The sequence below is a fragment of the Eleutherodactylus coqui genome, chromosome 1, assembly GCF_035609145.1.
Source record: "Eleutherodactylus coqui strain aEleCoq1 chromosome 1, aEleCoq1.hap1, whole genome shotgun sequence".
NCBI classification, from domain to species: domain Eukaryota; kingdom Metazoa; phylum Chordata; class Amphibia; order Anura; family Eleutherodactylidae; genus Eleutherodactylus; species Eleutherodactylus coqui.
Genome location: NC_089837.1, coordinates 238,775,576 through 238,897,471, shown reverse-complemented (window position 1 = coordinate 238,897,471; position 121,896 = coordinate 238,775,576). Strand labels below are relative to the sequence as shown.

General features: G+C 44.1%; 2 protein-coding genes across 2 annotated transcripts; both read right to left on the bottom strand.

Moving 5' to 3' along the window:
* Positions 1–8,859: 8,859 nt before the first annotated feature.
* LOC136580236 (nephrocan-like) lies at positions 8,860–38,944 on the bottom strand. The gene is given in 4 exon segments (XM_066580663.1): positions 8,860–9,105; positions 9,107–9,521; positions 20,228–20,444; positions 38,884–38,944. Coding segments are annotated over 4 exon segments (939 nt in total).
* CCN6 (cellular communication network factor 6) lies at positions 37,994–68,289 on the bottom strand. The gene is made up of 5 exons (XM_066607110.1): positions 68,194–68,289; positions 66,703–66,991; positions 53,283–53,525; positions 46,953–47,146; positions 37,994–40,102 (listed from the first exon to the last, which is right to left on the bottom strand). Exons 1-5 carry the CDS (start codon positions 68,236–68,238, stop codon positions 39,821–39,823), a joined length of 1,053 nt encoding a protein of 350 aa, XP_066463207.1. The 5' UTR covers positions 68,239–68,289; the 3' UTR covers positions 37,994–39,820.
* Between the last annotated feature and the right edge of the window lie 53,607 nt (positions 68,290–121,896).

The window sequence follows — 121,896 nt, the reverse complement described above, 5'->3', positions numbered from 1 at the left end:
CCCAGTAGTAACAGTGTTCCCTGTACTAATAGTGTCCCCTATATTGGCCCAATAGTCTCCCCCCCACCCCACCCCACAGGGGCCCTAGCAGTAATAGTGACCCTCACAGTGGCCTCAGTAGTAACACTATTACTACTGCGGCTGATATAGAGGACACTATTACTAAAAGTGTCCCCTATGTGGACCCCAATAGTAATAAAGCCCCTGAAACACATATACTTACCCTCCCCTCCCTGTCTTCAGAGCGCTACTGCTCCTCTTCTTGGTGCTGCTGCGTGCAGAAGCAGTGTATGCGCCTGCGGCAGTGCCTCCTCCTTTCTCCTCTCCTCTTGCGGAACCAAGGAGGAGAGGTCAGAGGAGGAAGAGAGGAAGATTCCGTATGCACATACTGCCGTCGGTGTGTACATTCAACAGCGGCACCACAGAGTGATTACTGAACAGGGAGCTGCAGCACTCCGTCTGGTAACCACTTTAAGGTTGACCAGACGTCCTGAACGTGGGACAAATGGCTGTCCCTCCTGGGACCCTGGAGAAAGCAGGACACAGGGTCCAAACGTGGGACTGTCCTACCTAAATCGTGGCATCATGGAGTAACTCATTATGGAAAAACAGAGAAGAGATTGCAGCACAGAATAGCAGACCAAGAGCTGCAGAATGGAATAACAAACCAAAGTTGCAGCATAGTACACATCCAAGACACCAGGATACTAGGCCTAGGCTTCTGAGTTTAGAGAGATGTAGTGTATAGAACTTTCTAGACGTTTCTGAATGATCTATGTATGTCTTGTGCTTATGTGTTGTTAGTGTCTTCTATGTGAGTGAATATGATGTGTATTGCAACTCTGCAGCATTGAATGGGTCACTGTCTGGGTTATGTCTGGAAATGTATCTTTTGTATGTCATGTGACCTTGATGTATATATGTGGTTGCAATGTGCATGACGGGGGTCTTTTCTGCTCTTTTTATCAGTCTGCTACTGAGGTGAGCCTGTCTGCACACAGACACTTACAATTTGTGTGTAGGAAAGATGGAAGAAGCAGAATGAATGACCTGTGTGTCTCCTGGGCCCTACCTATGCAGGTCTCTTTGCTAAGAACCAAGAGAGAAACCGCAAGTCCGTGAGAGCCCACCGTGCAGCGCTGAGTGCCTATCCCATAAAGTAAGTGCGCAGCGGTAGAGAGTTTGAGAGAGTGAGAAGAAGACTGGCCAGGAAATATCCCCTCAGATAACTTGGTCTGGGGATTCCTCTGTCCTCCTGTGTTTTCCTCCCTGTCACACCACAAGTCCTGCTGCACCAGTGTCCTGACAATGGATATAAATTGTTGTTGGACTGTTTTCCAAGTTGTTCAAGTTTATTCTCCAAGTAAACGGGCTTTACCGACCGTTGCCGGTTTAGCCTTTAACCCCTTGAGTGGCACGCCCGGAAATTTTCCGGGACGAGCTCCACTGCTCATAGCAACATAGCCCGGAAGATTTCCGGGCTATGTATCACTATGGGAGCTGCAGAGCACAATGCCACAAGCTGTGACATTGTGCTCTGCCTGCACAGACCCACACAGAGCAGTGCAAGGGCTTTGAAAAATCAGCAGAAGATATTGCCGATATGTCGGCAATCTCCTGCACTGGTTTGTTTACAGGTTGCCATAGAGACCATCGGCTTGTCAGAAGCAAGCCAATGGTCTCTGTGGCAGGGAGAGCTGGTTGTTAGCTGTCAGAGGACAGCTAGGTACTAGCTCTTACAGCAGAGATCAGAGAAAACCTCCGATCTCTGCTGTGTTAACCCTTTACATGCTGCAGTCTATGTGACTGCAGGATGTAAAGGGCTGTCACTGCAGCATGTAAAGGGCTGTCACCATCGGACCCCCGGAATGTGATCAGGGGTCCTGATGGGTCCCTGTGGAAGTCCCCTAAAGGGACAAAAAAAATTTTTTTTTTTTTAAAGTAAAAAAATTATTAAAAAAATAATAAAAACACTTGTCTCCCTTTACTTTGTAAAAAATCAAAAATACAGTCACACATGTGGTATCCATGCGTCGTAATGACCCAGAGAAGGAAGTTAATACATTATTTAACCCCTTAATGACATGGCCCCTTTTTTTCTTTTTTCCCCATTTCTTTTTTTCCTCCCCCCCTGTTTAAAAAATCACAACTTGTCCTGCAAAAAGCAAGCCCTTATATGGCCATGTCAATGGAAAAATGAAAAAGTTATGGCTCTTGAGACGCAACTGCAAAATTAGTTGAAATTCAATGATTAGACCATTTTAAAAAACCAGCCCTGGTGGGCACGACAGGGTGGTAGGAAACCCGCCACTCAAGGGGTTAAACGTCAACTCTGTGTATGTGGACTCTTTATTATACCTGCGAGAATTCACCGCCGAGGACGGAACATTGGCGTCACCCGGGACAAAAGACTCAAGGTAAAATCACAGTTGGTAATAGCCTGCTCTCAGTTCCTTGGATGGGTCCCTTTGCTACCTTCAGGGTGGGAGATGGTAGAGCCCTGAGAGAAGGCCAAACTCTACCCCCTGCCTTCTAGGCTGAGGGCCTGCTCCTCAGACGATGCAGAGAAAGTTCAAAATGTATACCCAACAAGCTTCAAGATACTGGCATACATGAATCAAACTTTGATTGGGGGGAATGGAAACAAACCCAGGTCCCTAACTAAGGGTAGACATGCAGACTAACATCCAAGACATAGCATTCTGAGTTCCAGCTACTACTGGCCCAAGTACCAAGTTCATGAGTGCTCCAAAAAGTAGTCAGTCTAACAAAATAACCAGTGTCACAGGAACAGGAAACTTTGGGTTCACATAGACTAGTGCTCACTTTTATTGACCACACAACAGGTTATGTCATTAATTAATCCCTGGATGCAAGAAAAACATTGACTAAGGCTAGGAAAGACAAGACTTCAAATAGCATGATATCAAGGCTGCAACAAATGACCCAGATGTTCAAAGTTCATGTCTCAGAGAACATAGTTTTTGACATCATCATGAATTGTTTAGACCTTTAAAGGGTCACAGGGGTCTCTGTGACCACAGAAGCACTGCTTAGGACTTAACACAGAATGGTATGCTGTCAGTGCAGGCCATGCGCACCACCAATACGTGGATCGGACGGAAGCTGTCTGTGCGGGATCCGCACTGAAATAGTACGTGCTGCGATTTTTTTTTTTCCGGACCTAAAACCGACATGCTTAATTTCATTTGTGAACACCCATGTATCCCTAGGGGCGGCTTAATTTGCGGATTCCGCAAATCAGATCCGTTCGTGGTCATTGGACTTTAGAGTGAGCTTATACGGGTGCAGAAATGCTGTGGAATGTCCGCAACAAATTCTGCAGCATTTCTGCATCCAAAACAGAGTCAAAATCCGTACCTGAAGCTGATTTCAGGAGATATGGTGTTCACTGCTGAAGTCTTCGTCTGTCAGTGCACTCCTTCACCCGATACTCGGAGGCATGTACTATGCGCAGTGCCATTGGTCAGATGATGAGGAAGTGCCATCACCTGTCAAGTGGTACTGCGCTCAGTACAGACCACTGCATATCGGGGAAAGGAGTGCGCTGATAGCTGAAGACTTCGTAAGCCAGCATCATTTTGACTCTGTCTTGGATGCAGAAATGTTGCAGAATGCAGCATGGAAATTCCGCTGCATTTCCAGTAGCAGAAAAGTGGATGAGATTTTGAAAATCTCCTCCACAAGCTGCAGAAAAAATACACACAAATGTGCAGAAATTGACTTGGTGAGGAATTGCAGCATGTCAATTTTATCATTGTTTCTGCTGCAAAATTCACCTCTTCTCAAAAAGGGAGTGATTTGCATGCAAAAAAATTGCCATAATACCTGCATAAAAAAACACACCAAATAGTGTGGGTTTTGAGGCAAACTTTCTGCTGAGGATCTGCAGTTAAACAGCCCTGTGTGGACCCAACCTTAGGATATACTTATATGTATTCTGGCAAAATCCAGAATACTTCTACAAAATCCATCGGTGTGGATTTTGACTCAAAATCAGCTGCACTTCTGATTACAGATTTCAGAAGATGTCGTGTTCCCTTTCACCTCCAAAGCCTCCTTCACCGCTCAATCGATGGCCTCTAGTGAGCTCAATGCTGCTGGTCAGGTGATGTGGAAGTGGCAAGTGGTGCTGCACTCACTTTAAGCTGCCAGGTGCTCAGAATATCAGAGGTAGGTCTTATCATCATTCTGCCACCATTGCAAGTCAAAGTAGCTGAAAAATTCTATCGCGCAAAATAAAATTCATATTTTAAGCAGTAATAACTCAGTAATAATTAGAGATGAGCGAGCACCAAAATGCTCGGGTGCTCGTTACTCGAGTCGAACTTTTCACGATGCTCAAGGGTTCGTTTTGAGTAACGAACCCCATTGAAGTCAATGGGCGACCCGAGCATTTTTGTATATCGCCGATGCTCGCTAAGGTTTTCATTTGTGAAAATCTGGGAAATTCAAGAAAGTGATGGGAACAACAGTGAAACGGATAGGGCAGGCGAGGGGCTACATGTTGGGCTGCATCTCAAGTTCCCAGGTCCCACTATTAAGCCACAATAGCGCCACGCCCCCCCCAACAATTTTTACTTCTGAAAAACCCTCATTAGCAAGGCATACCTTAGCTAAGCACCACACTACCTCCAACAAAGCTAACACTCCGCTGCCACTTCTCCTGGGTAACATGCTGCCCAACCCCCCCACACGACCCAGCGTCCACAGCGCACACCAAAGTGTCCCTGCGCAGCCTTCAGCTGCCCTCATGCCACACGCTGGCCTCATAGCCACACCACCCTCATGTCTATTTATAAGTGCGTCTGCCATGAGGAGGAACCACAGGCACACACTGCAGAGGGTTGGCATGGCCAGGCAGCGACCCTCTTTAAAAGGGGCGGGGCGATAGCCCACAATGCTGTACAGAAGCAATGAGAAATCCAATCCTGTGCCACCTCCATCAGGAGCTGCACACGTGGGCATAGCAATGGGGAACCCATGTGCCACACACTATTCATTCTGTCAAGGTGTCTGCATGCCCCAGTCAGACCGGAGTTTTTAATACGTAGACACTGGCAGGTACAAATCCCTAATGTGAAGTCCCTGTGGACCCACAGCATGGGTGGCTCCCTGGAACCCATCGGCGGTACATAAATGTATCCCATTGCAGTGCCCTGCTCAGCAGAGCTAACGTCACATACAATACAGGTGTGCTTCGGCCCACAGTGCATGGCCCAGTCAGACTGGTAATATGTACCTTAACAGTAAGCTTTGGTGGGAATGTGGTGGCGACTGCGGACCTAGTAGCGCGGTTTTATTTAGTTGGTTTTCAGAATGTGGCCAGGATTAAGTGGGCCGTGGCGGGGGGATGGTGGGGGGCTCTCTTGTTGTGTCGGTAAAGGTGTAATTCCTGGACTGCCACCAGACGGACCAATGCAAAGGTATTTGGCAAGAATGTTTTCATTGTTGGAGGAGGAGGGAGATGTTTTTGAGGCACTACGTGTCCTCTCCACGTGTCCGTGGTTATATGCACCTTAACAGTAACCACGTTGGTGGGAAATGGCCTCGCCACCATCATGTCTTTGGGAAGCCTCTGTTTCCACACCCCAGTGACATAGCATTAGCAGCGGTATAGGCAGAGCCCAGAATTAGTAACATTTCAGCGGTAGCATTAGGGACAGGCCCCAGTAACATATCACTAGCAGCATTATAGGGGGAGCACAGTATTAGTTCCATTTCAGTAGTAGTAGCAGTCCAGACAGGCCCCAGTAACAATCCCGAAGCAGCAGTATAGGGGGAGCACAGTATTAGTTCCATTTCAGTAGTAGTAGCAGTCAAAACAGGCCACAGTAACATTCCCATTGCAGCAGTTTAGGGAAATAACAGTCTCTTTCACATTTCAGTAGTTGCAGTATAGACAAGGCCCCAGTTACATTTATGTAGCAAAAGTGTGGGCCAACCCCACACACCTTGCTGTAGCATGAGTGCAGGCGAAGCCCATAAAAATTACTAGGATTACACTGTAGGCAAGGGCCCAAAAAAATTGGTGTACCAACAGTACTAATGTATCTCAGAAAAATTGCCCATGCCCAACCAAGAGGGCAGGTGAAACCCATTAATCGCTTTGGTTAATGTGGCTTAATTTGTAACTAGGCCTGGAGGCAGCCCAGTTAAAATAAAAATTGGTTCAGGTGCAAGTTTCAACGCTTTAATGAGAATTGAAACGTATAAACATTGTTTACAAAAGTAATATGACTGAGCCTTGTGGGCCTAAGAAAAATTGCCCATTCGGCGTGATTACGTCAGGTTTCAGGAGGAGGAGCAGGAGGAGGAGGATGAATATAATAAACAGATTGATGAAGCTAAAAGGTCCCCGTTTTGGATGGTGATAGAGAACGATGTTTCCATCCGCGGGTGCAGCCTAAGTATTGTTTAGGTACTGCTGCTGTCCGCTGGTGGAGAAGAGAAGTCTGGGGAAATCCAGGCTTTGTTCATCTTTATGAGTGTAAGCCTGTCGGCACTGTCAGTTGACAGGCGGGTACGCTTATCCGTGATGATTCCCCCAGCCACACTAAACACCCTCTCTGACAAGACGCTAGCCGCAGGACAAGCAAGCACCTCCAGAGCATACAGCGCGAGTTCAGGCTATGTGTCCAGCTTCGACACCCAGTAGTTGTAGGGAGCAGAGGTGTCACGGAGGATAGTCGTGCGATCGGCTACGTACTCCCTCACCATCCTTTTACAGTGCTCCCGCCGACTCAGCCTTGACTGGGGAGCGGTGACACAGTCTTGCTGGGGAGCCATAAAGCTGGCCAGGCCCTTAAAGACTGTTGCACTGTCTGGGCTGTACATGCTGCTCGATCTACGCACCTCCCCTGCTACATGGCCCTCGGAACTGCGCCTTCTGCCACTAGCGCTGTCGGATGGGAATTTTACCATCAGCTTGTCCGCCAGGGTCCTGTGGTATAGCAACACTCTCGAACCCCTTTCCCCTTTCGGTGAGCAAGGTTCTGCGAACCGAAACGCGTACTCTGTTTGTCTGTATGAGCACAAAGTTATTGGAATAAAAGCAAGGTTCTTCACAATAGCCGGACTCCTGCATTTGAAATATGAGCGGTGACACAGTCTTGCTGGGGAGCCATAAAGCTGGCAAAGGCCTTGGAGAGTGTTCCCCTGCCGGCGCTGTACATGCTGCCTGATCTCCGTGCCTCCCCTGCTACCTGGCCCTCGGAACTGCGCCTTCTGCCACTAGCGCTGTCGATGGGAATTTTACCATCAGTTTGTCCGCCAGGGTCCTGTGGTATAGCATCACTCTTGAACACCTTTCCTCTTCGGGTATGAGAGTGGAAAGGTTCTCCTTATACCGTGGGTCGAGCAGTGTGTACACCCAGTAATCCGTAGTGGCCAGAATGTGTGTAACGTGAGGGTCACAAGAAAGGCATCCTAACATGAAGTCCACCATGTGTGCCAGGGTACCTGTACACAACACATGGCTGTCCTCACTAGGAAGATCACTTTCAGGATCCTCCTCCTCCTCCTTCTCCTCCTCCTCAGGCCATACACGCTGAAAGGATGAAAGGCAAGCAGCATGGGTACCCTCAGCAGTGGGCCAAGCTGTCTCTTCTCCCTCCTCCTCATGCTCCTCCTCCTCCTCCTCAACACGCTGAGGTATAGACATGAGAGTGCTCTGACTATCCAGCGACATACTGTCTTCCCCCGCCTCCGTTTCCGAGCGCAAAGCGTCTGCCTTTATGCTTTGCAGGGATCTTCTCAAGAGGCATAGCAGAGGAATGGTGACACTAATGATTGCAGCATCGCCGCTCACCATCTGGGTAGACTCCTCAAAGTTTCCAAGGACCTGGCAGATGTCTGCCAACCAGGCCCACTCTTCTGTAAAGAATTGAACAGGCTGCCTAGTGAGGGCAGGCTGTTGCAAAAAATGAACCCGTGCTCAACTACGTCGACGGAAAAATGAAAACGTTCTTGCACGCACAAAATGACCGCAGAAAATAATTGAGAAAAATTAAATGTCTTTGAAAAAAAAAGAGTAGTACAGTAAGAAAAAAAACCTATAGACGTTTAGTATCGTAGTAATCGTACCGACCCATAGAATAAAGTTATCATATCGTTTTTGTTGCAGTTTGTGCGCCGTAGAAACAAGATGCACTGAAAAATGACGGAATGTTGTTTTTTTTTTCATTTTACTCCACTTAGAATTTTTTAAAAGTTTTCAGTACATTACATGGTAAATTAAATAGCACCATTGAAAAATATAACTCATTCCGCAAAAAACAAGCCCTCATACAGCGATGTCGCTAGATAAATAAAGGAGTTACGATTTTTTTGAAGGGGGGAGGAAAAAACCAAAATGGAAAAAGAAAAAGGGGCCGTGTCATTAAGGCGTTAATGCTAGTTTCTTTTTCTAGTAGCAATCTTCTAACAGTAAGAAGACTTCAGGTGCAATTCCAGGGGTTGCCATCTAGGTAGAGGTGTCTCAAGCGAGGCAGGGATTCTAAAACTTTATCACCTATAGAAGTGAGCTTATTGTTTTGAAGGTTCAGAATTTGAAGTTGGTTCAAATGTTTTACATCATGGACTCCAACATGATCTATCTTGTTTCCTTTAAGGTCCAACCTTATAAGAGTAAATGGAAGCCTAAAAGTTGCAAAGAAACAGAAGGATGTAAAAAAAATGAAAACTCTGTTCTACAATAAGAGTTTTTGGTCAAAGTATCCCACAGAAAGCCTATAAGGTGGCATATGTTGGAGGCCTCCATTAGCAGTATATGTTGGTGAATACTTCGGATGTAGACCACTGACTGAAGCAAAATAACTATTGATAAGAGTGTTGAAATTAGTCCCACATCCCAGTTGTGTTGGATAATGCATTGAGTTGGTTCTTGGAGAGATCTAAAGATGTAAGATTGGTGACAACTTGTAGACCATCTGCTGAAAACAACTGATTTCCAGAAAGATTAAGATCAAAAAGATTTTCCAGTTGCTTTAAATCTCTTATAGACACACTTTTTATAAGATTTCTCTCTAACCTCAAGGACAGGAGGGATGTAGGTAGTCATCGTGGAACTTTAACAACTTGGTGTTCCAGCTAACCTGAGATATTGTAAGCCTGGAAAATGTGCGAAGACGTTTTCATAGAAGAACATCAGTTTGTTGTTCTCCATATTCAGATACTTGAGATTGGGAAGTCTAGCCACTCCAGATATTGTGTGCATACCATTACCATCCAGAATAAGGGTCTGTAAGTTACCAAGTGGAGAAAAGATCTCAAATGATAATGTATTGAGCAGGTTGTTCTGAACTTCAAGGACTTTGAGTTTGGTTAAACCTACAAAGTCTTGGTGATTGAGTGAAGGAATTGAATCATCACCCAATTTTAGGACTTCCAGTGTGGAGGGTAGTGATCTGGGAATTGTGGTCAGTCTATTGTTCCATACTTCCAACATCTTCAAAATATTCATTGCTTTAAGCGTATTATTTTCAATGGTTTCTATAAGACTAATTCTTCCAAGCCTTACATCTCACTGAAGCCTGAAAACTGACAGAAAATATGATATATCAAAAGCTGGTACTGTACTGGAGCAGTTTTTCTTGTCACACTATCATGGGTACATAAGACATGAATAGACCTTACAACAACTTACTAGCGCTGAATAGGTTGCATTCGAGATTTCTTTGAAGTGCATGGCTTAGCACCATGATCACCCCTTGACCACAATCAAAAGCTTGAAAACCAACATAGAGATAATTGATGCCCTCCAGGTTGTGCCTGGCAAAATATATACTTATATATTCATCCAGGGTCATTCCACATGTCTATTATAGGACTTAGGCTTCCTAATATACTGTCATCCATATAATCTCTCCCCCTAGCAGCAGAAATAATCGCATTGTACAGTGGACTTTTCTAGCCAGGATGGCTGCCCTTCATTATTTATTGGAACATTCTAGCTGCTAGCAATATTGCACATCTTATGTAAGATACCATAAAACCAGAGTTACTATCATTTTTACACTCATTGTAAAAAAAAAACCCTTCCCTAGAAGTAGTTGTCGGAATCGAATGAAGCTTTCTATGTTAGACTGTAACATTGATATAAGAAAGTGATTACAATATCAGAGCAAAAGGATGATTTATTGCAGAAAACTGAACACTTGAAGGGAGGCTCTAGTGCGCTGTTGTACCACCTCTAGCTTGGATACAAGTTGTCATACAGGTGGGTATGGAGGCTCTAGTATGCTGTTGTACCGCCTCTAGCTTGGATACAAGTTGTCATACAGGTGGGTATGGAGGCTCTAGTACGCTGTTGTACCACCTCTAGCTGGGATGCAAGATGTGATACAGGTGAACATGGAGGCTCTAGTATCCTTTTGTGCCGCCTCTAACTTGGATACAAGATGTGATACAGGTGGGCATGGAAGCTCTAGTACGCTGTTGTACCGCCTCTAGGTTGGATACAAGATGTGATACGGGTGGGCATGGAGGCCCTAGTATCCTTTTGTGCTGCCTCCAGCTTGGATACAAGATGTTATACAGGTGGGTATGGAGGCTCTAGTACCCTGTTGTACTGCCTTTAGCTCAGATACATGATGTGATAGGGGTGGGCATGGAGGCTCTATTACTATGTTGTACTGCCTTTAGATTGGAAACAAGATGGTTCATTTGCAGCCATTCATCGAGTGCTGGCTGTGATTGGCTAAGCGTCATCCAATCATAGCCAGTGCATCCAAAAGGCGGGGATTTTTCAATTCCCGTCCAGAAGAGAAGAAGATCAGTGCCGGGACCCGGGGAGAAGATGCGGCCGGGCTGACAGCGTGTCTAAGGGGATGTATGTGTGTTTTTTTCCTCTGCAGCTAGGGCTTAGTTTAGGCTTTGACAGTAGCATTTCCTACTGTCAAAGTTGCATCGCACCGCACAAAAACCGCGTTTTCGTGCAATGTGATGCAACAGAGAGGAAGCTTCCAAATGGAAACATGGGCTACAAAACCTCACGAGTTGCGTGCATATCGCCGAACCCACGAGGTTTTTGTGTCGGGTTGCTGCATGCTACAAAACATGGCATGTGTGAAGGAATCCATAGGAAAGCATGGGCTTCTCATACATGCAATTTGTAGCATTGTAGCAATGCTACAAAATTGCGCGACTTTGTCGCCCGTGTAAATGAGGCCTTACTCCCACAGCATACATAAGCTATATGTTGTCAACATTGAATTTCTTCTGGTTGGTACTCTTCTTCATCTTGCACAGTTTGAGCTTTTTGAGATGTGGGGGCACTATTAGTATTGGGGCCACTGTAGGGGCACTGTTACTATTGGGGCCACTGCAGAGGGCACTGTTACTATTGGGGCCAATGCAGAGGGCACTGTTACTAATAGGGACATGAGGGGAGGAGGGCACTGTTACTATTGGGGTCCCTCCAGAGGGAATGGCCATTCTGCACAAGAATTTGCAGAATTTTGGGCCTGTACAGAGTGGCCATTCCCCCTGGAGATAACGGATTGCGGTGTTCTGTCTCTTTTATTCCTGACACAGAAACAGAAGGAGGAAACTTGTCAAATGAAGCAACATATTTCTCAATCTTTATGTAGGTATCAGTTCATGATCCAGAAAGTCAAGTAAACAATTGCTGTGAGCAGACAGAAATTGATACTATAGTGTGTGCCAATGATAATAAATCTCTCAGACTAAGGGCTCGTTCACATGCAGTGAATAGAACTCATTGATTTGCAATCGCAGGAAAAAATTAAGTGGCATGTCCTATCTTGGTGCGTATTATGCACATGGATAAATAGTGTGTATTATGCTCTGAGGGTATATGCACATGGACAAATAGAAAGTTGTACCTGAGATTATCTGGCACAACTTGGACAAGTGGTGAGAAAAGAAAAGTAGCACATTTTTTGCACAAATATAGCCTGCAGTAAGACTTGGAACTTTTAGAAAAGTAGGTGGGGGGTAAGCCACTATATTAAGTAGAATTTATACCAGAGAACTGCCTCATAGCTGGTAAGGATTTCTTCTTCGGGCCTATGAGCCGCCCATTGCACATGTATTAACCCCTTAGTAACCAAGCCTGTTTGCGCCTTAATGACCAGGCCAAATTTTGGAAATCTGACGTGTCACTTTAACATAGAATAGGTCCGTGAAGATTTTGCATATCCAAGTGATTCTGACATGTTTTTTTGCCACATGTTGTACTTCATTTAGGTGGTAAAAAAAGACAGATAGAATTTGCGTATATTTATTAAAAGTGCCAAAATTAGGAAAATTTTGAAAAAAATTATAATTTCTTCACATTTTCAACTGCAATATCTCGAATATCTGCAAACATACTGTACGAATTTTTGATGAGATATATATTTCCCTCTGCTTACTTTATTCTGGAAGCACATCGGAAAAACGTCAGCTTTTTAACCATTTAGGAGACGTATAAATTTATTATTGTTTAATAACATTTTGAGGAACATTTTGTTTTCCTACACCAAGCCAAGATTGCAAAGGCTCTTAGGGCGCCTACCCACTGGCGTTGCCGATTTTCGTGCGTGAAAAACGCAGCATTTTTGGCACGTTTTCCGCGCCTTTTTCGCGCCTTTTCCGTTAATTTCCATTGACATTCATGGGTGCATTAAGAGAAAAATAAGGACACATATGCAACTGACAGTTCCCATGTGAAAAATTGCAACGGACCGAAAAAAAAACGCAAATGGACAAGAACACATTCTATACTAATTGCTCTTCAGAAAAAACGCAAAACGCAAAGGAAAAAAAATCGCCAGTGGGTAGGCGCCCTTAGGTGTTAGAATGATAGAAACCCCCATGAATGATCCCATTTTTAAAAATACACATTGCACACTTGTAGACCCCTTGAGGAGCCAAAACAACAGAGAACCCGCACAAATGACCCCATTTTGAAAACTAGACCCCTTAATGATTTCATCTAGGGGTGTACTGCGTATTTTAACTCCACAGTCTTTGAATGAATCTACTAAGCACGGCAGAAGGGAAAAAATTACAATTTTCGTTTTCTTGGCAATTGTGTCATTTTAAAAACAGGTTTTTTTTTGTACAGCACATATAGGAAAGAAGACTTTCACCCCAAAATGGATACCCCTGTTTGTCTCGTGTTCAGAAATATACCCATTGTGGCCCTAATCTTATGTCCGCATTCACAACAGGGTCCAAATTGAAAGGAGCATTATACTTCAACAGTTTTTAACTTTTAAGTGATCACCATTATCCGTGGTATAATGGCGATCACGTGACTGTAGACCACTCGCCGCGGCCCTCGGTCACTGCGTCAGGCTGTCGGCTACCTTTAGTAGTTAGCAGCAAGGAGATTTCAAATTTTCAGAGCCTTCCCCAGCTTCTGCGCTTGACGACATTTTGGCGACAAGCGCATGCGCCGAAGCTAGCAAAGGTTTGCATATAAGGATCGGGTTTTCCCAGAGGCCGTACATAAGTTATTTCACCTCCCCTCACGGTTTGGATTCTTGACTGGAGGTGAAACTTTGGCGAGTACGTGACTAAAAACCGCGTAACGCGGCCCATGTGAGATCTCCAGGCTCTCAGCTACGTTTAGTAGCCAGGAGCAGGGAGATTTTAAATTAACCTGTCAATCCACGGCTTTTGTGTATGAGTCCGCCATTTTGGCAATGGACACATGCACAGAAGCCGGGTTAAATCCGGGGGCCTTAGGTATGTAATTTCATCTCCCCTCATGGATGTGATGTGTGAGAGGAGATGAAACTTAAACTTTATAAACCTTTCCTTTCTTTTTTTACTTTAAATGATCACTGTTATCCATTGGATAGCAGTGATCATGTGACCGGGAACCGCATACATTAGTCCCCAGTAATATCTCTCTGCTCTCAGCTACACATGGATTTTAAATTTCTTGGGGCGCGAACCCTTCTGTGTATGCGCCTGATGTATGATGTCCGGCACGCAAGTTCAGAAGGCGACATCAAGTCCGGGAAGGACCATAACGTTGTGGGACATCACGAAGGACGGGTTTGAGTACTTTCACCTCCCCTCATGGATCCGATTGATGAGGGGAGCTAAATCTTTAACTTATATTTACTTTTTTTACACTTTTATGCGATCGCCTGCGATCTCGTGACTGGCGGGGCTCCCCAGAGCGAGCGTGGTTTTACATCCCTGGGGAATAAAGCCCACTGAACTAGGAAGTAAAAAGTCTATAGGGTGGTCACTAAGGGGTTAAGAGGCATAAACCAGTCACAGTTACTGTTCCTAATAAATCAGCCCCATTGTATTTGAACATAGAAGAAAACTATGTTGTGTCCCAGGCAGCATGAAGACAGTCCTGGAACTGATTGGGGAAGAGTTGGGTGGATCCTCAACCCTCATTCCATCCCATAAACTACACCTGCTGCTCTGACTGTCCAGGTGAGAAGAGTTGACTCTTTCTATAGGAGTACTAGTGAGTGATGGCTGTAAGACTGGAGCAGACTAGAGAGGTAAGACCAGTGCATAGACTGCTGATGGGTCTGGGCTGCTAGTATGACCCTGCTAGCATGGAGGAGTACTAGTGAGTGATCGCTGAAAGACTGGAGCAGGCGAGAGGGGTAAGACCAGGGCAGAGACTGCTGATGGGTCTGTGCTGCTAGATGACCCTGCTAACACAGAGGAGTACTAGAGAGTGATGCCTGTAAGACTGGAGCAGACAAGAGGGGTAAGACCAGTGAATAGACTGCTGATGGGTCTGTGCTGTTAGTATGACTCTGCTAGCATAGAAAAGTACTAGTAAGTGATGGCTATATGACTGGAACATGCAAGAAGGTTAAGACCAGTGCATAGACGGCTGATGGGGGCTGTGCTGCTAGTATGACCCTGCTGTCACGGAGGAGGTTTTTTGGGTTGCTTATACAGCGGAATAATATACTGTAACATACAGAGAAGAGCCTCTATTGGACTGTAGAACCCCTTAGGAGATGGGAACACTGGAAATGCTGTGGATTCCCCATTACAGAGTTTGTTGGGAAGAATCTGCAGGATTTCACAAAACCAAGAATGTGGATGAGACTTTAGGAAACCTCGTCCACTGGAAAAGTTAATTTCACTTACCTTTTTTATGCTAATAGCATAATTTATGGTGTAAATGTGAAATTCTGGTGCATGGACGGGCACACCAAGATGTGGCAAAACGATTAACCCCTTAGTGACGGAGCTTTTTTGCTTTTTTCCATTTTTGTTTTTTCCTACTCCCTTTTAAAAAACCGTAGCTCCTTAATGTATCCATCGACGTTGCTGTATGAGGGCTTGTTTTTTGTGGAATGAGTTGTATTTTTCAATGGCACTATTTATTGTACCATATAATTTACTGAAAAACTTTTAAAAAATTCTTAGCGGAGAGAAATGGGAAAAAAACGACATTCCACCATCTTTCGGTGCGTCCTGTTTCTACAGCACACAAACTGCAACAAAAACGACCTGATATTTTTACTCTATGGGTCAGTACGATTGCTACGATACCAAACTTGTATAGTATTTTTTTTTCTGTAGTACTTTTATTTTTTTTTTAAGATATTTAATTTTTTTCAATTATTTTCTGCGGTCATTTTGTGCGCGCAATACCTTTTTTATTTTTTCGTCGATGTAGTTGAGCAAGGGCTCATTTTTTGCGGGATGTCCTGAAGTTTCCGATAGTATCAATTTGGAATACATACGACTTTTTGATCACTTTTTATTGAGTTTTTTTCTGGGAGACAGGGTAACTAAAGTGTATTTCTGGCGTTCTTTATTTTTTTTTTTCAGACGACATTCACCGTGCGGGAAAAATAATGCACTACTTTGATAGTTCGGACTTTTACGGACGCGGCGATATCAAATACATATTTTTGTTTTATGATTTTGATTTTTTAATAATGGATATGGCAAAAGGGGGGTGATTTAAACTTTTATAACTTTTTTTTTTTTTAACAATTAAAAAAACTTTATTGATTTTTTTTTTTTTTTTTTTTTTTTTAACATTACTTTGAAGTTCTCCTGGGGGACTTTAACATGCGATGTTTTGATCGCTCCTGCAGTATGACGTAATGCTATAGCATTACGTCATACTGCTTTTTTACAGGCAGTCTATGAAGCCACCCTGTGTGGATGGCTTGATAGGCAGTCTGCTAAGGCAGCCCTGGGGCCATTCATTAGGCCCCCGGCTGCCATGACACATGCACGGCTCCCCCGATCTCACCGCAGGGGGGCCGTGCGGGACTGTTCGGGGGATTTAAATGCCGCTGTCAGAATTGACAGCGGCATTTAAAGGGTTAATAGCCGCGATCGGCCAAACGGCCGAGTGCGGCTATTGCCCGCAGGTGTCAGCTGTAATAAACAGCTGATGCCCGCGCTGTATGGAGGGAGATAGCGGCGCTACCTCCCTCCATACACGTCCTGCAACAGCAGGACGTAGTTTCCCGATGGGGCGGTCGTTAAGGGGTTAATGGACCTCTTAATAAGCTAGGAGCATCATGTGGCAAGGTTTGTACAACATTCCAGTATTAGTAAATTCTCCCCTACAACTTATTAGTGACATCGCTGTGTGATGTATTTAATTTTTATGTTGAATTATTCAAAGGGTTTGTCCAGTTGTAAACTATTTATGACTGTCCTCGGTGTAGAGCATCAATAGTAGATTGAAATAAGCCTGTTGTTCAGGAATCCTACCGCTTATCTGTTCACTGGGCTAATGTACTTGTGCGCTGAGCTGATTTGTGCAGGAAGCTCCATTCTCACTGCAGTGGCCAGGCTTGGTATTGCAGGCCAAGTTCCTATTCACTTCAAGGGGAACTTGGTCAGCAATACCAGACCTGGCCACTGCAGTGAGAATGGGGCTGTCTGCTTCCTGTAGAAATCAGATCAGTACAGGAGTGTGCCAGCTCAGCATACAGCTGATTGGCAAGGGTCTGTCATTCAGGACCCCTTCCCCCTCCCACACCAATCTACTGTTGATGATCTATCATAAGGAAGTGGCCATGAACTATCGACAATTTGAAAACTTTTTTAAGGGCTCAATGATACTAGAGTTCTACCTACATTCAGGCTTTCCATGTTTCTCTTGTTGGTCCAGAGCAACAGAATTAAGACTGAATTAAATGTCTCCACCCCCTCCACACCACCACACCCACACAAACTTTGTTTTCAATGGGATTTTAAAAAATTGAAAGCAGACTGAAAACTGATTTCATTGCTCCCCGTTCTGTTTAAAAAAAAAGGAAAAGAAAATTAAAGTTGAGTGGAAAAAGATCGATTTAATTCAGTTGGAATTTCGTTGCTGTGTTCCAAAAATGGATCAGCCTAAACTGAGGCAAAACTGCTAGCGTGAATGAGCATGAACTCCTTATTTACCAAAGCACTTGCCTTCCACTTCTTTCCAGGACAATTTAGGCACTTCTGTTAGACAACCATAACTGTCTCTTTTTGTGTTCTACATTCTACAGTACCATGTGGTACAATGTGTTACCCTTATTCTAGGGCTCGTTACAATTATGGTGATGCCCAATATGTATGAGGCTTGTTCTACTATTGTGCAATAACACATTTGCAGTTTTTTCCAAAAATTTTAAAGCAACCTGTCTGATCCCACAGCACCATAAACCAAGTTATGGCGCTGTTAGGACATGTGACATGGAGCCAGGTGATGTATTTTTTATACATTCCCACGCTGCCTCCCTGAACGCGACGCACGGCACGAAATTCCGACTTTTCAGAGTCCTGTGCATGCACACTCCCATATACGTCTATTTGAGAGCACGGGACTCTAAAAAGAATTCACCAGGTGACATCTGTAGATTGTGGGAATCGCTGAGTAACTTAGTTTATGGTGCGGTGGGAACATGACAGGTTCCCTTTATATTCCTGCTTGCCATGCATAAAATATACGTATTACAGAAATAAGGTATACTCCCTTCTCCTGGGTTCGTGCAGCTCCAGCGTCGCATCCTTCAGTCTTCCCTTTAATGTAGAGTTGCCAAGCTGCAATCGGCCTGTGTACAGAACGTCGTAGGCAGTTGCAGCCAATCAGACCTCAGTGTTTGAGCACTGAGGTCTCTGATTGGCTGCAGCAGTGTGACATCCTGAAAACAAGCTGAATGCAGACTGTCAGCACAGACCCTGTACAGCGGGGAGGATTTGATTGTTTATAATTTTTAGGCATGGTGAGCAGGAATCAATAATAATAATAATAAAAAAAAACCTCTGCAAACCCTTCAATGGGGGGGTGGGGCCATGCTGGTACTTCATGCGAATCCGTGCAGTATTGCATTGGAGTTCTACATACCGATTTTGCCCACTGACTAGGCTAAATCTGCATGCAGATCCCCTGCAAAAACAGTGGCAGAATAGCCATGGATTTCTGCTGTGGTTTTACGGGTGGATTTCATTTGCAAAATTCTGCAATGGAATCCACCATCCGTTTTCCCATGTCACTGATTTGCTGCATATTTTAAACCCCCTACCCTCATCCACAAAGCTCTCCACAGTACCGCGCCGCCCTATACTGCTTCCCTCATCTCAATTCACCACCCAGCCTGCGCCCTGAGCTCCACTAACAAAATCAGACTAAGTGCCCCTTTAATTCCAACCTCTCATTCCCGCCTCCAAGACTTCTCCAGAGCAGCATCTGTCCTCTGGAATGCGCTACCAAAAGCTATCCGGGTAATCACTGACACACTAAACTTCAGGCATGCTCTAAAAACGCACCTCTTCAGGGAGGCATAGGGCATCTCCTAAACCAAACCCCTCTGTACTCTACCTGATAACATGCTCCCTGTCCTACTGACTGCAATTCCTGCTAACCGTAATTAACTGGCACCTGCAGTCATACCGATTCAGCCACTACAGCTTGACAATTGTCTGTGTGTATAGCATCCCTCACTCCCCACCTCGCCTTACCGTGCACATCTCCAGACCCTTTACCTTCTCTATCACCCCATTATTTGTGGTGTGTAAGCTCATTGGAGCAGGACCCTCACCCCTACTGTTTCCATCAATTGATTACTTCATGTACCATGGTCTTGTTTTTATTTCCCCTGTCTTGTTAGCGCTGCGGAATATGTTGGAGCTATATAAATAAAGATTATTATTATTTTGGTGATTTGAAAGCAATTGCAAGGGTGGAATCTATTGTAGAGGTCTACAAAAATCTGCAACAAAATTCACAGCAAATCAGTCAAATGTGAAAACACCCTTAGTGGTACATTCACACATAGCCGAATTAGTGCAGACTTTCCACAGCAGAAAATCTGTATCAAATTCTGCATCATTGACACAGGTTGTGATGCAGATCTACAGCAGACCTAACCCCTTCAATTTAGCCCAGGCAATTAACTGGTCAGCAGGGATCCCAAGTAGCAGATCCCCGCCAATGAAGTATTTATGACGTATCCTAAGGAAGAGACCGTAAATCGTAAAAATTCCAGACTGTTTCCAAAAACTAATATTCCCCTCTCTGCTTCTCATGGCCAAGAGGCAAAAACATGGAATTCTTGGAATATCATCAAAAAAAAACCCCAGTACTGAGCGCTTTTTGTTTTTGTAGATCTTATTGAAATGAATGGGGGATAAGCAAATGGTGTAGCCCAGCACACTTCACTGTTATCAAAATTCTATGAGTTACGGAAACTGCATGGTGTACTGTGCTGTGCAGTTCTTGTCACTTTCATTCATTTCAATAAGAGCTACAGAAGCAGTGCTGCACTAAACTATCTGCAAGCTCTGGATGGGTGGCCGGTAGCAATTCCAGTGGTTTCCCCCTTTAAGTACTTGCCTAGCAATGAATGCCAATATGCCTTCTCACCATCATTCATCTTGCTCTTGGGCCTGCCAGAGTATGTATCCCCAGCTCAGAGCCTAGAGGGCCCACAGGTAAGGGCCAAGTCACAGGCTGCTACTGAAAGTATGTTTACCCCATGTGCAGGTGGATTAAAAAACCCGCACACATTGCAGTAAACAATAGGACTTTAATTGTCAGCTAAATTGGTGTTGGCTACAAACTTGGGAACGTTTTAAATACTTTGGCAAGCTGGCTTTACTATTCATAAACATTCTGCCTGCCAGCCATTATACGTACAAATATTCTCTTAAACTATGGGGTGGCCTCTGTGTTAGGTGGAGCCGGGAGATGTCTCTCCTGGGTGGAGCACTGCGGCTTCTGTCTTGGCTGGAGCAGGGTGGCTGCTGTCTTAGTTGGAACCTCTGGCTTGGGTGGTGCAGGGCGGCTTCAGTCTTTGGTGGAGCCTCTAGCTTGGGTGTAACAGGGTGGCTTCTATCTTGGGTGGAGCCTCTGGCTTGGGTGGAGCAGGGTGGCTTCTGTCTTGGGTGCAGCAGCATGGCTTCTGGCTTGGGTGGAGCCTGTGGCTTTGGTGGAGCAGGGTGGCTTCTGTCTTGGGTGGAGCCAAACTGTCCAGCATCTGGGGAAAAAGAAAGATAAGTGAGTATAGTAAATTAAATGATGCGGTCTGTCCCGCGTCGGGCCTCTCGGCCGGTCTGTCCCGCGTCGGGCCTCTCGGCCGGTCTGTCCCGCGTCGGGCCTCTCGGCCGGTCTGTCCCGCGTCGGGCCTCTCGGCCGGTCTGTCCCGCGTCGGGCCTCTCGGCCGGTCTGTCCCGCGTCGGGCCTCTCGGCCGGTCTGTCCCGCGTCGGGCCTCTCGGCCGGTCTGTCCCGCGTCGGGCCTCTCGGCCGGTCTGTCCCGCGTCGGGCCTCTCGGCCGGTCTGTCCCGCGTCGGGCCTCTCGGCCGGTCTGTCCCGCGTCGGGCCTCTCGGCCGGTCTGTCCCGCGTCGGGCCTCTCGGCCGGTCTGTCCCGCGTCGGGCCTCTCGGCCGGTCTGTCCCGCGTCGGGCCTCTCGGCCGGTCTGTCCCGCGTCGGGCCTCTCGGCCGGTCTGTCCCGCGTCGGGCCTCTCGGCCGGTCTGTCCCGCGTCGGGCCTCTCGGCCGGTCTGTCCCGCGTCGGGCCTCTCGGCCGGTCTGTCCCGCGTCGGGCCTCTCGGCCGGTCTGTCCCGCGTCGGGCCTCTCGGCCGGTCTGTCCCGCGTCGGGCCTCTCGGCCGGTCTGTCCCGCGTCGGGCCTCTCGGCCGGTCTGTCCCGCGTCGGGCCTCTCGGCCGGTCTGTCCCGCGTCGGGCCTCTCGGCCGGTCTGTCCCGCGTCGGGCCTCTCGGCCGGTCTGTCCCGCGTCGGGCCTCTCGGCCGGTCTGTCCCGCGTCGGGCCTCTCGGCCGGTCTGTCCCGCGTCGGGCCTCTCGGCCGGTCTGTCCCGCGTCGGGCCTCTCGGCCGGTCTGTCCCGCGTCGGGCCTCTCGGCCGGTCTGTCCCGCGTCGGGCCTCTCGGCCGGTCTGTCCCGCGTCGGGCCTCTCGGCCGGTCTGTCCCGCGTCGGGCCTCTCGGCCGGTCTGTCCCGCGTCGGGCCTCTCGGCCGGTCTGTCCCGCGTCGGGCCTCTCGGCCGGTCTGTCCCGCGTCGGGCCTCTCGGCCGGTCTGTCCCGCGTCGGGCCTCTCGGCCGGTCTGTCCCGCGTCGGGCCTCTCGGCCGGTCTGTCCCGCGTCGGGCCTCTCGGCCGGTCTGTCCCGCGTCGGGCCTCTCGGCCGGTCTGTCCCGCGTCGGGCCTCTCGGCCGGTCTGTCCCGCGTCGGGCCTCTCGGCCGGTCTGTCCCGCGTCGGGCCTCTCGGCCGGTCTGTCCCGCGTCGGGCCTCTCGGCCGGTCTGTCCCGCGTCGGGCCTCTCGGCCGGTCTGTCCCGCGTCGGGCCTCTCGGCCGGTCTGTCCCGCGTCGGGCCTCTCGGCCGGTCTGTCCCGCGTCGGGCCTCTCGGCCGGTCTGTCCCGCGTCGGGCCTCTCGGCCGGTCTGTCCCGCGTCGGGCCTCTCGGCCGGTCTGTCCCGCGTCGGGCCTCTCGGCCGGTCTGTCCCGCGTCGGGCCTCTCGGCCGGTCTGTCCCGCGTCGGGCCTCTCGGCCGGTCTGTCCCGCGTCGGGCCTCTCGGCCGGTCTGTCCCGCGTCGGGCCTCTCGGCCGGTCTGTCCCGCGTCGGGCCTCTCGGCCGGTCTGTCCCGCGTCGGGCCTCTCGGCCGGTCTGTCCCGCGTCGGGCCTCTCGGCCGGTCTGTCCCGCGTCGGGCCTCTCGGCCGGTCTGTCCCGCGTCGGGCCTCTCGGCCGGTCTGTCCCGCGTCGGGCCTCTCGGCCGGTCTGTCCCGCGTCGGGCCTCTCGGCCGGTCTGTCCCGCGTCGGGCCTCTCGGCCGGTCTGTCCCGCGTCGGGCCTCTCGGCCGGTCTGTCCCGCGTCGGGCCTCTCGGCCGGTCTGTCCCGCGTCGGGCCTCTCGGCCGGTCTGTCCCGCGTCGGGCCTCTCGGCCGGTCTGTCCCGCGTCGGGCCTCTCGGCCGGTCTGTCCCGCGTCGGGCCTCTCGGCCGGTCTGTCCCGCGTCGGGCCTCTCGGCCGGTCTGTCCCGCGTCGGGCCTCTCGGCCGGTCTGTCCCGCGTCGGGCCTCTCGGCCGGTCTGTCCCGCGTCGGGCCTCTCGGCCGGTCTGTCCCGCGTCGGGCCTCTCGGCCGGTCTGTCCCGCGTCGGGCCTCTCGGCCGGTCTGTCCCGCGTCGGGCCTCTCGGCCGGTCTGTCCCGCGTCGGGCCTCTCGGCCGGTCTGTCCCGCGTCGGGCCTCTCGGCCGGTCTGTCCCGCGTCGGGCCTCTCGGCCGGTCTGTCCCGCGTCGGGCCTCTCGGCCGGTCTGTCCCGCGTCGGGCCTCTCGGCCGGTCTGTCCCGCGTCTGGATAAATGAAAAGTTAAGTGAGTATAGTATTTAGCAGGTGAGATAGAGAGGTGTCCTCTAACTCTTCTCTCTTGGCAAATCCTTACTCTTCACCGTATTCACAGTATGCCCATATATAGCTCCTTCACCATTACCAGACAACATCATGTAGACTGTCCTGTCTAGATTGTGTAATGGCATGCTTCTCCAATTCGTGTTTGATAGTGTCCTGGGGCAAGTCTTTAAGAAGTTTAAACTCTTAACGCTATGTGACTTAAGATTACGTCATGGCAGAGTGGAACTTAATGCACCTAGATGTTAACTTATGTCGTGTGGGTGGCACGTGATCAGAAGCTGAGCTTGCGCAATCTTGCAACAGGAAAAGGTTGTTAATCCTGCAACTCCTGTAATCAATGAACATTGATTTCTGCTTTTAATCTTCTACATGCAGCCATCTATGTAGATCCTGGCATTTCAAGGGTTCACAGAAGGAGGGCGCTCCGTCTGTGATGTCATCAGTCCCCACGATGTAATCAGAGGTCCACTAGGTTGCTATGGCAATTGAACGACAGATACTGGTGTCCGGGCTTGCCATTGCATATGATCACTATTACAAGCAATAAGGCATAGCAGTACAGAAGTCCTGCAATGCCTTATCATAGCAATCATAACTGCTATACTTCAAGTCCCCTATAGCAATATAAAAGATACAAAAAAAAACATGAAAATTGTGTTAAAAATATGTATTACGAAAATTCCAAAAAAAACACTTTTTTACGCGCTTCCCCTTTTTGTTTAAAAAAGAAAAAAAATATATTATTTACTCAATAAGTAATCAAAAAAGACATATGCATCCCAAATGTAGTACCAATAAAAACTACAGCTCGTCAGGTAAAAAACAAGCTCTCACAGAGGTCCGTACATGGAAGAATAAAAGTTATAGGAGTATGAATGCAACAATGTAGAAAAAAAATAATTTCCAGAAAAAGGGGTTTAACCCCTTAGTGACAAAGCCTGTTTGCGCCTTAGTGACGGAGCCAAATTTTAGAAATTTGACATGCGTCGTTCAACATAGCATAACTCCGTAAAGGCTTTACATATCCAAGTGATTCTGACATTGTTTTTTCGCCACATGTTGTACTTCATATAGGTGGAAAAAATAGATGGATAGTATTTATGAATATTTATTAAAAGTGCCAATATTGGGAAAATTTTGAAAAAATTATCTTTTTTTCACATTTTCAACTGTAATTACGCAAATATGTGCAAACATACTGTACAAATTTTTGCTAAGGTATATATTTCCATCTGTTTACTTTATTCTGAATGCACATTTGAAAAACTCTTGTGTTTTTTTTTTTGTTTTTTTTAACAATTTAGGAGACATACAAATTTAACATTACTTTTCAGCATTTTGAGAAACACTTTGTTTTCCTGCACCACCACAAGATTGCAAAGGCTCATAGGTGTCAGAATGATAGCTACCCCCACAAATGACCCCATTTTAAAAACTACACCCCTTAAAGGGGTTGTCCCGCGCCGAAACGGGTTTTTTTTTTCAATAGCCCCCCCCCCCCCCTCCCCGTTCGGCGCGAGACAAACCCGATGCAGGGGTTTAAAAAAAAACAAACGGATAGTACTTACCCGAATCCCCGCGCTCCGGTGACTTCTTACTTACCTTGCGAAGATGGCCGCCGGGATCTTCACCCACGGTGGACCGCAGGTCTTCTCCCATGGTGCACCGTGGGCTCTGTGCGTTCCATTGCCGATTCCAGCCTCCTGATTGGCTGGAATCGGCACACTTGACGGGGCGGGGAGTACATCTAGGGGTGTACTGTGTATTTTGACTCCACAATTTTTGAATGAATTGGAATAAAGCGGAAGGAACAAAATCCCAATTTTGATTTTTTTTTTTTTTTTTTTTTTTTAGCTGATTGTGTCATTTTTTTTTTCATTAATTTGTCATTTTCATGACAGTTTTCTTTGTTTTAAGCAGAGAAAACTGGGGAGATGTACCCCAAGGTTTATAGCGGTAATTGTTCTGTGTTCAGCAATACCCCCATTATAGGTCCAATTTGCATACAGGACACATTGCTAGGCCTCTAATGGAGGGACCACCTATTGGATTTCAGGGCGCAACTAAATAAAAATGACTCCCTAAAAAGAACACTCCCCCCCCCCCCCCCCTCCTTTTGGCGTTTCAGGACAATAAGTTATAGGGCGGCATAAGTGATAAAGAAATTTAAAAAGTAAAATTAATAATGTAAAATGGTGTGATAAATTTCGAAACAGAGGTAATTGCAAAGGCCAGGGTGGGATGGGCACGTGGGGCAATAAAAACGTGTATCCCTCCTCCTCCGTTGCTTTGTGCAGACGCGACACCTTTTTTGAGAGTATTTTTTGCCCGGAGTCTCCGGGATGGGGTGCATAAAGTGGCGCTCTGTGAGCCTTCGCACCTCCTCAGATTCCAATGCATTTCGAGGTGCGGTGGTCTCAAATAATAGATGCTCGATGAGCTCCTCCTGGAACTGGAGGAAGCTCAGGGTGCCCCCAGATAACTTATAGACTACGTGCGCGTTATACGTAGCGATCTGTATTAGGTAAATCGCTACCTTCTTATACCACGCACGCGTCTTTCTTTTAACCAAGTACGGTTGTAGAGCCTGGTCGGATAAATCGACCCCCCCCCCCCCCATAAATTTATTATAATCAGTCACACAGACCGGTTTTATTTTCTGCGTTGCAGCCCCCCTCTCCCTTACTGCAACGCAGGCGTCTGTGTGAATGGTGGACAACATATAAACGTCCTTTTTGTCGCACCACTTTATCACAAGCAAGGGGTGGGTCCTTTGCCAGCGCGTAAGATGCTCCTTTGTCCACGCGTCTTGAAACTAGGGGTTGTGGGAACCCTACTCTCTTTCTGCGCACCGTTCCGCAGGCACCTGTGTCTGCGTCATGTAATGCCTTGAACAGGGGGATGCTGGTGTAATAATTGTCCGTGTAAATGTGGTACCCTTTATTTAAAAAAGGGCCCACAAGCTCCCACACGATTTTCCCACTCACGCCGATATCTTCAGGACAATTGGGGGGATTTAGGTGGCAGTCTCTACCCTCATAAATAAAAAAATCGGACGTATATCCGCTCGCGCTTTCACATATTTTATATAGTTTCACACCATATTTGATGGTATGAACTGGCGAAAAGATAGACAGCCCTTGAAGCTCATTAGCGACTCATCTACCGCCAAATTTTTTTCTGGGGTGTAAACGTTTTTAAAATAATCTTTTAATAGAATTATAAGGGGCCTCAACTTAGACAAGCGGTCATACTCTGGGTCGTTTCTGGGGGGAATTTGTGTATTATCGGCGAGGTGGAAAAATCGCATGTTTTTTCGAACTGCTGGCGGGGCATTACAGACGCAAACACAGGTGTTGCGTGAACGGCACTAGCAGACCAGTAGGACCGTAAAGATGGTTTTTTTACGAGTCCCATAAGAAGGACAATTCCCAGGAATTTTTTAACTCCTGGGATGTCAATGGGGGTCCACGTCCTGGAGTATAACGACGCAGGGTGCGCGGTTATGTACTGTCCAGCATAAGTGTTTGTCTGCCGGACAATGAGATCCAGGACGGCATCACTTATAAATAAATTTAAAAAATTAAATGGAGTGAAATTAGCGACCTCCGCATTTATGCCAGGCGTGGCGGTGGATGCGGGGCAAAAATTCATCTGCGTTACTCCACGCAGTCGCAGGCGCCACAATGCTTGGCCCTGCTGCCCCAACAACTACCTCAGCCTCCACAGCGCTAGAGGCTGAGTTGTCGCTTTAAAAAAACTCCGACTCGCTGGTAGCCTCGCTACCGGAGCTTGACGCAAAGAGCATCGCATACGCTTGCTCTGCGGTATAGCGTCTACGATCCATTTTATAAATTTTTTAAAAATGGACTTAAAAAAAAATGAAAAAAAATTATGTAACCCACAAAAAAAGACAGACGTGGGTATAGTAGGGTAATTAGGGTATGAGGGGCGGCGAAGACAGGGTGAGGAGGTAGACAAAATTTAAAAAAAATATTTTACCCCCCCCCCCCCCCCCCCCCAAAAAAAATTTTTTTTTAAAAAAAAACGGACGCGGGTATAGAGGGGTAATAAGGGTACAAGGGGCGGTAAATATGGGACAGCGGTGGGGTTTTTTTCTGTGTGTTTTCACTAATTATCGAACACGATTTTTCTCAGCTATCTCTCTTCTGTCACAAATCACTCTGAGTGACAGGGGAGAGATACCAGGACTCATCGTGTGCGATATTTACTAAACAAATGACATGGATGGCTGTGATAGGTATATCACAGCCATCCATATCACAGCCATCCATGTCAGCAGGAACCAATCACTTTGGTCCCTGCAAGTCACTATGCCTAAGGCAACTTTTGCCTTAGGCTCTACTGCGCATGCGCCGCCATTTTGGCAGTTTTGCCGTTATTTTCGGCAATTTTGGGGACTTTTGGGGACTATTTTCATCTCCTCTCACGGATCCGATCCGTGAGGGGAGATGAAACTTATACACTTTTTACAACTTTTCCATGATCGCCGCTATCCATGGGATAGCAGCGATCACGGAAGCGGGGACCGCTTACCGCGGTCCCCGCTGACATCTACCGGCGCCCGACTATCTGTTGATAGCCGGGCGCCAGGAGATTTCAAATCTCCCGGGCGATCCGGGCTTCTGCGCATGCGCAGAGTCCCGCGGCAATGGCAGATCGCCACGGAACATCTCGGAGGACGGGGGTAAGTATTTTCACCTCCCCTCATGGATCCGATCCATGAGGGGAGGAGAAACTTTTGTTTTTTACAACTTTTTGTAACTTTTTCGCGATCGCCGTTTACCTCCGAATACACCGGAGGGCCGCCGACATCGCCGGGGACAGCAGGGGACCACCGGGGACCTCGGTGAGCAGTTTCAGCGCCCCCCATGGTTGCGATCCATGAGGGGAGCTGAAACTTCATCTTTTTGTTTACTTTTTTGCGATCAGCGCTATCCATTGGATAGCGCCGATTGCAATGCCGGGGGGGACTGCCCGCATCCTGGGATGACAGCTCTATGCTGTCGGCTACCTGCGGGCACCGACAGCATGGAGCTGTCACGTCCTCAGGCAAGTGGGCATCAATCCAAAGAGGATGCATAAAACTACGTCCTCTAGGATTAAAGCCCACTTAGGCAGGATGTAGTTTCCCTATGGGGCCGTCGTTAAGGGGTTAACTGTAGCAAAACCTAAAATACATTTAGTATCGTCATTGAATGTATCATGTTATTTATGCTGCATGATTAACACTTTAAAAAAGCAATGATGGAGGGATTCCCTCTAGCGGGTTAGATGCCACGTTCAGCATTGTGTGACATTTAAAGGGGTTGTCCCGCACTGAAACGGGTTTTTTTTTTCAACCCCCCCCCCCCCCTGTTCGGCGCGAGACAACCCCGATGCAGGGGTTAAAAAAGAACACCGGACAGCGCTTACCTGAATCCCCGCGCTCCGGTGACTTCTTACTTACCCGGTGAAGATGGCCGCCGGCATCTTCTCCCTCCGTGGACCGCAGGGCTTCTGTGCGGTCCATTGCCGATTCCAGCCTCCTGATTGGCTGGAATCGGCACGTGACGGGGCGGAGCTACACGGAGCCCCATTGAGAAGATAAGAAGACCCGGACTGCGCAAGCACGTCTAATTTGGCCATTAGACGGCGAAAATTAGACGGCAACCATGGAGATGAGGACGCCAGCAACGGAACAGGTAAGTGAATAACTTTTGATAACTTCTGTATGGCTCATAATTAATGCACAATGTACATTACAAAGTGCATTAATATGGCCATACAGAAGTGTATAGACCCACTTGCTGCCGCGGGACAACCCCTTTAAGTTAAGCAGCTGGCATCTGGTTCCAGGAGATGATGGTGGATGTCTGCTATTTAACACATTCAGCACCCTCTGTGCTTGGAGCGGGCTTGGCTCCCATACATGTACAACCTTTTTATGAAGGGGTTTATGAAATAATAGCATTTTAGTTTTGTAATTTCCAGAAATTTTTACCAAAATTTATGAAAAAGTCCCAATGACCCTGTATTTCATCACTAGAAGCGCTTCAGTCATTGATAGCTACAATAGCTACAGTCACAATAGCTACAAACACCTACAAATAGTCTTTTGTTGATTGACAGCCCCTTATAGAAATAGGTAAGGGCCCCTTAATGAATATAAGCCAAATATCTCAGTAGGAAATTGTCTCTCGCCCAATTAAGGAAAGTACAACAATGTCATATTTCTATAGTAAAAGGTTTTCTGGTTAGGTGATGTTTTTCATGTTTTCTCTTTCCGTCATCTACATAGGTGATAACTGATAGATTGGTGAGGGTCCAACTGCAGGCATCCCCACCAATTGCCAGAATGGTAGTCTTGAAGTATGCAGAATGAATTGCGTGGTGGCCATAAACGCACACTGCTGCTCCATTTATTGCAGTAGGACTGCTAAAGGTGGCCATTTAAACTTCTTTGAGACCCCACCTGATCCATCAGTTTTCAAAAACTGTTACCAAATCAGAAAACCTCTTTCAACTCTATTCGTTCACATCCCAATGGCAACTCTGTGTGTGTATATGTGTGTTTGTATATATTATATATTATGTCTATAAATAAATTAATATAATTTTATAAATTAATAAACATATAATATAATTAATTGTTTATATAATATACTAGCTTACCCGTCGCGCGTTGCTGCGAAGACAGACAGACATACATTCATTCGTTTTTATATATCTAGATAACCAATCACAGCGCAGCTTTCATGTTACCTCAGTGGTATAATATATAACAACCAATCACAGCGCAGCTTTCATGTTACCTTAGCAGTATAAAATATAACAACCGATCACAGCGCAGCTTTCATGTTACCTCAGCAGTAAGAGAAATAACAACCAATCACAGCGCAACTTTTATTCTGCCTCAGCAATATAAAAAATAGCAACCAATCACAGCGCAGCTTTCATGTTACCTCTGCGGTATTATATATAGCAACCAATCACGGCACAGCTTTCATGTTACCTCAGTGGTATAATATATAACAACGAATCGGAGCACAGCTTTCATGCAACCTCAGTAGTATAAGAAGTAGCCACCAATCACAGCACAGCTTTCATGTTACCTCAGCAGTATAAGAAATAGCAACCAATCACAGCACAGCTTTCATTTTACCTCAGCATTCTCAATATCCAGCAATTGTCTTGCGAAACGTTCGGCGGTGCATCATTTTCTGGTTGAACACTCATCCCGTTGCTCGTAATGCCTTTTGCTTTCGTGCTTGTGATGGAAATCAAACGATCTTTGTCTGGGGGGCATAACTGTCGACGATGATCGCACGCGCGCCACCTATCGTAGGATAGATGTACTATGCCTATAATCTTCCCAGGAGTGTACTCAACAACTTCCCAAAGTCTCATGGCAATTGGATGAATGGTGTAGTAATGCATAAAGGACAGACAGACAGACATACATTCATTTATATATATCAGGAAGTGAGAGAATTAGATTACGTACGTAAAATTTGGACGCTAATTCTTTTGCGCATAGAATTGAATAATCGAGTTGGGACCCATTAGCTTTTCCTATTTATGACATATTCAATGCCCGTGCCAAATTTCAAGTTTCTATGTGAAAAAATTACATTCCGTACGTAAAATTTGGACGCTAATTCTTTGGCGCATAGAATTGAATAATCTAGTTGGGACCCATTAACTTTTCCTATTTATGACATAATCAATGCTCGTGGCAAATTTCAAGTTTCTATGACATTGGGAAGCGAGAAAATTACATTCCGTACGTAAAATTTGGACGCTAATTCTTTGGCGCATAGAATTGAATAACTGAGTTGGGACTCATTACCTTTTCCTATTTATCACATAATCAATGTTTATGCCAAATTTCAAGTTTCTATGACATCGCGAAGTGAGAGAATTAGTGGCAGTGATGGAAATCAAACGATCTACTTGGGGGGGCGCAACTGTCGACGACGCTCGCACACGCGCCATTTATCGTAGGATAGTTTTACTATGCCTATATTCTTCCCAGGAGTGTACTCAACAACTTCCCAAAGTTTCATGGCGATCGGATGAATGGTGTAGTAGCGCATAAAGGACAAACACACACACACACACACAGACACGCATACATTCAATTTTATATATATAGATTATTTCTGTCTATAATAGTCACACATATGTACTACATGTAAAATTGTACAAATCCTTCTAGATCTTATGGGGCAAAAATAATTTTCGGTGTGGACTTTCTGCATGGTGAATCAGCATGGGCTGCAGATTTCGGTTTTTTTAACCCAAAAGGTGAAATCTGCAGAAAATCTGCACCAAAATACAAGACAAAATCAACACCAATAAACTCTGACTAAATGACTGATGATCTTTGTGTGTTTTTTGGTTGCTTACGGCTCCAGGTGACCCCCTCACTGGCGCTCCTTGAGGCTGACGCTGCGACCGGCACTGGCTTCCCCGCAGACAGCTGCAGATCACTGGCCCTATCAGGTAATAATCCAATCCTTAATGTCTGTTCCTGCTGTCCTCCAATCCAACATATTTGGCCTCTAGATAGGTCCATGCTGCACTCTTTGTCTGCCTGGACTTTGCTACAGGATAGATCTCCTTGGACTCTCTGAGTCTCTGCCACTGTCACCATTTCTCCTCTTCTGGCTTCTCCAGCTGTTCCTGGCAAAATCCAATCCAGTTGGGTTAACTTATTGTCAGCAGCAGCAACAGTTCTCATCTGGCTTCAAGATGGCGTCTGACTGACCAACTGCCACTTTTCCTTCTGGAAGCTCCGCCCACTTCAGGCTCCGCCCACTTTGCTGCACTATTCAGAGGATAACTGTTAAGTCTTGTCTCACAAGAACTAAATGAAAGGACCCATATAACCCCCTAACAATAGGAAAATAAAGTATAGATAGGTAAATGATGATAGATTATATATATATATATATATATATATATATATATATATATATATATATAATGATCAACATGTACAACCCACGGATGTTATAAAAAGCATTTGTTTTACATCTGGTTTTTCAGATCTTTTTTTGCATTACACTTCAGAAGTCAAAAACTCCACACAGTGAGATATCAGCTTTGGGGCTCATTCACACGGGCGGTTGGGGCTGTGTGTAATTTGTCACTCACACAAAAAAAGACCCAACTGATGTCACCTTACACTGTCTTCTGGTGTAAACGTAGCGATTATGCTTATAACATTCATCGTGTAATTTTATTTCTATAGATTTAAATGTGCAGTTTGGGTCTGTAAATGTGCACCAAAATAAGATATGGAGCAACAACAACAAAAAACGCAGCTGCGCATCTGAATACAACAATGGTGGTGTAGGTGGTCTGTATTATCTTCGAGAAATATACGGACAGAAAATACGCCCATGTGAATGAGGTTTTAAAGTGCACCTGGGTTTGCACATTCTGGTAAACAAAATACGTAACCAACATGTAGCTCCTCATGGTCTTCAATTGGTAGTTAATGACTGATTTGGTAAATAAATTACTGTAATATGGGTGGTGGTGGTAAAGGGGGGGGCTTCACCACCAACATGGAGAGACATCTGAGAGGAGTTCCCTGTTGGAGACTAATAATCCTGCAATAAGGCTGCTAATATCCTGACCTTCATCCAGGTACTGTTGCTGCCCGGCATCAGGATCTGTGTTGGAGCTTCTCGGACTGGCTTCCCGTATCTCGCGTTGCAGTCTGGTGCGGCCTAGCCATGCGTCAGCTTTCTGGAGGCATTCATATTAATAAGGTAGGTTCTCGTCAGCACCACCTACTAATTAGCACTCTGTAGACTGTTCCTTGGACACAAAATGGTGCATTGCGCCTTGCAAGAGCGTCTCTGGAGCCCGGGCAATGATCCTATGGGATGCCTTCACTGAGGGGGGGACTAATTGCAGATTGTTGCATGGGAGGGCTCTGAGACCTGCTGGCACTGGCTTACCACTAGGGGTCGCAATTGTGACCCGGCTCCTGACTGGCACGGCCCACGAGCCGGCTGTGGGTGGCACTCAGGGAGGGGAGGGCAGCCAATTACAGGCCTCAGACTCCTCGGGTGTACAGTCTTCCCTTGCACTGAGAGACTGCAGTTGTGATCGGTCACAACTGCGGTATATCAGTGCACTGCCAGCTGCATGATTGGTCCGGCCAGTGGTGCACTGTTAGTATCAGGGAGCGGAGTCAGTAAGTACTGTATTTAATCTTGTATGTATAGCTGGTATAATTTATACCAGCTGTACATATAAACAGGACATACCCAGGTTATACTAGAATGCTCCATATCACTATATACAGGTAGTGACATGGAACATGCTGGTATAACCTGGATATGTCCTGTATATAGTTATGTATGCACTACTGGAATAAGTTATACATCTCCTGTATATGGGACCATGCTAGCATACCCTGGTATATCACTATATACAGGGAGAAGTATAGCTTATACCAGCTGTATATACTGTATATAATTATATACAGTACATACCCAGGAACTAGGGTGGTCTCACCTACATTGGGGATTACACTTTTCCGCTACATTCGCGGAGCAGAAAAGGGGAATCCTTGCAGCCGAACAACTCTGTCTCTGGATGGAACCGAACAGTGCCGGATGGACCCCATTGACTATAATAGGGTCTGGAGTTGGGTGGAGGCCTGGAGCTCAGGGCCTGAGAGCTCTGCCCACATTTTTAGTAGCAGAATATCTGTTAGATTATAGCAGCAAACTTTCTATTGTATTGTAAACTCTTAGGAGCAAGTTGTATACAATACAGCCCATGGCCCTAAGAAGCTACTATCTAATATACCATACACTCTCTAGTCTTAAGAGCTTACTATCTAATCAAGACCATTGTAGAGAGCAGCGTGTGTACTGTAGAGGCTGCAGTTTTCCCCAGTGATAACAGCTGCCAGACTTGTGACAGCTAAACACCAGTAGAGAAGGAGGTGTCTATGCAGGACAACCTCTGTATAACTCATGCCTGGCATATTTGGTGCTTTTGGGGGCAACAAACGCATAGAAGCAAATTTACTTAGGTTGGCATTTTAGATGTAAAGTATAAAAGGTAAACATTTTGCTGGTGCACTATATGTATTAGGTGGTGCATTCCTCTTAATACATTTAGCACATTTTTGGCTTGTCCATGCGCCAAAGATGGGTTTTCGTCAATTTCTGGTATAAATTATAGCAAATTCTATGAGCTGAGAGCAGTGCCTCCTCCTCATGCTAAGTCATGCACTATTTTTTTTAAAAAGTAGTAGGGCCAGTGTAAGAGACCAAAAAAGACACACAAAACCCATGCGGAAACTGGCATGTGGTGCGAAATTTAAAACTGCTGGTTTTGATGCAGACTTTCAGCTGCAGAATGTCCTTTACCGACATTCTGGAACAAATCTGCCCAGTGTGAACAGGACCTTATAGCAGCCAGTTCAAAGATTTTGCCATAGATCTAAATTATTTATGCATTTTCTGTACCGCTGACACAGCACCCCTATTTTCTTACCACTCTTAGCAGAGATATTGAGATATGTCACCGTCAAATACAATTCACACTGTCCCCTATCCCGTTACACAGCACAATGTACAGTAATTCTTCAGACTTGGCATAAATGATCGGTGGGAGTCTGACACCACGATCCCCATTATTATCATAATGGAGGTCCATTGACACTTTACTACACATATGTATGGCAAACCCCCTTGAACTCAATGAAGAGTGACAGAAACTCGTTCAGCTGTTCCTGTCACTCCCTAGTCATGAAGGTAAAAAGTGTCATTGGCCCCTCGTATGACAGCTGGTGGATGTCCCAGGAGACTCCCACCAGACATTACATATCTGTGGTAGGAAACCCCTTTAATGTCACCTCCTTAACAGCAGCATAACTTAGTTTAAGGTGCTCTTTGAACGTGACAGGTTCCCTTTAACCCCTTGAGTGGCACGTCCAGAAATTTTCCGGGACGAACTCCACTGCCCATAGTGAAATAGCTCGGAAGATTTACATGCTATGTTTCACTATGGGACCTGCAGAGTACAATGCCATAAGCTGTGGCATTGTGCTCTGCCTGCACAGTCCCACATAGAATAGTACAGGACTTTAAACAAAGAAGCAGGAAGATATTATCGATCTGCCAGCAACCTCCCCCTTCTATTTTTAAACTCCTGCACTGCTTTGTTTACAGGTTACCACAGAGAACATCTGCTTGTCAGAAGCAAGCCGACTGTCTCTATGGCAGGGAGAGCTGGTGCTTGGCTGTCAGAGGATAGCCAGGCACCAGCTCTTACAGCAGAGATCTGAGAAAACCTCCGATCTTTGCTGTGCTAACCCTTTACATGCGGCAGTCTATGTGATTGCAGCATGTAAAGGGCTGTCACCATTGGACCCCCGGAATGTGATCAGAAGGGACAAAAAATTTTAAAAAGTTAAAAAAAATAAAAAAACTTTAAAAATAAGAAATTATAAAAAAATAAAAACACTTGTCTCCCTTTACTTTGTAAAAAATTAAACACAAAATTACACATGTGGTATATGTGCGTCGTAATGACCCAGAGAAGGAAGTTAGTACATTATTTAACCGCTTAATGACGTGGCCCCTTTTTTTTCACCTTTTCTTTTTTTCCTCCCCCTGTTTAAAAAATAACTCCTTTATTTATCCATTGGCGTCGCTATATGAGGGCTTGCTTTTTGCGGGACAAGTTGTATTTTTCAATGGTGCTATTTAAAGTACCATATAATGTACTGAAAAACTTTTACAAAATTCTAAGTGGAGTAAAATGAAAAAAAACAAAACATTCCACCATCTTTTAGTGCGTTTCGTTTCTATAACACACAAACTGCAACAAAAACGAAATGATAACTTTATTCTATGGATCAGTACGATTACTACGATACCAAACTTGTATAGTTCTTTTTGCTGTAGTACTTGTATTTTTGTCACACATTTAATTTTTTTAAATTATTTTCTGCTGCATATTCTGCGCGCAATAACTTTTTTATTTTTCTGTTGACATAGTTGAGCAAGGGCTCATTTTTTGCAGGATGTCCTGTAGTTTGTTAGTACCAATTTGGAATACATATGACTTTTTGATTGCTTTTTATTGCATTTTTTCTGGGAGACTGGGTGACTGAAAAAGTGCATTTCTGGCAGTCTTTATCTTTTTTCGGACTACGTTCACTGTACGGGGTAAATAATGCACTACTTTGATAGATTGGACTTTTACGGATGCGGTGATACCAAATATGTATTTTTCTTTTATGATTTAGATTTTTTTTATTATGGATATGGCAAAAGGAGGGTAATTTAAACGTTTATCACTTTTTTTTTTCTTTAAACTGTGAAAAAGTCGCGAAAAAGAAAAAAACTATTTCAATTTGGTATGGCCATAATCGTACTGGCCTGTAGAATTACTTTAATATATTATTTATACTGCTCAAAGAATGCAGTGAAAAATAGAAAAACATGCCAGAATTACAGATTTTGTTAATCTTGCCCCTACAAAGCATGGAATAAAAAGCGATCAAAACTTTACATGTTCCTAAAAATTAGATAAATGAAGACTAGAGTTCATCCCGCAAAAAACAAGGCCTTCTAGAGCTCTAGCAATGGAAACAAAAAATAATACGGCTCTTGGAATGTGGCGACACAAAAGCAAACCTTTAAAAAAAAAGGTTTTAAATGTACAAAAATAGCAAAACATAAAACTGTATAAACTTGGTATCGCCGGGATCGTGCTGACTGATGTTATTACCCTATTTATTCTGCACGCTGAATGCCGTAAAAATGAAATCCAAAAACAAATGGCAGGATTTCATTTTTTTTCCCCCAATCTCCTTACAATTTTTTTACAAAAGTTATGCAATACATTATATGTACCCAAAAATGATGCCATCACAAAGTACGAATTGTCTCGCAAAAAACAAGCCCTCATACGGCTGTGTCAATGGCAAAATAAAAAAGTTACGGCTCTTGGAACGCGACTGGAAAATTAGTTGAAATTAAATGGTTGGCCCATTTAAAAAACCTGCCCTGGTGGGTCTGACAGAGTGGTAAGAAACCCACCAATGAAGGGTTTAAAGGGTCTCCCGGACCCTTCCTGTTTTTTCATTTTCTTACATTACAGTCAGCAAGTGATGGAACTGAATAGAAGGGTTGTTTCCGATCTGTTTCCCTCTTAGCTCTCTGTTTAATGGATTGACTTTGAAATGAGCGTGCATAAAGGAAAAAAGACTAAACGGATCAGTTTAAAAGATTCTTCAGATGGACGTATTTGCGCTCAATACACGGAGAATAGTACCCATTGATGTCAATAGGTCCTGTCACATGAACGATTTTTTTGCACATGCAAGAAAAATAAGACCTGCTCTATCTTTCTGAGTATTTGCACAGCAAAGGTCCCCATAGAAGTCTATGGGAGCTACTTAAATGTTTGTGTAATTCTCTCTCTCATACTGCTGTGGACGTTCGCACGCTGACACGTCACAGCAGGTAGTGGTAATGCGGGGAGGGGCCAAAAATTTTTCTCAAACACAGCGTGTAAAGTCAAACTCAAAGAATCCAGAGGATTTTTGAATGATAATTGTTTCCTGTAAAGGCATCCTTAATAAATGTCGGCTGCCATTTGCTGGTACCGGTCATTGCTGAGTGGTACTTCCTTCCATGTTTTATCGGGTCACCATGGCTACCTTTTGCACCCCTGTGAATGACACCTCCTTAGTCTATGTCCTATTTTTATTCAAACCCCCTGTGTCTTCGGTACTCAGTTGTTCGTCTTGTCACAGTCTTCAGCCTTTATCTGTGTGTAGACTTGAGGTCACAGACAACTTTGGTAGCCCCATCAGAGACTGAACCCCATAGCACTTATAAGGGGGAATAAGAGCTGACATTATGACCTCACTATAGGTGGAGTTATATGTTCTCTGCTGTCTATACGGAGTCCCTATAGTTCCTGTCCTGCGGCAGGTGTCACTGTGTCTGGGAGATAATACCCTTTTTATTATATGTAGGATAACTCTACTTATGAATATTGCATAGCAGCGATCACTGTCATGGTTGCTGTGTAAGGAGAAATTCAGACAAAAGACAAACACCGCAATGTATATGGATAGAATTCTCTTTTATTAGAATAGCAATAAGCAACATTGTAATTAAATATTACCGGCCCTTCAATAAATAACACAATGGCCTCATTAACTCTCAGGTTAGGACCGGTGGAGACCATAGACCTTGCTACTCCTTCTGACCAGTCCACCAATGTCCTAAGATGAGAGCCACAAGACCCAAAGATCCAGAGGAAGGCAACAAAAAAACGGGAGAGTTCTACCTTAGGAGGCAAAAAATTCCTTCTTGACCCCAAATGTGGCGATTGGGTCTAATCTGTCCTGACGCATATTACCATATATGTTAATGTAATTATAGACTCAGGAGAGCTAATGCTGTACAGAAATGAACATATACAACCTGCTTCTAAGAGCTTACAAACTAATATACGAAAAAAAATCTGCTGCCACAAGCTAACCATCTAATGGAATATGAGATATTCTGCTGCTAAGGCATATGAGCACCCTTAGATACCAGTAGGCCAAGCACTCTCATTCAGCTAACAGTTATTCCTCCCTGCACCCTCAGGTCCCGGCTTCAGCCCTCCACCCTCTGCTCGCAGGCTCTGGCTCAGACTTCTACCTTACACACTCAGTCCATGGATTAAAGCCTAAATCCTACTCCCTTAGGCCCCAGTTTCAGGCCTCTGCGCTCCGGCCCTTGCTTTGAGTCTCCACCCTACACCCTTAGGCCTTGATCTAAGGCTTCAACCCTACAACCCCAGGCCCCAGCTTCAGGCTTCCAATTCACGCCTTCAGGTCCCAATAAGCGGTCGAAATTCCGCTGTGGAAAATCTGCCTTGTGTCGCCATTCCTTAAAGAGGTATTCCAGTTACGCAAAGCTGCTGTCAAATGAATGCTAATCAAATGTTAAAGTTTGCAGTGTGGTTTTGCTTTGGATTTTGTGACTGTAGCTCTAAAAGCCATTACCTTCTCCTGGCACTTGAGAGGTGTTTATTTCCAGGTTGCTCTGGATTGGACCTGTAGACATTCTAGCGTTACAGTTCAGACTTGCTCAGTAGGATCTACCAGGCGCTTTTTGTACTCAGCTTTCAGGAGCAGATTGCTGACCAATAGCAGGGTACATGCACATGAATTAAGTACAGAGCAGGTAAAAGAGGGTAGCGCTGCACACTGCTCCATACAGAATAGAGCCACCGATGGCTGCACCATCAGAAGCCATACAGATCATAAGGCAGCTGGAATCCTGGGGTGAAGTGCCCCAAAGAGTGTGCTGTACACCACTGCAGTGGTGTTGAAGAATACCTACAGATGCTGCAGATGAAGAGTGAAGCGAGCAGCAAAAGGTGCTTTTACATTACACAGTCCCCCCAGAACTGTTTTACATAAAAATGCCTGGCCAGAGTGCGGATAATACCCCTCCAAGTGGACATTGATGGCATAACATATATGCCATCAATGTCATAAGTGACAGAACACCTTTAAAGGCTGAATTCAGATGGCTGCATGCACCTGTTCACGTGCTATCCAATCATTAGAGACAGTGGACATTGTAGGTTGTATTCTCGTCCATTATACATACACACATAAGTGGACAACAGGTTACAAAGCAGAGCTATTCACCAAAATTGGAGAAATACTGCAGTATCTCATCAACATATACTGACCCAGCTTTAGACTGCTCTTTTATTTTACCACTAGTTATATGTTCAGAATTTACAATCCATGGCTGATTTAAGGGCTGATAAAATGCAAATACGGAACCAGACCATGCCAGATGACTGAGCTCTTTACATGGGCTGTGCTCGCATCATACATTTGTGTCCTAATTTCTGTTACACTACACATGGGGCGGCACATCTGTCTGTAGCATTTACTGACTGAAATCAAGCTGACAGATTGATGCTCACAAAACTTTAAGATGAGCAAATATATCTCCAGGGTCAATACAGGTTTTTTGACAAACACAGGACGTGATCCACATCATTTTCCAAGAGAATGATCCCTCATTGGGACATTGGAAATGGATAGTTATCATTTTCGATTTGTTGGGGATGCAGCATCTTTGATCTGTGCACACCCCACAATATATGGGCCGGTAGCTTCGCACTGTAGAGCACTCCGATAGAGACAGCTTAACAGGTTGGGAGTCTTGGAAAGTAGGCTGACAGTTTTTTCCTTTAGGAATCTATAAAATGACACAAAAGTATATAGTTCAATCACTGTTGGTAGCATCACAAGCATTTGTGTGTGTGTGTGTGTGTGTGTGTGTATATGTATGTATGTGTGTGTATGTGTATATATATATATATATATATATATATATATATATATTATATTATATTATATTATAAACATATAAACTGCATATGTGTATATTTTAACCCCTTAGCGACGGCCCCATTGCCTTTTTACATCCTAGCTAAGTGGGCTTTAATCGTCAGGGATGTAAAAACATGCATCCTCTGAGGATTAAAGGTACGCAGGCTAAGGACGTGACAGCTCCATGCTGTCGTTTCCCGGAGATCATGGGGGGCAGGCGGGAGCCCCCCCTTCCCTCGGCAATGCGATAGGCGCTATCCAATAGATAACGCTGATCGCATTAAAGTCAATAAAAAGTTAAATAAAATTAAAGATTCAGCTGCCCTCATGGATCAGATCCATGAGGGCAGCTGAGCATACTTACCCCCATCTTCTGCGATGTCCCGCGGTGATGTAGTCTTCCAGGACCTGACACCAGTCTTCTGCACATGCGTGCCAAGCGTCATTACATCAGCCGCATGCACAGAAGGCTGAGAACCCCAGGAAATTTGAAACCTCCTGACTCTGGGCTTGTTAACTGGGAGGCAGGTCCAGACCGCGGGCTTCTTCGCATGCGCAGAAGGCCAGAGAGTCCAGGAAATTCAAAATCTCCCTGCACCCGCCTGTCAAAAATAGCCTAGTGCACAGAGATATGACTGGGGACTGCTGTATGCAGTTCCTGTTCACATGATTACTGTTATCCAGAGTTAAAATAAAAAGCTTAAGTATAGAGATCTCATGGGGGACAGTGGTGACACGGATAATGGTGATCACATAAAAGTTAAAAAAAAATTAAGTTTCTTCTCCACTCGCCGATGCGATCCGTGAGAGGAGATGGAACTTCTTACCAAAGGCCTTCGTATTTGAGCCCCCACGCGATCCTTCTCCACAGACCGTACCCGGCTTCTGTGCATGCGCCTGTCGGCAAAATGCCAGGTACATGCGCAGCAGCCGGGGAGCCTGGGAAATTTAAAATCTCCTTGCTCCCGGCTACCAAAGGTCACCAAGAGCCTGGAGCAGTGACCGGTGGCCTCGTTGAGCAGTCACCGGTCACATGATAAAAAGGTAGCGATCTACCTTAGGCCGGTCTCGCACAACCAGATAGGAATTACACATTCTGGGGGTTGTAATTACGTAATCCACTTGCAGAAAACAGAACGCAGCATGTTCTACTTTACCACGGACATCCACAACAAAGAGCCTATTGTGTTCCATGGTCACAGATATACCCGCAGGCCATACGCAACTACATTGTCTACAGGCTGCAGGTACCCACGTCATCGCTAAGCGATGGCGCGGGAAGCACAAACAAAAAAATATGTACTGCGTATTACTCCTTGTGTGAGTAGGCAGTTATGCGCAGTACATTACGTGGCCGTACGCAGGGCCACGGCAAGGCTCACAGCTGGGATCTGCTGCTGGCCTCCACAAGCAGATTCCACATACGGCTGTGTGAGCCCGGCGTTATTCAGATCGCTACCTGTAATACGTAATTTACAAGAAGTGCCTGGTAACGCTCATCTCTTTGCAGTTTCAGGAGCAGCTTGTTGAGCACCTTCTGTGTGAGACCGCCGCACCTCAAGCTTCTGAAGCCTTGCAGAGGACCACTTTTTACACCCCATTCCTGACACTGAGGTCAAGAAATACCTCCCCAAAAAAGCATGGGAGGAGAAGGGATACCCGGTTTTATTGCCCCATGTGCCCATCCCAACCAGGCCTCCGTAATTACCCCTGTCTTCGGAAATACCACACAGTTTACACTATTACTTTTATCTAAGATTTGGGGAATGATAAAAAGGGGGTGGAGGGGAATTATTTTTAGGGAGTCAATTTCTTTTTCCGCACATGTGAGCAGTTGGGCCTGGAATTTATTTTTTCCCTGAAAGCCATGTGTCCTATAAGTAGATTAGGGCTACAATGTTTGTTTCTGAACACGGGGCACAGAGGGCTATCCATTTTGGGGTGAAAATCTTTCATATGTATGCGGTACAAAAAAACCTTTTTTTAAAATGACACAATTTTGCCAAAAAGATGAACATCGTAATTTTTTCTGCTTTGCTTAGAGTCATTCAAAAATGGTGGGAAAAAATACGCAGTACACCTCTAGAGGAATTCATTAAGGGGTATAGTTTTCAAAATGTGGTCATCTGTGCAGGTTCTCCATCGTTTCGGCTGCTCAGGGACTCTACAGGTGTGCTATGGGGCCTACAATGCCTTCAAGCTAAATGTCTGATCTGAAAGCCACTGGCTGCTCCTTTCGGTTTGGGTTCCACTGTGCATACAGACAGAAGATTAGGGCCACAATGGGTATGTTTCTGAACACAAGACAAACAGGGGGATCTATTTTGGGTTGTAAATCCTCATTTTTCATGTGCACTACAGAAAAAAAACCTGCCTTGTAGTTTTTAAAATGAGGTCATTTGTGGTGCTGTCTATCATTCTGACACCTTTGAGCCTTTGCAATTTCGGCTTGTTGTAGAAAAACAAAGTGTTCCTCAAAATAATATTATAATTAGAGATGAGCGAACGTGTCCGTAACGGACACATCCGCACCCGGACACCGGCTTTAGCGAACACTGGAGTGTTCGCGCGTAAGTGTCCGGGTGCCGCCGGGGGGCGGGGAGATGCGCGGCGGCGCGGGCGGCAGTAGCAGGGAACAGGGGGGAGGCCTCTCTCTCTCCCTCTCCCCCCCGCTCCCCGCCGCACCCCCCCGCGCTGCCACGGCGGCCCCCGAACTTTTTCGCCCGAACACCGAGGTGTTCGCAAAGTTCGGTGTTCGGGCGAAAAAGGGGCGGGGCCGAACGTGTTCGCTCATCTCTAATTATAATCAATGTTAAATTTGTACGTCTCCTAAATGGTTAAAAAATGAAAGTTTTTCAAATGTGCATCTAGAATAAAGTAAACAGATGGAAATATGTATGTTTGCACATATTTAAGATATTGCAATTGAAAATGTAAAAAAATGAAATTTTTTTTTCAAAATTTTCCCAATTTTGGCGCTTTTAATAAATATACACAAATTCTATCAGTCTATTTTTACCACCTAAATGAAGTACAATATGTGGCAAAAAATCTGTGTCTAAATCGCTTGTATATGCAAAATCTTTACAGAGTTATTCTATGTTAAAGTGACACATCAGATTTCCAAAATTTGGCTCCATCACTAAGGAGCAAACAGGCTTCGTCACAAAGGGATTAAACAAAGTGATGTTCCTTAGGGCTCACTCACACGGGCCTGTTGCCTGTGTGGTATGCGCTGCTATAAACCCATTGATTTCTATTGCGCCACTCACAGCTGTGTTTTTCTTCACGCGCATAGTACATGTGTGAAAAAAATGCAGCATGTCATATCGTGTTGCATCCTATTATTCCCAATCATTGAGAACCTGTTAAGGTCACTTTGAATTGAAGGAATGCTGCCATCCAATAAATGGCGCTGTAGAGGTATTTTTCGATCTTTCTGATTTGCACTATTTTGTTGCAATTACACACTTGCAACATACGCTATGAAGATTTAACATGCAAAGCAAATATGCATGTACATGTGCTGTGTACTGTGCATTTTACACGGGAAACAAACACTCGTGTCAGTGAGCCCTTATACTGTGCACAGATGTAATGCAGAAATTTTTTTATTGAAGACAACGTCGGTACTGGTGTACCCTGACGCCGCCGAAAGCTAGGGGTTTGACAGGAGGAATGCCCCTGTCACATCCCTAGCTCCCAATTGGCAGATTTCAGAAGGCTACTAGCAGCAGCATCGGCATATTTTTTTGCCTGCACCCAGAGTTTTAGGGTAAGGTTTTGTTTTCGTGATAGGCTTACATAAAACGTAAGCCTAACAGGAAAATAATCCCTTACCCTAATCTTCCAGGTGCAGGCAAAATTCTATATAGACGCTGCTGCTTACGAGCTGTGCCTCTACTGATGCTGGGTCTCCTCCTGCTGGAGCCACGGCCAGCGCCCTCTGCAGCAGCCACAGCGACCCGCGGCTCTGTCGTGCTTCTGACGCGGCCAGCGGCTCTGTCGTGCTACTGCTGGCATTGCTCCTGCTGCCACCACAACCTGTCTTCATGCCGCCACTGCCCGTCGCTGCCTCCCGCTGTGCTTCTGCCGTTTCAGAACGGCAATGGCCGCTGTCGTCGTCCGCTGCCCTCTGCCTGTTTTCAGAGAGACATAGCTGTGCTCCTGGCGGCGGCTCTGCCTGTGGCTCTAGCTGGTAGCTCCCAGCATCGGCACTGCTCATGGAGATTTAACATGTCCCCAGCCAATCAGCAGCTGGGGGCGTTAGTTGCTACTTTTGACAGCTGTATTGTGTTAGCACTAGAGATGAGCGAGCACCAAAATGCTCGGGTGCTCGTTACTCGGAACGAAATTCCCGCGATGCTCGAGGGTTCGTTTCGAGTAACGAACCCCATTGAAGTCAATGGGCGACCGGAGCATTTTTGTATTTCGCCGATGCTCGCTAAGGTTTTCATGTGTGAAAATCTGGGCAATTCTACAAAGTGATGGGAACGACACAGTGACGGATAGGGCAAGCGAGGGGCTACATGGTGGGCTGCATCTCAAGTTCCCAGGTCCCACTATTAAGCCACAATAGCGGCAAGAGTGGGCCCCCCCCGCACTGTCAGCGTAAAGATCGTTCTCCTCTGCCATAGCTGTAACAGCTGTAGCAGAGAAGAACAATGTTTGCCCATTGAATTCAATGGAGCGGCAATACAGCCGCTCCATTGAAAGCAATGGGCTGCCGGCGTGCGCGGGGTGAATTGTCGGGAAGGGGTTAAATATATAACCCCTTCCCTGCAATTCATCCAGAAATGTGTAAAAATAAAAATATATACCGGCGTATAAGGCGACGGGGCGTATAAGACGACCCCCCAACTGTCACCTTATACGCCGGTAATACAGTGGAGCAAAGAATAAAAAGCATTACTCACTTCTTCAGACGATCTGCGCCGCTCCTGCAGGCTGTCACTCCCTCCTGGTGTTTGCAGGCTCTTGCTCCCTCCTGGTTCCCGGCAGACTATTGCTTTCTCTACGAAAGGCTTGAAATCCCCGCCTCCAGAACCACAGCCAATCACAGCCATTCAATGACATCATTGTCATTGGCTGTGATTGGCTGAAAGCACATGTGTTTCTGGAGGCAGGGATTTAAAGCCTTTCGTAGAGAAAGCAATAGTCTGCCGGGAACCAGGAGGGAGCAAGAGCCTGCAAACACCAGGAGGGAGTGACAGCCTGCAGGAGTGGCGCAGATCGTCTGAAGAAGTGAGTAATGCTTTTTATTCTTTGCTCCACTGTATTACCGGCGTATAAGGTGACAGTTGGGGGGTCGTCTTATACGCCCCGTCGCCTTATACGCCGGTATATATTTTTATTTTTACACATTTCTGGATGAATTGCAGGGAAGGGGTTATATATTTAACCCCTTCCCGACAATTCACCCCGCGCACGCCGGCAGCCCATTGCTTTCAATGGAGCGGCTGTATTGCCGCTCCATTGAATTCAATGGGCAAACATCGTTCTTCTCTGTCACAGCTGTTACAGTTGTGGCAGAAAAGAAGGATTTGTCTTCTATATGTTCTCAATGGGGTCGACGCTGCTGCCGCCGGCCCCATTGAGCGCATATAGAGAAGATTTATGGCCTTTAGAAGGACCGTTGGGGTTCTTGAAGCCTATAATAACTCCTAACACTCTCCCTATAGCAGCTCCAACACGATAGCACTTTCCCTGAACTAATGTCAGAATGCATCCGCAGCGAGCCGCGGGAGGGGAAGATTTCAATACTCGGGTGACACCTAATCTCGCCAGCCACTCACTGCAGGGGGGTGGTATAGGGCTTGAACGTTGCAGGCGGAAGTTGTAATGCCTTCCCTGTCTTTCTATTGGCCAGAAAAGCGCGCTAACGTCTCAGAGATGAAAGTGAAAGTAACCCGAACACCGCGTGGTACTCGTTAAGAGTAACGAGCATCCCGAACACCCTAATATTCGCCCGAGCATCAAGCTCGGACGAGTACGTTCGCTCATCTCTAGTTAGCACCCCTTTCTTCCATTGGCGACATAATACACCAGTACTGACAACATCTAGTGATTTTACAGGACTGCAGATAAACCATGTTACAATTTGGAGCCTATGAAAAACATAGCCACTGTATGGCTGTACAATATTACAAATACTACAAATGACAGACAGATTGTGAAGCATGAATAAGGCTGCTTTAACATATGCATCAGGGGTTCTGTTTTTCTGTTCCGTTTGGGGAGCAGGAGAGGGGAATCCCCTAGCCTAACGGATCATCTTATGACGGAAACGAGCAGCGCGGAATGGACCCCACTGACTATGATGGGATCTGTGCAGCTCACTAGTATTTTACAGAATGAAAAAAGTCCTGCATGCAGGACTACTTTTTCCAGTATTTCCTGATGGTTCTATGACGAAACCTCTGAAAAGAGGTTCCAGTGCAGATGTGAAAGCAGCCTTAGAATTCTAACCAATGTTGCAGATTTTCATGAGACAAAACTGCTCATTTTCAGTAACATATACTTAACGATCATGTTATTGTTTGGACAGTTGGAAGTAATAGTTACGTATATGGCAAGCTTTAGTAATTGTGGAAGGGGAGCATCAGTAACACAAACTGACTTAATGCCTCTGACAATCCTGAAGGGAGTTACAATTTGAGGAAATTGCATATATATTTTTATATATATATAGGTCACAGAAAGCCATACTGGAGTACCTTTACATTACTTAGAAGAGTTGTGTTACATGGCCTGAGGAAGCAGAGTCGTCTGTCCTTTCTCATTTCACATTTGCTGTTCTCATTGGTAACCCGGATAGATATGCCCATTCCACACGTTTTAGAACATGGACTCCACGCTGTTGCCTGCACTAGACATTTTCTTTTCCAAACAAGTGGTAAAATCTTGTACACTGAAATATAGAATATGGTTATTACAGATTGAAATGCATTATATGATCCACATAAGATGATAATGAATATACGGAATTGATGGACTATCTCAGTTCAGTGGTTAATAAGAAAGAATATTACAAATGATTGCATTGAAATGCCAAGTAGGATGAATAGTTAATTTGCGCATGCAAACTCTAGTGCATCAACATTAACAGCGCTTATACAATAAATGCAAAGCATTGAAATTACCTTTTCTTTGTGGATATCTACAGTAACATTTTTGTAAAAGTGCCTTTGTAAGTTAACACTTACAATATTTAATACAATGTTTTCCCCATAAACAAAGTAAACCTACAGTTATCACAGACTATGAACTGAACATATTTATTGTCCTTACCACTAGCTCTGTAGAAAAACCATCCTGAAATATTGCACTTTTCACCCTGGCCACTGAGCCTCACAGCTGACTGACACTTTGGTGAAATGTACAATCAGAAAATAAAAATAGATTACAAAAAAAATGTTTTACTGTATTATTAGGTGGTTTTAATTAGTAAAAAATATTGGTGATTGATCTCCTTTAAAGAGGAGGTGTCATTATACTGACGTGTTAGTAAATACTTGTACTCCTTATAATATAACAATTCCTTGAGTATCTTTTCTTATTACTCTGCTTTGTACCTTTCATCTGTTATTATCTTTAGAAATGAATGAATAAATTGACAACTGAGTGTTACAAGTTAGGGTGTCCCAGCATACACGGTCCAATCAGTGCTTCCAGTATCAGACAGTGCAGGGACATGGCCCTTTGTCAAGGGGAATGATAACATCCAGTTGTCAATTAATTCATAAGTTTCTAAGGGGAATAATAGAGGAACAGTGCAACACAGAGTTATAAGAAAAGGTGCTCCAGAAGTTTTGTTATTTGTGGATGAAGTATTTACTAAAACAGACCTGTCAGGACAGGTGACGGGTCCTCTGTAAACTCCAGGAACAGAGCTATTGTAGATTCGAGGCAATACACACCTATCAGCCAAACATAGCAAGTAAGAAATGACTTGATAGCATCTTTCTTGATTCCCCTTTTCTTTTTGAGACTTTGGTTCTCTAACCTCTTGACTTGCGGTGATCTTATTCTATTGTTTTGTCTTTTTCCACTGTATTTGTTTGATTGTTGCTGATGGTCTGCCTTATAACTTGATTTGCCTATGTCTTCTTCTTCTGGGCTACACTGCCCGATTTTATTCAGGGATTGAAGTATGTCCCATTGCCTTCAACAACTTGAGTTTTATCAAACCTTGGTGTCTACCTACTGTATTTATCCCAAAAATGTATCCTCAAGAACACCTTTGCACTTGGTACCTGGAGTCAGCAGAGTGACAAGAGCCAAACTAAAGAATTGAGCATGATGACATACTGATGCAGTATAGTCTTATATATATATATATTAGGAAATTATATAGTACCAGTGTTTTTGGTGGTGCAATGCGCCACACAGCTCTGCTACATACACATCACACACACACAGCACTGCAACATGTACATCACACAGCACTGCAACATGTACATCACACAGCACTGCTACATACACGTCACACAGTACTGCTACATGTATGTCACATATAGCTCTGCAACATACATTCTTCATACAGCAGGGATAAAAAACAGCACAGTAGAGTCCTGCTCACACTGATCCCCCACTTGTCATGTGACCCCAGACCAGTCCCACACAGGTGACTGATCACATGACTGTAACATCATGACAGGTTTTGTAAACACACTGCTGCTGTTGGTGTTCGTTAGTATTCCATCCTCTACAAACTTCCGTGGCCTCAATTGCCATGGAATACTAACCAACCCATAGCCAGACAGCAGCCGTGTGCTTACAGGACATTTGATGCCATCACCGTCATGTGATCAGGGGCGGAGTATGTAACTCACTCACTTGGGATGAAGGACTTTTGATGATGTCAGTCATGGGATCAGTGGCGGAGCATGTAATTCACTCTTGCTCCGCCCCTGATCATCTGCAGTGAGTGAGTTAGATACTCTGCCCCTTATCCCATGACGGTGACATCATCACAGATCCTTCATCTAGCGGTCATCCTGAGTGAGTGAGTTATGCATCCCCTACAAGCCCCACACAGCTGCAGTTGGCATAGGACATGTGATGATGTCACTGTCAAGTGATCATGGTCTGAGCACGTAACTCACTCACTTCGGATGAAGCACCATCATACTCTGCCCCTGAACCTCTGGAGTGAGTGAGTTACATATTCCACCCCTGATCACATGATGGTGACATCATCACAGATCCTATTCCATAGCAACTGAGGCCATGGGGGACGCATATTAACATCTTTATCAACACTTCTGCCCTATTCAGCAATTCCAGCAACCTGATTGGTTCTGATTCACAATTCCAGCAGCATGATTGGTTGTTTGGGTTGGCTGATTCACAATTCCAGCAACCTGATTGGTGATTAGGGCAGAAGTGTTGATGAAGATGTTAATATGTGTGGGGGGTAACCTCAGTTGCAATTAAATAGGACCTGTGATGATTTCACCGTCATGTAATCAGGGGACGGAGCATGTAACTCATTGACTCAGGATGAAGGACCTTTCATGGTGTCACCGTCATGTGATCAGGGGCGGAGCATGTAACTCACTCACAGATGGACAAGTAATCAGAGGTAGTTTGATTAAAAAAAGGAATTTTCTTTTGTCTGGTCCAGTCGCTTGGCTATGCATGAAGAACAATCTGCTCCAGAGGTAAATGAGGCACTTCCAAAGATTTTAGACAGAAGTTCAGTTCTCTAGGACCTACATTTTCAACATATTTGCAAAAAATCAGAAGTAACAATTAGAATAGAAATCAGAAAAATGAGGGGCAGTGCTCCAAATGATGAAAGGAATATTATAAGGCTCCAGATGCACCCAAAATCCACAAGTGTATATGGAGAGCAATCAGCCAGAGACACCAGAAGACCCAGGAGGTGTTCCAGGAAGTATGTTAAGAAAAAAACAGAGAAAAGTAGGCCGCGCTCAATGGGTACAATGGAAATGTACATATAAAAGACACAGCATCCTAATGAGGGTGCAGTGTAAAATGTCGAAAAACGTAGAAGAGTCATTAGGATGCTGTGTCTGTTATATGTTCGTTTCCATTGTTCCCATTGAGCGCAGCCTGCTTTTAATTGGAATAGAAATGCAATAGTCAAACGACTGGACAATTTTCGGTACCAAATTTGCCACATAGGTAAATCAAGCTTTTTGGTAAATTTAGACTGGGTTTCAGCTCTCTAAGACTTGCCATTCTAGACAAAATCAGAAAAAATCAAAATACAAACACAATGGGAAACGACTGGACCAATCTCCACTAACTTTGTCACATAGTCTACAACGTTCTAAAGCACCTGATTTACCGAAGTTTTAGTTCTCTAGGACCTACTATTCTTAACATATTCACAAAAATCAGAATATGAATGCAAATATTAAAGGGATTTTTCTATTACTGGAAACCCCTCTTCAACAGCACCCCCTGTATTAAAATAATAAAGTGAACTATACTTACCCTTTTCTGTCCTCTGTCCTCTGGGGTCTGGCGCTGCAGCTCCACTGTGGTCCCAGTAATTGATGTGACATATGATATCACAGGAAATCAGGTGACTGCTCCAGCCAATGACAGGCTGCAGTGTCCTGAACTCCTGGCAACATGGAACTCAGGATGTGAGTTTGGATGCCAGGAGAATGAGTGTTGATGCTGCAGCAATGGATCCCAGTCACCATGCAGGGTAAGTATAGTTCCCTTTATTATTTTAATATGAAGGGTCCTATTGAAGCAGAGTCCACCAGTAACTGGACAACCCCTTAAATTAAAATCTCTTCAGGATACCACTGGGAGATGTCACATTTCAGCACATTACAGCCCAGCTATTTTTCTGTACTCACTGTGAACAAAATGTACTTTATTATGTTTGCTATGTTGGCTTCATATTTTATTACTACCTCTTAAACAATATGTGAATATATTTAATGCACACCAGCTTCTATAACATTTTAAATACAGAATGAGCTGGTGTGAAAACCTTTAAGGACTCGGTCAGACAAAATGTTTTCCCGCGCACAAATAGGCGCGCAAAAAGATCACCCCTCGCATGTGGAAAAAAATCACGCGAACTGGTGAATTCCAGCTACTTGAAGTAGCTCTTCACACGATCAGAGGTGTTTTCCAGCTCCCATAGAAGTCTATGGAAAGCATGCTTCAAAGATGGGTCAGGTCCTATCTCTGTGTACTCCACAGACCTTAGATGCGAGTTTCACTCACATGTCCTATCTTTAGCAGGTGTGAGTATTTTGCACGTTTAAAAATCGTTCATGTGAACACTGCTATAGGAACCCTATAGAAGCTTTTAGAAGCGATCTTTTTTCGCATCTATTCATGCATGGAAAAAATGCTCTTCTGACCAAGGCCTAAAATTGCAACTAAGATTAAAAAAAATAGCTGCTAAAAAACATATTCAAACTAAGATATAGTGTGTGATGTATTTTGGGCAGATCTATTGGGTACCTGAAAGGTAGGCACTGGTGTAAAGCTGCCAGAGCAGGTAGTAGGTTAGAAGCCATATATATCTGCAATACACAAAGGCATGTTATATTATCGTATATGTAGAAAAGCATTTGGCCATGCCAACAGGAAATAATGCAAAAGCTGATATTTGCCAAAGCGTTTAATTACAACATATACATAATCATAGTTATAGAAAATGCACTTTCCCAATTTTCTGTTTGATTATGTCGTTGCGTAATGACAATTACAGGTGCATGTAGTAGCTTTTATTTAGTACTACATTGAATTGCCCATAAATTATAGCCTACTTATAGATGAAGTGTAAAGTGGGGATAATATATATTAGAACAATGTCTTACACTTGGAAACAACGGGCCAGACTTCTTAAGGCTGTCTAAGGGTTTCTTTACAAGGAATGACTGTTGGGTGTACGAGCACCGACATTCATCCCAAGACTTATCGCTCCCGTGCTTGCACACAAAAGCAATAGTCGTTCAGTGCTAGCGATCTCTTCTGGCCGCCTCCCTCCTTTCACTGTGAATAGGCAGCCATTCAAAGATAAATGACTGCCTGTTCACGCTGAGCAAGAAGTCGCTCACTAGTTGCTTCTTCATTAATACAGAGATCTCTCCCATCCCTCCCACCATCTATTTATATGCAGGACTGTGACTGTAAAAAGGAGGCGCACTCTACGTCTAGAGGAAATAAGGTTTCTACACCAACATAGAAAGGGGTTCTTTACTGTAAGAGAAGTGAGACTATGGAACTCTCTGCCTGAGGATGTGGTGATGGCAAATTCACTAAGAGTTTAGGAGGGGCATGGATGCCTTTCTCGAGTGTAATAATATGACATGTTGTAGTCGCTAGCTTAATTTAGAAGAATTGTTGATTCAGGGAGATATTCAAATTGTCAGATTTGGGATTTTGGGGACAAATTTTTTCCCATAAACTGGCTTTGGGATCCCATTGCTTTGAATAAAGCATTATAATTGGGGGCCCTGTAACGGATTTTGCATTGGGACCCAGAAGCTTCAAAATACTCCTCTGATTTTAAGCATATTTCTAAAGTTATGTACAGCATACAAGAGACAAGCCAATGATTTTGCCTGATTTGCTATTACACCCAACCTGCTAATATGAATATTCGCCAAATCATATAATGTACTACTATGATTGAATCATTATACCTATTCTTTTCTTAATTTTGTGAAAATCTTAAGTCTAATATACAATTTTGCTAATGTATTCTAGTGGCCAGCCAGCCAACCAGAGCCTTGAGTCAGGCAAAATAATTAGTTCATTGCCATACATAAGCATTGGCAGCTGGATGGGCAAATGTGGTTTTGGCAGATGCAAGAAGAATATTTCCAGCTGTATTTTGTAGACGGATGGAAAAATATATGCTACTATTAAAAAGAAATGTGATGTCATAGATATTTCAAAAACAGTCTGTAATGTATGCAACCTAAATGTTAGTCTGGCATCAACATCGAACTACAAGCCCCTCGTAATCTCAACAAACATACATGATATTGTTAGGCAGTAAATATTCACAGACAGATAGATAGATCGATCGATCATACCTGGTATGAGTTTGTAGTCTGCCATAGCGGAGTTCTTCTTCAAAGCACAGTTTGTTAGATTAGACTGCTTTTTTATGAGTCCTGTAGCATCTGTACAACGGCTATCAGATTGTTTGGAATTAGGTGTAGGGGTACATCCAATTGTGTCACTGATACACAAACACGTATAAAAGGGACTGGGCTGGAAAGTCTGGCCATTTTGATAAAGTACCCCATTAAGTTCACATCCAACAGCAAATATATCTGCAAATTTTAGAAAAACATTTCACTACAGATGTGTGGTAATAAATAACCTATAATAACGTACATGTGCAGTTTGTTAAATGTTCCCCTTTCTTTATATAAAGAAAGAGCAGCTAGCTATCTGACACTACCCTATTTATATGTTTGTAGGTATAATAAAGTCTTCCTTCACACATCATTGTGTAATGTATTCAGAAATTAGTTGAAGTTGGCAAGCCGTTTGGCAGTAGTCTGTTTGAACAGTGCCAAAATGGGCAGCTACAAGAAAGATGTGGCTAATAAATGCATGATTTTCCAAAAGTGAATTAAAAGATTTCTGTCATACTTGTAAAGTAAGCAATCCTTTATCAAAGAAGTTACAGATGCAAGTAGAAATACATGAACCCTTTAGAATTACCTGGATTTCTGCATTGATCACTAATTAGATCTGGTTTGATTGTTATCGAAGTCACAATTTTAGACAAGCACAAGCTAACTAAACTAAATACAAAAACAGATGTACTGTTCAATTTAATATCTTATAGATCCCCCTTTAGAAGCAATCACCTCAACTAAATGTTTCCTGTTGCTGCAAATACAATTTGCACAAAGTTTGGACAATTCATCCCTGCTAATGTGTTTCAATCCATTAATATTTCTGGGATGACTTGCAGGCAAAGCCAACTTCAGGTCATTCCATTGCAAAACACAACTCTTCAGTGTGTGTGTGTGTGTGTATGTATGTATGTATGTAAAAAAAAAAAAAAAAAAAAAAAAATATATATATATATATATATATATATATATATATATATATATATATATATATATATATATATATATATATATATATATATATACACATATATATATACACATATGTGTGTGGTGTGTGTATATATATTTATATATATATATATGGGGGACTTCCTTGGCGCAAGCGGGGGGGCCCTCAAGGAGGCTGACCCGCCAGTGCCCGCAGTCATGGTAGGTTCTGTATATAATTTCCCACGTCCCACAGGACATCCGCGGTCACAGAGAGCAGCAAGAAGACCCAAATTTTAAAGAAAATGGGTAATAAAAAACAAAGATGAGGAGAAAATCTCTTTGCACTCACAGGAATTATAAACAAGTGTGTGACTTAGATGGAGAGGCAGGGGTTAAAATAAAATAAATAAATCTTGGTATATATACAGCGCCAGTTCATGTAAATATAGTTTATTTACATGTGTGCTTTAAAGGGGTTGTCTCGCGGCAGCAAGTGGGGTTATACACTTCTGTATGGCCATATTAATGCCCTTTGTAATATACATCGTGCATTAAATATGAGCCATACAGAAGTTATTCACTTACCTGCTCCGTTGCTAGCGTCCTCGTCGCCATGGTTCCGTCTAATTTTGGGGTCTTCTTGCTTCTTTAGACGCGCTTGCGCAGATCCGTCTTCTCCCTTCGGCTCCACTCGGCAGCATTGGCGATTTGGCTCCGCCCCCTTGTACGCATCATCGCGTAGCTCCGCCCCGTCACGTGCTGATTCCAGCCAATCAGGAGGCTGGAACCGGCACACATCATGGGGCGGAGCTACGCGATGATGCGTACAAGGGGGCGGAGCCAAATCGCCAATGCTGCCGAGCGGAGCCGAAGGGAGAAGACGGATCTGCGCAAGCGCGTCTAAAGAAGCGAGAAGACCCCGAAATTAGACGGAACCATGGAGACGGGGACGCTAGCAACGGAGCAGGTAAGTGAATAACTTCTGTATGGCTCATATTTAATGCACGATGTATATTACAAAGGGCATTAATATGGCCATACAGAAGTGCCTAACCCCACTTGCTTTCGCGAGACAACCCCTTTAAGTCATTGTCTTTATGCATGATCCAACATCTTTTCAGCTTGAGGTCATGGACTGCTACCCTTAGGCTGGGTTCTCACTGGGCGGATTCCCGACGGAAATCCCGCGGTTTGGCAGCAGCGAAAAACCTTGTGATTTCCGCCAAGAGAATCGCTGCTTCCAAACCCGCAGCGGTTTTAAAGCGGCCCGGCCGCTCGCTCTTCAGCTGCGACTGGCGCTCCTAAAGAGGAGAGCGTGGCCGCAGCAGAAAAAAAAAAAATGAACATGCTGCAGTTGGCAAATCCGCGCCGCAGCGGCGGCTTCTGCCGGCTTAGCCACAGCAGATTTGCCGTCCCGTGTGGACGAGATTTCTGAGAAATCTCGTCCACCTGGCTGGCTGATCCCAGGATTAGCGGCCGCATGCGGATTTGCCGCGGCGAAATTCCGCACAGAATTTCCACGGCAAATCCGCCCCGTGTGAACCCAGCCTTACATTACTATAAAATGTTTTGATACTCATTAGAATAAATTGTTCCGTCACTAATTTCAAGGTGTCCAGAACAATCAGCCCCAAACCTGGCGTTGGTGTGCAGTATTCTTTTTTTTTTTTCCAAATGCAACGTGGTGCATTTTTGTTAAAAAACTTAAGTCTGTCTTCTGTAAGTCCTTTGTTTTTACCGTTGGGTTCTTTTTCACCTCCTTTGGGATAGTACTTTGTACTATTACAGTGAGCGTAGCAGGATGCCCACTGCTAGGGAGAATATCAGCAGTCCTGAATTTCTTCAATTTGTAAATAATTTGTCTAACCATGGACCGATGTCTCTAGCAATGCTATTGTATCCTTTTCGCACCTTCGTACTTTTCTATAACACATCTTCTGAAAGTTGTTTACATCAAGGCATAGTTCACAGTAACCAGTCTTTCTTCATAAGAACAGATTTGTCAGTAGCCAGGCTTTGTGTGCTTTTATTTAACAGGCAAACCACACTTCCAATTTCATATCAATTCAATTGTGTGTTATTACTTTAGTTAGATTGTTATCTACCGTATATACCGGCGTATAAGACGACTTTTGAACCCCGAAAAATCTGCTCTGCAGTCGGGGGTCGTCTTATACGCCGGTAATTCAAAAAAAAAAAAAGTGTAAAAAAAAAAAATTCATTACTCACCTGCCCCGGCGTTCTGTCGCGCTCCGGCAGGATGTCGCTCGCTCCGGCAGGCTGTCGCTCGCTCCTCGTCCCGGCGCAGCATAGCTTTCTGAATGCGGGGCTTGAAATCCCCGCTTCCAGAAAGCTAATACACACGCCGGCAGCCATGACAGCATTGAATGGCTGTGATTGGCTAAAGCGCACGTGGCTTCAGCCAATCACACTATTCAATGACATCATTGAATAGTGTGATTGGCTGAAGCCACGTGCGCCTTCAGCCAATCACAGCCATTCAATGCTGTCATGGCTGCCGGCGTGTGTATTAGCTTTCTGGAAGCGGGGATTTCAAGCCCCGCATTCAGAAAGCTATGCTGCGCCGGGACGAGGAGCGAGCGACAGCCTGCCGGAGCGAGCGACATCCTGCCGGAGCGCGACAGAACACCGGGGCAGGTGAGTAATGAATTTTTTTTTTTTCTCCACTGAATACCGGCGTATAAGGTGACAGTTGGGGGGTCGTCTTATACGCCCCGTCGCCTTATACGCCGGTATATACGGTATATCGCAGTTTTTATTAGTAATCAATATAGAAATCCAGGTAATTTCAATGGATTTATTTACTTTTAACTAGAGATGAGCGAACGTGCTCGGCCACGCCCCTTTTTTGCCCGAATACCGCGATTTCCGAGTACTCCCGTACTCAGGCGAAAAAATTCGGGGGGCGCCGTGGCGGCACGGAGGGTAGCAGTGGGGAGTGGGGGGGAGAGGGAGAGAGAGAGGGCTCCCCCCTGTTCCCCGCTGCTACCCCCCGCACCGCCACGCCTCTCCCCGCCCCCCGGCGCCCCCCGAATCTTTTCACCCGAGTACTGAAGTACTCGAAAATGGCGGTACTCGGGTGCGTAAGTACTCGAAACGAGTACGTTCGCTCATCTCTACTTTTAACCTATGCATGTGTTGTTCTTAACATCCAGGATTGAAACCAGAAAAACTCTTGAAGTAAATCTCCACTTTATAATACCATGCCCACTGTTCTGAGCTGATTGATTTCTTAAAGGCGTTGTCTCGCGCCGAAACGTTTTTTTTTATTTCCATAGGCCCCCCGTTCGGCGCAGGACAACCACAAGGGATGTGTTAAAAAAAACAAAAACATATTACTTACCCGAATCCCCGCTCTGCGACGTCTTCCTTCTTTCTTCTTCCTTCACCAAGATGGCCACCGGGATCTTCACCCACGATGCACCGTGGGTCCTTTCCCATGGTGCACCGTGGGCTCTGTGCGGTCCATTGCCGATTCCAGACTCCTGATTGGCTGGAATCGGCACACGTGACGGGGCGAAGCTACGCGATGACGCGTAGAAGGTGGCGGAGCCAGAACGCCGCTCGTGCCTGGACCTAGGAGAAGGGGAGAAGACCGCACAGCGCAAGCGCGTCTAAAAAAGCAAGAAGACATCAGAATTAGACGGATCCATGGAGACGGGGACGCTAGCAACGGAGCAGGTAAGTGAATAACTTCTGTATGGCTCATATTTAATGCACGATGTACATTACAAAGTGCATTAATATGGCCATATAGAAGTGCTTAACCCCACTTGCTGCCGCGAGACAACCCCTTTAATGCATCAGCCGTTGGAGTGTCATTCATCTGAGACAGAGCTCCAAATTCCTTTCATAGCCATAGACTATCATTAAATGATACAATTCTGCTATCACTAGGGGAGCTTAGCAGCTTACTGCACACTGTGTTATTATTGAGTTCATTGTATATACAGTATTAGCTCCTTAGCTTCCCCTAGTGGTAGTGGCAGATTTTTATCATTTATCTCTATGGCTATGCAGGAGATTTAGAGCTCTGAATGAGAGAACAATCGAATCACAACTGTTATAAAAATGTATTAGGAATTTAAAGGGATTTTCCAACTTATAATAAAAATGTAAAAACCCCTGAAAATTTTATAAAACAAAAAAAGTAAGAGCCACCCAGTGCAGACGCTCCAGTGTTTCACTCAGGCAGACAGAATGTGACCACTGCAGCCAGTCAGTTTCTGCACTGGTCAAGTGCCATGCTACTTGCATTCCCAGCCACGATAATAGTAGGATATATCATTGATGTGGTCATATGCTGTCCACTGGTAACAAAGACTGGAAGGATCAGTGGGTTATCTGTGCTAGGTTGCTAATATTTGAAGATGTTTTTCAAAATTTTTTATAAAATGGATGACTTCATTATTCAGTACAGAATGTTGGCCCCTTACTAGAACATAAAAAACTGAAAATTATGTTTAAGGGTAGATATTCCCTTAGGCTGGGTTCAGACTAGGAGGATTCCGGGTGGAGATCTCGCAGTTTGGCCACAGCGAAAATCCGCGAGATTTCCGCCAGGAATCCGCTGCTTCAAAACCCGCAGCAGTTAGCCGTGGGTTTTGAAGCAGCCTGGCCGCACGCTCTTCCGCTGCGGCTGGCGCTCCCATAGAGGAGAGTGCGGCCGCAGCGGAAGGAGAAAAAAAATGAATATGCTGCAGCCGGCGAATCCGCACCGCCGGCTACTGCCGGCTTTGCCGTGGCGATTTTCGCCGTCCCGTGTCAACAAGATTTCTGAGAAATCTCTGACATGGCCGGCTAATCCCGGGATTAGCGACCGCAAGGGGATTTGCCGCGGCGAAATTCCAGACAAAATCTGCCTTTTGTGAACCCAGCCTTAGAGCTTATTTTCACACACAGTAATTTTGTATACAGAACTGGAACTGAATTACAGTAATACATTTGAATAGAAAAAAATGTGAAAATTCACATGGCTTTTACCTGCACTGTGCAACTGGGATTTCACAAGAATGCATTAAACATTGTGATTCCTTACCTCAAAAAATATGATTGGATAGATGGACGAATTGGGCATATAAGGGCTCATGGGCAAGAGTGTGATTTCATCGCATTTTACGCACGCAATGCACGTCCTCATATTACGTGGTGAATGGAGTCAATGGAAGTACATTGATTGACATTGATCCAGTCACATTAGCGTAAATAAATTGTGTGTAATTGCTTCAGTAAAAAAGATTGCAGCATGCTCTATTTCACAGCGTATTATGCTCATACAGCCCTACTTTTCTATTTCGACTTGTTTTTATTAAACATTTTTCCATTAAACAGGGTTTCCATACTTTTAAAAAACATATATATCCGTATATCAAGCATGTTTACCAAAACTTATATCTGTGTAGAAACATGTATATCCTTAAAGGGGTTGTCCCGCGCCGAAACGGGGTTTTTTTTTTTTCAAACCCCCCCCCCCTCCCGTTCGGCGCGAGACAACCCTGATGCAGGGACTTAAAAAAAAAACAGCACAGCGCTTACCTGAATCCCCGCGCTCCGGTGACTTCTATACTTACCGGTTGAAGATGGGGCCGCCAGGGTCTGCTCCCTCCGTGGACCGCAGCTCTTCTGTGCGGTCCATTGCCGATTCCAGCCTCCTGATTGGCTGGAATCGGCACGTGACGGGGCGGAGCTACACGGAGCCCCATAGAGAACAGCAGAAGACCCGGACTGCGCAAGCGCGTCTAATTTGGCCATTAGACGGCGAAAATTAGACGGCAACCATGGAGACGGGGACGCCAGCAACGGAACAGGTAAGTGAAAAACTTTTTATAACTTCTGTATGGCTCATAATTAATGCACAATGTACATTACAAAGTGCATTATTATGGCCATACAGAAGTGTATAGACCCACTTGCTGCCGCGGGACAACCCCTTTAACTTCTAGGAAAACATTTCCTCTATCCTTGTCAATAGAATTTAAACAGCCCTATTTTTCTATATGGGTAGTGTATTCAACGTTGCCCACAGGCAATACATGATAGAACTGGGAATTAAAAAAAAAAAAAGATATGCCGTCATGCACAGTGCAGTATCACTGCCATATGCCGCAATAGTCGGCTCCCACGGCAGTAAAAGGCTATGTGATCTATGCAGTGTTTTACACATACGCCCGTGGGAATGAGCCCTAACTGCAGATACAGAGCAGGTCAAAAAGTTTTAGCCCACTCTTACACATGCGTTTAGTTCAACGCCACTCAGAACCACAGCCAGTTACGATTTATGTCTCGGCTCAGTTTGTCTGTTTTAGGTTTTGCATGCAAAACAGTCTCAAATTTCTGAGTGTGAACATTTATTTAAATCAAGAGGAATGTGTTCTCCTCCCCTCTGCATCTACATGTTATAATTATGTGCCATCCAAACTAGTTTCATTCATTAGCCCAACGAAGGGGGCCATATTCCCGAAAGCTTGCTGTAACATCATGTATTTTTGTTAGCCATTTAAAGGTATCATATCTACAAGATTACTTGGTTTCTCACACATTGCTCTACTGGCTAACATGGTACCAAATCTTTTCTTTGTTTTACCTAACAGCGCTTTTTAATGCACCCCATCATTGTGATCGGTGATGGGGTGTGTTTAAAAACATGAAAATGCTGAAAAATGGAACTGACAGTGCTCAAAAATTACACATTACAAACGCTGCATTCGAGTGCAGGTCTGAGAAGTCACATTAAAATAAATGGGAGCGTTGTACCGCGGTTAGCACGGTGCTCGGAACGCCGCACTCATCGCAGTAAAAAGTGTTGTGTGTGAGAATGGCCTTATTAATAAGATTTTAGTATGTTTTCAAACAGACTACGCGATGAGCAATGTCTGAAGTCAAAAACACCACACAGTACTAGAAACTAAATTCCCCCCCCTAGATCTCAGTTTATCGTACCTTAAATATGGTCAAGTATTGTTAAATACATAAAATTCAAGCCCCTAGAAGCAGTTATCGATTTGCTGTTAAACGCGGTATGGAGTTACATCTCAGGAAGATGTGCAAATGATTACAGTTGTGGTGTGATTAGATGAACAGTCTTGTCACCTGAGGCACTAATAGTGGCTCCACCCTTAGCCTATAAAAAGGCTCTTAAAGGAGTCAATATAGCTTGAGAATGGTACATTATTGGAAGGCAAGAAGCTGGATGGTCATGTCAACGAATTGCCCCCCATCTTGGCCATTCTGACCAGATTGTAAGGAGGTGTTGGGACCAGTGAATGTGTGAGGGCACACAAGGTGACTGGGCTCAGGACACCCTTGATAAACCATCAGTAGAGAGGATCATCTGATTGCGTGACAACAGCGTTGCAGAAGCCATGTAGAAAACACCTTGAAGGAACCGCAACAGGAAAGAGACTGGATGAGAACCACAGCATGAGTGCATTAATAGCCCCTGGACTGCCTAGCATTAAAACCCTGGGCAGGGTGGAGGTGACTCATGGGACTGTAATAGCATTACCGTAATGTACTTATGGTGCCACAGAATAAATATGCAAGGCATTGCGAGGGTTAATAACGGTAGTTATTAGAGATGAGTGAATATACTTGTTTTGAGTAATTACTCGATCGAGCGCCGCGATTTTCGAGTACTTCCGTACTCGGGTGAAAAGATTCGGGGGCGCTGGGGGGAGGCGTGGCGGAGCCGGGGGTAGCAGCGGGGAACGGGGGAGCCCTCTCTCCCTCTCCCCCCCCCCCCCCTCCCCACTCCCTGCTGCAACCCCCCACTCACCCACGGCACCCCCCGAATCTTTTCGCCCGAGTACGGAAGTACTTGAAAATCGCGGCGCTCGGGCGAAAAACGGGCGTGGCCGAGTAGGTTCGCTCATCTCTAGTAGTTATGTTGTAGTTGCCCAGAGTTTGGGGTCCCCTCCAGCACCTTTGAATGCATGATTTATGTTTGTCTAGTATCACTGTCATGAATGTGGAATGCATCAGATTTATGTGTATTGGATGTCTGCAGGCATAAATGGGGTAATCTCTGTTCGTGTCTGATGTCTGGAAATTGTATAGTTTTGTCTGTTCGTGGATTGGATGTTAATCATGTGATTGTATGTTTGATAATGTGGTGATATGTGAGATCCAGGAAAGAACAGAAATCAGTGAGTGACAGGAGAGAGTTACCAGGAGAGTGAGTGCCTGCAGATAACTTTGACTGTAGATGTACAAATACCCCATGAATCCTCCTTGTGTCACTACTGTAAGGCTTTATTGTTATTTGTTAAAGGGGTTGTCCCGAGGCAGCAAGTGGGTCTATACACTTCTGCATGGCCATAATAATGCACTTTGTAATGTACATTGTGCATTAATTATGAGCCATACAGAAGTTATAAAAAGTTTTATACTTACCTGCTCCGTTGCTGGCGTCCTCGTCTCCATGGTGCCGACTAATTTTTCGCCCTCCGATGGCCAAATTAGCCGCGCTTGCGCAGTCCGGGTCTTCTTCTTTTCTGAATGGGGCTCCGTGTAGCTCCGCCCCGTCACATGCCGATTCCAGCCAATCAGGAGGCTGGAATCGGCAATGGACCGCACAGAAGCCCTGCGGTCCATGGAGACAGAGGATCCCGGCGGCCATCTTCAGCAGGTGAGTATGAAGACGCCGGACCGCCGGGATTCAGGTAAGCGCTGTGCGGGTGGTTTTTTTAACCCCTGCATCGGGGTTGTCTCGCGCCGAACGGGGGGGGGGGGTTAAAAAAAAAAAAAACCCGTTTCGGCGCGGGACAACCCCTTTAACATCATTTAAGTAAACGGACGGAACGTTCCTGGTTCTTGTTCTGAAAAGACACTTTGTGTGCGTGGAGTATTTTATTTAATTGAAAGACTCAGCGCAGAGTTTGGGATGTTGGAGTCATGAGTGACAAACAGGACTACAGGTAACCATGGTTACTGATTTGTGATCTCCCCCTTGTCAGTGATAATAGGGAGGAGATGGTAGAGCCCCTTGACAAGGCATTTCTCTAGCCCGCTTGCCTTCTGCATCCAGCTATTTCCCGCTCGGAGCACCCTTCTGTTATACAGCAGAGCGCTCAGAGCAGGGTATGGAGAACACAGCTGGACCGCTCTATTCTTTATACCCAGCCTGTCTTCAGGGAGCGGGATACAGCTGAAAGAATAGTATCAGCTGTATCCCGCTGTGAATCCCTGATAAGGCTCATCATCGTCTTTCAGCATGCTAAAAGACCACAATGAGGAACGGCATAACGAAAACTGTATGATGTCAGTGCAGTTACACACAATGATTATTGCTCAAAAGACGGGTTTTGAGCAAATTTTGAGTGATAATGGTTATGACTAAATGGGCCTTAAGAGGAGTAAATCAGAAAAAAAAGAAATTCATTGATTGCACAGATTAAATGTTGGTGGTGAATGATGTGTTGAGTAAATTGATTTGGAGGTTTAGACATTGCACCCTTCAGTGTCAGCCAGCTGTTTTATCTGTCCTAGGAGACAGGGCATCATTATCTTACAGTCAGCTCGATTGGGGGTATTGACTTAAGCTACCTCCAATCATGAGTCATAGGACAGTGAAGTTCATGCCACTTATCCTTATTTCAAAAAGAAAATAAATCTGCCAGTCACGCTTTTCAATCTTGTCAGCCTACAGCAATGTATCTCAATTCTAGTCTTTTGGGAGAATAATTACAAAGGGGCCCCATAGCCATGCTAGTGAATCCTGGGTTCCACCCAGCCTAACAGTATTTGCTCTTGTGACTGGCCAGTACATTTTCCTACATGCTGTCATGCATTACAGCTGCACACCAGAAATGAGATCCCAGGTAGTCTGACAACACCGGAATGGGTTAACTCTGGGTAGTTACCAAAAGGGGGAAAATAGTTTTGCCTTACACTTTTCTAGGCTGAGTTAGATAGTCCTGGGTTAAGAAATGAGTCAGCACACTGAGAAATTCCGATCTCTGATGTATAACCAGAGTTTGGGGTCCCCTCCAGCACTTTTGAATGCATGATTTATGTTTGTCTAGTGTCACTGCCATGAATATGGAATGCATCAGATTTATGTGTATTGGATATCTGCAGGCATGAATGGGTTAATGTCTGTTCATGTCTTGTGCTGTCTGGAAATTGTATCGTTTTGTCTGTTTATGCATTGGCTGTTGATCATGTAATGTATGTTTGATAATGTGGTGGCATATGAGATCCAGGAGTGAAGAGACATCGGAATCAAAGAGAGAGAGAGTTCTAGGAGTTCCAGGGAGAGAGGAAGCAAGAGCTGGGAGACATGGAGGAGGCTGATAGGTGGTCTGCTGTTCCCACTTGGGCCCATCCTTCCTGAGACACTCCCTATACCAACTAGCTACCAAAGTGTGCATGAGCCTGGACCCAGGAAGAACTGTGTGCGTCTGGAGAAATAGAGAAATCGCCAGAGAGCGAGAAAACCAGTGAGTGACTGACAGGAGAGTGAGAGTTACCAGGAGAGTGAGTTCCTGCTGACAACTTTGACTGTGGATGTACAAATATCCCGTAAATCATTCCTGTGCCACCACTGTGAGGACTGTTTTTTTTCTTATTTGTTAACATCATTTAAGTAAAGGGACAGAACCAAATGGTCCTAGTAGTTGTTTAGAAAAGACACTCAGTGTGCGTGGACTATTTTATTCCATGTGAAAGTCTTAGCGCAGAGGATGGGACGTTGGCTTCACGAGTGACAAACAGGACTACAAGTAACCCACAGTTACTGATTCATGATCTCCCCCTGTCGGTAACGAGGTCAGGTCCCGAGCTACCCTTCAGGAGGAAATGGTAGAGCCCCGTTAGAAGGCATTTCTCTGCCCTGCTGTCTCCTCGGATGCTGCTATGCATAGTGATGCGTAATGTTATATACAGTGTTATACTGAAATGTGATGTTATAATATAATATTATGCATAAAGGGTTAATGATGACAGTGTAATGTACTTGATGCGACACAGTGTAATGTACATGAAATGTCTATGATGGGATAAGTATAATGGTGCAGTGAGACACAGGACCTAGAAAGACTGTATGGATTAGCATAGAGTAATGTGGATGTTAAACCCTCAGTATTAATATGTGACAAGTCAACCTCTCGTTTTATATGACATCAAAGAGATGTTTTATATGTTCCATAAGTGGCAATGCTGCTCCTATGAGGCATGTGAAGTTGACGCCTATGGCCATAAAGAATGATGAATACGTATGTAGCAGTTGTACCGCAGCAATGAGAAATGGCAAAAGACCTTGAAAACTATGAGGAACGCCATGTGTCTTGCTGCAACCAGGAGTAGCTAAAGCAGTGATGAAGATGCATATGGATGGCAAGAGTCACCTAGTCATGAGAGAGATATTTTAAGGTCACTTTAGTACTATCACTTAAAGGCCAGATTCACACAAGCGTATGCATATTTACATGTGCATTTCTGCTGCGTTTTTGCGGACTGGGCGTTTCATAATTGCGCGTACAACTGTGATTCTTACTGTACTTTTTTACGCGAAAGAAAAACACCCAATGATGCCCTCAGCCATTTAAATGCCCAATTGGTTTAATGAGTTCAATATGTGCTCTATCCCTGCTTAAATGTGCTGCAAAATAGAGCATGCTGTGTATTTTTGGCATGCCCAAAATGGACACGCAAAACCCGCGGGGTTGAACGAACCCATTGAAATCAATGAGTTCTATTCCCAGCGTATTACGCGGACAAGTATGTCTGTGTGACTCCAGCCTAGGTGAGAGAGGTATGTTCCCAGTTATACTATGTAACATTTAGGTACAAATACCCTCCTATGGAGTGTCAGAACCAACTACTGTTCAGTAAAGTTATATTTATCAAAAATGTGCCACCTCTGCCTTTGTCTGTCATTGCCACACCATCCTGAATGTGCAGTTCACCACCAACTGCGGTGCAATACATGACAGACAAACTCATATACATGGCCTGCATAATACATGGCTGCATTATGATTCTGTAGAGCCGCAAAGTGTTATTTCAATATGTCTACAGTCTAATGCAGAAACATAATGATGACGGTTTTTACATAGAAGTTCTGACAGAAAAAAAAAGGGTGTCATTCTCCAAGTGAACATCACATCGTGGTAGTATTTTCCCTGGAAGCATTGTATACGTCTACTATCAGGATCACTTCCTTTCTAATCAAAAGCAATCTGGTAATGCTGCACAGAAACTGCAGTGATAGGACATAACAGGACAATAGCAATAAATTTAATTTCCCCACTCAATGCTTACTCTGTTATTGGATCACAAATAGAGCAGTTATGATAAGAAAAATTTATTATGGAGTTAATGTTTATACAATTTACTAATTAGCATGAACCTCAGTTTTAAGCATTTGGTACAATGAGTCATTGAAGATATTTTGGAAACAGTCACTTACATTTGCAAATTCCGACTTCATATTTGGGTGCATCTGCTGAGTAGTCACAATACAGACCTCTGTGGTGATCACATACTTCTGCTTCATTACAACTTTGTCCAAGTTGTTTTGCACAAATTTTACAGCATCCGCAGCCATCCTTGACCAGACTTACGCCCAACGGGCATGAACGCTTATGTGAGCATTTGCATGGCCAACGACAAAACTCCTTCCGGCGGATTACATCCGACTCCGCTGCTTTGTCCGCTGTCATGACTGAGTTTGCAGTTTCTTCAACACTGCAAACAAACTGAAGGATATTGCACTGAATCAGAATAGACTCCTGTACAAAACAAGATCCTTTTCCATGACACATTTTTTCCAACTCTTCAATCACGAATGTTTCATTCCATAATTTTCTCTTTGACTGTATAACTTCGCATACAAATTATACTGAATCTTTAACTATAAATCAGTCTGCTCAGCTTCTCCTGCTCTATAACATCATGCCTGCAGTTTGGACACCATGTTTGAGCTGATGGATTCACTTTAAGGTCTTTACCTTTGGCATAGTATAGTATTTCTTAATATCTCTGATAATGTAGGATACTCAATTTATTTTATAATTTACATTTTCAATGTTCTTGGACTTGATAGCAATTGTAATAAGTGGAGCTATAAACCAGGCAGCATGAATTCTACTGGACTTTGTGCATATTTTTATTCCTGCCAGCAGCAATAAAGTAGTAACAGTCAAATTTAAGCCATATTAAAGTAGAATTTTTGCTGCTGTATTACAGATGGCTGTCCTGGCCAGACTGAGGGTCTACTGACCCAAACTTACAGGGCTGTATGATGATTTGAGCTAAGGTCCATAGACCCACAGTAATCAAGCTGTAATACAGACACGAAAATTCCCTAGTAATATAAGTGTGTGATAGTGGCCTTAAGCAATAGATAGACTTAACATTGCAGGAATTGACACCACACTGATACTTATAACCCCCTCTAACCGAAAGCAGATTACCACACATGCCAGAAAGTGAGCATTTAGCATATGGAGTCAACATGCATCTACCATAAACTAAATCCGCATCTTGTAAGACTTCATCAACTGTCAAAATAAGGATTTGTCAAAGTTCCAACCCTTCTAGTACAGAAACGATTGAGTTAAATATCAAATCTCTGTTATATACAATGGTGTCTACTATTGCTGCTCCAATTCCATGAGCTGTGACAAGAGGGGAAAAACTTCATAACCAAGCAGTACTCTTCTACATAAGGGACGATGATAGTAATGTATATAGTTACAAGTCTACAAAACCGACAGATAGGAAAGGAAGGAGAAGCAGGGTGGCATAGAGAAGCAAAATGATGGGATGAATCTGCACACTAGAAAATGTCAGCCTTTACTGCAGGCTTTTTCAAGGCTTTTCATAATCTTTGTAAGAACTTAGTTCAGTTTAAACCTGCTGTGATAACAGGAAAATGAGAAAACGTGTGACAACTTACCTGCTGATAGTATGTGGTCAGGAGGGTAAAGAGAAGCCACTGCATGTTCTAACGCTTGAAATAGAACTGAGAGATAGAAACTGTGTAGGAGTGGATATGAGAGAGCACACAAAGCTCCCCTCTGTCTCCTCTGCTGGCCTTACCTTTCTGTAAGCATACATAGACTCTCACACACACATTCAGGAGTACAGTCATCTGCGTCATGCACCCGTACACCCGCAGCCTCAGAGGCCTTCACACTCAACTCTTTATTTTATATTTTGCTGCAACATGTTTACATAAATGTTTGTAATTAAACAAATAAACAAGCAAACAGAACGATAGTTATTTAACCCCTTTAGTAAACAAGCCTGTTTGTGTCTTAATGACCAAGCCAAATTTTACATATCCCAGTAATTCTGACATTATTTTTTCGCCACATATTGTATCTCATTTAAGTGGCAGAAATAAACCGATTAGAATTAGAGATGAGCGAGCATACTTGTCCGAGCTTGATGCTCATTCGAGTATTAGGGTGTTCGAGATACTCGTTATTCGAGACGAGCACCACGCGGTACTTGAGTCAATTACATTTACTTCCCTGAAATCTTAGCGCCATTTTCTGGCCAATAGACATGCAGGGAAGGCTTTACAACTTCCTCCAGTGAGGTTCCAGCCCTATCCCACCCCCCTGCAGTGAGTGGCTGGTGAGATCAGGTGACCGCCGAGTATTAAAATCTTTCCCGCCCGCTGCTCGCCTCAGACACACGCTGGCAGAGATTAGGGAGGGTGCTGCTGCTATAGTGAGTGTTGACATCTTCAAGCGCCCCAACGGTCCTTCTTAGGGCCACATCTCACCGTGTACATTAGAGTTGTGGCTGCTGTGAGCAGTTTTGCACATTTTTTTTTATATTGGACGTGCAGGCTATAGCGTTCTCAGGCTGCAGTCTGTACTACGTAGTATAGGGGCAGTATTGGTCAGACAGGGACAGTGGTAGTGTAGAAGAACCCCAACGGTCCTTCTTAGGGTCACATCTTACCGTGTGAATTACTGTTGTTGCTGCTAGGAGCATTTGTGCACCAATTTTTTTTTTCATCTTGGGCTGTGCAGACTATTGCGTTCTCAGTCTGCAGCCAACTCTACAGAGTATAGGGGAAGTATTGGTGAGGCAGGGACAGTGATAATGTGGAATCCTGTCTAGAAGATTCACAACGGTCCTTCTTAGGGCCACATCTTACCGTGTGAATTACAGTTGTTGCTGCTAGGAGCAGCTTTGCACCAAATTTTTTCTTTCATCTTGGGCTCTGCAGACTATTGCATTCTCAGTCTGCAGCCAAATATACAGAGTATAGGGGCAGTATTGGTGAGGCAGGGACAGTGCTACTGTAGAATCCTGTCAACATGTACCCCAAAAAGCACCTGTTTAGGGCTATCAGTGACCGTGTGCATTTAACTCCATGGCTGCTGGCAGTTGTAGAACCTCACTATTGCACAGCTAGGCCTGCTTGCAGGCTTCTGTATTATTTTTTTCTTGGCTGCAGTTTGCATTACATAAGCGCTGTCTCCCTCCAACTGCACGCCAATAATTCAAAAATTTTTTACACCACTGTGTGTCTGCCGTCAACTGCACGCACAGCGGATGGCGACAACCCCCAATAGAGGGAAACTCCAGTAGATGCAATATAGCCTGCATTGCATTGCATTGCCCAAAAATTTAAAAAAATACTTCTTCCGGCTAGCTGTGACTCTCTGCACATGGATTCCCAATAGCTATGCCCATGTTTGCAGCTCCTGATGGAGGTGGCACAGGATTGGAATCAAGATCAAATGTCAATTTCTCATTGATTCTCTACAGCATTGTGGGCTATCGCCCCCCTTTAAAGAGGGTCGCTGCCTGGCCCTGCCAACCATCTGCAGTGTGTGCCTCCGGTTCCTCCTCATGGCAGACGCACTTATAAATAGACAGGATGGTGGTGTGGCATGAGGGCATGAGCTGAAGGCTGCGCAGGGGCACTTTTGTGTGCGCTGCGGACGCAGGGTCGTGCGCGCGGGGGGGGGGGGGGGTTGGTCAGCATGTAACCCAGGAGAAGAGGCAGTGGTGTGTCCCGCAGGCAGCGCTTCTGCTTGGTTGGAGGTAGTGTGATGCTTAGCTAAGGTGTGCATTGCTAATGAGGGTTTGTCCAAAGTAAAAATTGTTAGGGGCTCACTCTTGCCGCTATTGTGGCTTAATAGTTGGACCTGGGAACCTGAGATGCAGCCCTGCATGTTAAAAATATTCAAATTTTTTTCAAATTTTCAACTGCAACATGTCAAATATATGCAAACATTCTGTACAAAATTTTATTGTGATATATACTTCCATCTGTTAACTTTTTTTCTGGAAGCACATTTGAAAAACTTCAGGTTTTTAACCATTTAGGAGACGTAGAAATTTAACATTAAAGGGGTTGTCCCGAGGCAGCAAGTGGGTCTATACACTTCTGTATGGCCATAATAATGCACTTTGTAATGTACATTGTGCATTAATTATGAGCCATACAGAAGTTATAAAAAGTTTTATACTTACCTGCTCCGTTGCTGGCGTCCTCGTCTCCATGGTGCCGACTAATTTTCGCCCTCCGATGGCCAAATTAGCCGCGCTTGCGCAGTCCGGGTCTTCTTCTTTTCTGAATGGGGCTCCGTGTAGCTCCGCCCCGTCACGTGCCGATTCCAGCCAATCCCGGCGGCCATCTTCAGCAGGTGAGTATGAAGACGCCGGACCGCCGGGATTCAGGTAAGCGCTGTGCGGGTGGTTTTTTTTAACCCCTGCATCGGGGTTGTCTCGCGCCGAACGGGGGGGGGGGGGGTTTAAAAAAAACAAAAAACCGTTTCGGCGCGGGACAACCCCTTTAATTGTTAAAATTTTGAGGAACATTTTGTTTTTCTATGCCAAGTCAAGGTTGCAAAGACTCATAGGTGTCAGAATGATAGATACTGCTACAAATTAACCCATTTAAAAAAATGCACTCCTTAATGTGTTCACTGAGGGGTGTCACTTGAGTATTTTGACCACACAGTTTTTTTTCAAGAGTTAATGCAATTTAGAGGAGAAAAATAAAATTTCAGATATTTGCAAATATGTCATTTTAAAGACAGGATTTTTTTTCTATAGAAAAAATCCCTTAGCCCATTTATCTAGGTGTGTACTTGGCATTCTGATTGCACAGTTTTTTGCAAAGGATATTATAAAGCAGGTAAAAAAATTTAAAACATTTTTTTCTCAAATATGTCACATTCCTGACAGTTTCCTTACTTCAAGCAGGAAAAACTGGGAGATGCACCCAAAATTTTGTTAACACTAGTTCGTCTGTGTTCAGCAATACCCCTATTGTAGCCCCAATCTGCTTAAAGGACACATGGCTAGGCCTATAATATTAGATTTCAGGGCACAACTGAATAAATTCCAGGCCCACACTTGTGCAGAACAAAAATTAAAAAAATTGACTCACTAAAAATAATCCAAGCCCACGCCCTGCTTTTTGACATTCCCTAAATCTTAGTTAAAATTAATAATGTATAACTGTGTGGTATGTTTCAAGATAGGGTTAATTACAGAGCCCCGGTTGGGATGGGCAAATGGGGCAATAAACTGGATATTCCTCCTCCCATACTTGCTACAAACCCAACAATTTTTTAGGAGGTATTTCTTGACCTCAGCAGCAGGGATGGGGTGTAGAAAGTGGCACTCTGTGAGACTTTGTACCTCCTCAGACACATAAGCTTGCTGAGGTGCAGCGGTCTCACACAGAAGGCGCTCAACAGGCTGCTCCTGGAACTGCAGGAAAGTGAGCGTTCCCTGGGAATTCTTGTAGAGTATGCAGGCATCACTACCTTTTTATACCATTGGATAAAAACGATTATGTGACCTTTTGTAGCCGGGAACAGGGAGGTTTTTTAAATTTCCCACCATTTTGCGCAGAAGCTGGGGAAGATCTGTGAAGGATGATTGCATCGTTGGACAAATCCAGAGGTCTAGAGGGGATACGAAGCTTTAACCTTTTAAATGTTTTTCAAGCTTTTACGTAATTGCTGTTATCCATTCGATCACGTGACCAGGGACCGCTCCCCGGTGCTCTGGTCATCAGGCTCTTGACTACCATTCGTACCCAGGAGCACGGAGGGTTTAAATTCCCAGGCCCTCCCCGGTTTCTGCACATGCATCCAACATTTTGCTGGCGGGTGCATGTGCAGAAGCTGGGGTAGGTCTGTGGTGGATGATTGCATTGGAGGACAAATGTGGAGGCCTCCGGTAAGAAGTTTCATTCCCCCTCACCGATTGAATCGATGAAGGGAGATGAAACTTTAACTTTTTAAACTTTACGTGATTGCCATTATCCATTGGCTAACAGCAGTCATGTGACCGGGAACCACAGCCCCAGGTGACAGCTGCAGGCTCTCAGCTACCTTCGATAGCCAGGAGGAAGGAGATTTCAAATTTCCTGCACCTTACCAACTTCTTTTGCCAACCACACATACATATAAGCCGAGGAAAGGTCCTTGCAGGACAAGATCATCGGGGGACATTGTGGAGACCTTAGATGAGTAGTTTAATCTACAGATCAGATCCGTGAGGGGAGATGAAACTTTAACTTTTGAAACGTAACTTTTTTATTTTTTTTTCTTTCATGTAATTGCTGTTATCCGTAAAATAACGGTGATCACCTGACTGAGGACCGCACATCGTGGCCTCTAGTGACAGCTCCAAGCTTTCAGGTTCCTCTGGTAGCCGATAGCAGGGAGATGTCACACTCACAGATGCCGGGGCTTTATCCTACAGGGCCAGCGTGATTTTTTTTTTTTTTTTTACGGCCCTGTAAAATAAAGCCCAGGTACGCAGGACGTGAAAACACGTATGGGTGGTCACTAAGGGGTTATGTGCATTCCAATAGCGAGTGATCAGGGAACTTGGCTTATAATAATTTTTGTTGCTTTTACAATGGTATTGTTTACATTCTTGTATATATTAGACAATTGCTTCATTTTGAATTCTCACTCACTTGACCTGTCGGGTCCTATGTTTACACGGGTCAACTGTCACCTGCAATTACTCCTTTGAGCAATTACTCGAGTGACTGTCAGCTCTTGTAAAAGTACCCTTATTTGTGCTGCTATCGTGTTGTTACATTAGCTTTTAGGAAAATGCAGTGGTGGACAGTGTGTGGAGACCCAAAGAAGCATGTGTGGCCATATAAGTCTCCTCACTCACCTCTCAGGTGTCTTCTCACACCCCTACTGGGTGCTTCCCTTGGGGAGAGACAATGCCCCCCTCCCCCAACCCACTCACCCCCTAGGTGTCTCCACACACCTTCTGGGTGCTCCCCTTAAAAAGAGACAACACTCCTTTTGACCCACATCACAGGCCTCTCGCCAGCCAAGCCAGAAACCTACTGCACACTGATGGGGGCAAACACCCCAAAACAGCTGTCTGCGTATGGTTTTCTGGCTTGGTTTTCTATTCCCAATCGTTTTACAGACTTGTTAAAGAATGATCCATTAATTTGAAGTAATGCTGCCATCCAATAAGTGGTGCAGCACAGGTATTGTTCCATCTTCCTTAGGACCCCTGTCCATGGCCGAGGCGGAATATCGCTAGCGATATTCCGCCGCGAGGGAGAAGGGGGGAGCGCTGACAGGTCTCCGAGGTAAGCCTATCTGATAGATATGCATGCTGCATGCTTGCAGAGAGGCCAAATGAACAGCTGTGACAGTGCTGAAGTGGAACCAGGGAGTTTGAAAGTGGTCTTCAATAAAAACCAAGCATTCCCACACAAGTAAATAGTGACAAAGAGTAAGCAGGCCTGCTGGAAAGAAAGAAAGACCTATCATACTATAGAGTTTGACACAATCACATTGCTGGCAATGGTACATTGCTGGAGATAAAACACAGCGTTGCTTGAACCTTGTGCTAAACATAAATCTGTTTGCCTTCTGAAGACCAAGTCCTCGGATGATTTATTTATCAGATAAAGGCTGCCACCTGAGTTCATACCTTCTGCAGCAGCATCATTGAGCTCTTTGTATGGAGAACGTCATTGTAATTGTCTTCATTAACCATAAATTGCTTAATATGTACACCACATCTTGTGATAGCTAGAGATGGTCTGGATTGTAGTACGTTACACAACATGTACCCACTGTTTACTTTCCTTGTTTAAAGGGGTTGTCCGGCCATAAACATTAGGTCTCATTACTTCTGTTTGCCAATTTCCATGCACTTTGTAATATACATTGTGCATGGAAAATGAAGCAAACAGAAGTTTTGGACTTACCTGAAGGGATGCCCCCCCCTGTGTTGCTCCTCCGTCGTCCCTGGTTACCACAAGAATCTTCTCTTCTTGTCGGGCCAGCTCTTGTCGGCGCGGGAACGAGCCCTTTCTCATCCGCGCATGCGCAGTTCTTCTCTCTGCAGCCGGGACCGATATACGATCTTCTTGTGTGCAGGGGGGGAGGATGGAAGAGCCTCAGAGCAGGAACTGAGCTCCCGCCCCCTCTCTGCCTCCTCTCCGCCCCTCTGCACTATTTTCAATGAGGAGAGGCGGGACGGGGGCGGGGCTAAGGTCCGCGAATTAGCCCCGCCCCCGTCTAGGCTCTCCCCATTGCAAATAGTGCAGAGGGGCGGAGAGGAGGCAGAGAGGGGGCGGGAGCTCAGTTCCTGCTCTGAGGCTATTCCATCCTCCTCCCCCTGCACACAAGGAGATCGTATATCGGTCCCGGCTGCAGAGAGAAGAACTGCGCATGCGCGGATGAGAAGGGGCTCGTTCCCGCGCCGACAAGAGCTGGCCCGACAAGAAGAGAAGATTCTTGTGGTAACCAGGGACGACGGAGGAGCAACACAGGGGGGGGCATCCCTTCAGGTAAGTCCAAAACTTCTGTTTGCTTCATTTTCCATGCACAATGTATATTACAAAGTGCATGGAAATGGGCAAACAGAAGTAATGAGACCTAATGTTTATGGCCGGACAACCCCTTTAAGTATATTTCCCTACTGTTAGTTGCAATAAAAATGTATATTGTTGTGTGTTCGGTGTCCGCCTCGTATTCTAAACTATATGTCAACTACCACGACACATGCACACCCTGGGCACCCAGTGACTTTAAAACAAAGTTCTGTGGCAGAAAAGCTCTACCTGCAGTGACCCAGGGAGTGCCACGGCACTGCATCATGATAGAAGCCCAATGTAAAGCTTGAGGGACAGTTAGGAGGGAAAGCCTCATGGAATCTGGAAGCTTTAGGTACATGATGGATGGATGATATGTAGAGATGAGCGAATATACTCGCTAAAGGAAATTGCTCGAGCGAGCATTGCCTTTATCGAGTACCTGCCCGCTCGAGACAAAACCTTTCGTCTCGAGCGGGCAGGTACTCGATAAAGGCAATGCTCGCTCATCTCTAATGATATGTCAACCTCTATAGAGGAGGTTTTCTGGCTAACCACGATATGTTATAAAGGTCATTACTGGGTCATATGAGATGGCAGAGAGTGAGTTCTGTCCAGTGATTGAGTGGCTGGCAGCAGCAGATTATTGGCTGAAGAAAAATGGTGGGAAATGCCTGTGGTTGTCAGGCAGAATCTGGTGGCCTGACAGAGGCTGGGGATTGGCCCAGAGGAACAAGCTGAGAGGAGCAGCAGTGAGATATGGAGGTGCAGAGATGTGGGGCCATCATCATCTGGAAAGGAAGCAGCAAGCAGCATCCAGGTGACAGATCCCTGTTCCTGTCAGCTCCCCTCACAATTCCTGTCACAGCTTCAGACCCTCTGTGAAGATGGAGGACCTTCTGCAGCGGCTGATTGTCGGAGTGTATGAAGCGGACGGTGAGGAATAGCTGCGCAGATGTCTGGAATCCCCTGTACTTCAGCTTAGGACTTGTCAGAAGCGCCGGCCAGGAGGAGCAGAATAGGCAGAGGACATCGTGTGAACGCTTGTATCTGAGGAGGACTTGTCAGTAGAAAACCGCCAGCGAAGCAAACGCAGGGGCTGCCTTTACCTTCATCCGATCGTGACTGAAACCTGGCAGTGGGAACAGTGCCCAGCAGATGCCAACGGCAGGAGGAACAGTGCCCAACAGATGACAACATCAGCAGGAACAGTGCCCAGCAGATGACAACACCAGCAGGAACAGTGCCCAGTAAATGACAACACCAGCAGGAACAGTGCCCAGCAGATGCCACGCCAGTAGGAACAGTGCCCAGTAGATGACAACGCCAAGTACTGTGCTGCTGCAGGTGCAGGGTACAGGTGAAGCTCTACAAGCTGGTGAGACCCCCGGTAACCAGGTGGTACCCCTGGTTACTGGCACCTGTGTATAGAAGGATTTAGCTTGTTTATCAGTTGGGAGCGATTTCGCACGGTGGTTTTTGTGTTCGTTTTTTTGGTGAACCAGAGCCAGGAGTGGGTCCATTATAGGGAAGACATGCAAATCTTTCCATTATACTTTCTCTCTGCTCCTGGCTTTGGCTCACAGGGTGCTGGGCATGGGGGCCGTCGTGTGAGCGCCCCCTAAGGTAGATTGGTCAGTTTTAAATGTGCTAGTGTTAACCCTTACTAGGCTGTAAAGAAAGGGCTAGTCAGGGTGATGATGGGGAATGTATGTCTGCTTAACCATTGTGTTTTATTAATAGTATCATGTCTGAGCTGAGGTAACTGAGCGCTGCACTGAGGTAGCTGAGCACTGGATGCAGTCTGTCAGCTCTGAGGTAACTGAGCGCAGCACTGAGGTAGTTGAGCACTGCATGGGGTCTGTCAGCTCTGAGGTAACTGCTGCATGCAGTCTGTGGTTGAGAAGGCTGCCGCTGTTAATCAGATTTGGTTTATAGTTACTTGTTTTATTTTTTTACATTTATGGGAATCAAGGTAAATATTGTGCCGGTCTCATCCATTTATTGTTGTTTTAGTCATAAATCAGTACAAATTCCTTGCATCCAGGAAATAGAGCATTTCCTGCAAAAGGGCAAGACTTATATATGTATGAGTTCAAGGGATTCAGCTGTGAAGGGGTTAATAAGTTGATTTTAGTTATTTCTAATCCTGATGTAGTTAAATTGCTAAGAACATAGATGAGGGCACAGTTGCCGGTCATTTTGATACCCCCCCTTTTTTTAATTTGAGGTTGTCCCCCTTAAGGGTGATACCAAAAAAGGAGTCTATCTCCTCCTCTCAGTGATTTATCCTTTTTTTTTTTTACCCCAAGCAGTTGTCTCTGAATGCTGAGGCGCTCCTGAGTCGCTGGCATTAAAGGGGTTGTCCCGCGCCGAAACGAGTTTTTTTTTTTTTTTCAATAGCCACCCCGTTCGGCGCGAGACAAACCCGATGCATGTGTTGAAAAAAAAAAACGGATAGTACTTACCCGAATCCCCGCGCTCCGGTGACTTCTTACTTACCTTGCGAAGATGGCCGCCGGGATCTTCACCCTCGGTGGACCGCAGGTCTTCTGTGCGGTCCATTGCCGATTCCAGCCTCCTGATTGGCTGGAATCGGCACACGTGACGGGGCAGAGCTACGAGGAGCAGCTCTCCAGCACGAGCAGCCCCATTCAACACGGAGAAGACCGGACTGCGCAAGCGTGTCTAATCGGGCGATTAGACGCTGAAAATTAGACGGCACCATGGAGACGGGGACGCTAGCAACGGAACAGGTAAGTGAATAACTTCTGTATGGCTCATAATTAATGCACAATGTACATTACAAAGTGCATTAATATGGCCATACAGAAGTGTATACCCCAACTTTGTTTCGCGGGACAACCCCTTTAAGATATGTATCATGTGACTACATTGGCTTTATTATGGCCCTTCGGTCATGTGATGCAGTATTCGGATAACTTCTTATTGGTTGGGGTTTTAATTCTTTGGGTTTCCAGTTTGGCGTTACCGATGGAATCTAAGGCATCCTACTATTATTTAGGACTATCCTCATTTTTAGAGTAGGTGGGAGGAAGGAATTTCCTGATGCAGGTGTAATACACTGCTTAGATTAATGGCTGCACTGATGTATAGAGGGTCACATGGGCATAGAGAGTCATGTGGGCATAGAGTCAGGAGGGCCCTGTCCAGATATTTTAATTTTACACTTAGGGGTTAATGACATAGAAGAGAACACATTGATATGTCATGGGACACTGAAAGGGAGAAGTGGAACATTAAACAAGGTTCCAGATACAGTGATAGTTTTTTCAGATATTGTTCCTCGATTATTATGGTCCTTGCCGAGGTCTATATATAGCGTGAGAATTCAGAGAAGGGTTAACCTGGTGGTAGAGCTCCATGCCAGGAGTGGATTTTTTCTTTTTAGACATGCTGATTTGGAAGGTTTGGTTCCAGGCTTCTATAGGAATTATATAGTAGACTTGTCAGAGATTGCGTTGGATATTTTAATATAGATTTGTAGTAGATGATTGAGGAGGCTGTGGTTTGTTGGGGGGGGGGGTGGGGCGGGGGCATGTCATTAGTGGATGTCATGGCCTGGTGGGGGATTGTCTCCCGCATTAGGTGGGTGGGCAGGTAAACTTGGGGAGAGTTTGGTGGTGGTAAACTCGTGTCTGTAAGACAGAGATTACATGAACTGTTATGGTTATTGATTGGTTAATAAACTTGGGCCTGTAAAACAGAGTTTACAGGAAGTGTTATGGTTATTATTGGTTACACTTCTCCCCAAATGTTTGTAACCCCGTTAATAAACACCGCAGCCTTCTTTATCCAATATTGGTGTCTGTGTCGGTTATTTTATAAGAGTTTGGGAAGGTTTTAATAAAGGGTAAGATTCCATGTCTGGGGTGTTGGGTCTGGTGTTTCCTGAGAAAAAGATTCCCCCCTGCAGCATCTCTTCCCTCCACTGACCTCTATTTGTTTGTTTGTTTCTTTTAACTGTGGATGCTGCGCTACTTCCCTGGCAACCAAGTGAAAACAATATCTCAATGGGTGACCTGGTCAGAAAGACTAAAAATAGGGTGATTTGCAGAAAAACTGGATGTGTTGACATGTATTGAAATATTTTGCTTTTACATTGTCTATAGATCGTGTACAACATACGTTCACCATAACATCAGAGAGGGAAGTTGTGTTTGTTGGGTCAACTTTTACAATTGAGCCCAGGATCCTTAAATGATCCATCATGGTCAAGATGAGAATACTCCACTGATCTCCAGGGTCAGGGTGACCGCAAGTAGAGAAACAGCCTAGTGGCCTACACTATTTAGTTTCCAATAGAAGTGAATGAGAAATATGTAAACAGCATAGAACATTCATCTACGCTGTTTCAATAACCCAGGAGCTGCAGAACAGTGACATTCATTGTGCTATGCTGTTTTTGTAGCTCCCATTCACTTTTATAGGAGTTGCGGAAAACATGTAGTGCAGCCCTTTCAACTGTTTACGTAAAACCCAACTACCCATAAACCAGCTGTATGCGGTTACCAAGAGGGCTGTCATTTGTCATCATAGTATTACTGGGTGCAAAATCTGAGCTATATATATAACTAGCTGATATAGCCGGCTTCGCCCGAGTTAATTTGGTACTGGTGTTTATCTGGTGTTCACACGGAAAATCTTATGAAGTCGTGGTTACTTTAGAGATACTGAGGAAAAACATATGTTCACCATTTTGCATAGTTCTCTGCGTTACCCAGGAAACACCACGGGAAGGCAACCATGCAACGTTTCCTTTATATAAAATGACATCAGGAAGTGAGAGAATTAGATTACATACATAAAATTTGGACACTAATTCTTTTGCGCTTAGAATTGAATAATCGAGTTGGGACCCATTAGCTTTTCCTATTTATGACATAATCAATGCTCGTGCCAAATTTCCCGTTTCTATGACACCGGAAAGTGAAAAAATTACATTCCGCACGTAAAATTTGGACGCTAATTCTTTTGCGCATAGAATTGAATAATGGAGTTGGGACCCATTAGCTTTTCCTATTTATGACATAATCAATGCTCGTGTCAAATTTCCTGTTTCTATGACACCGGAAAGTGAAAAAATTACATTCCGCACGTAAAATTTCTACACCAATTCTTTTGCGCATAGAATTGAATAATCGAGTTGGGACCCATTAGCGTTTCCTATTTATGACATAATCAATGCTCGTGCCAAATTTCCCGTTTCTATGACACCAGAAAGTGAGAAAATTAGATTCCGTACGTAAAATTTGGACGCTAATTCTTTTGCGCTTAGAATTAAATAATCGAGTTGAGACCCATTAGCTTTTCCTATTTATGTCATAATCAATGCTCGTGCCAAATTTTAAGTTTCTAAGGCATTGGAAAGTGACAGATTTAGGCCTCCTTCCCACGAACAGATTTACGCCGCGTAAATTCGCTGCAAAAATCCGCTGCGTGGCCCCCTGCTATTAGGTTCTATTGAACGTAATAGCACAATGCTCACGATGCGTAATTCCACCGCGGAATTACGCACCGCGATTTCTCCCGTCCTCACCCGCAGCATGCTCTATTTGCTGCGGGTGAGGACGGGCTGTACGCGCTGATGGCTTCCATTGCAGTCAATGGAAGCCATCCGTTCACGCTATCTCCCACTGTAACCAGCGGGAGATAGCGTGAAAAAACGCTTCCCCACCTACCGCGTCACGTGACGCGGTGGGCGTGTCACACGACGCGACGGCGATGGGCGGGGAAGCGTTTTCACGCTATCTCCCGCAGGTAAGTATAGGGGCTCTGGGGGGCGCCGTGACGGGCTTCACTGCGTAATATTACGCGGCGGAGCCCGTCACGCTCGTGGGAAGGAGGCCTTAGATTACGTACGTAAAATTTCGACACCAATTATTTTGCGCTAGAATTGAATAATCGAGTTGGGACCCAATTTCTTTTCCTATTTTGGAAATAATCTATGCTCGTGCCAAAATTCATGTTTCTACGATATCGGGAAGTTGGAGAACTTTTGGCGAGTCAGTCAGTCAGTCAGTCAGTCAGGGCTTTCAGCCTTATATATATAGATATCTGGTAAATTACATGGGTCGGAAGCATTAAAACTCCTTCCCTTGGACTCCAAGAGAATGCAGATTGGTTTGTAACCCAGAAATGGCACCCTTACAATGGCATGGCACCAAAGGACAGTTTTGTTAACCCCTTAGTGACCAAGACTGTTCACGCCTTAATGATCAAAAACACTTTGGAAATCTGACATGTCACTTTAACATAGAATAACTCCGTAAAGGTTTTGCGTATCCGAATGATTCTAACATTGTTTTTTCGCCACATGTTGTACTTCATTTATGTGATAAAAATAGACCAATAGAATTTGTGTATATTTATTAAAAGCACCAAATTTGGGCAAATCTTGAAAAAATTGTTATCTTTACACATTTTCAACTGCCCTACCTCAAATATGTGCAAACATACTGTACTAATTTTTGATGAGGTATATATTTGTGTACTTTATTCTGCATGCACACTTTCAGCTTTTTTAACGATTTAGGGGATGTACAAATTTAACATTGATTAACATTTTGAGTAACATTTTGTTTTCCTGCACCAAGCCAAGATTGTAAAGGGTCATAGGTGTCAGAATGATAGATACCCCCACAAATGACCCCATTTTAAAAATTACACCTCTTAGTATATTCACTGAGGGGGGTCAGCAGTATTTTGACCCCACAGTTTCTTTTCAGGAGTTAATGCAATTCAGCAGAGAAAAAATAAAATGTCATACTTTTGAAAATATTTTTTTTCTATAGTGCACATGATAATGAGGATTTGCACCCCAAAATGGATATCCCTGTTTGTCCTGTGTTCAGAATCATACCTCTTGTGGCCCTAATCTTATGTCTGTATGTGCAACGGGGCCCAAAATGAAAGGAACAGCCGGTGGCTTTCAGAACAGGCATTTTGTTTCAAGATGTTTCAGGCCCCAATGCACACTTGTAGAGCCCTTGAGTGGCCAAAATAATGGAGAACCCCCACAAATGACCCCCTCTTGAAAACTAGACCCCTTAGTGAATTCATATAGGCATGTACTGCGTACTTTGACCACACGGCTTTTGAATGAATCTATATAAAACAGAAGGAAAAATGTAAGATTTTTATTTTTTGGCAATTGTGTTATTTTTAAAAGTTTTTTTTTTTTGTATAGCCCACTTCCGAATGAAGACTTTTACCCCAAATTGGATACCCCTGTTTTTCTCATGTTTGGAAACATACCCAGTGTGGCCCCAATCTTATGTCTGGCTGCACAACGGAGCATCAAACTTCAACTGTCTTCTAAATTTTACGTGATCACCATTATCCATTAGATAAGTGGGATCACGTGATCAGGGACCTCTCACAGCAGCCCTTGGTCACTGCTTCAGGCTCCCGGCTACCTTTAGTAGTCACTGCACTGACTGCCCATACACTACAGAACACAATTCAAATTCAAATTCATCACCCTCACCCAAAAATCTCTCCATGGCACCGCCACTGTACATTAATTCCCTTCTGTTCGTACACCACCCAGCCCGCACACTTCAATCCGCACACTCCAATCCGCTAACACACTCAGACTAAACACCCCTCTAATATAAACCTCGCATGCTCACCTCCAAGACTTCACCATAGCAGCACTGTTCCTCTGGAATGCCCTACCCCAAAACATCCTGACAATCCCCGATGCACGGAACTTCACACGCACCTTAAAGACATGCCGCATTCGAGCAAGGTGTGCCAAAGTGGGGGAGATCACGGGCATTACAAGTTGGATGTCATGGTTGGCTCTGCAATCTCTCCAGACAATGGCGGCAAATACACATAAATTTCCTATTAAGATGAACGGTGGTTTGTCACGTGATGCCACCACTTCATCCGGGACTACGGTAGTCAATGGGGGAAAATAATTTCACACAAGTCCTGGTAACTGTTGGTTTTCTTAGCAAACCGGAAGTGCACAGTTTACTTCAGTATTAATATATATTGAACACGTGGTACAATCAACAGTGCCAGTCTAGTAAGGTGATAGCAGAGCTCTAATATGAACCTCGCATGCTCACCTCCAAGACTTCACCATAGCAGCACTGATCCTCTAGAATGCCCTACCCCAAAACATCCCGACAATCCCTGATGCACGGAACTTCACACGCACCTTAAAGACATGCCGCATTTGAGCAAGGTGTGCCAAAGTGGGGGAGATCACGGGCATTACAAGATGGATGTCATGGTTGGCTCTGCAATCTCTCCAGACAATGGCAGCAAATACACATAAATTTCCTATTAAGATGAACGGTGGTTTGTCACGTGATGCCACCACTTCATACGGGACTACGGTAGTCAATGGGGGAAAATAATTTGACACAAGTCCTGGTAACTGATTTCTTAGCAAACCGGAAGTGCACAGTTTACTTCAGTATTAATATATATTGAACACGTGGTACAATCAACAGTGCCAGTCTAGTAAGGTGATAGCAGAGCAAACAGATATGCAGTACAGTTGATTTCCATGTAGTTACAATTTCCTCTTCAACACCCTCTCTCTATTTGAACTTGGAAGGTTACCCAGTATGAATCCCCACAGGCCTAGTTATCTGTTGGGCTACTGGTAGTGAATCATGCAGGTTTCCTGCCTTGCTCCCACACTTTTTCTCCTCTCCTCCCCCTCAGCATAGAGACTCACTGTGTAGTTTCCCACTCTGAACTCCAACCACACCCCTTGCCCAATCAGTGGGGACATGACATACAGCCAATTAGCAACCAGCTGTAACCAAGCTTTTAACTTAGGAGGGAAAGAAACAGGGTTTCTCTGATGTAAGACCCCGTCTATGCCTCCTTGAAGCACATAGGCAGGCGTGACAGGGCAATAATGGTGTGGCTATTTGGGAGGACCCTCTGGGCCACTATAGATGCACCTCTTCAAAGAAGCATACAAAACCTCCTGATCTAGCATATCATGTACACTTCCCGTTCCATACCTCCTGTACTACCCCTACCCTGTTTGTGTCCTAAAAACTGTATATCACATGTTATCATGCTGTGTTCCCCCTTGCTCTACCGCCTGCCCCTGTACCTTCTGTATCACCCCCACCCCCTTTGTTTCCAAATATTTGAATACCACATGTATCTTTTGTAATTCTGTAATTTTCGTATTGTTTGTGTTCCCCATGTGGCGGAATAAGTTGGCACTATATAAATAAAGATTATTTATTATTATTATTATTATTAAATGCATTATGAACCATTTGCTGTTATGATCAATTTGGCAAAATTGGCTCATCCTTGCATATCACACTTTTAAAAGCATCTACAGAATATAGGGATATTATGTACTTTGCAATAAAATGTTTTTATAAATTATTACCTCTTTAGAGTTTTATAGTAAGTGGTATTTTGTAGACAATTAACATGTAAAGCAGATGGTTGATGGTGTTCAATATATTATTTATAAAATGCTTCAAGTAATAAAAATCACTGGTGCAGTCTGCCATCTGCTGGAAATAAATGAGAAGCTGCTCTTTTCATTTGAGGTAAATGTTCCTGAGAAAGCATACAACTTGTGTGCTTTGAACGAGGTTATATGTATCCCAGATACATAAGAAGACCTACAAGTGTATTTATCACAAATGCGAAAGACCTCTCCTGTATGGGGGTGATTGAATTTGTCATCCCTAGCTAGATCGTTACAGCAAGAACACCCCAAAAATGGGAAATTCCATTTTTTTGATCGTAGAAGCACTTGCTGTCTCTGTTCCCTGGTTGTTCTGCCATATAAGCTTACAAGTTTGTCCATAATGTTAGGGCTGTGCCTGTAAGCCATCATGGTCAATGACTTAAACTCCTCTACTTGGCGACAGTTTTTGCTCAAAATAGGCTAATATCTTGTCACCCATCCGCTCATCGGACCATATACAGGGAGATTTCCTCGCACTGTTCTTTGGAATAAGTAAGTCAGCCCGAGTTAAAGACTGTTCCTTATCAGAGGCACTCGAGACCAAACCCAATCAGATGTGACGTCTCATACCATGCCATTGAACTGCTCGGAGTGAGACATCACATTAGGTCACATCCAATTGTTGGAACGCACATATGAAGTTGGCACCCTTTCACTGGAGCACATGCCAATTAAGGGCACCATGTTTCGTGAAAACGCACGGTCAACTCACATATGCAATTACACCCATCCCCAATACAACAATTTTTTATATGTAGATCACCTTTAAGACACTTTATTTGTGACGTTGCACTGTCTTTGTATCATTGTTTATTGTTTTTCATTAATAGTCCTTTCAGCACATCAGTGGATCTAATCCAGTTATTTCTGGGGAAAAAAACGGATTTTATCATACTGCATTCTTGGATAATAGGGGGTTTCTGGTGCCCATCAGACCCAGTTCTCAAATAAGTACCCATTTTGCATATTTGGTTTGATCACAGACAGCATTCTTAGACGAACCCTTTGAGCGCTCAATTTTATTACATTTTTTTTATTTATGTATCAAATATCATGCTTGGAGTCAAAGGAAGTGAGTGGAAAGCCAGATTTTGTTTCTGTGCTCCCGTTTAGGAACGATCAGCCTTTTCCAATCTGCATTGATCTTGTCCCTTGCGGAAGTTGTCTGAAGATTCTTTTTCACTTGTGACCATATGGAAGAAATGTTTCCAAGAAGTGAATTCCATACTGAGACTTCAGGAGAGGGTATAGCTGGAAGGATAGGACTCTTTTTATAAATGACAAGGAAGAGTGAGATGTAAGTAGATAATGGTTGTTACAGCTCAATTCTCCATATTGCAAAAGGTCTACACAATTGTCTTGACCAGAACAAATGCTCATCTTCAAAAATTTCTACAAATCCTGGTTTACCCTTTCTGTTTGTCCATTTATTTACTGTACACCATCTAAAGCCTGTTCCAATTTCTTAAAGATAGAGCAAAATGTGATGGTTCTCAGTAAGAGAAACCAAGTAATTTTGTAGATATGATACCTTTTAATAGCTAACAAAAATACATGATGTTATAGCGAGCTTTCGAACCTACACAGAGTTCTTCCTCAGGCTTATGAACTAGATCTGAAGAAGCATGCATTTATATATACATATAAACAGGCACAGACCTGGTGTGATTAATTTGCACATGAATCAATGCCATAACGGGATGAAAAAGCACATACTTAAAATAATTATCGTCTACTCATCTTCTACTGGTATCATTTTAAGTGAAAAATAATCACTCCACGTATGTGCTTTTTCATCCTGTTATGGCATTGATTTAAGTGCAAATTAATCACACCAGCTCTGTGCCTGTTCATATGTATGTGTAAATGCATGTTTCTTCAGATCTACTCCATAAGCCTGATGAAGAATCTAAAGAAGGTTTGAAAGCTTGCTAGAACATCATGTATTTTTGTAAGCCATTAAAAAGGTATCAAATCTACAACATTACTTGGTTTCTCTTGCTGAGAACAATCACATTAAACATAGATAACACTGTATTCTCTAATAACTGTTCTCTAAGTGTCTTGTATATTTTAAAAAGTCAGTCATGTTAAGAACCCTGCCAATGAATCAAAATCACCCAGTTTCTTAGCAATACCTAACTTGGTTATCTATAAACCAATTACAATAATCTACCAAATTCTTTTCACTGGGCATATTGCAAATATTTTTGTGACCAGAGTCCATACTTCTGGTCTATGTTCAGTCAACTCAGCAATCTATCTTCTGTGGTACAATACAGTAGATCATGAAAGTGACTAATATTTATTTTCGTCCATATTATATAAACCTTATTTCATTGTCTCTGCATGAAATATGGGAGGGTCCATAAAGATAAGTGTTTTAAAATTGAAATTGGCAACTTATATAGCTTGGGTATCATTTTCCAGATGGTAGTAGTATCTCTTAATCAGACAATCTGCCTAAACAGGCCTGAAATACCCCCATATTTCATGTAGAAGTGTTTGCATGTCCCAAGGGGTCGCCAACTATTGTTTCAAGAACAAGTTGGACATCTGCTTTATTCATTTCCCTTGTTGTGTTCTCATTTTGAATAAGGATTATAGTATTGTGTGCTTTTCAGTAAGAGCATTCTGCATTTCCCTAATATAATGTTTACAGTGGTTCGAAAAGGGACTTTAAAATAAATACACCTTACAATCAGAATTCAAATTACTGCTGTATACAGTTGGCTAATGAGATTATTTCAAAACCCATATTTCATATTTCTGCACTCAATGCACTCTTGTCAGTATAGGCTTTTTTACCTTATAAATTATTTTTCTCTTTGTCCTTGTTGCCTGACATGAACAACTACTGCAAGGCCACTGTCTGGATAAACTCTTACATCATTCTCTATTAATTGTTGGCCTCGTTTTATCTTAAAATGATGCTGCTGCACATGGAAAGCACACAAAATAACTAAAATATTTTGAGTGAATTGCTGGTCAGTAAGAGAACATTGGGAAACATTTGCAGTTTTCGTGTGTAGAATATTTACAACTTTGATTTCTGTTGGCAAAATATTTTCCATTATTCAGTTTGGCTTCTGTCCTTGGAATTTCTAAATTGCAGTAATCAGTAGCACAAGCCACATTTATTAAATGCCAAAAAATATTTGTTGAGGTTAGGCTGCCTTCACACCTGCGTTAACGCTTGGATCAGAGTTTCGGTTTTTGGAGGAGAGAAACTGCAATAAAACCTGAAAAAATGGAGCAGAGAGACGGAGATCCTAACCACACCTAACACAGGTGTTTTGTCTATGTGTGATGTTCTTCAAGCTTGCTATAATATAAAAGCCAATCAAAATAGTCTGGCACTTTTTACCTTATATGCATGTTGAATGCAAATTGCATGATAAGATAGGTAAGCTTTATGACAAGACGAGATATTTGAGGTGTCTAGTCAGTAGGCCTTGTGTCATGCTTAGGGCTTAAACTGATGGGTGTGTTTTAGTCCCATTATATGGGCGTGAAAATCACAGCCGCATAACAGGATGAAGGAAAACCATTGATTGCAATGGTTTCGCTTCCACTATTGGGATTCTTAGTACGCACAAGAAAAGATAGGACTTGCCCTAACTTTCTCGTACGTAGTTAATATTATGTGCGAGAAAGATAGGGCAGGACCTATCTTTCTGCTTTTTTTAAAAAAAAAGCTCATGCACACTAATGCAAAGTTTGAATAGTCCAAAAAAAAACAACAACTTGGTTCGTGTGCTGATACGCCCTTAGAAATCCAAAATTTTTGTTCTTATTTCAAACTGAGATAATTACTAGAGATGAGCGAACGTACTCATTTCGAGTAATTACTCGATCGAGCACCGCGATTTTGAAAAGATTCGGGGGGCGAGGCGTGGCGGAGCGGGGGGTAGCACCGGGGAACAGGGGGGAGCCCTCTCTCTCTCCCTCTCCCCCCCCCCCACTCCCCGCTGCAACCCCCCACTCACCCACGGCACCCCCTGAATCTTTTCGCCCGAGTACGGAAGTACTCTAAAATCGCGGAACTTGGGCGGAAAAGGGGCGTGGCCGAGTACGTTCGCTCATCTTTAATAATTACATATTTTCCTATGTGGTTATTTCCATAGAGAAGGCAAAATACTCATACAGGTACGCTAGACTCATGCAAGTTGGAAACGCGGCAAACTTTTCTGGTAGATTTGCACCAGAAAAATTTCTGTCATAATACAGTAGAAGGCAAGTAGATGAGATTTGTAAAATCTGGATTTTACAAATCTCATCTATAGACCATGGAACATTTTCTGCATGGAAAAACGAGCATGCTACAGATTTTCAAATGTGCAGTATGCTTGTATTGTCTTGGTTGTTCACCATGGATTCCAACTTTTAAATGCAGATGGGGTAAAATCCTTGATGAATGTGCAACAAAATCAATGTGTGTGTGCCTCCTGAAATAGTAGTCATAAACCATAACGATTAAAAATCATTGTAAAAGCTTGACATAGGCCAACTGCAGATGGGCAGGTCGGATCCGGCAGCGAGGATTCTGGCCGCGGGACCCGACCCGAGCGCCTGCAGGAACTAGCGCATACTCATCCGCGCCCGTGGCCCCGGCTCTTTCATGTGCTGGCTGCCGGGCAGCCGTGGCATGCGCAGACTGGAGCCGGCGGCGGGTGAGTGACGTTTCTGTGAGGTGCTCGCAGAGCTCAGCACAGAAATAGGACATGCTGCTGTTTGTTTGCCGCGCGAGATTTCGCGCGGCCAAACCGTGGCCGTCTGCGTAGGATTGTGTTTGTTAACGCAATCCTATGCAGGCTTCCAGCGGCGGAAATTCCGCGGGAAATCCTGCCGCGGAATTTCCGCTCGTGTGCAGGCGCCCATACTGTATGTTTTGTTACAAATAAAACACATTGGGGGCATTGTCCCCAGACTTCATTATATGATACTACTTTGTCTGCATGTTACTTAAAACTTTTTCTCACTCCTCACTCTGATCTGAAATTATCCAGGGAACAAGGGAAGCCCCCTTAACAGTTACCAGTCAAATTACTTTATCACTCCCCTGCAGGATATTGTTCTGTGTCAAAGATCACAGTAGATCAGAGTACGTGTATTTCCTGAGATTGTCAGGTCACAATAACGTGTGATTCACAATGTGACCACATTAACTTACATTAAGTTGTGATGTAGTTGGGCAATACATCTTTGTTGATTTCTTGCGATTATCTGCTCACAACAGTTGCAAGTTGCAATGTAACCACATTTACTTAAATTAGGTTGCAATGTAGCAATGGCAATATTGCAATATTTGGCGTCACGATGTGTATTGCAGCTAAAGTTGCTTTGTAGCCTTAGGCCTCATGTCCACGGGAAAATCAGGCCCGCTACGGATTCTACATGTTGAATCCGTAGCGGGTCCCTCCTGCCCCGCGGATATGAGGGCTGAAAATAAGAATTTAAAAGAATTTACCTATCCGTAGCGGGCGGGGAAGGTCTGCTGTTCCTCACGGCCGGATCTTCTTTTTCGGCCGGCGGATGAATTCGTCACGCCGGCGGCACATCGCCGGCACGTCGTCGACGTGCCACGCGCATGCGCCGGGCACATCCGCCAAGCCGAAGCAAGAAAGATCCGGCCGTGAGGAAGAGAAGACCTTCCCGGTCCGCTCCGGATGGGTAAATACTTTTAAATTCCTATTTTAGGTCTCCCGCGGATCCGAACGGCTTCCATAGGCTTCAATAGAAGCCCGCGGGAGCCGTCCCCGCGGGAGACCCGCACGAAAATGGAGCATGGTCCAGATTTTTTCATGCTCCATTTTTTAAAAAATCCCTTTTATTGACCATCCGCGGGTATTTATCTACCCCGCGGGTGGTCAATGCATCCCTATGGGATGCGGATCCGCATGCGGGAGATCCGCTGCGGATCTTAAATCATATTTTGCCCGTGGACATGAGGCCTTAGCGGTGCAACTTAGGCCTCATGTCCATGGGGAAAATCAGGCCCACCGCGGATTCTTCATGCAGAATCCCGCAGCGGGTCTCTCCTTTCCCACGGACATAAGGCTGAAAAAGAAGAATTACTCACCTGTCTGGACGCTGCGGATCTGCCCTCCGTAGCGGCCGGATCTTCTTTACATCAGCATTGGAGGTTCTGTGCAGAGTCTCCAACGCTGCCTTCCTAGAACATTGATTCCCAACCAGGGTGCCCCGAGAGGCTGCCAGGGGTGCCGCGGCTCTCTGGCTGGAAATCACATTGCTAGTGGGGAAATGCAAGGCCCTGCTAGAGGAGCTGGAGGAATGCTGGCAGGAGCAGAGACCGAGCAGAGGAACAGCCCCGACATGCAAGACGCTGCTAAAGCACCTTCATGGACCTGGAGATGCAGCCAATCGGGAGCTAGGGGTGTGTCAGGGGCGTTCCTACATCCCTGCACTGTCACACCTGTAGCTTCGTGGTGGCGTCAAGATACCCCAGTACGAGGAGGAGGTAAGTATATGGGTTGGGGGGGTTAATGTTACTGGGGAGGGTGAAATGTTATTACTGAGGGGGTTAATGTTACTGGGGGGGTTAATGTTATTACTGGGGAGTGGGAGGCTAATGTTGTTACTAGGGGGGGTTCATGTTACTGGGGGGATGGGGGGTGTTAATGTTTTTACTAGGGGAGGGTTAATGTTATTACCGTGGGGGTGGGGGGATGAAGATGTTACTGGGGGGGTTAATATTTTTGCTGTGTCTACTCTGGGGTTAATATTACTACCGGGGCCGCAATGGGGGTCGCCTGTTACTGCCGGGACCGCAATAGGGGTCGCCTGTTACTGCCGGGACCGCAATAGGGGTCGCCTGTTACTGCCGGGGCCGCAATAGGGGTGGCCTGTTACTGCCGGGGCCGCAATAAGGGTGGCCTGTTACTGCCTGGGCCGCAATAGGGGTCGCCTGTTACTGCCAGGGCCGCAATAGGGGTCGCCTGTTACTGCCAGGGCCGCAGTAGGCGTCGCCTGTTACCATTACTACCGGGGCCACCAATATAGGTTGCCATTACTAGTGAGGCCACCGACATGGGTGGGACACAATTACTACAGGGGACAGATTAGTTGTGGAATTCATAGTAGCTGTAGCAGCAAAGTGGATGAGATTTTGAAAATCATCCACACAGTGTGAAAACAATCTGTACAAAACCCGTCTGGGCACTGACATGAGGTGCAGGATTTAATTCTGCAGCATGTTAATTTTAAATATAATGTATATCAATAGCCCGTCCAGCGCTCTACCCTGCGTGTTTTTTTAAACAGCCCTGCCTTTTTTATAATGATGAAATTAAAAATCATGTGTTGTAATAAGCCACACCAAAGCCATGCCCTAGACCACACCCTCAACCACACCCTCTTTTGGTAGGGGTGCCGCGCTGTAAAACATTTTTCCCTGGGGTGCCCCAAGGCTAAAAAAGGTTGGGAAACACTGTCCTAGAAAGTCCTGGACAAAATAGTAGAGTATTTTGCACTAACTCATGGATGACAATGCTGGATAGCTGGACAGAAAACAAAATGATCTCATTATAGTCAATGGGCTCCATTTCGCACAGTTTGATTTTGTCATAAAATGGATTAATTAAATCAGTGGATTAAGTTTTCCTATTCTCATAACGAAGTAGGAAAATGAACCCACAATAGGGATGTGATCATAGCCTAATCCCTATGCACACATTTGGGGACATTTTAACTGAATTGTGTTTTATTTAAAGAAATAGAACACTGTTGTGTTGCCCTATAATTACATAAAGCCACATTTACGATTGGTTTTAATTACAAATTTTATTTGCTCTCCTAAATATGTATAAAGATGAAATCCCTTTTCATTTACGGTTATTCTATTAGGTGCTAAAGCTGTCATCTCAGATTAGTATTTACAAGAGCAGAAATAAAGACTGCAGACTGAACATCAGAGAGCTTGTTTGACGGAATGAACACTGAATGGCATTGAGCAGCTTGCATTGTATTGTAAAACATGCAAGACATAGAAGACAAATGATCCAAAATGAATCGTAAATATGTATTTTTTAATAAAATCCATACAATGCAGCTAAAAGTTCTCCAAAGGTGTCAATAAGCCTTTAACTCCACCTTTGATGGCACTCCTACGAATTCTTAAAGCATACCTATCTTTCACATGACTTTTCAGAATAAGATGTTCTGTGTGTACATGAGAAATAACACTATTTCTGGCCATTATATGACTTGCATCCTGCATTTTTCACCATTTCACCCCCCTGTAGGCTGTATCTGTACTTCTTAGTACTCTCCTGAACTGGTGGGAGGATGATGTTTGATGTGCTGTGTTTTATATACTGTGCACAGAGAATTGCAAGTTCTGCTCTGTAAGTGTATGTAATTATACAGGATAGTGCACAGCAGTACTCAGCAGTGGAGATGTGAATAAATTGCAGCAAAATAACTCACAATTAGGGCTTATTCACACAAGCGTATATCGCCACCGTTTTCATGGCCGACCGATATACGCTACGATTTGATGCATTGGACTCTAATGCATCAGATCCCACAGGTGTTTTCCTGTAGCATAAAAGCACCTGGGCCAGCCAATATAGCTCCGGGCACTTTTACGTTGGACAGCAAAGATAGTGCTGGAACTATCTTTCTACCCTGAATACTTCGGCCGCTGCATAAACTCCTATGGGAGCCAAAGACAGCGGCCAGAGAAGGGAGGTGGGAGGGAGTTTAGCAATGTGACTTCTAAACTCCCTGCCCCTTCTCTCCTCCCCTCCAAATGTTTGCAATGGGAATGGGCGGGAGAGGGGCAGAGCTAAGATCCACCCAGCACCCCCCATTGCTGGCTGCAGACAAGGGGTCAGGAGAGGGTGGGAGCTTACCTCGGGCCAATTCTGCTCCCTCCTATTGCAAACAGATGGAGGGGAGGAGAGAGGAGGTGAGCTGACGAGAGGGAGGGAAGGTGAAGACAGCTTAACAGAGCTGAGCTGTCTCTACCCGCCTAACGGCATTGCGGCCTCAGCATATATGCACCGGGTCTGGGCCATCTGAACAGGCGCACGTAAAGAAGGATGTTTCCACACAAAAACATAATTTTAGGTAAATAAAGGGTTTTGCAGTTTTACTAATTATCACACTGACTATCATATAAGAAGATGTTATTTGAAAAGTTAGTGCCAATTTATACCTCGGTAGACACTGGCCTGGCAATTTTGTCTATGCTATAAATCCCTTCATGCTTTCCACATGGATACAACGACTGGTACTAATGACTTATAGTCAATGTAAGAACTCTGTTCTCAGTGTTGTGCACATAGGACATGATTATTGCAATACTTTTAATAGATGTATGATAGATGTTGTGAGCACTTAATCCATTTGAAGTTTTTAGACACATTGATTATTTAAAACAATGCGTCTAGTTTTCCTAGCTTCTCCTCATGCCTTCTCTAACTTATCACTCATATCACTGCCAACTACATGATGTTCTAGATGCCACAGGTATAAAGGTCCCTTTGCCTCTTAGGGAAACCATAATAATATAAATGGCACATGGTAGGTGCCTGTTATAGATTCTGCAATGGGGTCCAGGAGCTACAAGTTACGCTTCTAGAAACTATGGAACTAATTGACCAATAGTTATATATTGGGAAATTGTTTTAAATTCATTCCCTGAAACATAGGTCACCAACTAATTTAATATACTCCTCTGTATAACACTATTACTTTTAATATATAGTACATGCTAAATTGAGGCATATTTAGTTTGTGTGTCCCCTAAAACAAGATGACGTTTGTACTGTGACATGGTTCAACCACACAGTTTGAAGTATAGCGATGATGATTTCTGTGTATGACCCCACTGCTCTGACTGCACGAACTTGGTAATTATAATTTCAAGTCCAATTGCTCTTGCACATAATTAAGAACAGTTTGCAAGTATCCATGATAGATTGAGAAATATTCATGAGCCTTGATGAATTTTCTTTATTGAGGCTTCTGATTTCAGTGAATGATGAGTCAATTATGTTCCCATTTGTTGAGCCTGAAGCAAAACATAATAAAAAAATGTATATGAGGATATTCATGTCTATTAAGTAGGTCCTCACAACATATTAAGGAGGAAAGAAAAGCTGCATCTGCAATACTATGAACTATAGCACAGTTTAGTTTACCTAAGTTTATTTCAGTTGTTTTATTGCTGAATTTTATAATAAGAAACATACCATATATTTTAAATTTAAAGTAGAGAAAAACAAAGAAAAATTAAAAGGTTAAGTTTATTAGAATTGCATATAGAATTGTGATTGCTTTAACAGCTGTAAATTTGACCCTGAGGCCTCATGTCCACGGGGAAAATCGGGCCCGCCGAGGATTCTTCATGCAGAATCCCGCAGCGGGTCCCTCCTTTCCCGCGGACATGAGGCCTAAAAATAAGAACTCACCTGTCCGGACGCTGCGGATCAGCCCTCCGTCAAGGCCGGATCTTCTTTCTTCGGTCCGGCAGATGTGCTCGGCATGCCGGCAGCGTGCCGCGTGCATGTTCCGTGCGCTCTTTTTTTTTTTTTTTTTTTTCTTTGAACTCTTGCTCTCCCGCGCTAGAGAGCAGGAATTCAGCTGCTGGTGTGCCGTGGATTCGGGCAGCTTCCATAGGCTTCAATAAAAGCCTACGGGAGACCCGCACTAAAATGGAGCATGCTGCGGGTGTTTTCCCGCACACACAATCCGCGCCTCAAGGGAAAATGACATCCGCAGGTATTTAACTACCTGCGGGTGTCCAATGCATCCCTATGGGGCGCGGATTATGTGTGGGGGTGACCCGCTGCGGATCTGTCCCTGTGGACATGAGGCCTAAAGCCCTCTTCCTGGGGATTATTGTTGCATAAATGATTCTTGTTTCGGATTAAGCTTCTCTAATAAAAATGTTTTGAAGCTAAACTCAGGAGACTCACAGCTCTAGTCGCCCACAGGAATGCATTAGCATCTGCAAGGTTATTTAAAGCATACGGATATGATCCTTTTTTTTTTTTCCCTGGCATGCGGACCTCACAGGCGGGAAGAAATCGCAACATGCTCTACTTTTCCGCAGATCCTATGGGACAGCTTCTATTGGAGTCAGTGGAAGCCGTCTGATCTGCGGCACAGCCACAGCTGTCACTATGGACGTGCCGTGGATCCGCAGGAAAGCAGGAGACTTAAAAAATAAAGTAAAAATTGCACTGCGCGTGCTTCCAGCACGTCTGGACACATCCACTGTGCTGAAGAAAAAAGATCCAGCCGGCACGGAGAAGACCCGTGCTGGATCTGGATATGTAAGAAAATGTATTTTCCTGTCCATGTCCGCGGGTGCGGCTGGATTCCGCTGTAGGATTCAGCACTGGAATCAATGCGTACAAGTGGACATTGGACTAATACTGTATAACTATATTTTTAAAGTAGCCCAAATAAACCTTGTATAAAATATCTACAAACTAAAAACATATGAAGTAAATAGAATTAAAGAGCCACTCTGGTGATTTCTTTTTCTTCATTTATTGTGCAGCTGTCCCCGAGTATATATAAGTCAACTAGTATTGCTTTACTTAGTTTTTCTTTTCTACCTGAAACTCCTGGCGTCGTCCTCCTCAGATGGTCAGGTCATCTCATTCTAACCAGCTCAGATCTACTTGGGTTTATATGTCCTCAAATTAGTCAGTTTTTCAGTCAGCATAATAGCTGTGTGATGGACCCTACCACACAAACTCTTTAGAGGGGGACATAGAAATTCTCATCACAATGAGAATCACTCATGACTGTATGCTTATGGTTTGCAGCTTATTTAGGTAAATATACAGAGTAATGATAAATACAATGTCTTGCCAGCAGGCAGAAATGGTACTGGCTCTAGCTGGTCATGTAATGCTGTACTGATGCATCATGGGATTGATAGCACTGAATAGTAAAAGAGAAAGCAGGGAGAATTCTCAGCATGAATATGGTGCTTGATAAGTATCAGACAGGAGGCTGTACTGCATGGCAATGAAATGCAATCAGATGAAGGAGCAGAAATAGAAAAATTTGTGTTTTCTCCCAAAGTGGCCTGGTGTTATCCAGGTACTATGTACTTTTTACAAAGCTGACTAATATACTGTAGAAACATAGCAAAAGCCCTACTCTCCTCCCCTGCTCCAAGGCAGCTTTTGATCCACTAGCACCAGATCTTCCTTTAAGAAATGTTGCTCAAGTGAGCAACGCTGACCAATCAGAGCAGCATGAAGTGTTTAAGACTACCAATGCGCTACCAATGCAGTGTGCAACAGGTAGCCAGAGAACTAGAATCATAGAATGGAAGAGTTGGAAGGGACCTCCAGGGTCATTTGGTCCAACCTCTTGCTCAGTGCAGGATTTACTAAATTATCCCAGACAGATATTTGTCCATCATTTGTTTAAACACTTCCATTGAAGGAGAACTCACCACCTCCCGTGGTAACCTGTTCCACTCATTGATCACCCTCACTGTCAAAAAATTTGTGTCTCCTCCCTTTCAGTTTCATCACATTGCTTCTAGTCTTTCCTTGTACAAATGAGAATAGGGCTGATCCCTCTGCACTGTTACAGCCCTTCAGAAATTTATAGACAGCTATTGAGTCTCCTCTCAGTCTTCTTTTTGCAAGCTAAACATTCCCAGATCCTTTAACCGTTCCTCATAGAACATGATTTGTAGACCGCTCACCATTCTGGTAACTCTTCTCTGAACTTGCTCCAGTTTTTCTATGTCTTTTTTAAAGTGGGGTGCCCAGAACTGGATACAGTATTGCATATGAGATCTAACTAAGGAAGAGTAGAGGGGGATAATTACCTCACACGATCTAGACTCTATGCTTCTCTTAATACATCCCAGAATTGTGTTTGCCTTTTTGGCTGCTGAATCACATTGTTGACTCATGTTCAGTCTATGATCCATTAGTCTTTTTCACATGTGCTGCTGCTTAGCCCAATTCTCTCCATTCTGTATGTGCTTTTTTTAAATTTTTCTTGCCCTGATGTCGGACTTTGCAAATCTCAAGTTATGCTACATAAGCGCTCGAAGGATTGAATGACAATTTTTCATACGTGTCCCTATCCCTCAATTGTCTAAAGGCCTTCTTTTCATATAAATTGATGGGCCAAATAGCCACATTTTACCCCTTGTCAGCGGGCTTAATGACATTTTCCTGAAGATGCCTCAACTTTGCTAAAGCAAAACGTTCGGCTCTTATCAATTGTTGGGAAATGGGGTTGACCTGGGTACAATAGAGTCAGGAAAACTACCTGATGTAACATCAGTCTGCTCACATATAAGTCTTTCAAGATCTGTGATTAAATCTATTTGTTATTAATGATTATTGTTGTTTTCTTTTTTTTTTTATATTATTATTGATATGGTTTATATTGTCATTATATATATTTTGTTTCTATTTAATCTGCGATAATTTGCCAAACATTTGCTATTTGACAGAGCACATGCACTGGATGGCAACCGTTTGCGCCCGTACATCGGCCTCAATTTTCGCTTGGCATACAGAAATGCCCTTTTTGGTCTGCACCTGCTCTGACCGTTGATTGCCAGGTATGATTTGCTGTTTTGCTTACAAATTCCTGTGCTTGCTCCGTATTATCTCCAGCACCATTTTCTTGTCACATGATCATTGGGAGGGGTACAACAGGAGGTGTGGGAGTGTTTGTTTGTCACCCTTTGAGAAAGGAAATGAAATGCGCGTCAGGGTGTTTAGTTAGTGGGTATTTTCTAGGCATGTGGTTTTGACTTTGGCTTGCATTTAGTTCCCTTCTTTTATGTGTAGAATTACTTTCTTAATATATGTGTTTTACAAGTCAATGTCTCTGGGACCGATATACTTCATCCTCTTATGTTGTTTGTTATGTATTGCATGTGCTTTCGTACTAAACTAATTGTTTGCCTTTATACTCCTAATTTTCTCTCTGCTTTCACAGTGAGTGTTGGAGAAGCATTAAATTATTTTTATAATGGGGGGCATTGGCTTATAGTGCTGAATATGCGTAGACCCTTTATTACTAAATCCAACCTGCTTTTGTATGTGCTCTCCTGGTTTCTTCTGGCTGACATCCTGCAAAACAACTTAGACAGCGCTGTGACATCATTGTGCTGCCCAGTGCCCAGGAGCTCAGCGTGGCTTCCTGGCATTGGTGCTGTGCACCAGCATGATGGAAGTTGGCAAGATAGAGCGGGTCAGAACAAGAAGGTGACCACCCGGGACAAAGGGGCAGTTGAAAACCAGTTGAATGGTTTGGAGATGTGCATTACAGTGACTCAGGTGTCCAAGGAGGAGTGCAGAGGTCAAGTAAATGGCAAAGTTACATTAGAGCATATGGTAGACCTCCCTAAAAAGATGTATTTTTAGGGCATGCTTAAAACTGTGGGCATTTGACAGAGGTATTGCTCGAGTCTCAAATGGTCAGGGGCACAAGCTCCAAGGCATTTGTGGAGCCCCCTCCTCAAAAAAGAATACATGGTTACCACATAACATTGTTGCTGCTATACAGAGACCAAACATTACCACCATACAGAAACTAAATATTCCCATCATGTTAGTACTGAACAAATCACTATAGAAAATACAATATTACTAGTAATCACTTAACAAGCCCCAAATATTACTGCCACACCATGATCGCTACCACTAAATATTGGCCGAATTCCATGCTGTTACTGAATAAAACTTACTATGCAAAGATCAATATTACTACTGTACCTAGCCCAGATATTACTGCCACATCATCCTCACTACAATTATCTCCGCACAATGACTGAATATTATTACCATATTATTATTGAATAAAAACCACTGTACAAAGGCTGATATTACCACCATATAGTTATTATGTAGTGGTAGATACCAGTTCTACACAGACACTCAGTAAACTGTACATGTGGTTATAGTACTGTTATATCCAGTGATCACAGGTGACAGCCCTTAGTGTGGAGTCCCTCACTTTTTAAATCCAGCCCAAACCTCCATGATGACTTCTTCCAGCCAGACTTGTCCCTGTAAAGTTTGCAACACAAGACATCTTTAGTTCCTCAGTTTTCCAGCATCCCACTAACATTTTCCCAACATACGCAAACTCTTCATCCTGCTGCTATCCTGAATTCTGCGCCTGTTCTTGCCCTATCTGCTCCTATTACCATGCCTGCTATGAGGCATGGTGCCATCAAATACTTTACTTCAGAATCAATGTTGTAACTACGATTACCCCTCCCCCCTCAAAAAAAATAGTTACGCGAAGACGCACACTATATTCATGCTCCCCTTGATAATAGTGCCTTCATACTGTTTACATGCCCCTTACTCAATAAAAGCACCTTTTAAAGCCCACTTGTGATTTACATGAAAAAAGAGCAGTGTGCAGTGATTCCTTTTTTTTTTTGCTCTGAGGGTTTGTTTTGTGTCAATATTTATTGAAGACTTTGTGCACAGTATGGAGAACTTTTTTTTCGTTGCAAAGAAGTGTGTATGAATGGATACAGAAGTTCAAGGAAGATCGCACAAGTGTCAGGCATGAAGAAGAAGCTTGGAACATTATCAGAAAAAAGGGTCAACAATCAACAGTGCTCATTACCGTGAGATGCTCACTGAAAAGCGAAAGCCTAAAATTTAAAAAAAAAACAAACGCAGAGAACTGCTATTAAATCATCCTCTCTATAGTTCTGCTTTTGCCCCATTGGTCTATCACTTCTTTAGTTCCTTAAAAAGAAGCCCCAAGAGGACAAAATTCACGTTGCAGTGCATTTGTGGCTTTTAATGCAGGAATACGAAAGTTTGTTGACAAATAGAAAGTGTATTGGAAAGTATGTCAAAAAATAATGTATTTGTTTTTTTCTGAAAGCTGATTAAAATAACTGCTACACTCAGATTGCAGATAATTTTTCACTCACCTTTGTATATTACTCACCTAAGCACCGTTCCTACCCTGAATATCACTCATTCTCTTCAAAGCTGCAGCCTATGAGATACCGGAAGGACATGGGCTGACGCAATGCAGTTATATCATTGTGCCGCTGCGCAGGAGACTCGTTTTTGAGGTCTCTACAGAGAGAAAAGAGTATTCTGGAGATGTAAATGACATGAGTGGGTAAGTGAAGTAAAGATCAAGTCAAATTAAATCCCAGGACATCAGTCACGCTGGCAAGGGGTTATAGTAGTACTACAGGCTGAGAAGGAAATATCACATCAATATTACATCAGTTAGTAGATGGCGGAAACACAAGAAGTTCAGTTTTTGAGAGATCCGGTTTCAGATAGAGAGACTATATGGTGTTAGAGACAGCGGATATACAGTCACTGGCATTTTGTGGTAATAAAGGTGTGATCTCTACCTCCCTAAAATTGTTGATGTCTTCCATTCACTTTAAAGGGGTTGTCCCGCGGCAGCAAGTGGGTCTATACACTTCTGTATGGCCATATTAATGCACTTTGTAATGTACATTGTGCATTAATTATGAGCCATACAGAAGTTATAAAAAGTTTTTTACTTACCTGCTCCGTTGCTAGCGTCCTCGTTCCCATGGAGCCGACTAATTTTCGCCCTCCGATGGCCAAATTAGCCGCGCTTGCGCAGTCCGGGTCTTCTGCTCTCTTCAATGGAGCCGCTCGTGCAGAATGCCGGCTCCGTGTAGCTCCGCCCCGTCACGTGCCGATTCCAGCCAATCAGGAGGCTGGAATCGGCAATGGACCGCACAGAAGAGCTGCGGTCCACGGAGGGAGCAGACCCCGGCGGCCATCTTCAGCAGGTAAGTATGAAGACGCCGGACCGCCGGGATTCAGGTAGGCGCTGAGCGGTTTGTTTTTTTAACCCCTGCATCGGGGTTGTCTCGCGCCGAACGGGAGGGGGGTTAAAAAAAACAAAAAACCCGTTTCGGCGCGGGACAACCCCTTTAAGGACGGTTTCACACAACCCGATTTGAATTGTGAATTCAGCGATCGGCGTCTGCGTGGATGATCCACTGTAAAACGGACATTGGAGGCATACATTTTTGAATTTTCTTTCACACCTGGGGATACGAATTATGTATTCTACAAGTGAAAGAAAAATATGCAGCTTGCTTTCTTTTATCGCAGATTCTGTGCAGACAGCCTCCATTGATGTCCGATTTGCAGCGCATATGCAATTAACATTGCATATGGGCTGCAGGTAACCGCGTCTTCGCTAAGCGACGGCATGGGGAATACAAACAATCTAAAAAAAACTGTACCGTGCATGACGGCCTGTGAGCCTTCGCGGTCATACGCAATATAGTAAAGTACCGTATATAGGGTCACCGCTCGAGCTCATTTCCTGTATGCGGAATCCGGCCTGGTTGCGTGAGCCCGGCCTAATACATAGTTAACTGCAACTGTTTAAAAATAGGTTATTATAAGTTTAAATAGCAAACCAGTATTATGCAATACAGAAAGGCAGAGAACTGTACAGTGGATACCAAGATTGTACTTGATGCTCCACGTTAAGCAACACCACAATTTCCTTTTTATTACAAAAAGTTGTTGAAACCATTTAGTGGAGATCTTCAGGGAGTTCCATCGACAGACAATAATTTTGCTTGCAAACTGCTGATTGGATGTAACTCAGTTACTTACAGGGGTGTTTGAGATTCTGCTGGGATTTTCTGCTGGAACATGGAGGAAGAAAGCTGATTAATTGAAAGTTTGGTTGGGGCTGTACATATAGCTATTATATAGGTGATACCGTGTGGAAAACTTGATAATTGAAAGAAAATTTATTTTTTCTCATGGGACTGAAATCAATTTCAATGTATTTTATTGTTTATAATCCCTTCAAGGATACAGTTTTTGGAACGATCACTAGTCTGCCCTAGTTCTACTTCCTTCCTAAGAGCTTTGGCCTAACAAAGCTTCAAGTTGCCTGTGTTGCTTTGCAGAATAAAATGGATTAAAAGAGAATGGCACAGAAGGGACAAAATAAACCTTGAAGGAAATTTGTGAATGTGCAGAGGAACGTGTAAAACCCCTGCAGGAATACCATAGCATTATAACTGTGTCAATCTGTGTATCACTTTTGCTTAAGGTCCTCTTCCATAATAAAAGTAGGCATCAGTATAATTTTCCCTCTACAAGAATCCTCTGCTTGATTACTCATGAAAGCACATCTGAAAGAATAAGAGCCCTTGATTCTAGTTTTACTATGTGAACCAAGTGATCCCGGAAAGAAAAGTGGAGATTTTCTCTTTATTCTTCAAGGCATGTTCATAATCAAATCTGTCGCAACCTGTTATGAGTCAATGACTAACATGCCTCTCAGGCATTGAAATATGGCGCTTTAATGAAACGTACTCAGGGGAATTATTCAGCAAGGCACTTTATAACACAACTAGTATTCCACAGAAATAATTCAGAGCCAGTAACTAAGTGATGCTGAATCTATACATTTCCAGTCACAAATCTTAGAGGAAAAACCAAAATTGAACAGTTGAAAGGAATAAGTGTGTGCTGTGCTGAGAAGTGCAGTCATGAACATGGCATCACTAATTGTTTGTATTCCATGTTACGTTTTTGATTGTTTTTACTATAGGCTTCAATAATTCCACTTATGGAATTAGCGATAAAGTATAACAATAACAACCATTTTGACTATAAATAAGATATTGCTTTACTTTTATAAAACTGACAGCAGCATCAATACTTTTCTCAAAATAACAGCATTTCCTCACTAGCTATTGTCCATCCAAAGGTAGTGGAGCCTTTGCTTGAAAATAAATGTTGACAATATAACCTTTCATAAATTACCTAGAGTGAAAAGGCAGCACCTGGGCTGATTGGATACTTATTGTGCTGTGTTCTCCTGTAAGGCTTGAGGGACAGTTAGGAGGGAAAGCCTCATCGAATTGGGCAGCTTTGTGTACATGATGGATGGATGATATGTCGCAAAGCTCTATGGAGGAGGTTTTCTGGTTAACCACGATATGTTATAAAGGTCATTACTGGGTCATATGAGATGGCACAGAGTGAGTTCTGCCCAGTAATTGAGTGGCTGGCAGCAGCAGCTGATTGGCTGAAGAGAAATGGCGGGAAATGCCTGTGGTTGTCAGGTGGCTTGACAGCGGCTGGTGATTGGTCCAGAGGAACAAGCTGAGAGGAGCAGCAGTGAGATATGGAGGTGCAGAGATGTGAAGCCATTATCATCTGGAAAGGAAGCAGCAAGCAGCATCCCGGTGACCGCTCCCTGTTCCTGTCAGCTCCCCTCACAATTCCTGTCAGCTCCCCTCACAATTCCTGTCACAGCTTCAGATCCTCTGTGAAGATGGAGGACCTTCTGCAGCGGCTGATTGTCGGAGTGTATGAAGCGGATGGTGAGGAATAGCTGCGCAGATGTCTGGAATCCCCTGCACTTCAGCCTAGGACTTGTCAGCAGCGCCGGCAGGAGGAGCAGAATAGGCAGAGGACATCGTGTGAACGCTTGTATCTGAGGAGGACTTGTCAGCAGCGCCGGCCAGGAAGAGCTGAACAGGCAGAGGACATCGTGTGAACACTTGTATCTGAGGAGGATTTGTCGGTAGAAAACCGCCAGCGAAGCGAACGCAGGGGCTGCCTTTTACCTTCATTCGATCGGAGGCGACTGAAACCTGGCAGCAGGAACAGTGCCTAGCAGATGACAACACCACGTCCTGTGCGGCTGCAGGCGCAGGGTACAGGTGAAGCTCTACAAGTTGGTGAGACCCCCGGTAACTAGGTGGTACCCCTGGTTACTGGCACCTGTGTATAGAAGGATTTAGCTTGTGTACCACTTAGGAGCGATTTCGCATGGCAGTTTTTGTGTTCGGTTGTTTGGCGGGCCGGAGCCAGGAGCGGGTCCATTATAGGGGAGACATGCAAATCTTTCCATTGTACTTTCTCTCTGCTCCTGGCTTTGGCTCACGAAGGGCTGGGCATCGGGGCTGTCGTGTGAGCGCCCCCTAAGGTAGATTTGTCAGTTTTAAATGTATTAGTGTTAACCCTTACTAGGCTGTAAAGAAAGGGCGAGTTCAGGGTGATGATGGGGAATGTATGTCTGCTTAACAATTGTGTTTTATTAATGGTATCATGTCTGAGCTGAGGTAACTGAGCTCTGCAGGAGACTGTCAGCTCTGAGGTAACTGAGCGCGACACTGGGGGGTAACTGGGCACTGCATGGAGTCTGTCAGCTCTGAGGTAACTACTGTATGCGGACTGTCAGCTCTGAGGTAAGTACTGTTTGGGATCTGTCAGGCAGGCAGTCTGTGGTTGAGGCAGCTGCTGCTTTTAATCAGATTTGGTTTATAGTTACTGGTTATGTTATAACTGTTACTTTCATATAAAGAAGCAGAATCTAATGATGACCGGAGGAACAGAGATGGTTAATAATGGTTACCGGGATATTGGTGTTTCCTCGGCATAACTAGTGAGGTGGTTGTTAGACATCCTTGGGGCTCCTCACTACCTGGAGGTGTTCTTACATTTATGGGATTGAGGTAATGGAGCGGTGTGGGTACTGAGGTAAGAGCTGTGGGTACTGCCATGAGGGCTCATATTGTGCCGCTCTCATCCATTTATGGTTGTTTTAGTCAGAAATCAGTACAAATTCCTTGCATCCAGGAAATAGAGAATTTTCTGCAATAGGGCAAGACTCCAGTGAGGCTCTCATACTGGAAGTAGGCCCGCCTCATTAAAGAAGGCTCCCGCTACAGCTTATATGTGTATGAGTTAAAGGGACTCAGCTGTGAAGGGGTTAATAAATTAATTTAAGTTATTTATGATCCTGATCTAGTTAAATTGCTAATCACATAGCTGAGGGCAGAGTTGCCGGTCATTTTGATTCCCCCCCCCCCCCCCCCTTTTCAATTTGAGGTTGTCCCCTGTAAGGGTGATGCCACAGTAGGAGTCTATCTCCTCCTGGTTATTTATCAGCTATCTTACCCCAAGCAGTTGTCTCTGAATGCTGAGGCGCTCCTGAGCTGCTGGCAGTAAGATATGCATCATGTGACTACATTGGCTTTATTATGGCACTTTGGTCATGTGATGCAGTATTCGGATAACTTCTTATTGGTTGGGGGTTTAATCCTTTGGTTTCCGGTTTGGCGTTACCAATGAGGTCTAAGGCATCCTATTATTATTTAGGGCTATCCTCATTTTTAGAGTAGGTGGGAGGAAGGAATCTCCTGATGTTGGTGTAATACACTACTTAGATGATTGTTGTTTATGGGGTATCAGGGTAATGAGGGGTGCACAAGTTTTAGAGGGCATGTGGTCAGAATGGAGGATTTTGGAGTGCCGCTGGCGCACGGGAAGAATGGTCTGGCCATGTCCTCGGTTGGAGTTTTTAGGTATTCAATTGATAGCATTGTGATGGTTTTTCTAATTGCCAATGTCAGGGTGTATAGTTTATGGGTTTAATTAGTCAGACATTATGTATGAAGGACGATTACATGGAGGGAGTTGCAGCTGTTAGCAGGTCGGTCCTGTTTGGCTTCACAGGTGATTGTTATTGGTCGCAGGTATTCCCGCAGGTTATGGGTGGTGATGTGCAATTGGAAGTCCCATACATCGCATGTGCAGAGGTCAAGGGAGCTAAAGCAATATTTAGTGGTATGGTTGGTATCTTTGACAGCCTTTTAATGGTCAGTCAGCTTGGTCATAGGAGTTTGTGGAAGTGGAGGAGTTATCATTAGGTTCTGACATATCAGTGCATAATGGTTATGGAGTGAATGTCTAAGATATACAGTAACATTTTATTGTGGGTTAGAGATGGCAGTGTGAGATTAACGTGGTTGCTATTTTATGGTCTTGTTTGTGGATGCAGCAATTCAGGGAAGAAGAGCCCAAAATTTAGGATGCAGCGCTGATACGGCTCAGTTTGGAAGGTATTGTCGAGTATTGCTTTCTTTCAAAGATGCTATAATCTGGTAGCTATTAATTCTGTTTTGCGGGTAGAGCGATTGATCAGCGGCTGTAAGGCAGTAGTGTATGCCCCTGATCAACGCTCTTCTATCACATTTAGCTTACTAGGGAAGTTGGTGAAAGTATTGCCTGAAGTGTATAGATCCGCATATGAGGTACAGCTGTTTAGATGTGACTTTGGGGCTTTAAAGGGGTTGTCCCGCGCCGAACGGGGGGGCTATTGAAAAAAAAAAAACTTTTTTTTTTTTTTCAATAGCCCCCCCGTTCGGCGCGAGACAAACCCGATTAAAGCCCCAAAGTCACATCTAAACAGCTGTACCTCATATGCAGGGGTTTAAAAAAAAAAAACGGATAGTACTTACCCGAATCCCCGCGCTCCGGTGACTTCTTACATACCTTGCGAAGATGGCCGCCGGGATCTTCACCCACGGTGGACCGCAGGTCTTCTCCCATGGTGCACCGTGGGCTCTGTGCGTTCCATTGCCGATTCCAGCCTCCTGATTGGCTGGAATCGGCACACGTGACGGGGCGGAGCTACGAGGAGCAGCTCTCCGGCACGAGCGGCCCCATTCAGAAGGGAGAAGACCGGACTGCGCAAGCGCGTCTAATCGGGCGATTAGATGCTGAAATTAGACGGCTCCATGGAGACGAGGACGCTAGCAACGGAGCAGGTAAGTGAATAACTTCTGTATGGCTCATATTTAATGCACGATGTACATTACAAAGTGCATTAATATGGCCATACAGAAGTGCTGAACCCCACTTGCTTTCGCGGGACAACCCCTTTAAGCATGTGTCAAACCATGCAAAATGGGTAAAGGCTGTGGATTCGCTTGTTTGCTCATCTGCATGAGAATATATGCCCTGTTATGAATTTGCAGGCGTTTATGTATATATGCCCACAAGCACCAGGTTCTTTGTTGATCCACGTACCCTGTTTCCCTGGAGATAAAACCTACCTGGAAATAAGCCCTAGCAGGATTTTGAGGATGCTTGAACTATAAGCTCTACTCCAGAATTAAGCCCTAGTTACAGTTAATGAAAGAGTCAATGTAACTAGTGTCCAGGCAGCTATACATGATAAAAGTCAAATCCTATGGAGCAAAAATTTGTAGAAGATCCTGTCTTGTTTTAGGGGGAGACAGAGAAGATGGACAGTCATTATCTTGCTTTTAATGTATAATAGTGCTTAAAATTGTTTACAGGTGTGGTTTTATTAAAGGAAAAATGAAGCAAGTAGACAAATGGGGTTCATTTCATATTAAGTTGTACATTTGCCCAAATAATATGGTGTACTAATTCTTTTTTCATCCAAGGAATTAAGAAATGGATTGGGTGGATTTTTGGACACTCCTTTGTTAACTGGGCTTGGAGAAGGGCAGTGGATCACTGTTATTCCGAAAATTTGGGATTGTACAGATCACAGTTTGAAATTTTTGGTGCGGTAGTAGATGTATAAGGTGGAGTAGATTAATGGCTGAACTCATGTATAGCTGGTCACGTGGGCATAGAGAGTCACATGGGCCCTGTCCAGGTGTTTTAATTTTACAATTAGGGGTTAATGACATAGGAAAAGTTAACACATTGATATGTCATCAGTAGAGATGAGCGAGCATCGCTCTTTTCGAGTAACTGCTTACTGGTCCGATCAGGCTCAGGAGGGGGGGCGGCACTAGGGAGAGTGGGAGAGATCTCTCTCTCTCTACCCCCTACTAACACCCAACGCCCCCCCCCCCCCCCCCCCCCCGCTCACCCCTGCCGCACCCTTGAGCCTGCTCGGACCAGTAAGCAGTTACTCGAAAAGAGCGATGCTCGCTCAAGTTACTGCTTTATCCGAGCGCGCTAGCTCATCTCTAGCCATGGGATATTGAAAGGGAGAAGTGGGACACTAAAACAAGGTTCCAGATACAGTGATAGTTTTTTTCAGATATTGTTCCTCAATTATTATAGTCCTTGCCGAGGTCTATATATAGCGAATAAAAGAAATGAAAACGGAGGGTGGAGCAAGACCCAGTGAGGGTGGTGGAATATTTATGGAGTACAAAGAGCTTTCAATGATTGAGTATTTTGAATGGTGGAGGTGCTGCCAACCAGATGACGCTCCACCAGTGTGGGCGTGAGTGTAGCGAAAAGGATGTGAAAAGAACTGGTATGGAGGTGCCTCCATACCAGTTCTTTTCACATCCTTTTCGCTATATATAGCGAAAGAATTTGGAGAAGAGTTAACAATGTGGTAGTGAGCTCATGCCAGGGGTGGGTTTTTTACATTTGAGACATGCTGATTTGGAAGGTTTTGTTCCTGGCTTCCATAGGAATGATATAGTAGACTTGTCAGAGATTGCATTGGATAATTCTAATATCGATTTGTGTAGATAATTGAGGAGGCTGCGGTTTGTTGGGGGGGGGGGGGCATGTCATTAGTGGATGTCATGGCCTGGTGGGGGATTGTCGCCCGCATTAGGCGGGTGGGCAGGTAAACTTGGGGAGAGTTTGGTGGTGGTAAACCTGTGTCTGTAAGACCGAGTTTACATGAACTGTTATGGTTATTGATTGGTTAATAAACTTGGGCCTGTAAAACAGAGTTTACAGCAAGTGTTATGGTTATTATTGGTTACATTTCTCCCCAAATGTTTGTAACCCCATTAATAAACACCGCGGCCTTCTTTATCCAATATTGGTGTCTGTGTCGGTTATTTATAAGAGTTTGGTAAGGTTTTAATAAAGCTTAAAACCATGTAACTAATAATGTGTCTACAGAAGTCCTACCTGTGTTGATAAGCTGCAGTATCACATAGATATACAAATATATGTTAATGTCACTTTGGTGATACTTGTAAAAAAAAAAAAGGAAAAATGTAAACTAGCCATAAACACCTCACAAAATCCCCTGTAAAGTATGTTACTACTAATAAGATAATACAATTTCTCTAACTCAGACATTTATCTTCTAAAAATTAATGACAAATGATAGTGAACATCAAAAAGGATAAGCGTTTTTAAAGGTTGTTTTACAAGATTAATAATGAGTTAAAACTAAAAAAATGTTTTTTTTATTATTTGTAATGTTAATGATTAGCAGGGGAAATTTGAATTTGTTATTGGGGCAGTTGCTATATAACTGCTCCCATAGCTTTTCCATTAGGTGGCATCAGCTTACTAAATTTCTTAGCCTAGCCTTATTACAGAGAGGCGTGTCTGATTGGTTAACCTCTCTTTAAATATTTTTGGTTTCTGCAGTGTGGTGCAGTTGACAGCTCTGACAACTTGTCTTTTATCTAGTATTCATTGTTCTAGTTGGCGCAAAAAGAAAACAGCATAGTTGCCCATGGATATTAATCATATTCCTCCTCTTCTTTTTCAAAAGTCTACTGGATCCATTTTTTCTTTGTCACAGGCAACAGAGTCCGGACAGAGCAGAACCATAGCACACAAAAAAAATGTAATTAAGATTCAAAACACCTTCAATAATAAGGGGTTAAATGTTTTCATATAGTTGACTGGACTAGATATTACACAGGCATACGTTAGTCAGAATATATTGAAAGCTGTACTGAGCACTGAAACCTTGGCTCTATTACTGTAGAGGTAGTAGAATCCAGAACAATCTAATTCCAAGCACAGATAATTAGAGCATCAATTATACCATAATGGAAGACACTTAAGATATCACAAAAGGATTTGGTTTACGACAGCTTCTGATGAAACTTTCATTCCACTGATGGATGCTGGTGTTATTCTGGTGCCTATTAATGTTCTGTAAATATTCCGATGAAGCAATGTTCTCTCCTACATCCAGAAATACATTTTCTTTTGCTTGTGATATTTTTACTTACAAAGAAAATAGAAATTTGAATATTGCTGCTTGTGTCGTCTAATGCAGGCGAATTCTTCTCAATACTTGTAAATGCCGCAGATATCAAAGACATAAAAATTGAAGTTTCTGCTTTTGTAAAATAATGGGATAATCGCAGTGTCACTTGTCCGAAGTTTCATTTAGTTTTCATTACATTGAAAAGAATAAATGACTCCAATTATTTTGATAGAATAGAATTAATCTGTAAAATACTGTACATTATACATTCCATTAGAGGAAATTTCTGTACACATGAACTGCAATAATGACATAACCCTACCGTGGCTCTGTCTTATACTGACAAACGTTTTCAGCTCCTTGCACCTCATGAGAATGAGGGTGGCATTCTGTCAGCCTGATCTGTCAACCCAAACTCTATAATGGCAGAGCACACTGCAGCATAATCTGCCATTAACATTAGGACTGTAGATATTTACCCTGTCTGCACAGGGCTTTGGCCACTATCACATATATATGCAGACTGAGAGCACGAAGGAATTAATAGCTGCTCTTCTAGAAAATGGGTCCTACACAAGGTGGCTGGTACAAACATTTGTCATAGTGCTCATTAGAAATAAGTAGATCAGTAAAATTTCATTGTGTCCATATTTTTGTCGAAAGCAGATTTTTCTATTAAAGCAGGGGCGTAGCTATGGAGGGTGCAGTTGCTACCAGTCCCTGGAGTCTTAGTGGGCCGAAATACCTCTCTATCATATAAGAAAACATCAGTGTTATAAATGGCAAATGGATGGTTGGGAGTGTCATGTTACAGATTTTGCACTGAAGCCCCCTACATTTAGCCTCTACCCAGTCTTTTAAGATTCTAGCAATACTCAGTCTGCTAGTGTTGAATCAATGGGCTTCTTAAGAGAGACCGAACAACGCAGAGGAAAGTTGCGGGGTGGCCTGCATGCTCAACCTTTACATCTGGGCCCATGAGCCTTTAGCTACACCTCTGTATTACAGTATGAAGCTTTATTCTACACACAGAAAAGAATCGTGGCTACAATGTGCATTTGTATCAGGAATTTGGCCTCCTTTGATTCTATTATGGAGTAATATGAAGGTTCACAACATCTGTGCGTCAATGAATAAAGTAGATATTGTAGGTACAATAGGTGCTGCAAATAAGAGGAAAGGTCCACTTTACCACTATGAAATATAAGAGTCAAACTACTAACGACCACTTGTCAGTATGTAAGTGCTTCTCATGCTCCGCCCCTGGTGACGTCATCGATCCAACCCCCATGGTGACGTCATCCATGGTCCTACAACATATATAAAACACAGACCCTGACCGACAGAAGAACAACACAGTTAGGGCTCTTGAAAAGGGAAGGACAAAAATAACAAAATTAGAAAACAACTAAGCTGTTATTATCTCAGACACAACTCAGTGGTAATGACAGAAGACACCAACCTAAGAGATCCGGTGTGCTGAAGGATCGTCGGTGATGTCACTGCTGTGGGAGGAGCCATTTGCAAAATCTCATCCCCACTGTGTGACTAATCCGTCGCGGCAAAGCTGGGTGGAATTGACAGTCACAGCATGTCAATTCTTTTTTTTTCCATTGCAGCCTTACTCCTCTCTATAGGGAGAGAAAGCTGCAACGGAATGCCGGCGACCGAACTGCTTCAAATCTCACGGTTAAATGCCACGGGTTTTGAAGCTGCGGCTCTCCTGCGGAAATCTCATGGCTCTTCGGTGCGGCCAAGCTGTGAGATTTCCGTCCCATGGGAACCCAGCCTAAACGTTGCAGGATTTATACTGTGACTCTGCAAGCAGAAATTCTGCAGCAGACCCTGCTCATGTGAAGGCGGCCTAAGAATTTTTGTCCTTCCCTTTACCTTCAAGAGCACTGTAGCATTGAACATCATAAATCATTGAAAGCATCATTGAAAACATTCATTTAAAAAATTCGCTGCCCAACGATAATTTTGTTTCGGGCACAAAATTAGAGTATTCTTATGTATTTCCATCTGCTGAACTCAAAAATCACCATAAAAATGCCCCGATTAGCTCTTGCTTTGGAGATACAGTGACATATCATTTTTTAGAGTTTATATTTTTATTTTGTGGAAATTTTTTTTGAGGGGGCAGTTATCACACCTCTCAACTGACATAACACAACCATGTGTTTTCCATATGTTTGTAGGTTATAGATATAATAAATGTTGCTATGACTGAGTTTCATATTGTTTCTGTTTTTCTTTTTTTCAGAATTTCTGGTTTTGGAGTGCTTTTGAAGTGTAAAATTTGCTATATCAAAATGTCACGAAAATGTGTAAATTTAGTGAATAATTTTTGTTACATTTTTTGGTGAAATAACATTTTTGTCACAGAAACGCAATCTGACGCCTCTTGTGAAGACTGCCTATCGTCATTATTTTGGTATGAAGGTAGGGAACCAGGATAAATCATGGACTCCTCATATATATAACTCTCCTTCAGTTAAACTATGAAAATGGCTGAAAAATTTAAAAAAACGATCTATGGCTTTTGCTGTGCCTATGGTTTGGCGGTAGCCTACAAAACATACAGATGACTGCTATTTCTGCTTGACTCCGCCTGTAAAGGTAGGATTGTCAATGAAGAAAACAGGTACAGTTTAATACCCAAATCTTCCATCTGCTATTCAACCTATTACACATTCAGATAGTTTACCAGTTCCTACCCCCCCCCCCCCAACATTATGAGCTTGAAGTAGAAAATTAAGAAAGTGTGGATAAGAAGAGCCCAACGAGCTTTTCACATCCCATGACCCTGACTTTCAGGTAAAAGATGATACACCGCATAGACTCAAGCGGAATTTAATGATCTCATTTGAGACCTTGACTTGTCAAAGGAGAAGGCAGAACTTCTAGAATCAAGACTACAGCAATGGAATCTTCTCCAACGTGATGTCAGGATCTCACAGTACAGAGAACGTCAGAGGGATCTGCTTCCTTTTTTTGAGAAGAAAAACAATCTGATTGTTTGCTGCAGCGTTAATGGCTTGATGAAATGTTTGAATTTGAACCATGATCCAACTGAATGGAGGCTCTTCATAGAATCCTTCAAGCCTAGTTTGAAAGCTGTATTACTTCACAACAGCAACCATCTTCCTTCTATTCCTGTTGGTCATGCAGTTCACATGAAGGAGACTTATGCAAACATGACAGCCCTCCTCGACTCAATCAAATATGCTGAACACGAGTGGAAAATCTGTGGTGATCTAAAAGTCATCGCTGTACTCTTAGGAAAGCAACTGGGGTACACTAAATACTGTTGCTTTTTATGTATGTGGGACAGTAGGGATAGGAAATCACATTACATTCAAGCGGACTGGCCTGCAAGAAAACTTGATTCTACCAAAAATGTAATTGCCGAGCCTTTCCTGGACCCAAAAGATGTTCTTCTTCCACCTTTTCATATAAAGCTGGGTTTAATGAAAAATGTTGTCAAAGGTATGAATCAGGATGGGTATTTAAGTACTTAAGAGAGAAATTTCCTAGATTGAGTGATGCAAAGGTTAAGGAAGGTATTTTTGCTGGGCCATAAATTCCACAACTTATAAAGGATCCTGCGTTTGACCAAGTTTTGGAGGGAAAAGAAAAGGAAGCTTGACAAGCCTTAAAGGGAGTTATTCATTGATTCTTAGGCAACAAAAGAGATGATAACTACACTCAGTTGGTGACCGTACTTCTGGAAAAATACCATCAACTAGGATGCAACGTCCCTTAAATCCATTTTCCCCACTCCCACCCAGACTTTTTCCCTCCTTTTTATGGAGCTGTCAGTTATGAACATGGAGAAAGATTCCACCAAGATATTTCTGTAGTGGAACAAAGATATCAGGGCCATTGGAATAAAGCAACGCTTGCGGATTACTGCTGGTCTGTGTGTAGGGATGCTCCGGAACTCACTTACAAGAGGCAAGCCAAAAGAAAACGATCTCATGAAGTCACCACATGATTCTCTTCACACCGAACCACCTGCCAGGAATTCTTATTTTAACATTAGCTCAATTTCAGGCCAAACTTAATCCTCCTGTAGCGGAGAATTATCGGGTCAATCAGATCTTTAATTTTTTGCACTCGTTGAGATTGCCTCAAATAATTCCCAACCTGACAATGTTTAAAAGGCTTTGCAGATGCGATCCCATGAGAAAAGGAACTCTTTCCCTGCTCTATAACATGCTGAATAGACCTGTGGCTAGAGGTAAACTTCCATTCATGCTACGCTGGGAGACAGATTTACAAATCAACTTGTCGGAAAAAAAGATGGTACCACTGTTGTGAAACCATTTGTAAAAGCAGTCACCAGGTCACCTTAATGGAGACATCTATAAAGATCTTACACCGTTCCTATTTAGTACCTGTGAGAATTAAAGGGGTTCTGACATGAAGAAAAAAAAATTGTACTCACCTTGCCTGGCCTGGCCCGATCGCCAGGCATGTCCCCTCCAGCCGGCATCATCTTCTGTGCCTTTAAAGCAGAGCAGGAGCGGTCAAAAAGACCGCTTCCTGGCTCTGCTCCGTCCGTCAGGCACTTCCGAGGTCAACGGACGGACCGCTCACAGCAAGCACGTCACAAGCAGTGCTTGCTGTGGGCGGCCCGTCCGTCCGGCTGAACTCCGGAGTGCTGCGCATGCGCAGTGGAGACGCAGCCCGTCCTGACTCCTGTCAGAGGGCACCTCTCTACTGCGCATGCGCGCGATCCCGGAGCGGCGCGGCTGCTGGAGGAAGAAGACTGCCTGCCGGGAGCTGACCCCCCGATGTCAACAACAACAGAAGACAAGGTAAGTGTTATATTTTTATGCTTTAGCAGCCATTAAACCCTGGGTTCCCTGGGTCCATTAGGCACACCAGGGGACAATGGCTGCTAAAGCATAAAAAAATTATTCATGTCAGAACCCCTTTAATACATTTTATCCATCCGCCTCACCCTTATGTTTCAGAGGTTGTTCAGAGATGGGATCCCAATTGCATATTTGAGGAGGTATCCAGACTCTGGTCACAGGTTCATAGTCTATTGCATAGGTTATTTATAGGCCTATTTTAAAAATCCCCAACGATGTTCCTGCTGGGAGACTGCCTGTCTAGGGTTAAATACCAAGCTCACAAACTCATACAGACTATCTGTATGGTGACCAGAATCCATATTGCATTGGCCCCGGCCATTATGCAATCATCATTGCAGAATCACTGCAGGAGCTGCGTCATCGCTATGATGATGGTGCAGCGTCCTCTCAACTGTGCATGCACTGGCCGGCACATTCGCAGAGCCAGGAGGCCACATCATCACCATAGCGATGGCGCAGTGTCCCCTGTACTGCGCATGTGCCGCCCGGCACATTGGCAGCACAGGAGGAGACAGCTAAGCAGGCCTGGCACCAGGTTAAACTCCACTGCAGGAATTCTGAATGTGGGGTCCAACCCGCCTGTGTGCAGGAGGCCTAGGTCAGCTTTTTGGCTGAGATACATTCAAGCAGGTGCTCCCATATCAACATCTGGCAACTTTGCCAGGAGCTAAAAACATCAAGGTCATTTTTTTATTCAAAGTAATTCTGCACCATTTCTTAAAATTACAATAGTTTTTAAGAATACAGTATTGATAATAATGATGTACAGTTACAGAATACATGTATTGATAGAATTAAAGGGGTTGTCCCGCGCCGAAACGGGTTTTTTTTTTTTTCAACCCCCCCCCGTTCGGCGCGAGACAACCCCGATGCAGGGAAGTAAAGAAAGTTTACCGGAGCGCTTACCTTAATCCCCGCGCTCCGGTGACTTCAATACTTACCGCTGAAGATGGCCGCCGGGATCCTCTGTCTTCGTGGACCGCAGCTCTTCTGTGCGGTCCACTGCCGATTCCAGCCTCCTGATTGGCTGGAATCGGCACGTGACGGGGCGGAGCTACACGGAGCCGCTCTCTGGCACGAGCGGCTCCATAGAAGACTGCTGAAGACCCGGACTGCGCAAGCGCGGCTAATTTGGCCATCGGAGGCCAAAAATTAGTCGGCACCATGGAGACGAGGACGCTAGCAACGGAGCAGGTAAGTAAAAAACTTTTTATAACTTCTGTATGGCTCATAATTAATGCACAATGTATATTACAAAGTGCATTATTATGGCCATACAGAAGTGTATAGACCCACTTGCTGCCTCGGGACAACCCCTTTAAGAAACAAATCACTCTGACATTTTCCTCTTTTTTTTCTTCATTTCACCTTGTTTTAGTCCTTATGCAGTCATCCGGCTGCTGTTATTCTCCAGCAAGTGAGATTAGCATTTACAACCTTTACCCTCCTGTGAATGAGAATAAGACCTAATGCACATGGGCATATTTGCACTGTGGGATCCAGAGCTCCAGATTTCACAGCAAATACAACACATAGGACATGCATTGAAAAATGCATTTCAATGCCCACAAACAGAAATCAACTGATATATACCACTTACGGGATGGAAATCGCAGCATGTCCTATTTTATTGTAAGCCTCGCAGAGGCTCACACGTCCACGTCATTGCTGACACGCCGGCCCTGCACTGCAGGTGGCATCATTATCTGTCCTCAGTGTTATCACTGTGCTATCTGTGGTGTTACTTAGGATTTAGGAATTTTCAAAGTGATTTGCACATTTGGAAATTGAACCAACCATGAAGTATGCTTCATACCACTGATTTTTGGAAGCCTGGATTTTCAGGTCCAATTCCCATTTTTTGTTAATTTCCATGGGGTCTATTGGAGGTTGGATTAATATGGCATAACAAGTGTATAGACCTTTATTGGACCCCTGCAGAAATGAAAGCCACGCATCAAGTTTGTATGGCACATTAAATCTCATAGCGGGGGGGGGGATGATTTTAGATAACTGATCTGCAAGTATTTATAGAAGTGAGTCTTTACTTGAAATAAAAACAGATTTATTATATTTGTATTAGGGCTCTTTAAAAATTGAGAATTAATATAATAAATAATGTATTACATATTTCGAGAGAAACAATATATGAAGAGTCTGATAAATTTCATCATATATAATCTTGATGTATTTGCATGCGATTATATTGCGGTTATAGTGCGATAAATATAAAATCAGCAGAAAATAAGTGTCTACTTATGAACTAAGATATGGAGATGGTTTCTGAAAAGATTTTGAGAATTTTCATTTTCTTGCGATTTCTATGCGATTGTAATGCTATTACATTGCGGTTAAAGTGTGATAATCATAAAATCAGCAGAAAATAAATGTCTACTTATGAACTAAGAAATGGAGATGGTTTCAGAGAAGATTCTAAGAATTTTCACTTTCATGTGATTTCTTTGCGTTTGTAATGCGATTATATTGCGGCAAGCAGCAAATTAAATAAAAATCAAATGTCTATTGATAAATTGAGACATGGAGATTGTTGCAAGGAAAATTCTGAGGATTTCTATTACATTTAACCCTTATGCGTTTTTTTTTAATGCGATTACAATGTGATTATATTGCGATAAGCAGAAATCCAAAAAATCAAATAATTAATGGATTTTTCAGATAAAAGTTGGTTGTAAGAAAATCATAACACACAATGTGAGTGTAAGAACCACACTTATGTATTATGAAAGTTTTAATATGAAATACAGTGAAATCTTGTGTTAGGGATAAATCCATGTTACGTTAATATGCTGTGGGGCTCCAAATCAGAGGTGGTTATGGCGGCCACCGTGAGAAAGCAATAGACACAGGCATCACGGTCGTGTCTTAGAGCAATCTATCTTTATTCTGTACATTGTCATTTCTTATACAAAAAATAGTAGGCGTATCAGTGGGCGTATCAGTAGGCTAGTGTTACAGAGGTTGAACTGCTTTACAGAGGTCGACCTGTTTTACTGATAAATAATTGTGTCTTCTCTATAAACAATGCTTTATTTATTTGAATGTAGACTCCCTGTCTGGTATCCTTACAATCTACCTTTTAATCACATGCCCTACCTAGACAGCAGTCAAGAACAAAGCATTCCACACAACCTTTTGATCAGTGTAACGAGATAAACAAGATCTTGGAGACATGATGGACATTTAAGATTACACCTCTACTTAATGTAATTAAGTACTAACCTATATGTACAAGCATTTAATGTATACAATTCAGGCCTAAAGCCTCCGGAAACGTATATCACAGATGGATGAAATGTATACATATATAAGTTTTCATGTTCATAACCCTCACAGTCCCCCATTTTGAAACAGTCCATCTTGAAAAGAGCCTTTGTAGTGGTACTATCAAGGGTGCTAAGCCACCCTTGCCGGTCTTTCTATCCTCTTCGCCGGATCCCCACTGTTGTTGCTCTTTTACGTATGACTGTTTTAACGATATCGTAGAGGGAGCGATTCCAGATAATTTGCTTGTCTCCGTATCCCACAGAATGTCCATAAATTGCAAACACTCAAAAGAATGAACAAAAGAAACAGCATTAGTAATGGGTGAAACATAAAATCCATCATCTTTCCTGCTGTAGGTGACCATCCAGTAAAAATATCATACCAGTTATACTCTGTGTCTACCTGGATCTTAGTACCTATGCTGACCAACTTATCTCCTACCCATACATGTTTTTCTAATTCCATAAGGGAGAGGTTAGTAACATCCAAATTCTTTTGAAGGTGTTCAGTGTCTTTCATTAGTCTTACAATTCTACCCAAGGATACAGTCAGAGTTGTCATAGGGATAGCATCTGGGTGCCAGTAGTACCTTAATGTTGCTTCAGCATCTGGCAAAAAGGTGTAAGTTTCTGTAAATCAATGTATCACCGACATGTTCTGTATACATCCAGACAATGGAGTGGTGAGATTATACATACTGGTGGTTTTAGTTTGGTTGGTAACAAAGCATATATATTGGGGGCCAACTTCTATCAGCATATAGATGAAGCAGGTAACACCGTCCAATCACATATGCTGACTGAAGGCTGCTGGAAACATGGCTCATATGCGGCTGTACTCCGTCCGCATGCTAGGCCATCCAGTGTTTCTTCACAGTTCTCTATACCATGGGTTTTATTTTCACTATAAATCATCATACCTGTGAACTTGGGCAACCAATATTGTAAAGCATATAGAGGCGGTCCAAACACCACAGGTAGTACTACAGACTTACACATCAGGCTTGTGTCCTTTACATCATAAAATCATTTCCCCAGTGCTATACTCATCAGAGCATTCTACACCATCAGCCTCGGGCCGTATCCAAGATGCTACTGGAATTACATTATTGAGAATATTTCTCCATAATTTTTCATTATTTGTCATCACATCTGACCGCTTTGTCCCTCTCGTGAATCATATATACATATTGCAGGCTACATTGTGTATAGTTCATGAATTTACTCATATTTACAAACAAATCCTTTAAAACTGCAAAACCAGATTAAAAAGCGTTAATACATCCTTATCATATCCTAATGCAAGACATCGGGGGAGGAACAAGGAAGGCATGCATTGTGCCTGAACATTTATCAATCCAGAAACATCCTGTCCTACCCCAGCCATTTTATTCTTCATCACCTCTAAATCTATAGAGTTCAGAACCCCTACACCTGTACCAATTCCCCCTAATAGGGTATCATACCATTTTCGTTTTCCTCTGGTGCAGGGTTTCATTGCCTGAAGAGAAATATTATAATGCACAATGGTTTTCTGGCTCTTTGTGGATGATAAGGGGTGTCAAATGCCTGGGAGTTACCCAGGGCAGACATGAAGTGTTGCATTATTTCACCTGTGAAATGTGTACCTCTATCTGACTCAATTACCTCTGGTACCCCGTATCTGCAGATTACCTTATTCATGAGCTTCTTTTCGGTTACCTGCTCATTTACTTTTGTAACAGGGTACGCCTCCAACCTGAAAAACATCAACAAGCACATATTCATACTTCCCAACACGTGGGAGCTGAATGTCGTCAATTTGCAATCCCTGAAATGGGTAGAGTGGTCCTGGCAAGTGCCTTTGTGGTCAATTTACTTCTACCCTGTTGCTTACGGCATAGCTCATGCAAAATTGGACAAATGATGTAGCAGCTATAGAGAACCCAGGGGCCACCCTTTCTCTCTCAAGCGTCAGTAGCATAGCTGCCTTCGATGGGTGAGTCTTTCTATGGATCAGCTGGGCCATCATGGGGTACAGGGATCGTGGTAGGCAAGTTACTGACTGTTTGCCATACGCCACCCTGTTCTACTGCTCCCATATTAGTCCATTTATCTTTTTCTTCTTTGCTGGCTTGTGACTGTCAATGTTCAAATTTTATCAAAGTCCAAATCATAGTCTCTGACTTATGCGGTCAGTATCTTCTTTTCTTCTTTCTTCCACGGCTTAAGGACCACTGCTTTTGCTGTGAAGTCTGTGAGGGCGTTGCCTTTTGCTTCTGCAGTGTTGGCTTTAGTATGAGCTTTCACCTTTAGGATTGCTACTTTGTCTGGTAGGAGTAGGGCTTTCATAAGGTTCTGCACTGCTACACCATTCTCAATGGGTTGTCCTACAGAAGTTTAAAAATGTCTGGCCTTCCATATTGGGCCGTAACCATGATCTATGCCGAATACATACCAGGAGTCAGTGTAAATGGTTACCTTCTGTCACTCTACATGCCTCAGTGAGGGCCTTCAGTTCTGCTTCTTGTGCTGAGACATGCGGAGGCATTCTGCTTTTAGAGATCTTGTTGTGTGAACACTGCATATCTGGTGTGGAGTTGTCAATCACCCTGGTACCATCTATAAAAAAAAAACAACTCAAAATATGTATTAACAAGGGGTTTCAGTAACTCTTTAAAACTTAAACTTTCTTGTTGCATCAATGCTAGACAATCATGCTGATATTCTATTCCAAATAGATCACGTTCTTATTTGCAAAATTTTTTTAAAAAATAGCTGATCTGTAATACCTAGATCACCTATGCCTCCCCCTCCCCCATTAGATCACCTATGTCTCCCCCTCCCCCATTTGAACCAGGATACTCGATTGGAAGAAGAGTAGCCGGGTTCACCATTGAAAAGAAATATTAAGGGGGGGCATGAGCAAAGCACATTGCAACCTTATCTGATGAGCTAGAGACAGATGTTTAGGTTGTACTTGAGTGAGTATACTCTGGATGTCATGAGGGGTGAGAACCACTAAGGGGGGGTAGTTCAGGACCAACTCAGAAGACTTCTCAACCATTACTTGTACTGCTGCCACCGCACAGACACAGGAGGGGGCTCCTCGGGCTACCGGATCCAATCTCATGGAGTAATACCCAAGTGACCGTGGACGTCCTCCATGTTTTTGCGTCAATACTGCTGTCGCATGAAAGGCCAGGGACGGCAGTATGAGACAAGTCCCAAAAAGGTGCGAAGCTTTGGCAGCAGAAGAAGATACAGAAATGGCTTGAACTGCAGCCCTGCGTCGTTCTGTGAGATGTCTGCCTTCTTGAGCTAGACAACAACCTTTTGTTTACAAAGCTGTAATTTTTCCTTTTTAAGCCTTGCAGCCATTTTATGCTAAAAAAAATTTTTTTTAGAAGAGAAATGGATGCAGATTGACATG

Bases quoted from the DNA above. Each gene is read 5' to 3' on its own strand.
- CCN6 (XM_066607110.1), bottom strand. From the start codon at position 68,238: ATGCAGTGGCTTCTCTTTACCCTCCTGACCACATACTATCAGCAG. The intron at 66,992-68,193 runs GTAAGTTGTCAC...AATATCCTTCAG, and splicing joins TGACCACATACTATCAGCAG to TTTGTTTGCAGTGTTGAAGA. The intron at 47,147-53,282 runs GTATGATCGATC...TCTATATTTCAG, and splicing joins AGACTACAAACTCATACCAG to TGTACAAGATTTTACCACTT.